This window comes from Pyxicephalus adspersus, chromosome 7 (genome assembly GCF_032062135.1).
Source record: "Pyxicephalus adspersus chromosome 7, UCB_Pads_2.0, whole genome shotgun sequence".
Lineage (NCBI taxonomy): Eukaryota > Metazoa > Chordata > Amphibia > Anura > Pyxicephalidae > Pyxicephalus > Pyxicephalus adspersus.
This window is the reverse complement of record NC_092864.1, coordinates 45,410,337-45,554,515: the sequence shown is the minus strand read 5'-3', so window position 1 is coordinate 45,554,515 and position 144,179 is coordinate 45,410,337. Positions and strand designations below refer to the sequence as shown.

The window sequence follows — 144,179 nt, the reverse complement described above, 5'->3', positions numbered from 1 at the left end:
CGAGCAATGGAAGCGCCTCCCCCACAGGCTGCCTGTCTACTCTGCGCACAGGACACGCCCCTCGTGACATCTAGACACGCCCACCCCAGGCTTGTGCTGTGCCCAAAGACAGACTGGAGCTGGGCAATGTCCCTGATAGCACACAAGCAGCTCCAGATCAATGCTGCACAGACTAATTGTTCCTGATCTGCAGGGACTGATAATGCAACCCCCTGTCTTCCTTAATTTTCCCTTATTTGGGTTGGATATGTACACCTCTAGAACAAAAAAGTATTTAACGATTAAAATAGTGTTATTGTGCTCTAAACCTTCTACCCAGCATCCAAATTAGTGTTTCTGGACCTTTTTTAACCCCTTGAAAAAAAACTTTCAGGTCTTCAGGGAACCCCCTGCTATAATTACTATATCCGCAGCTCACAGTATATTAGTATGGTGGTCAGTGGACAGAATAACTCATTTTGCTGGCCAGTGGGAAGAATGTCTCATATTGCTGGCAAGTGGGAAGAATCTCTCATATTGTTGGCCAGTGGGCAGAATGTCTCATATTGCTGGCCAGTGGGAAGAATGTCAATATAACAGATCATTGGTGTCAGTGGTAACTGATCTGAAAGGCACAAACTGCTCATTGCTCAGGGAACCCCCTATCATCCTCTGGAGCAACCCAAGGGTTCCAGGGACACTGCTTGGGAAGCCCTGTACTAAATCCAGTAGTAGATCAAAAAACCTAAATCAAGTTGCTGTGAAAAGAAGCGCCAATTATTTTTAGCAAATTCTTTTTGCAAAAATAGGCTGTGGCATTCACCTTTGAGTGTCCTCCTTCACATTCTCCAAAAGTTGGGAGCTATGGTTGAACCTTGGTACCAGCTAAACAAGTTAGAGGTAGGGACATTAAAATCAACAATAAATATTTTTAATGATTTTTTCCCTATTGTGCAAAGTCTATTGCACTCCTTGCAGCCTTTGTAGTAGTAAATGCTTTGCTCACATGCCCCATTTATGACCACAACACACTGCAATGCCAACTCCATTTCAGTGCATGCCATGCGCAATTCCACGTGGCTCCCCTCGGCTGGCACCTTGCTATTCGCACTACAACGCTCGTTCTCACAGAACCAGTGCCTACACATGTGACGACTAATGGCAGTGAACTAGTACTGCTCACTGCCGCCCTTAAGGATTTGTTATGGGGCTGCCGCAGGGAGACGCTGCGTATAGCCGTTTCTGACATGAGAAAGCGGTAACTGCACTGCAACCTCACTGCCAGTGTGAATATAACCTTGAAGTAGGCAAAGGCAAACTGGTTCCAGGGAGTTTCCCTATATGCTGGTAATAGGATATGGCATACTCTATTTTCCCTGCTAGGGGAAACATTGTAATCTTTGAAGCCCAGATTTTCATTGGTTGGCCAGACAAAACACGTAAAGATCATAGTTTAGACAGATTTACTCATTGGCTAGTTCTTCCATAAGTGGACCATACATAAGTGCGTGACCAGGTAAACAATCAATATCAATCATGTACTGGATTGCAACCTTGTGGCCATTAGCCAGTACATCTGGGATTCAGCTGGAGGTACTGCCAAACAACCAATGGTAGAGCTCCACATTGTTTACAATAACAACCAGCACAGCCATGTTATCATAGTGAACAACAGGGAGTTCTCCCACTGGCTGGTGGTTGTTGGTAAGCACTTCCAGCTAAATGTTGACTGTGTAAATAAATGGTAACTCCTGAATTAAATGATCACTGAAGAATGCCATGTTTTTTATTGGATTTCCATTATAGTATTTTTTTTTATTGAATATAATGTCCAATCTATTAACACTTTTGTTTAATGTTAAGCAGTCTTTTCTAAAACCCTTTTGGAGGAGCTCATACTGACCTCATACCGAGTCCTTCACAGGGCACAGCAGAACAGTAGTGTGCTTTTAAAAAAAGCTTTGAATATTTAAAATAAAAACAGAATCATTGAATTTATTTTGATGACAGGTCCTCTTTAATCCTATAGTCAGAGTAGGAGGTTCTGCAGCAGTTATACTTTACTGAAGTGTTCACAACACTACTAATACTAGTTTAATTAACCTAGTATTGAGAACATTGTAAAAAGAACAACATTGCAACTACAGGACTGTCATTAAATACAGATCCAGCTGGGATTTGCTCTCTGTTAATTGCAATTTCAATGGAGCAGCAAGCAGAGGGGTTTAGTTTCGGGGCACAGACATATGTGACCTATCACAAACTAATCTCCCTGGTATTCTTAGCCCAAAATAACCTTGATCGGGAGTCTGTTTAGAAATCGAAAAAATCTGAGAGGGAATGTGAGTCACCTGTGCTTCACAATGGGCTCTATAAAAGAGGATCAGTCACCTGTTTTCTAATTAGTGCTTATGTACAGGGGGAATGTGCTCAGGAGAACAAGGTGAATTTAAGAGAATGAGTAGTGAATGTTTGAAAAGGAATAAGGTCATTGGTGATAAAAAATACATAATATATGAATTGATGCATTATGGTGTTGATTGTAAATAGAACCCAACGCTCACAATCTAATATCCCTACCATAGTCATATGTCATTACCACAGTCTAAGGTCAGTTTGGGGGAATCCAATTAACCTAACTGCATATATTTTGGATTTTGGAGGAAACCCAAGCAAACACAAGAACATACAAACCCCTTACAGATAGATCTAAAATTTGAACATGCTACCTAGCGCATTAAAGGCCACCTTGCCAGCCATGAGCCAGTTATGCTGTCCAGCACTATGTGCCACCTGCAGTGATAGTTTGGTCAATGTCACATTGGCTTATATGTGTGATGATTCCAGTTACATTTTTACATTTAAAAAAAATTCTTCATTTTTAAAATGTTGCAGTAGAATGTCAAAATCATGTCAATCAAAGGTTTTATGAATATTCCGCTCTTAGCAGGCTGTTACAGATTGACAGTGATGCAAAAGATGGAATAAGACTGGATGGGACAGACTGTGCGGGGAGAAATGCAGCATAGTGCAAGCCGGAGTGAAGGCTACTGAAAATGCTGTTTAATACTGCGGATTCAATTTAGATTTCAGCCACGGTGCTAAAGTGCTTTTTTTAATGTTTTCGAAATGCTTTCCAGTTGTTCAGAGCAGGTCAGGGCTAAAGAGTTGAAGGACCAGATACGAGATTGGGTAAGCTAAAAAGAATAAAAAATCCATGAAGTGGCACAGATAGGATACATTGCAGCAAGGGAACATTACAAAAATCAGTTTCAATCAAACCATTTTTTCTTTTTTTTCAATTCATTTGAGTGGCTTATGGGTTTATTGAATTTTCGGAGGTTCCTTTGCTACATAAATCAAGTCTAGGGTATGAATTAACTGCCATACCATACGTAGTACAAGTGATCCAATAAGCCTGTCCATTTTGTTTGTTCTTTCTGGGTGTGTATTTTTTTTTTGTTTTACCTTTTTGTTTCAAAATATATCTAGGTCTTTCCAAAGCATGCTTCCATTCATTTACTGTTAACTGACTCATTAAGGACTAGCTCACACACGTGCTGAGGCTGCAATGCAGTTACCCCTTTCTCAAGTCTGTGGTCAAGATACAATGGGCTCTATTTATAAATTAGGGAATCTGTCATTCTCTTAGGCATTCTCTGGTAGGAATCAATTACTGCCAATGAAATACATGAACCTGGAAGAGTCCCACCAGGGAATGTTTGAGAGTATGTCAAATTCACTGCTTTATAAATAGAGCCCTACATGTACCATCTCACCCACAGAGAATGAAAAGGGGTGTTATGGTATGGTACTGCTTGCTGCTGTCTGCTGGCATTGTTTTACTCTTGCTCATTAAGAACTTGCATAGTGCTTGGAGTTTCTAAGTGACTGGTGAGGTGCCAGCTGCTGGTAGCCACCTAATACGTGTTCATGTAAATGATCCCTACAGTCTTTTTTAGGTATGTAGTCTAAAACCACACAATTAGGTTCTCAAGGACACAATGCAAACTGCTGCTATGCACCCAGGAGCAGCAAACGGCACTACATGTCGATGATTTTGCATGTGTTGCCCTTGCAGTGCCTACAGAGAAGCAAAAGTAACTGGTTCATCCAGAAACCATATGTCATGTCCAGGAACTGTGCTGCAACCACATTACAAACACAACCGTGTGGATACACATGCACAAAATGGTTCCCAATGGGAGAGGTTAGGAGCACAGTTGAGCATATGGTAAACCACCGCAGTTTACTGCATGTCTAAAATGGGCCTAACTCTGTTGGAAGTCTGTTCCAAACATTAACTACTCTGTCAGTAAAATACTTTTTAGGTTACATTTAAACTTTTCTTCTTCTAGTTTGAGGTCAAATCTTTGTTTGCCCAGCAAAACTGGTAAGATCCCTAAACATTGCATTATATACTAATATATTTTTCATGTATGGGTATATAATTGTGCTGGTGATTTCTTCTATTTCTGAAATTAAAGCATTGGCACCTCCTTTATAACTCAATATAGCATTTATATAGAAGGCTTTTCAAGGAATGTCCCTGTGTCTTAGTTGTTTTTCTGCTTCCCATGGAGACTACAAGCCATTTCAACACACAACATGTAGGTATATTACTATGACATAAAAACCTGCCCAGTGAAATGCCATGGAGCTATTTACTAATGTGCATGTGGACATGAGGTCAATACAAAGAATTATCAAGGACTGGAATAAAAATGTAACACAGGATGGAAAAATAAAAAACAAGTATTTCATTGAAAAAAAAAAAAAGAACAATTGAAACTGTTCATGAAACTCAATGCTTTAGCAAAGATGGGGTTTACATCAGCTATATTCAAATGTTAAAAAAGAGTTCAGTTTTTCTGCCGAATTTAGCATTGGGGATTCCTTGTAAGCTTCACTAAGCTTTATTGATGATTTCCCATTTTGCTTAGCAGAATTTGCAATGCCAATTTAATACATGGCTACAATTATCTCGGGTTTTAGGTTAAGCACCGTTGCAAAGACAGTGATGAGTCTGGCACAGGAGTCTGTAAAAGTGGCACCATTGGGATTGCTGGCCCAGACCCTGCAAAAAAAGCAAAACTATTGCCGATTAGAGGAAATTAGTATTGTGCTGGATAGGGGTTTGAGTTCTCTGTAAATTGCTTGATAAATCCCCTCATGATGTTTACCCATAGTTCTATGTTTTAAAGTGCACATGTGTCTACACAATGGGTAGTAAGGGACCATTCAGCTAAATAAAATGCATTGCAGTGATTAGCAAACCTCTGTGGCTGCTGTGGAACAATTAATCCTCAAAAATTGAAATAGAGACTCTGAATTTTGTTTCTAATGCCTAATATGTGCCTAACGCATAATACTTTCAATTACTGTGACCTAAAACAATCTTTTATAAGGGTGACAAATTAGGAATATTAGGTGTACTGATGCACCAATAGGTTGGCAAGATATATTTAATTTCAGATTGGATATTACAAGTTCAAATTGTTCCCTCATATCAGCCGACGCAACCTCAAACTTTTTCTGTTTTTTTTTTTTTTTTTTTTTAGAGTATGGGAACTGACCATTTAAGGAATAGCTGAAGCAGGTCTGCTAATCCAGGGGAGTATAAAACTCCCTGCTTGCTTAAGGTTGGTGCTCTACCCTGGAAGCAGTGCTGTGATCTGATGAGTCTGGGGAGCTTGTAATTTACCAGTGTGTGCAAGGGCAAGGACTTTGGAAGACACATTGCTCAGTATAGAGACTTAGGCAGCATAGGACTGTTCCAGGTCTGTTATCCAGGTAAGATCTTTGGTAGTTAGTCACCAGACTAGGGATGATATATTGTGCTGTATGATTTTTCCCTCTGTTGAATACCTCTTTATATAGTCCTGTGATAAATAAACCTGCACACCTGTTTTACCTTCAAAAACTATGTTTTACTTTGCCTTATCAGTGCAGTGTGCTCATCCAGGAAGCCACATGCACCCTGCTGCTGAGCTAAGCCCCTATAGTAAAACATATCTCTATCATCATGCATCGTTCCCAACACACAGAGTTGTGCATGTATGACATCAAGGTCCTAATAAAGTGCTATACTATATATTTTTGGTGCTTGGATGTCTTGGATGCGTTCTCCCTTGTATGTGCTCACTGAGATATAGAGTGTACGACAGCTGTTTGATGGTTGTCCTGTGCTATAGTTGGATTTATGTGAGTGATCTATTCCTTTTCTTAAGCTGCGTACACACGTCCAATAATTATCGTTGGAAACGAACAACAGATCGTCCGAAAATCGTTTACTCGTTTTTTGTTTAATCGTAAAAAAAGGTGACCAACGACTTACCAACGACGCTGATGAACGAGGATTGTCGTTGGAAATGAACAATCATCACGGCGGATCTGATTGGCCGATGATCGTTCTCTATTTATCGTGTGTACGGTTGTTCAGTGATTGTGCATGTTTCTGCAATACACTTTCTCCTTTACATGTCACTCCCTGCATCATTCAAACGATTGTATCTAGCGTGTGTACACTATTGGTGGATTATATTTGAACGATCGTATCATTACAGCATGTACAGAATTGTGCACAATATAGTTGTTCAAATATAATCGTGCATAATCATCGATCGGTCGTAATTGTTAATTCTCTAACAATGATTATTGGAAGTGTGTACCTAGCTTTATTATCCACCTAAATTCCTTATGTTAAACAATGTTGTCTTTATACATATTGAATTGATTAATGTATATACTCATTGGGCTCCTGATGAAGCGGGCCAACAGACCCACGAAACGCATTGAGATACTAAACTGAGATCAGTTGAATCTTAAAAATCTATGATGGTTTTATTCATGTTTTTGTTTTATGTTTTAAGTTTGCTGTTTTTTTTTTAAATGTAAAAAAAATGTATGTAAATATGTAAATTGAGCAGTGCACATTTGGATGACCTAAAAGTCCCTCTTACTTTCCCTTTCTATGGGGAAAAAATTGTTATAATTTCTAGTCTAATCCAGGATGTGGCTTCCTGTTAAGTTAAAATGAAGCTACTTACTGGAAGATGTCATTGTATTTAAAGTACTATACTATATATATACATTTTGGTGCAACATTTAGGGTCGCTGTAGACTGTAAACTCCACAAATACAGTGCATGCAGGAAAAATATTTATTACTGAATATAATATTTGTCCGAGAGTAATTTTTAGCTTTACTTTAGCTTTACTTATTTTCTATTTTCACAGTAAACAGACACGCAACTAAATACAATTTTCTTTAGTTAAATGTGAATTTTTTATTTGTTTGTTCTGAACTGCGTGGAGAATGGCATAGATTAATTGTGAAGATACCAAATATACAAAACAGAATATAGATGAGTAATCTAACATGATAGTACAAAGTGATAGTCAAAACATGTGGGGAGATAGATGAAACTAAAATTATATTTGTGCTGCTCAAAACATGCAGTCTAATAGAATACCAGTTCCTAATACAAAAGTAAAACATTATCTTGTAGTGTACAATGCATCAAATTTTATTTCATATCACTAGATCAAGCAAGATTTATTTTGGATTCTAGAGATCAGTTGATAATTTCCCTATGCAGTTGATTTAGGTAAACAATATAGCAAAACTGAAAAACCTTGTGATATATATCGGGAGTCTGTTGTACATATTTAGCATATTATTACATATATTATCTTTATCCAAGCATTATGGTAGCACACATGTTTACTACAGTCCTTTTGGTGCCCAAGCAGAGCAGTGGTTTTTGAATTATTTACGTCTAGTACTACAACTCTGAAATGTTATAAAAGCCAGCCCAACTGGTATTTTTACAATCATTGGTGAAAATTTACGTTAGCGGTGACAAAAAAAAAGGCCCACTGCCGACTGGAGGAACAATTTTTTTCTGCTCTCAGCTGTTATACTATGCAGAGTCTGTGGGCAAAGTTATTTCTTGCCTGACAGACTGCTAATTCCTAGCAAATTTAAAAAAGTCAGAAAGAGAGAGCAGAGGCACCAGTGTGGGACACAATTAAGTGAATTGGGGGTCTGTAGTGAGGTCTGTTACTGGGGGTCTGTACTAAAGAGTTCAATACTGACATCTGTCACTGGGATCTGTACTAAGCTTTGTCACTAAAGCTTTTTTACTGGATATCTGTCTGGTCACTGGGGGTTTGTACTAAATTCTGTCACTGGGGACTTGTATTAAGGTCTGCCTAGGGTCCGGTACTGACATCTGCCACTGGGGGTCTGTACTGAGGTATGCTTTAGGATCTTTACTTGGGAGGGAGGTGTATGGAGGTGTGCACTGGGTGTTAGTTACTGAGGTCTGCATTTGGGATTTGTCACAGTGGTTACTGTTACTGGAGGTAACTTCCTTCTCAATGTTTGCAGGCAGCAAAAAGTTTAAGACCAGTCCTGGGTGTGGAAATACCATTGGCAAAGTTTATAGCTACATATTCCTCCGGTGCCCAAGCCTGGCTCTGAATATAATATGCATTCTAATTAGATAGGTTACTTATGTATTTGCAATGCAGTGGACAGGATATTTGCACTTGCTATGTGAGGGAGATGATTTCTGTACTTCCATAAAGAGACATGGTGACTAAATTGATTGTCAGGGACATGATGCACTAATGATATGGGCATATAATTTGCACTTAGGATGTAAGGGACAAGATATGTGCTCTTTTTATTTGAGTGATATAAAGCTGCACATAATATCTGAATCATGATTTATTACACATTAGAGATTATTTATTTGATTGCATATATTAGGCATATTTTACCTAGATCCAATCAGCAATCAGACAATAGTCCAGCCTCCCAATAGTATAATTAATGGTAACCCAACTACTCCTCAACCAAAAGGTTTAGAGACCCATTGCTTGACAATCCAGGGGACTATTCCTTATTCTTCCATTCTACTTTATTAGGCACTGCTTTCAGAGTTTAGATTACAAGAATTACAAAGAAGGTGGTATTTGTAAAGTATGAGTAAAGATAATAGCTAAGAATTTTACATATTTACTATTGGCTGCCTCTCTACTGTGTTTGAGTGACACCATAGTCAAAAGTACTAGAACTAACTGCATAATTTCCACAAGAGAATTCTTGCTATCTGTCTTGAAAACATACATTTGTTTTAACCAGTGATATTATTTCAGATAGTATTAGCACTGAACAGGTAAAGCAAAAATTTCACCCACTATGAAATGGTAACTCATATGCGTATTCATATATTTTAGTCATTTTTTTGTTACATCTATCTAGTAAATATGCAAAATATTTGTCATGTTACTACCTTACTGAGAAGTCAAAGTTTTCTTGTGCCCCAAGTACTCTTTCACATTAGTCTTTGTTGATTGACCTTGATTAGCTGAGTTATTTACTACAAATTTGCCCTCATTATTTTGAAAAATGCCATAAATGTCAAGAAATGCTAATGAATGCATCTATGTGAACAGCCTGCAATAAAAATGCATGTAGGTGAGCTGTAGAAGTAGAACATAACCATTTTTATATTTGGAAACTAACAAAAAGCAGAGCACAAGTAAAAATACAATTTTTCATTTAGCAGGGACGTGGGAATTGGTCCACCAAAATCCCTACTCCACATCAGTGCCATTGTTCATGAATATTCAACAGTATCAGACAGCTAAGGATCACATGTTTAAAACTGAGAATTCCCTCTGCTTTTACCTCTTCCGTCTCGCAGAAGAACTTCAGTAAGCTCGCTGTGTCTCAAATGATCCCATAATATAATCCTATTTTAAAAGGAGTGTATGGTGGATTTGTACATATTTTCTTTTATTTTTTGTTTATTATGGTCAGGACTAAAAGTGAAAAATTCATTTTAGATTTTTAGTAACTTAAATATGAAATTCTGCATATTGATATATTGAAGTGTTCCTATAGAAGAAAAATTAAGAATTAAATTGTTTGAGCTGCAAAGAAAACTCCACTCCTGTGCAGTCTTTTTAGGTAACCCATTACGCTCTAGGATTTCTTTGTCATGTGTTGTATTTTAAATGTTTATTTGAAAAGTAAAGTGATTCTGCTACATAAAACAAGCTTTCTGCAAACATTAGGTTAAAGCACCTTAAGATGCATGCACATATCTGCATATGTGCTATATAAAAAAAAAATAGGTGTTGTAAAAACAAAAAAAGCAACTCTGATAATTACCTTTATTCCAGAGTTATACCCACAGTACCTCTTTTTAGTGAAAAGAAGTGTTCAGTCAATGGACCTGATTTATTAAAGGTATCCAAGGCTGTAGAAGATACACTTTCATAAGTGAAGCTGAATTATCCAGCAAAACTGGAATTCATTTCTCTAAAGTATTTTGCTATTTGTTAGCAAATGTCTTCAATCCTGGACCAGATCCATTTTAGGTTTGCTGGAATCAGGTTCACTGATAAATGTGTATGCTCTCCAGCCTTGGAGAGCTTTAATAAATTAGGCCCTATCATGGGAGAATCTGGATGATCCAACAAGCATGGAATGAATCTGGTTCAGGACTGAAAACATTTGCCACATAATAGCAAATGATTTTAGGAAATCCATTGCCGGTTTGCTGGATCACCCAGGTTCCCCATGATAGTCTATCTTCTCCAGTTTGGACAGCTTTAATATATCAGATTCAATGTGAGACCAGAATTTGATTTCTGTAATACAATACCTCTAAATGTGGCACATTGTGCCCAAATGTCCATGTCAGCTGGAGCACATGTGCGATAACTAAAAGCTAGTTTTACTAATTTAAATAGATACTCTATACCATTGAAAAGGAGTTCTGTCATTGGGCTCTACTGCAGAGGTGCTCACCAAACTTTAGATATAATATTTACAGTTTCGTAATAGTCTTCAAGGTCCCATGTTATAATCGTAATAATATTAAAATTATTATACCAGCATTGTAAATAGGTGATACTTCTCTTTGTCTGGAGCACCACCACGCATGTTATTTTTTAAACATAATTTAAGAACTGGGGTCAAGTTATGACTTTTTTTTGTGAAAAAGTTCCTTCATTCTGCATGCTAAATACCCAACGGATCACTATCTTTCCTAAATGTTAATTACTTGTCCCCTACATGTTTATTAACTTTCTGAATTCTAAATAGTTTTGTTATCTTTAATTGGTAATGTAACTACAAATAAATTGTTTCCTTGATGAACCTCATCAATGTACACTATTTAGTCGTTGAACAAATTACCTTAACTTCCCTTACTTGTGATTATAAAAAGACATTTAAGCTAGCCATTAAGAGGACAGGTTTACAGACATAATATAATTACCTGACCTCTTTTTGTAAATGAATGTTTACATGAATATGTTTTATTGGACTGTCCAATAGTACATGTTCATGCCAGCCAAGAACATCTCAAATTTGGGTTATCCTAGCAGAAAACAGTTTTGTCAATCGGCAATTGGGCCAATACCAGCACAGTAGATTATCAAAGTGCTCGATACCATGACCTGGGTCCCAACACTTTAGTCTCTTAATTCAATGCTCAGGTCTAGATGGGACCTCCATTTGTACTACAGATATGTACTACCATTTGTACTACAGATAAACTACAAAATATGTAATTTAAGCAGGTTGGTATAGCGCCAGTTAGTAATAAACACATACTATTAAAAAGAATAAAAAATAAAATTTTACTTAACTTTATAACCAATACAGAAGATAATAGTCACTGACCAGTCCATTCCTCAGCAGGGCCTGACCTGTGGTCACATTGCACTGCAGGTTGCTGAGTTTAATCCTCATAATGGAACTTTATTTTATAAACCCCTAATTAGAAAGAGTGTGAATTGCTTAATAATTCCACTCCTAAAGCTGGCTCAGTAATGTGATGTGACTTCAAGATGATTAATATACCACTGAGCTGCAAAGTTGGGGCAGCTACTGCTAATTTTGTTTCTCTAATGGGGACAACTATCACATTGATGTATATAAATATACTTACATGTCAGTAAAATAAAGAAGACTCGTTCCCAGTTGGTTCATGGATATATGAGTTGATATTAAATCAATCCTTGTTTTGATCATTGAATATTCAGAAAATATATTGCAACCCAATCCGCTTGTGGTAAAGCAAGCTACTTATTTCTATTACAATCATTGGTCCCCAACATTTTACATGTTCTAGGTCAGCCTTTCTCAACATTTTTAAAATAAGGAACCCTTGAAATAGCTTTTAAGGTCTTACAAAACCCCAGCAATACCAATAAAATCCACAGCTCACAGTACATTAGTGTGGTGGTCCGTCAGAAGAGTAGCAGAGAGGCACAAATTGCTCATTGCTTAAGGAACCCCTAAAAACTTTGAAGGAAACCTGGGAAACAATGAAAATATAGGTAGTACGTACCAGCTGCATGAGTGTCTTCTAAGTAGACGTGCACAGTGATTCTACTGGTAATTATGATTTAGCCGTTTTGCTATTCTGCATGGCTCTTTACCCTTGTGGTTACAAATCACAAGGCTCCCTATACTTTAGGTACAATTTCTCTTTACATTGCCTTTAGGGTTTTCTTCTGATATTGTATAGTATTACAATATAAAATATATTAGTATCTCTCTTTATATTGATTACTCTGACAGACCTTTGGAATATGTGGAACATGTGCAGTGAAATATCTGTTCCCTTCTTTACAAAGGAATGGGGTAAGAAAGAAATGGTATTATGCAAAACCGACTTCCAATGCATAAGTCTGTAATTTCATCTTTACATGGCCTGGACGCAAGGATTGCTTGAACTCATCTCATGAATTGCTTTCCGGATTGTGTATGGTTTGGTTTAATGAACCAAATTAACATATGATGCAATTATGATTATGAATCTTTTCCATTTGTTTTAATCATGAGTGAGTCCTATTACAAAAGCAAAACTGTCTTTCTTGCAATTTATGTCTATCTTTAGGAAAAATGTATCCAACCTATGTTTATGGATGGCCACATCCCAGATAAACATAGGAAGAAACACTCAGTGAATAACACCACTTTATTTGGCGGGACTTTTAAGGCCAGGATTAAAAGTATATAAAAAGTTTTCCTTATTTTGACTTATTAAAACACATGCATTTATAAATACAGTAAAAAATATACAATACAGTTAGACTCTCCTATAAGGCTATCCCAAAAGGGGTATAACCAATTTGCTTTCTCTACGCGTTTTGTGGACAAGTCTGCTTCCTCGGGAGAAAGGAGATCTACAATCACAATAAAAAAATACATACTCAATATTTAGTCTTAATGTATCACTTTTACCTTTGTACAAATATATTGTTTTCTTTTACAAAATTATGTATATACCAGGTGCTATTATATGACAACTTTCACTTTACATAGTGGTAGGAGCTGAGGTAGACTTAAGCTGCGTACACACGGCAAATTTTTCTCGCCCGATAATCGGTATCGGCCAATTATCGGGCGAAAATCTGCCGTGTGTACAGTCGGTCGTCGTCCATCGTCCGACGACCGTCCTGGCGGATCCATGGACGATGGACGACGACCGATCGTAATGAAAGGGAAGGGGAGAGCGCGCAGCAGGGTGCCGCTCCGTCGCTCTCCCCCTCCCCTCTCCATAGAGCATGAACGGTGCTGTATGTACAGCATCGTTCATGCATCGTGCAGTCTTTTCTCGTTGGAAAGGATCGTGAAAGATCCTTTCCAACGAGAAAAATTGCAGGTGTGTACGCAGCTTTAGATGGTAGAGCAATATAAACTGAAGAGGACTAAAGTGGTAGGACAGAAGTCTTTTAATGAGCCTAATGATGTGATAACATAAGATTTAGATAAATAATATATCCCAATGTTCTCATAAGTTTTATTTTTTGTTAAAAAAAACATTTCTGTTCCAGTCACCCGGTGTGTAATCATAACCAGATAACCTATATTACATAATCATTGTTAGTGTCATAAATTATAGATATTATCGCTTACCATGTTACTAATATCATTAACTGATATATGTACACCACTCTGTCCAAGTGATACCTTATCTTGTACTCACCTAATGTGTTTTAAGGTGCCTAAATGGTGGCTATTTTACTCTATTTGATGATTTTCCAAGTGCTTAGTTAGTTGTTATCGATAATGCCACCTTGGTTGTGGATTACAGTCTGATAGTTTTAAAGAGTAAGAAATCAAATATCTAATAATTCTTACCCCTTCTATTTCCCCTCAACTATGCTTCACAATCCAGATAGCAATCTATGCACAAATGACCAGAACTTTGATTAGTCCCATAGATGTAATGGATACTGCTTGTATTTTAGCCTAATATTAGTAACAAAACACAAGTATATTTAAAAATATATGAATTCATTTGTTCGTCATCACTATATCATTGATGAACTTACAGTTTTTAAATGGTCTTTGCAAATTAACATATGATGCAATTATGAATATGAATCTTTTCCGTTTGTTTTAATCTCACGTGAGTCCTAATACAAAAGCAAAACTGTCTTTCTTGCAATTTATGTCTTTCTTTAGCCAATTTATGAGCTCGGTAACTCGACAATGAACATTATTAGCTGTTATTTACATATCATGTTAAAGGTATGAGGTGCTTAGGAGCTGTTTTCTCACTCAGTCAATTATTGATAAGTTGAGGTAATTAAAATCTTACATTGACTACTATTATGTGAACCCAGTGAAGACATGAAATCGGGGTCAAAGAAGAAAAATATGCTCAGGCAATGTAATTAACCTCTTCCCAACCTACAAAACATATCTAAATGCTGACTATATGGAGCTTCCTGCCTACAAGTATATTTAATATCCATTTTTTTTCAGGTTGAGTAGCAAAGGATGGCAGACATCACAGGAACAAATGTCCCCATTAGGAAATGTCATATTATGTTGGCAACTCAAAATTTTGGATTTAACCTCACTTTCATTCTTGCTAAAACTGACAATCAGATCAATTAGAATGTGTACCAAACTAAATGTTGCAGTAATATAGGCCTATGTAGGAATTACCAGTTTAAACATGTGTCCCACCTTCTTTCTATAACGTTACGCAGTATGTTTGTCCCTCAGTGGCTGTATACATGCATAATGAATTGCATCCTGGCAATTTGTATGGAAACTCAATGTTGAGCACAGATTGATTAGGGCAATGGTTATGTTGAGGACTAGGTCAGGCAGGTCTTTATTGCAGAAAGAGACAGGTGATGTCCCTTCTGCAATAATCCCTCCAAATTTCCTGATCACTCTGGGTAAACTGTCAAAAAGGATTGCTAGGTTACCCGGCAATTCCGGCTACCCCTGCTTGTGCTGGGAACGAATGAAGTCCTACACACCTTTGTGACAGTTACATCATCCCAGCATGGCCAATCAAGATGGCCAAAGATCGTCTTCGGGATGTAATGAACAAGCAAGATGGTGGTGCCCTGCGAGGGAATAGGGATAGGTGAGTAATGTGAGTTTAATGATTGTGCCACAATGGTGCTGCATGTAACCTAAACATTAATTTGCTTCAATGAATGTATTTTTATGACATTCTAACCCTACCATGTTCAACTTGTTTTATTCTGGTCTATGTTTACATTCTTCATAGTTTAATTCCTACAGCATCGTCCTCATCAGATAAAATTCAAGCTTTTACATAAAATCTAGAATCTATCTCTCCTACTCTCTCTCTCTCTTTCTTTCTCTCTTTTTGTATCCTTCCCTTCTCATCTCTCTCTTTACCCTTTACCCCACCCTTTCTCTTACCCCCAAGCAGAAGGAGAAGAACTGAGTTTTTATAGCAGTTAATTGCTTCCTTTATATAGGATACCTACAGCACTGTCAGAGATTATCCAGTTTCCCAGAAACAGCACCTTTTCATAGCTCAACTGGCATTATGAGTGCTTCTCCCACAGTGCATACACATAAAAAGTCTGTAACTGTCTCAAATGGGTTCTGTTTGTTGCTTGATGCGGCACCTTTAATACATTGACTCCTAGGTATTTTTGCATTATGTATCTTCAATTCAGTGTTAACAATATGTTAGAAAGGAAATCATATCACATTTGCGTCTTTATGGTGGTGGTTTTATTAGAAGCAGGGTTGAATTAGGTCTCCATTGCCTAAACACAGGGTTATGGGTTGAAGGGATTTTGTAAAGTAAATATAGCTGGGCCATCAAGGAATTTTTTCAGTGCCAGTGCTCACCAAACGCCAGCCCCCCCCCCCCCCCCTCAATCTAACTCAAACGCTCTCTTCACCTTTGGCAACCCCTCAGCCTTTGGAGGCTAGATACATCATTGAAGCAAACAATTGCCCCTAGATGGGTAAGGACTGACAGAGCACCAAGAGCCCATAGATAACAATACAGGAGAGTACAAAAGAGGCAAGTCCAGAAACCAGAGTCAGAGGTCATACACAGGTAATCAGTTTGCCAAACAAGGAGGAAAAAACAGTTGGAGAGTACAGGCAAAGGTCAGTCCAGGCAGCATATAATCCCAGGGTCAGGAAACAGGCAGAGTCAGTAACAGGTAATCCAACAAATAAGCACATAAACAGCAGGTCAACCCAGCTTAAAGTAGAGCTAAACTGAAAATTAAAAAATCACACTTACCTTTAATTCTGCAGATCCCTTGATTGCACTGGAGCTTTGGAAGGGGGAAAGAACAATATTTTTACTTTATATAACAGGGATCTCTACCCTTTTGAGTAAAGTAAAAATTTTAGTTTAGGCCTGCCTTGACACTACAACAGGTAACTGGTGATTTTGGGCAGAAAGGCTATAAACTCCTAGCAGCCAATGGCAGGGCAGGATGAAGCTAGAAACTAATCTGCTGTGCACAGGCCTCAGAGTATGTGCTGGGGATGCCAAAATGGTACATCTCATGCTAAATGGCTAAAGGGAAGCAAGAGATGGTGTGAGCTGCAGATCAGAGGGCAGAAAACGAATTACATGATCTCCCAAAAAAAGCATTGCAAATCAGTAATGAGAAATAATTTGCTGTCAGGAGACCATATTGGTAATATTAATGGATAGTCATTTGCCTGCTACTGCCTTTTTTAAGTTTAGTTCCTCCAAATAAACCCTTTTATATTTTCCACAGCTGCATCATTACTAGTACAGTTTTCACAGCAGGGTCTCTTTAAACTTTCATACATAAGGCTGTGTGTTTTACGACTTTAACTTCCATTACAAATCCTGCTACACTGATCATAACTAACATTTATATTGCTGGTTATTATGAAATGTTCAAAGCACTTTTACTGCCAAACTGAGCTTTGATTGGCTCCAAAATTTAAACAGCAATTACAGTCTAGAAGTTCATTAAACACAGTGCATCAGCTCTAGAACATTTTGATGTATGGCACAAAAAGAGTTCTAAATAAATACAGAATTCATTTCAACTGTCTCAGCTCAATGACATGCTGTCATTTTCCATATAAAACGTATCAATTACTGCCAAGCAGCGTTTTGATTTGCTGAAATGTTCTATCTACAATTAAAATTCAAAGAATTCAGTAAACACAGTAAACTTGGCAATAATTTGATGTAGAACACAAAAAAACTTCATCGTAAATTCAGAATTCATCGCAAATGCCAGACTCTTTTTCTATGATCTGCCGTCATCCTTTTCCTATCAGACCTATCAGAATATTATATAAAATCTAATTATCTGTAGAAAACACAGATGTTCCCAGATTGTAAGATGAGTCAATATTTACTCTGACCCGTATTTCATCATCCACACAGATGTACCTGGAAAAACACTATCAGAATCTTGAAACATCTTCTGTAAAATGTCACCTTTCCTAGCAAGTTTCTCTCTGTCACTTTTGAAATGTTGTTTCAAAGATAGAGGCCTTTTTCTTTCAAAGAGAGCCTGTCTTCTTGCAAAAAATGGTATTTGGCAAATAGGAAAAGCAGGTAATGCACATTTTGTTTCAGTTGGGGGTAAATTGCATTTAGCAAGAAAGACGTTCGCTAACCTAAAGATGATCCCTCCAGTTTGATTGTCACATTCCTATTCCTATTCACAGAATATTCTTGGAGCATGTAAGTTCATGACTCCTTTCTTATATTGATGAGCAATATAAATCACAGTTTATTGTAGCCAAGTGACATTGATACCCAAATATTTTTATACAGTAATGGTCACATATCTTGATATTCTCTGAAGAAACCTATTGGCAAAACACGTCAGGATCTGAGATACCTTTTGTCACACTTGGAGAGATGAAGCCTCTAGGAGGCGCTATGATTTGCACAATATGGTGTGAGTCCTAAGAAGGGCCAAGGTGCAGAACCTAAGCAGCAGCCTGGTCTTCTCCAGAATCTTGGGCACACCAAGGTTGGCATGTCTGGTACCAAATCAACAGGCAGGAGAATAGTCAAAGAAGGCCAGGGTGGTGGCAAACAAAAAACAAGCCAGGTCAGGAACAGAGTCAATGGTCAAATACCAGAAATAGGCAATGGTGACACAGGGGTCACTGAAGATACAGGGGAACAATGGAAGAACACAAGAGAATAGACAAGAAAACAGCAGACTGGGCAGCATGGGCTTAGGACCAGAGCTGGACTGGGAAACGCTCAATAAACCAATCGGTGAACAGGGAATGCTCATACAAGCTAATGGGCTTGGCAGTAATAGAGACACGTTCCACAAACTTTGTGTCTGAGCCAGCTAAATAGCTAGGGACTATTAGGATTCTATCTCCTGATTGGCCTGCAGTAGGGGTGATGCAAAATAAACTTGGAAGAGCAGGCTCTCCTGGGTTTACAGCTGCCAGCATGCGCATGATAGAGGCACCGGCACTTTAGCAAGGAGGAGGTTAGTATGACACCTTTTGGCTGTTTATGTTGAACACCATCTGAGTGCGTTTTTCTGTTCTGACTACTGAACTCTGTATAGAACTTATGCAATATTTAATTCTTTTACATCAAAGAAATCCCTACTTTTCTGCACTTCCTAATAGAAGCTCACACATTTTCTTTCAATGCTTGCTATTTTAAGGGGTTGGTGAAAAAACCTATAACATATGTATTTAGGGGGACATCTGATCTTGGACTTAACTTACTAACATGAAAATGAATCTACCTCCTTTAGAACTTCTTGATGTTTAAAATGTATGTGTGCAAATAGGGACATTCGACATACAGACGACTCTTAGATACCAGCGGGGCTTCTCAAACTCTGCAGTTGTTTCTTTTTGCATATCAAAGCACAACTTGCTCCAGAAATGAATAAATGTCTAGGCCCCATAAAGTTTTTTTTTTTTTTTTTTATGATTAACCCACAGTGAGGATTTTATACAGTAACTGACACCATGCTGTCTAATAATATGTTAAGACAAACATCTGTCCTAATTGCATTTATTAAAATAATTTACCTGTTCCGACATACAATTTCTACTTAACAACAAACCTACAGTCCCTATCTCGTAACCTGGGGACTACCTTTATTTATATATATATATATATATATATATATATATATTTATTTATTTATATATATGGTGCTTGATTCTATAGTTGGAGGTGTGAGAATGATTGTTTTGCATCCAAAGAGCAAAAACATGCCTCTCCCACTTCCCTGACATCGTTATCGACCAGTAGATCGGGATCGACGTGTTGGGCACCCCTGACTATACCTGTCATTGAGAAGTATAGTGACCTCCTGGATGATGATAGCTAATGGGCTGAGCCCTACTATATCTATCATTGACAGGTATGATAGGGCTATCTGGCTGTTGGACAATGACTGAAGTCATCCGATCCAGTCACCAGAAGATGAAAACTGTCCTTATCCATCAACCTGTCAATGACTCAATCCTAAATCCAACCACCCTATGAGGGCAGCTGTCATTGTCCACAGCTGAATTGAATGAGCTATAATATACAATGACAGGTATAGAAGAAGTCAATAAAATATTAACAAACAAGTTTGATTTCTGAACTGATCAACTGAATTTGATGTAAATTGGAACTTTACTCCTCTATTTGCAACCTTTTACACATGTAACAAAATTATCTAAAATCATTAGTTTTTATTAAGTGTAACAAAACAATGAAAGCTGACAGTCTGCCAGTTGCTATAGGTTAGTGGGCCCCCACCTGAATGGCTGGCTATCTGATTAAAAAAAGTCTACTTTTTTATTAGGGTGAAAAAAGTGTATAAATGTTAGCTAAATCCCTCTTTGGAAGCAATGTTTTTAGCCACTTGATTTGCCAGCAAAAAGGTAAAATGAAACAGAACAGAATGAAAAATGTTGGTGGAAATGTTTTAATTTTCCACATCAATTACAGGAGCATGTTCTGTAGAATTCCATTAAAGCATCCCAGAGATTCATACAATTTTGTTAATATTCTCTGAGTGTCTAAAACAACAAATGCTTTTTTTTACAGCCAAACTTCACCCCCAAACCAATCAATCTGAACCTCCCTGCTAAATATTGGTGAGATGCCCCCCAACTCATTGATTTGCCATATTGTGGTATATCCAGCTGTAGAAAGGTTACACTTTGTGCAGACTGCTGTGTAGTTTTAAGAAAAATAAAACAAGCTTCTATTAAGAAGTTTTGCATGGGATTGGTCTTTAAGCATATTTAAACCCGAAAAGAGAAATTGTATATATTACAATTTACCTTTCTTTTGATGAAGTGGTTGCATTCCTATTCTTCAGGCCTTTTTTACTTGGTAATTATGTGAATGACATACTTCCTGTATGTAGTTTCTGTTTGCTGAAAATGTTCTTAGCATTAAAAACAAAGCAGATTCAGCTACTAAGAGTAGTAAACTGGAACATAATGTATTCTTGTTGTTGGGTTTTGTCGTCTTTGAAAAGTTTTCTTGTCAATCCAGATAGCTCAAAAGATGTAATTTGTTAAACCGAACAATGGGGTTTAATCCTAATTTAATTAAAGATGCAGACAAATACTTGACTTGATGTGAGCATATCTCACATCAAGTCAAAAAGCAAGGTTCCTACACCAGAAAAAAAAAAATTGACTCGAGTAAAAACCTAGAGAAATAGGGAGCGATGTAAGATGGTTTGGTGATTGGTACTGGACTGACTTGTGAATAGGAATGTTCACTTTTAGGCCATTACACTGGCTAGTACTAAGCATTATTATTTACAAGTTGTGATATTCTTTTGTTCTACTCTACACCGATATCTAATTGTAGATGCGTTGGACCTGATTTATTAATGCTCTCCAAGACTAGAAAAAATACAGGTTCATCAGTGAGCCTGGGTGATCCAGCACACCCAGAATGGAATAAGGCCCATTGAGTAAATGATCTGTAAAGGGATGTTAAGGGAAGTCAGAAAAAACACTATGGTTAAAAAAAAAGGTATTTCATTTTTCTTGTCTGGGATTATTCTGTGCATTTAAATAGCAGCTTGAGTATGACTGAGTTTACACTTTCTTCAATAGAACCTTCTTGCAGCAGTTTTACTAGGATAATCACATGGCACAAAAAGCAGAGTTTGTACAAAAGGCCAAAATAATTTAGTTAATGGTGTGTATGTCCCAGCTCTGTGTTCTTACATACAAATCAAACGCTCCCAGTTGCTATCATTTATATTAGGCAGATTTGGCTTTATAATAAGAAAATGAAAAGATGCAAAAATATCAGAAGGTTTCATACATGGGAAGACAAAGAAAATGTCATGTTACATAAAAAAATGGTAAAGGAAACCTGTCACTAGCAATAGATATGTATTGCCTTCACTGACTTCTAAAAACGCAATTTGTCAGGCAGCTTCTGCCTTAATACATGTTTGTGTGTCCGTAGAGCTCGACTGATGCAAGGGACAGAGCTTTCTGCAGTGGGTCAGTTTGCATTTTATTAGGTGATCAGTTTTATACTCCCTAATGAGGACACATTGGGCCCGATTCATCAAGCAAAATCGGAAGTTCGCTCCCACGCACATATTCACAATCCGAAATCAGACCCCTCAAACCTATTTATCATCAGATTTAAGCCACTGAGAATAGGCTGATTAATTCTCAATTCAATTTTTCAATTGAAATGATCGGGCGCTTCGAGGTGCGCATCTCCGGCAGCTTGACACTAGCGAGCTTGCATTAAAAGTCAATCTTTCCCTAACAAATCATTCTTTCAAATGACACACATCTTCAGCTTAGCCCTAAATAAAAATGCATGATGTGTTCGAATGTTTCAAACATATTAGCCTAAAAATAAGCATATTTCAAAATGACCTAATATTTTCAGGTTCGGAAAGAATTAACTGATTTCAGCTGTTTACATAGACACAAACCTAAACGCTTACGGTTAAATGAGGACAAGTCTCCCTATTCACCTCTAGTGCTGAATGGATGAACGGGAAACCCTGATGAAGACCTAAGTGTCATCAGGGATCCCCTTTGCTAAGCCAATCACGGAGCACTGGAGGTGAACGGGGAGACTTGTCCTCATTTAACCCCTAGTGCCTGGGGATCCCACATAAGTCAGGAGTCCCACAGCTGTGCTCATAAAAAGAATGCAGCCATGGGAATCATTGTTTCATTGGGGGATAACCTGTAAAAAAACAAACAGCCAAATTTCACGGACTGCGCATGCCCCAATTACAGGCAAATTTATAGCAGCTGTGTGCATAAAGATGAGCATATATAAAGGTGTTGTTTACCTTGTTTTTCCTTTGTCTTTTTTAATTTTTCTTGGAGGAAGGGGGGGGGGACTCTTGTTTGGTGTGTTATCCTAATCTATGTTGCTACATTTCATACTTTGCTTACAGTTTAGCACAATAGCAGCTTTTGTTTTTTAAACTTTGAATGTTTCATTACCCATTTTGCAATTAGGAAATCAATGTTAATGCTATGTTATTGTGTTTGTGGTCATATTGTTCATTTGCAATAATATGTCTTTATTACCACCTGTAAATGTTCAATCTGCATAAACATTTTTTAAACCGGTTTTCCACCCTTGCATATTGGTTTGGTAAGTATTTTTGGAATGCAATATTTCTTGGGCCATTTTTTAACTATTTTGGCCTGATATGAAAGTGTGGGTTTACATGTGTTTGTGTATTTATGTTTTTTTTTGTCATGTGTATTTAGTGGTGTCTGTGTGGTCTCTATTTTTTAATGTGACCTTTTTAGAAAATGTGTTTATTTTAAATAAAGTTGTTTTAATAATTTTGTAGTTGTTTTTTTTTCGTTTGTTTTTATGTTATCTCCTTTACAATCTCCCAGGATCTTTTAACCTTAGGTGATCAAACAGACCTACAATTTAACAAGTAAATTGTGATTGTTTTTTAGCATTTTCTTTCCTGTGAATTGTTGAAAGACTAAAAACAGCACAATTGTCTTATTTAAACTCAGGTGTGATGCACATTGTTGTGCGCCAATGTGGGCCCGCTATGTGCGCGTGAACTGTGTTCTATCAGTTGAAAAACACGCCGGCCACCTTTGCAGAGAAGGATTCTCATTTGGGTAAGTTTTTCTTTTTATGTGTATATTGGTTGTTTTGGTTCATGTGCACTCATGTATGTACATACATGCATATATGTATGTATGCATTTATATGTGTGCACATATACATATACAAGAGAAAATATAGTAAAAAATAGGAAAAGAGGGTTTTTTTTGGAATATTGCTTAACATGCTTCATATTGAAAATATATTTCTTGCTATGATTTCTGATGTCATGGGCTTGGCTGCAAGCAACATTCACTGATGATATTGCTTATTGCTTATATGATATTGCTGGTTAAAGAAGGAATCCACCTTATGTGCTTCCACTACCAAGCTGAGGTGAGTAAGTCAATATATATAGTGGGCCAAGGTCTAAAGTGTCATTCAAACTTGCATAAACACCCTGAAAGGCTGGAAAAACAAGAAAATATGTTTGGCATAAAGTATATTTGTCCCTGGAAGTTTGATATACTAGTACTATTTGTTTTATGTAAACACCTAAATAATGCATACACTCCACTATTTAACCACCCTAGCGATAAACCCGACCTTTGTTCGGGTTAAAAAAAATTACAATTATCGATAAACCGAAACTTTTCTCACTGTATGAAAATACAGTGAGAAAAGTTCGGGTTTATCGATCACTTACCTGGTCCCGCTGCGATCATCTAGCGTCGTGTTCCAGTAAGGAGCAAAATTAAGTTGAGCAACAACACAACATCTGTTCCTTTCTAAGAGTGCTTGACCCTGCATGTTAGCTTGTCAATAAATGTGGCCTTATGTTGTGCTTGGAACCTGGACCTCCTTCCATCACCATCAGGTGTGTTAGAATGAGTATGCAACTCAGCTGGACAACTAATTCCCAACCAGTTTGGACAGCAAGTTTAAGTGTGTGTATACAATAGGGCTAAGATCAGGCAGCACAGCACAATGACAACAAACCAATAACACAACTACAAATGAACAGAGGAGTTGTGTAGAATAGTGGCAGCAAATCAACATGAGTGAAGTATGTGAAAGGTATTATTCAGCTTATTTAATTAAAAACCATGACAATTTATTAATAAAAGAAATATGTACATAATACAAATACATAGTACAAATACATAGTACAAATAGTAATAATGAAAATACATATGTATTTATATACATTTCAATCTATTTTGAAATACACACACAAGTGAAATCACTTAATTTTCCTTGATACGTGTATTATAACATCTTTGGCAACAATCTTTTTTCAAATATTTGATTTCTCTAAAGCCATAGTATATATACAGCTTGATATGAATTAGTTTGCAGTGTTGCAACCAGTCCAAAAAAAAAAACGTATTGAAACAACAATTGCAGCCAATCTAACTATAAATAAGCAATTTCTGAATTACTATAATGTAACATAAAAATGTAGCACTTACCAAAAAAAGATCAAGCACTAAAAATTCAGACTGACCTGTAATGGACTGTAGGTGCACACAGAACAGGGACCAGGTGAGCCCTAACTGATTGCTATGACATCACCATTGACAGAGCTTAACAGATCCTCCTGAATAGCGCAGCTGAAAATTAATCACCTTATTGGCAAATTCTCAACCCTACTGCTCCATTTATTAATGCTGTAAGCCAGCAGAACAGTGCACTAGCACTCTGCCCCTGTTCACGGTAATACGCTGCGGCCAGCGGATCGTATATATATGCGCATGGCGAGCTTAGGCGTATTTGCATGATAAATCAGCTTCATTATTGGTAGACTGATATCAACCTGGAATATTTGTTGGCACCATCACAATTTATCCAGTTACAACTGGGTTTGCTATGTGATCACTGAAGATACTTTATGTGCCTACTGGAGTTCTCTGTGTCTGTTGATATTTCTGCAGAGCTGTTTGCAGTAGTTTTTTTATTGTCACATGCCTCCCCTGCTTCCTATATATCTTTTTCTATACAAATATTACATTTCAAATATTTCTGTAAACCTGGAATATTGCATACCGCTCTTTCCTCTGCATAAATAGAAGTTTTATAATGCTACATGACCTTTCCTGCACATCTGTACTGTACATCTGTATTGTATAGAAAAGAATATTTTGTGATCAGATTAACTAGGCAAGTAGACAAGTATTTAGGCACTAAGCTCCATCTGTCCAGGGCAGAATCTACTATTATACCATTCAAAGAAATGTTCATTTATGTTCTCCATACGCAAGCCCTCTCCAGTTGGTGTGAGATGAATACTAAAGCCTGACCTGATGGCTGGATAAAGTAGATTTTTATAGAAACCTTATTTATGTCAATTGGAACATCAAATTCCTATGCAGTGCTATTTATTTTTGATAAGGAATAAAATAAAACGAGAAGCTGAACTCCAGAGAAAATGCTTATATATATATATATATATATATATATATATATATATATATATCTATACATAGTTGAAATGCGTATAAGGAAGTTGTTTTATTTGCCGAAGGATTTGTTTTTCTGTCCATCCACTCCTGACATTCACACAGCATTTCCAGGCTGTATAGGTAGGTTGGTGATGTAAATAAGCCATATAGCTTGGTCACTCTTCTGTCCTCAGCTTGGCATTGGGCAGTAAAAGAGCATTAGTACACCCATAAGGTCATCTTTTTCTACTGTCTTTTTGATAGCATGTTGTTCTTCAGCACTGGTTAATGTAGCAGTTTAAATGCTGTTCTGTCTCAAAGTTTGAGTTCTATGAACATGCAGGCTGATATCGAACTTGAATTCTGGGATTATGACAAAAACCCTTTAATTGAGGTTCCCCCTCACAAGGGTTAAATTCTAATTTTGTCTGGGTTACAATTAAAAATCACTTTTACTTACCCTATATGTGGCTGGCACAGGCTTCCTCTTCTCATGTGTTAGGTTCATGGAAATCTCTTCTCTTTGGTACTCTATTGGTCTTGGCCATTCTGATTTCATCACATTCAACCTTCAGTTGTACATAAATATGCTAAGGGCTTAGTCCTGCTTGAAGCCATCCCTAGACAGCACTTATGGCAGTAAAGGCTCTGGGTCTCTCTCCATCACTATGTCTTCTTTGGCTAGACAGAATGTCTGCAATAAAATATATCTAGTTACATGGTGTTTTTATATTTTGTCCATATGAAACAAAGCTACTAAGTTTATCATAAGTACACCTAAAACCTAATATACCATAAGATATTTCAGATAACTGCTGCATAGCAAAAGCGTGTCAGCACAGCTTAAGTAGAAGCTTGGTACAACACATGGAGCGAATCAATAGTCCACTAATGTACTTCATCAAACATAGTCAATACTCCTGTTCAAAGCTTTTACTAGATAATGGTAAATGGGATGTTACATGATTAGATCCCTTGCAGCTACAACGCAAGACTGTGGTGTGCAACCTTCTTCACTGCCAACTTCCATTTTAAAAAATAAAATACTTGTTTTCATTCTTTGTTTTATTTCAGCACTGGTGCATACAATGGGGTGCTGAGAAGTTCCTGGCTTTGCCCCCTTCCAGATGAAATAGAAAAATGAGTGTGGGGGTATATGACAGCCTAGAATCCTAGTATGTAAATGTGCAAATATCAGGGCTTTGTGATTCTTAACAGTTTTTTTTCTTTTAGTGAAAAGCTGTGATAGCGGAGGCACAAGCAAGTTTCACGTGGTTGGAGTTCCGGGCCGTCATGAAGTTTTTGTTTCTCCAGGGAAAGTCAGCAAAGGACATTTACAATGAGATGTCACAAACACTGGGGGAGAAGTGACCCGGCAACCTGCGATGCTGTACATGAGCTGATTATTGAGACCGGCGAATATCCGCAAAAACTATAGCCCAGATACTTGACATCTCACAGGAGCGTGTTGGGCTTGTTATCACCACCATCCTAGACATGCGCAAGCTTTCAGCGAAGTGGGTGCCAAAATGTTTGAACAGTGATCCGAAGAAGGAACGAGTTGAAGCATCCAAAGCCATTTTGGCCTATATTGAAGCTGCACAGAACTTTTTGGCTAAGTTAGTGACTGAGGATGAAGCATGGCTCCACATCTATGATCCTGAAACCAAGGTACAGTAGAAAGAATGGCGCCACAGCGGGTCCCCGTGGCCAAAGACGTTCCGAACCCAGAAATCGGCCAAAAAAGTCATGGCGTCTGTTTTCCGGGACAAAGACGGTTTTCTTTTGGTGGACTACCTACCTCAGGGCTCTAGTATCACTGGACAGTATTATGCTAACCTCCTATACCAGCTGAAGGAGGCAATTAAGATGAAATGCAGTGGAAAGTTGATCAAAGGGATCCTTTTTTTGCAGGACAATGCACCTGCGCACACGTCCAACGTTGTGGCTGCCAAATTGAACTGGGTTTTCAATTGGTCCACCATCCCCCCTACTCACCTGACCTTGTCCCTTCGGACTATTATCTGTTCCCGAGAGCTGGTTTGCGGCCCAACCAAACTTTTATTTGAATGGTCTAGAAAAGCTGCAACTACGCTGTACCAAGTGCATCGGTCTCAGGGGGGAATATGTTGAATACATGTGTTATTTCATAACTCCAGCTCTCTTCTTTCTGGGCAAAGCCAGGAACTTCTCAGCACCCTCTTGTAAAAAATGAATGTTTATTGTTTACATAACAAAAGAAAAAGCTTTTAAAGAGCTTGCGATGCCTGTGCAATCTGATTCCAGTTGGTTGTGCACCATCCTTCTCTTTTTATCCATTGCGCAGGAACCAATGGCTGACATCCTGGCTATGCCAGGTATGTAGACTTTAGAAACTATGTTTTAAATATCTTGCAGCCTATCCCCAATAATTACTTAATAATGGCTCCTCATGTGGAACCCCAGGCACCAGTGAGGCTGGATGGTGTATAAGGGGGAACTCCATTTGACGAGGAATTGGCCTACGATATAACAATTCCAACATATGGTGCCTGAGCACTATCCCTTAGGAGGTGATTTTGAGAGACTTCAGAGACCTTTATTTTTTATATAAAGTTTTTGGGTATGTTTGGTTTTTGCTTTTGTTCCTGCTCCCACTTTTCTTGTAAAAGCAGTTTGTATTGCCATGAAACGCATTGAATATATCAGGCTTCTGGGGACCTAATGGTCTATATAGCTTGGGTCCTTTTCTATTGAAACCTATATTGCAAAATTTCATGGTAACTGTGAGATGCCCTTTAAAAGTTCATAACAAATAAAATAGATATTTTGATTGTTAGTATAAAGTTAAGCAATAAAATAGTTTCTTAGTCTGCAAAAGGCGCTTGAGTTTCAAGGTCTGCACTCCTGCTGAAGCAGTTACTGTCTGGATTAAATTTATTTGTATTTATTACTTAGCTGTATGATTTTGGCACAGCGGCAATGTTGCACAGCCATCTTACAGGTTTCCAAAATCCTGCTAAAATGTAATTTACACTGCAGTATTATAAAACTACAAACCAATACAAAATTATCAACACCTAACTGTTCTAGGAATGAACACAATTTGCTAGTTGTATATTATTAAAAAATAAATGAATACATTCTAGGTAAAACATGTTCTTTTTAGCTTTAGGTATATGTAGAGAGTGTAGGAATCCCTGTGGGTTCTGGGTTCCCATTATGGCAAAGGAAAATAATTTTTTTTGTTAAAATGGTGAACAATTCGAAACTCTGGTTAAAGGGAACTAAAGACAAAAAATGAAGGTTTGTTATGTTAGAGGAAAGTAGAAATGGTAATTTTGCCTGAGCAGTACCCTGAAGACTGTACCTTGACTTTTAACAGGGATTTTTCTGGTATGTGAGGGGGCCAAGGCACTCCCATACCCACGGCCTTATAGCAGTGTGAGATATCAGACAGTGCTGTCTTTGACTGCTAATCCTTGGAGCCTGAGATTTCCCAATTATTGCTCTGACAAAAACAAAGCCTTATATTACTAAGATAGCCCCCTCCTCACAGAGACTTGGTAAAAACAACCAGAGCCCACTGCTTACCAATTGATTACTAGTCCTTTTTCCTCTGTTTGCTCTTTTTGGGCTGGACTAGAGGTGATTCACTATCTGTGCCCTGATTAGAAAAATGTTCTTTTTGTGTCAATGAGATAGCAACAATTGCATGAAAGTAGTTTAAAATACAGAGGCAGACATATGATGGTACAGCTGCATGAGGGCCCCAGGCTATTCTCACCCAACAAAAGCATGTAAGAGTATCTCCTGCACAGCCGTCTCAGTATCTCACAGAGGGACCAGGGAATGCAGCAGAGCACAGGAACACTTGTTCTGGATAGGTAGGATGAATTGACAGTTCTGATAGTTCTGCATGGGGGCCCACTGTTGGCTACATCTGCCACTGATATAATATCCAATAAAAGCAATACATAAAAGAGGTTTTAAGAAATTTTGGTTGTAGTCCTAGTGCAAAAAGTTTTTAGTTCAAATCATACCCTTTATTAGCTAAATGAATTATTAAAACAAGGTACAACATGGCCAACAATGTACAAGACTCTACTGCCACTGTAGTCCTAGGTAAATATACAATAAATACAAATAAATTCACCCCAGGCAACAACTGACTTAAAAATGTAAGCACAGAGTCAGCTTTAATTTACCCTCTATCGGAAGAATTACCAAACCTAGCACCACTGAAATTTCTGAAGAATTATATATCTCCTCTGAGTTTCGGTAAAAATGGTGGAATGAATTGTAGTTACTGGGAAAAGAAAAAACATTAATATTCCTTTTTTTTTTTTTTTTTTTTTTTTTTTTTTTTTTAGGAATACTAGGCAAACTTCTGTCACTGGCATGGTGATCTGGACATTACCATGCAGAACATGTATCAAAGCAAAAATTGGTTTGCTGGAACACCTGTTTTAGGCATCTTCTTTTGCAATAATAAAACTACAGAAATTCTATAAATAACATGCTTGGGTGATGCCCCAAATCTGGAGTTCTCTTCTTTTTTATTTAGGAAAAAGTAAAATGTTCTCCCTAAAGTGGAACTAAACACTAGAAACAAAAATTGTGTTTAAACAGGTCGTTTATTGCAGAAAGAACAGACAATGTTCCTTCAGAATTAAAATAATCTTACATGCCTGGTGTCAATTTTTTTAATACACTCACCTGTCCCCGTACTATTGTGGGTGCTGCTATCTTCTTCCTTCTCCCATTCCTGGTTTTGATCTGTGGCCATCTTGATTGGGTGGGTCGGAATGACATAACGTCCACTTAGGAGTTCATTCTGTCCTGGCAGCCCTGGGGAATGACGGGGATGTGCCGGGTATCCTGGCATCCTACACTAATAGGATAACTAGTATGTTTTATTGCAGAAGAGACTTTGCTTGCTGTCCTTTTTGCAATAAAGACCTGCCTAATCACACATTTTCAAAGCAGAACTTCAGATCCGCTTTAAATTTCTAACCAGAAGCATACATGACAAATCCCATGGACTGCAGTAATAGCACATTATTACCCAATTTGGATTCCCTGAACCATTACCACCGTGCAGGGGATCCATCATTTAGAAATGAAAGTGTGATGGGTTAACATCATCAGTGGGGGTCATTGTGATTGATTCATGTGTTAGGATGTGCATCACGATGCATGTCTATGCATCAGTGTAAAAAAATCTGTAAATAATGTGCAAAATGGTACAGAAAAACACATTTTAAGCTTTAATTTTATTTGCTGCATGTTTATTTTAGGTTTTTGACAAAGCCAGATAACTAATATTTCGATAAAGAAGGAAATGGCAGCCCTCCTATTTCTCTCGTAATAAATATTCTATAAGGAACAGACGGCAGCATTTTTTAGGGAATATATCAAACCTGCTCCTTATCTTTGCACTGTACTGTGTTCTGAGTTGTTACCGTGTGTGCTGGCTTATTGCAAATATGTCTCCTAAAGAATGCCTTTGTGATGTGCAGATAAAATAAATAAATCACAGTTCTGCCTCACTTTTGTTTCTGTGACTGAATTTGCTGGGAGGTCTGTTACCTATTTTATTTTTTTTAGTATTTTGAAAATATAAATCAAGTCATACATCAAATATATCCTTCATGCCTGGTTTAATGAGATCCTCATAGAATGGTCAAAAGAATAGGTGTGATTTAGACCCCAGCGTTTCTGTCTTTTGCTGTGTATGCAGAACCAGTCTTCATTTCCATAATACTATTTTAATACCTCAGGAATAGACTATTCACAACCAGGTCAGTATAATGTAACATGTAATATATAATAAGGCAGCTTCAGGGCTCTGAGACAAGATTGAGATGTGTAAAGACTATAAATATATGCAGAGTTCATCCATACATGTACATAGTAATTTAGCTTTCTGTCTGTCTTAGCTGTGTTTAATTCATCTACTGTTAAAGGGAGACCATAATATTTATATTCTTTTTTATTTAATTTGCTATCACTATGCTAAATTGATTTTCCACACCATGAAAGGATGATTTCCATGGCTGTGCTTCCACATGGGTGTAGTACACGTGGGAATGCTCAGCTAGGTCTGCCGGAGGATGTGTCCCCATACAACTTCTCCCCTGATTGGCTGAGAAAAGGTAAGGAAAAAGTCATCAGGGTTTACCTTTTCTCAGCCAATCAGCATTGAAGGTGAATAGGGACACTTGAATATATATATATATCTATATATACGGTGTATATATATATATATATATATATATATATATATATACATACAGGATTCTTCCAACTCAAACAAACAGGAGGCTCCCACATCAGAGTAGAAAAAGCAAGAAGGAAAAAGCTCTAAACAAGTGTCAGCTCATATATATAAGGACCTATTGACAGCTGAATGTAATGCACAGAGCGATCAGGTCAGTAGGAGGGATTATTTCAGAAGGTACCTTGCCTGTCCCTTTTTGAAATAATGACCTGCCCGATCGAACATTTTTAAAAGTGCAAGCTTTAAATATTAGGCAATCCACAAACTTACTTTAGAGTTTTTTACAGCACAGATTTCTAGCTGAAAGCTTGCAGTATTCAAAATTGTCGATATCATACATCAGATTATGGATCCAAACAGCTTTTTCCTAAACAGAACTGTAAACATTTTGATTCACCATTTTTTTTAACCACGGATGTCATGATGTTTTCTAACCCCTTGCATAAAAGACAAACTTAATAGGTACAAACACTTGTTTCAGCACTGTAGTGGCCATTATGGTCGATATTTATTCAGCACAGGGAATCTGATAAAAAGAAGAGTACCCATCCCAGAAACATTTGCTAAAAGCAGACTTTTCCTTATACATTTCACATATTACATACCAGAGTAGTTTTGGTGAACTCCTTGTGGAAACAAGATGTAGTTATTGGATTAGGTAAAAGCTGTCCTTGTAAATAAGCATTTTGATTTGTAAGTAGTTCCCTTATTATTTTTCCATGAAGTTAGAGATCTGATGTTATTTTTATATACGTTGTTTAAAAGCAGAAGAAGAATATTTAGCCATTGAGTTATGCAAACTTAGAGTTAAAGAAATAGACTGAATTTGCAATCATAAAGTGGAACTAAACTCACCTCCCCATTGCTGACACATATATACCTGATTTTCATCCAGGTCCAGATGTTTGACCATGTTGATTGGCCAAAAATTGATGTTGGGAGTTCATTCATTTCCAGCCCTGGGTATATTAGGATCACACATGCACAGCTCATTCAACAGAAGATTGCGAACAGGCAAGTAAATTTGTCCTAATGCAGAAGTAAAATAGCATGTCCGTTGTGCAGTAAAGAGCTGCCTCTTAATTTTTTCTTTTTAAAGTTCAGTTCCACTTTATTTAAGGCTCAAGCTTTGGAGAGTTCAAAGGTCCCGCTTTCAGGCTTTAAACAATCGTATAAAGATTTAATTCAAAAGTGCTTGAATTTTTAATAACTTATATTAGCCAAAAAATGCAATCTCTAAACTTTGCTTAAAGAATGTAAAGGAAATTCATAATAGTTCCCAAGTTTTTGCATGTATTTGGACGTTTAGGGATTTTTAACTATAGGTGTTGCCTGGTGGGCTGATCTACCCTGCATAATCATAAGCTTTGGGAACACTGAGATCTTCCTGACATAAATCTTGACCCCGCTCCTGTTTATCTGTTTTAAAACCCTTGGCCACCTTTGTGTGTTGTCAGCTTCTTCGTCTTCATTGCAAACAGGGTATCAAATCTCCACTGAAGGCATGTTTTGAACTAAAAAACTGATCATCACTTGATAAGTATGGTGATTGCCATCTTTTATTACTGAAAAAAAATTGTAATATACATGCCATAAAGTTATGATATTGATAGAAATCCTATTTTGTTGTAACTTACTTTGTACTGAACTGAGATCTCAAATAAGTTTTACCACCTGATCCCTATGTAATTGAGCTAAGATGTAGATACATTTAATCAAGGCAGCATGCTATGGTGAGCATTGTCACCATAAAACTAGGACAGGAGGTGTGGTACTGAAAGGAGTTACAACAAAAAAGAATGGCTGAAAAAAAAGATAGGTGCACCCACTACATCTAACAACCAGCAAGCTGTAATGCAATGTTTCTCAACAGAAGTTTTTCTCAACAAGGATTCCTCCAGGGGTTGCTAAGTGTTCCTTGAGCACTAAGCAATGTGTGTCAGTTACCAATAAGGCCAATGATCTCTTTAAATATCTGTAAGGATGGCATTCTTCCTATTGACCACCACACTAAGGTACTGTTTTTTTTTTTTTTTTATTTCCTAAGACCTGAAACCTGTTTAAAGTTCCCCCATAATAAAAAGGCAGCTTGGTTGGCTCAGTGGCTAGTATTCCTAGCTTTGCAGGCTTGGTCCCAGTTGCAATCTTGGCCAACACACTATCTGCAAGGAGAACATCAGACAAAATTGGGAACTTTTTAGGCAGAACTATACAATCATACTACTAATTTTAAAAAGAAAACATTAAACTATATTTTACATTTTAAAATTTGATAAAACCATAAATGAAAAGAAACAAAATGTCCCAATTTACATTCAGCACACTTTACAAATTTTATCTGCTTCCTCTATCTGCAAGGAGTTTGTATTTTCTCCCTGTTTATTGGACTTTGCAAAACTCTGCGTAATATGTTGACACTATAAAATTACAAGTTAATAAAAAGGTTGAGAAGACTTCTGTAATTTTTTCCATTTTTGTAAGTATTAATTTTTGGGTTTTTATATAGTTTAGGTCAGTCTTTCTTCATCTTTTAATATGGGTGAACCCTTGAAATAACCTATTAGGTCTTAGGGAACCCCAGCTATAACTTCTATATCGACAGTTCAGAGTATATTAATATGGGGGTCAGTAGGAAGAATGCTGACCTGAAAGCCTCAAACTGCTCAAGGGACCCCTGACAACCCCTAACAAATTTAAGGATTGTTTGAAGGCTTAAATGCAATATTCAATTGACTGATACATGCGTACACTTATATATTTTTTATTACAGTATTTGGATCTGTTCACTATTTAAAACTCCTGAGGAAGCAGTGACATATCCGCAAAATGTGTTGAGTGAAATTAGAGTATGGTGTTCATCTTTATAAAAATGTGAACCAATTGTTTGGATAAGAAGTTCAATTGGAACAATCTATAAGGATGTAAATGAATTTTACCCAAATTTCTATGTGTTGCTGTATGACTTGTTTAAATATATGTTTTTATAGATAAATATCATTGTAATAAAAATGTAATAATTTTAATTCATACACCAGTATTTTGTCATAAAAATCGTGCACACAACCCACTCCCCGTCTTTATAAGAATACAGCATGCTTTACCATATAAATCATTTTCTAACTTTTACTTACATTTAATTGGTAATAATAAAAGGGGTGTAATCCTGATAAAGTCTATTATTATTAATGCGTCAGTGGGCTCTATGCTTGAAAAAGCAGCTCTGATCACCTTTGCAGATCCTAAGGGCTTACAAAATTCTACTTGAGCTGAGTGAAATAAAATGAGATACTGATCCTGCCGGCATGATAGATCTCTGGAATATTGGTTAATCATTGAAATGACAAATAGAACAGCAGTTTAGGGGTGTAGCAACATGAAATGATAATAACATCCCTACTGCTCTCGTTTCTGCATGAGTCACAAATTTTAATGTACTCTGTATCGTACTTCAGGCATGCAGTCCAATGAACCGTGGTAACATTATAAAGTCTTCAGTTATCCCTCATTCTAACTAGTTATAATAAATNCCCTCAAGTTAAACTATAGGTAAAGGGAAACTGTAGAGCTTTTTGGTTTTTTTTTTTGGTCTAAAGTTTGGAATTTTTTAAACTTTTCATTATTATTATTTGATTATTATTATTATACCATCTTTACTTTACAAATTAACATTAACATTAATACTGTGTTTCCTTTTTGAGTTTAGGCATTGCATTCTAGAATCTCTAATAAGAGAGTCCAGCACTTTCTGTGTAGACTGCGCCTACAAAATGAAGATCTTTAAGACACCACCTCTCTAACTGAAGGGAATTGGTTTGTTCCTCTTTTGACTTATTCAGGTTTTTGTGCCTATTGCAATCAGACGTCATGCTACAACACAGCAGTAAGTCAGCAATCTGAAATCCTGAAATTCCAGACTCAAAATTAACACCTGCTGTCTGCAAAATTATATTATACATCCTAATATTTTAGGAAATATTAAACATTTCTAACATTTTATTTTTTTACTCTTTAACAAAATAAGTCAGATTTACTGTATCATCATAGATTGATTTAAAAAAAACAAAAGAAACCTTCCACCTTTTTTTAGGTTGTTTTGTGCCAATTTATTTTCATTAAAAAATATTTTATTTAATCTGAAGACCCCTGTTATACCAATAAGGTTATAAGTCATCACATTGTCACACTCTTTTGTCTGCTTTTGTCAGCACATGTGCATACAACGAAGCTTAATTGGCTCCCAGTCTCTTCCCAGTTTTCACTCTGCTGAACAGGGAATACAATACAAACATGATGATATTTGTAATAATTGAAATACATACATTGATTTCAATAAAAATGTAACAGAAAGAATTGGTGTGCCTGGGGTTCAACTGCAAATACAAAAGCGCATGCAAAAAGAAACATTTTGCTGTGTTTGAAATACGTTTCATGTTCATGTTTGAATAAAAAAAAAAAATTATATATATACTGGTGTACCGCAATAAACAGTAAAAACACAGTATTTGTGTGTAGTTTGTTTAATGCCATACCACTGATTTCTAAAGGCCCAAAAATGTGCATCAATACAGTACAATACACATTGGCTGATATGCCTGGTTAATTCCCTGTGGATGCTGACAGTGGTATATTCATTTTGTGCAGTGAAAGGATGAAAATGCCAAGCTGTACGGATTGGTACAAATGTACGTTTTTTTTTTTTTGTCACAATAAAATGGTCCTTGAAGAATAGAAGAACGAGAAAAATACGGGACTTTAACGGCAGTAGATTTATAAAAATATATCATATACCTTTTAGCTCCTTCATTAAGAAACAACAGTTAAAAAATATACATGCCTCTTCCCTTATACCAAGTTTCAGGAAGAGTTAATCAACATTGTTAGCATACATGGGACAGATACATTGTACACATTACATATGATGAGATCATGACGCATTTCGCAGACTGTGTCCGCTTCTTCGGGGATTTAATTGGTACAGCTAGTAGGTGTATCAGCACAAAGGATGTTGCATTTACCGTTATGCTTACTCTCTTGGTATGAAGGTAGGCAAAAGGCAGAATTAAAACCACAACCCACAGACATGGCGGTGTCCCATATATGTTCTCCACAACAATATTTAGTACTTCTCCAGATAATATTGATAATACTCAGTCCATTATGGAGTGACAATAAATAATTATCTCCAATAACTAGATTCAGTCGTATGATTCCATCCATAAACAGACTTGCACTTATCTTGTAAGTCGAACCACCATCCTCTGTGACACCAAATGTGTCACAGAGGATGAAAATAAAAGGTATATGATCATTTTTTATAAATCCACTGCTGTTAAAGTCCTGTATTTTTCTTGTTCTTGTATTCTTCAATGTATATTTGGGATGTTGGCAGGATTACAAATGTTAGAGGACCAGACAATAATAATGATAAAAATAAAATAAAATGGTCCTATCAAGAGTTGACAAACAATGTTTTTGGCAGTTATATGCAAATCCCCCTTTATTGGTGCTAAGTAATGATGTGTGAATGGAACCTTGATGGGTATTATTCCTCAGTTTTCTGTGGTTAGGAGAATATACTAAGACCTGATGAAGGGGGAATTGTACATAATCCCTAAAACACATCAGCTCTTGAAAAAAATGCAAACTGCCTGGCCAAGATAGTAACACACTCTAATACAGTGTTTCTCAACCAGGGTTCCTCCAGAGGTTGCGAGGGGTTCCTTGAGGAATTAGCAATGTGGACTGTGTACTGTGGGTGGTGGAATAAATTAAAGTAGGGGTCCACTAAAGACCTGAAAGTTATTTCAAGGGTTCCCCCATGTTATAAAGGTCAAGAAACACTGCTCTAATATTTTGTTGGTCTTCTTTAGTTTAGCACATTTGTTGTGGTATTGTTTCAATAAGCCTATGCAATGTGACCCCTTTAATTTTCACCTGAAGTTGCATTAACTTTTACCTTAGATTTTGTATTGAGGGGAGATTGTAACCACTGTGTAAAGTCTTCTTGAGCATATCCCTGTCAGGAATAGAACTAGAGGCTTCTGAGGTTAGCGGTGGATCCTTGCACTGAAATGCTGGATAGCCCTGTATCTGATCTTTTAGCCAAGTCCTGTCTGATACTGTTCTTGGATGAACTCTGAACTCCAATGCTCCTCCCAGCACCATCCAATGTTTTAAAATGTGTGGGGTTTCCTTTGTGCCAGATTATTGTGCTCCTGCCAATGTCTCACGTTTGATGCTACCGCTTCTCTGCTGACTACTCATATACCAACCTTTGGCTTCCGAATTACTGGGTCTCTGCCTTACGATTTTGGATTAGTATTGCTAGCTTGTGTACCAAACCAAAAGCCTGCCTTCACTGTGAGCTTACTTGCTGTTTTCAGCTACTGGACTCCGAGTCATTCAGTATATTCAGAGAGTCAGCTGACCTCATTTTTTTGCTGTCCCTGGAACTATCCAACTGAAGCATCCCTATATCATAACACTGCTCCCACAGGTTTGGAGATTTTCTTTACCAGGCAGTGTTTAGGTCAATTCTTACTTGGTGCTCTCATGTTTTCTTTGCATACCAGCTGAATTCCACCGAGCTGCAATGGTCCACTAATCATTTGATTGACTTGAAACTTCCATCAAGCATGCCGTCTAGAGCTCCACCATTCTAATTTCAGATTAATATATTCCTTGTAACTACTTGCATGTGAACTTATCAACTTATCAACTTATCAGTGAAATCTATTCTATAAAAGCCAGAAAATGACTAGTCACCAACATTGCCTGTGGGCTCCCTGCAGCTTATGTTTTCTTCTTCATTACTGACTCCACATATCTGCCTAAGGAGGAACAAGGATTTGCATTCTTAAGTCAGAGCAAGTTGCAAAGTGAAACAGACATGTGAAGATCCTTTGCTGCAGGTTAGCTGCACAATAGTGAAATCCCTTACTGCTATTTCAAATTTTGTGAGTAGTGGTCAGAGGACACAGTACCTTGGATGAATTCAGATGGCAGATACACAGCTATGATGCTACACAAGTACCTTTAGAAAATAATTTTCAAAATTTACATTTCCAAATATTCTGTAGAAAATGCAAATCTTCACTTTTTGAGTTCAGATCTATTTTAGAATTGAGGTCTATTTAAACTAGATAGGTGCTTGGTACATAACGTGCTTAATACATCCTTTACTTTGATCCTTGGATTGTTCATTTAATAACCTCATTAGTTTGGTAGACAGTTTTGCTGGGTAGTGACGTAAAATCTGCATGCTGAAATAATACAGAACTGATGGATTTGATGGATTAACATTGATCAATACAGAAGCTGTTGTGTGAGTAAATATTATTTTGTGTCAATATTTTTTTCAAGAAGCAAGAACCTTGGATGAATTTCTAATTAGGTGTTTGAAAGATGAACAAAGTAAATTGGAAAACAAAACTGTTTTTTATTTATTACATGGATGATAAAAATGATTTCATATTTATATTTTAACAGAGGCAGCAGAGAAGATTTGCAAGGTGAACTAAATCCAAGACAGACCTTGGGGATGGTAAAGCTAGATATACACTCAGTTCTAAAGTCACAGAAAATGGTATCTGCATCTTGGCAGCTACAGTACCTTGGGGAAGCAATTCTCACAGGCTCTATCAAACCGTCTTTGCTAGTAATAGGACCTTATTAATATAACCAAGAAGGGATTGACACCTTGATTACCAATTCACCTATCCAAAGCTCCCTCCTACAGTACTCCTTTCCTGCTTCCAGTTGTCCTCAGTCCCATACCAGGCATCATGGCACCCACTTCTTCAGACACCAAGCTGTCGGGGACCTGCCCCAGCCTAGAACTGGAGAATAAAAGAATAGGTAGAACAGTGATCATCTATTTTATCTGGTACTCTATTGCTCCTCATGCTGCTTCTTCCTCTTATACTCCAGTCCAACAGCACAGGGAGTATAAGGGGCTTATAGGTTGCAAAAACACAGAGTTGTATAAATGTCTGTTTTTATATTTGTTTATAGTTTCAGCTATAAATTATATGTAGATTTAATCACTAAAATCCTATATAGGCTTTAACCTTAAAATGACACTTCTAAAAATTTTTTCAATGTTTTAAAATCAGCAAGTTTCATTTAAATAGTACTTTATGATTCTGCCATGATAGTCATTTCTTGTTGTAGAAAAAAAAAACAGATTTCTATGCTTGTCTCTCAGTTGTACATCTTCATTTGTCAAGTTGTCACACAGGATTCCAATGAAAATCAGTGCCAATTTTAACATACATTTCAATGGCCAGGTCCACTGCTGTACTATCATTAAACCCAAGGTGACTATGTAATAAAGCTATTTTTGCAGTGAATGTGAACAGGGTAATTCCCACCTTCATTTACTTCAGTGGTGGCTGTATGGCAATGGTGATGGGGCTACATGTTGGAGAAAATGGGGAAAGAAGAAAAAGCAAAATGTTGTTTACATTTTCCAAAATGATGTGATGGTCTAACTAAATTTTGCATTTTAATGGTATTCTTTCAGAAATGCATTGATTAGCATACTTTAAATGTTTACTGTACAATTAACATACTGTTATACTACTATGTTATTTGGCTATCCAAAAGGCTACTTTAGGGTCAAATAAAGTAATTCAGAAAGTCTAAAAGCATAAAAAATTACCTGTAGTTGTTTGGGGTCAAATGTGCAAAATATTGAGCACTCCTTGTGGAGAACTAATATTATGAAAATGTGATTTATGTTTGGCAATTAAACTTTGGGTGGTCTTTCACTGAACAAATGTTCCCCCATCTGAAATATGAAATAAATATTTGTCTGCCTCATTTCAAATAGCTTTACATAAGAAGTGTGATCCCTGCTGTTTGTCTGGTATGGTGGCATGCAAGATATATTTTCTGAATTATTTAGTAACTCAGAAAATTAGTTACATTAATGTCATGTTTTCAAACACGCTTTTCACCTTATGGTAATCTTTTTCACACATACGTGTTATGGAAATGGGAAAGTATTTGATTTTCTCCAACATGAAACATGCAAGGTAATCTACAATTAGGCCTTTGACACATTAACAATCATGCTACTAGCAATTCACCAAAGACAGAATCGCCTGAGCCGGCAAAGAACACAATAGATTCTGTAGCGTTGCTCCTTTATGTGCTGTTCCCTTTTGAGTTAAAAAAAGTCAGCTGGTGAGAAGAGTTGTGCCACTCAACTGGGGGGAGTATTTTTTTCTTCTCACAGTGGCATGGCAAATTGGGGGTTGTTTGGAGGTCTTTGAGGAACTTCCCCCTTTTACAAAACAGGACCCATCAGGTGGTTCCATTTTGGTGGATTGTAGTTGGTTCTAACTTGGTCCCTTGGTGGAGGTCAGTGTATATACACCCAATGTCTGAGTTGTCCTCCAGCGGGTTACAGTTAGGGATATGTTTGGTGCCTAAATATCTTGATCTTGATTTGTGGACACCCAAAGACCTTCTGACCCCAAAGACTCAAGCTATTTAAACCAGGGTTCAGAAGATCATTTTTACACCCAAGCAATGCACATTCTACAAAATGAGTTCAGGTACCGTTCACATCATTTTTAAGTATAGGTCTGTTTTAAGCCCTGAGTAAGAGGAAACCCTATTACGCTGAGAACAACTCACCATATTATCTTTGTTATCTTTTATAAAAAGTGATTATTATACAATATTAAACATATCTGATTTTCTATTCTTTTGATGCAACGTTCCTATTCTCTTTCTACCTTCTATCAGAAAAGACATAATAGGGGTTTTAACACTTCTGTACTTTAACTAAAATTAAATAAAAAGTCTTGATCTATATTTTATCTCGTTTGTAGGTTTTTAGAAACTAAACAAAAAGAAAAAAAAGAACATTGCCTTACTTTATAGCTTCTGTGCATTTTAGTTACATATTTATACATATAATACTGTATAACACTGTATAATAATAATAATATTTCAATAATCAGAAAATGTTTTGTCTCTTGGGATTCAACACGGAACACGGAAGTCTTCCAGATAGAGCTGATTTCATTTCAGAAAGGTAAACAGAATTGTGTGAGGACATACTTTTTCATGATACTGGTACATATTCATTCTTGTAGGAAAAAAACAGACACATATGCAAAATTATTTTTTATTGTGCATAACTAACAGTCAAATACATCTTACTGTTCCATGCAAAATCAAATAGCACTATTATAGGAGCATCACACACACCTATGAGTTTAGTCAGTGGAAACCTACAGGACTATATGTGGACTTCATTGCACAATATAAGGAACACAGCGAAATGTGTAGTGACCCATGGTGACCAATCAAATTTTACCTTACTGAAGACAGAACAATATAAGATGGATTGGACTGACCCTTGTGGATATTGCCTTTGTTTATTGCACTATTTTATTGAATAAGCCTGGTTTGTTCTGTTGCTGTTTTGAATCTAATACCCAAGCCACGTTAAAACTATAGATACAAACTTGCTGAAAATTCCTCTAGCTGAACTTGCTGGAATTACACTTTTTTTTGCCATTATACAAAAGAATTATTGACGTGTGTTACGATAGTGGATATTTTCTAAACAAATCAAATGTAATCCAATATATCATGATAAAATGATTCAGTTACACAATTTTCATAAATGGCTTTGGAAAGCCAGACCACCTGCTTTATAATTATCTTGGAATTGGCACGTCTTAGTAATAAATTATTTTAATTTCATTTATTGTTCCAGAGAAAATAAAAAAACTAAAACATTTGGAAAAGCTTGTGCTACAAACACAGGGGACAATATTATGACCATATGCTAGCTTTTTCTGCCCAAAATGGAACAGCTATGTGAAGAAGCATTTATTTATGGTACTAGTTATCATAACAGGTGATAAAGTGATAATATTTTGTTCTTAATTGGAGAGAAAATATATACAGGAAAACACTTTTTTCCTTGTAAAATGATTAGGTTATTAAGAACAGATATTAAGTAGCAAACTTTTGCTGCCTGGCTTTTAGTGATAAATAGTCTCTTCTCTTTTCCATCTCCTATGTAATGCCATGAAATGGATTAGCTTTTGATAATCACTTTTAATTTAGAAAGACTGATAGTGGTTCACAGTAAAGGCCATCCCTGGCATCACCAGTTTGTTGGATAAGAGGTCTAAACCTGATGAATCTAAAGGGCAGGTATCATTAAGGACTGTCTATAAAAAGGCAAGAATATAATGCTTTTTTATGATCTTTCCAAGGCAATGTGATCCTCAGAGGGGGATACCCTCTTTTTGTAGATCCATTGGTGTTGCCTAGACTTTTTATGATACAATCTGCCCAGATTCATACTGGAAAAATTTAGGATTCTATAGACCAAACATTTTTTTCAGTAGTCACATAAAATAAATTATTTAAAATAATTAAATTGGGTCACTAACAGTGCAAACTTACGCCAGCAATTATGTGTTTTGCTTTAACTTGTTTTGTATGTTTGCTGTGTAACAATCAAATCAGCCTTTCAATTTTTATATTAGGTGAGTAGACCAGACCAAAAAGGAGACCAATGCAAAATAGGAGCAGAACAATATCCCTAAATGTTCTTCCTCTTTCCTCTTAGATTATTTGAGGGTAAAGGGTCTTGAATGGACAAAACGGTCTTCATTACAGCATTTGTATAAAACAGAGGGAATAAAGCAATTTGCCAAAATCTTTTATTACCAATATGAACCAAAATTTCATCAAGACAATTTTGCAAATTAAAAATGTATTTTCTTCACTTTTCAATAAGTGGATCTAATTTGTGGTGTGCCACATTCCATGGATTAAATACATGTTTCCACTGACTAAAGCCATTTTCTGGATAAAAGTACTGCACACCTGACATTTAGCATAAGTACCTAGTTTACCAGCAAAAATAAATGTAATTTAGCAATCTCTACAGTCATCATCTTCCAAGCGTTTTTTGTGTAGGTTCCTGACCCACTGTTATTTAAAGTGTAATTATTTTTATTCACTTTTCATTTTCTATCATTTGCAGTTTTCCTTATGTGAAGAAGTACTTTCAAAACGTTTATACATAACATTTTACAAGAGCAAGTGAGATCAATTACAAGTTACTGTAAGGTCTTACAGTAAAAACAGTATAGTAGCCAAATACATTTTCTCTCTGTCTCTGAAATTCTGATTTTCTTACATAGAACTGATTATGTATAAAAACAAAAATGAGAAAAAAAACATCCTCACAATACCAATGTACATATTATGTCTTTTATGAAATACACATTCTGTTACCATTTAGTTTTATGCACACCAGGTGCTTATAGGCTTATATTAAAAACAAAAAAATATAACAACTTTATTATATATATTATTAAGAAAGGTGAAGTCTCACTAACTTGCCTACAACTGTTTGTTAGGTAAATGTATACATAATACAGCATATTATGTATGTAAGCAGCCCTTTGAGAAAGTGACCCCTAGGTATGTTGTCTTCTTCTACATTGCTATAGGCTTTATGAAGTTAGTTAGACAGTCCTTTTAATTCATGGTATAAAATATGTAATTATTGTTCTCTCCTTGGAAACTAACTGCAGAGTGCCAACTTTTTGCTGTTTAAATGTTGTGTATATGATTTTTATTTAGGAATTAAATACTGTATGCCTAATAGGTGATATCAAATATTGGGTATATCACTTTATAGGCACCTGTTGTTAGAATGGCTGTAGTGTAAATAGGTGCTGTAACTTGTATGCTTAACTCCAGGCATATATAAAATATTTACTATCCATTTAGAACATAACCAAATTTTATTAAACAATATGTACATAGAGTACAACATGAAGGCCAAAGTGCCTCCACATGGAGCTTGTCATTTGAGTTCAACTTTTACTTAAAGACTATAGACAAGACCTGATGTAACTATCAATTCCTAAAGAAGTGTAAAGCATCATCAAATTGTTGAGCTCTCAGCACCCAATAGCTATAACTGTTCAAAATGTCAATAAGGTTTTCAGACTCTTAGTGCCCAACCCATTCTGCCTCTGTTTCTTCAGAAAAGTGGGATTTTATAAGAAAAATATCTATCTACAAGGAAAAGGGTTGGGGGGGAGCATATGCACAATATTCCAAACACACCATAGGGAGATTACAGATCCCAAATAAACTCTAATATGAATGTGATGTCCAGGTCAATTTAGCAAACATTTTTTTGGCAGTGGATATAGTCTAAGACTGTGAAACCAAGATATAGCTGATCAAGTGACATGGGAAGGCTCCCCAGTTGCATAGCTCAATCATCACAATCAGATAAACTTTTTAATCAGTCTTGGACTGCATCCACTACTAAAAATTGTTTGCCATATTAAGTTGGACATACTGCACACAGATGGTGTGTTTGGAAAATTGACCACATGGTCCCCACTTGTTTCTTGTTCATAGATATGTTACTCTTGTAGATCTCATTCGCCTGAAGAAGCAGAGGCAAAAAGCTTCAGGACTGAGGGTTTAACAACTTGATGATGCTTTAACCTTCCTTAGGAATTGAGTGTTACATGACAGAGCATGTCTTTTACTATGGTTCTTCAAGTCAAAGTTGATAAGTTCAATAAACCTTCAAACTCTGTGGAGAGGAGCTGTGTTTTTTATGTTTTATTCAGTGTGCATATTGCTAAATAAAATTTGGTTATGATTTATAAGATTTTTTTTGATTGAATACTTCAGTACCTTTAAAATCCCAGAAAAATGTATTTTATTGGGGAAAAAATAGTTGAATTCAACTAGATAAGTATTCCAACTTTGTCTATATATTATCTTCTTGCATCCTGGGATGAAGACTGGGAGAAAAAAGAGTCTTCTAAGAAGAAGAAAGATCTTAGGTAAAGCTTTATCATGTGCTGCTGGCTCCCTAAATAATCAGTTAACTAGGAAAAGGTGGCCCTAACAAAGCTGTGTTGTCTGACTGCAGTGGAAAGAAATGTCTTTGGTTGAACTGAATAAGGAATTTTAGGGCAGTTGAAACTTTTCCAATATTTGAACTTTATCTGCGTATTTGGTTGTCTACCTGGAGTTAAACTTTAGGTAAGCTCCTATTTTACACCAACAGGCCCATATTGACATCTGCTATGCTCTTCAAAAGGTTTTGCTACCTTTGTAGCTACCTGCATTTCTGGATTATTATCAAAAGTGCAAAATACACTGAATATTATTTGTGTTCAGGAACTTTTAGAATAACTGTGTCATTAATTCTCTGTGCATCAGTATATAAAGAACCTCTGTGGAGTTTCAAGCAACAACAGGAGAAAACATTTCCCAGTGTGCTGTGCATGAAGGGAAAAAACAAGGTTTCTCTTTGCCAATATTTCTCTATAACATGCTTCAAAAATGTTATTTGCAATGTTTGAAAGCGAGTATTTTGCTTTTCTTTATATGATGCAGCATATTGACCTAGCAGGTATTTTCCTAGTCTCTCCTAGTGCATGGGCCCAGATTTTAATATTGACCAGGAACACTGGCTGAATAAATTCTGTATTGGGTCTCTTTGTTTGCTTGAGTAGGTGTGATCTGGTTTTCTCCCACAATCCAAAGACACACTTTTAGTTTTAGTGTGTCTATGAGTGTTCCATTAACAACAATTTGTGATGCAATGTGTGCTTTGACAACTTTTTCTGTCTTTACTTTTCTCAATTTTTAGCTCTTCTGTGGTATAGGTCCATAACCCTGTTGCTAGTTCCAGTGCACACCAGCAAGATCTGCCCCCAGTCACCCAGCTATCACAATTTGGCCCTTGCCAAGGTACCTATTTATCCCTATTTTTTCAGCTGCAAACACTGGCTGATCATTTGCTGCCTAAAATTTCCATCCACATGAGAGATATTATTATAATAGGATGATGATAGTTATTCACCTCACCTGTCAGTGGTTTTAATATTTTGGCAGATTGTGTATAGTAAAATATATAAGTAAAATTAATTTCAGAGAAATAATTGCGTCTTCCCTTTAAGTAGGCATAAATGCACAACATCTGAGGAACTGTGTACTCTGGTTGTACAAAAAAACAGGTTCTCTTTAAATACACAAACTTTGCAGATTTTTTTTCTCAGTAACATTCTTAAATTTTTTTTTTTTTTTTGTAGAATAATGGTGACAGGGTTTTTAAGTCCTCTATCATTCCTTGGAACATTCACCGTAAGGATGTAATAGTGTGTCTTGCAGCTCTGCATCATCGTCTTTCATTCTCGAACATCTTCAAACCTGGGCTAAAACTACTTTGCAGAGATGGCTCTCTACCAGTTACCCATGGCTCATTTATAGTGAGGCCTGGCAAAACACATGCATTAGCAAAGGAGCGTGTTGACAAGCCATGCAGAACAATTGCTTCTGTCATTTCTTTCTTCTGAAACATATTACAGTGATGTGATATTTCAGCTTCACTTTCCTCCGAATCCAGAATCTTATTTGTAAGAGGATCCAAGACAAATGGTTGTTCAGACATGAGAGGATTATTACCTGGTGAACTTAAGTCACCTATCCCATACTGCTGGATCTTCATCGAAAAATGATCTGAAAGATGGCCATTGTCACGACAGACAGCATGAAGCTTTGAGATTTCAAACTGGTTGCTTGATTTAAAAAAAAATTGTTCATGGCTTTTGTAATTTGTGTTAAAGTTTTCATAATGTTTTCTGTACATATCAACATTTATATTGTTGTTGTTGTTATTATTATTATTATTATTATTATTGCTGTTGCGATTTGTATAGTTTTCATCTTCGTTTCCATCAATTTTAGTAATTTTCAACTCACCGTCCAAGTCTTTGTTGTCAAAACTTTCTGCATTCATTCTAGAACTCACTCTTTTGGTTAACTCATTTTTAAGTTGTTGAACCCCATCTGAGCCAAATTGCGTGATCTTGCTTTCTTTTGCCTGTCTAGAACCTTCCTTACTTTCTAATGTTTCATTACAAATAACAGCTGGTTTCTCACTTTCCGACTTGCCTTGTTCCCCTCCTTCAGGAGGCGGCCTTACCACACCCACATGCTTCATATCATCTTCTGGTGGCCATTTTGGTTTGTTACCAATAACTTTCTCAACAGTGGAATTCTGCTTGGAACTGTCTGTTGATGGAGGCCATGTTATGCTTAGCTTGCCAACTGCACCAGATGCCTTAAGTGCTGCATCCTCCAAATTGTCGTGTGCTTCATCAACATGCAAGTTTTTGGGATTACTTGTTGTATTGGACTCTTTAACTAATGCTTTACTTTTGTCTTGCCCTTCGACTTTAGGTTGTGAAGTTGTAGCTTGAGTTTTTGGATTCCATAGCTCTTTGTGTGGTTTGTAACCAAAACCTTCATCGTAGTTTCCTTTTGACTTGAAGAGTTGTTTAAAGTGGGGTTTACAGTATATGTTTCCATGGAGAGAAGCATAATTTCCTAAACTGAAAAAAAAAGAACAAGTTAATTGAAATTTCAAAAACATCATAGAGAGACCCTAAGATATAGAATTGCTACAATTTTAATACAAAAGGCACATATTCCTATTTTACTTTATTCTAACACTTCCGCCCACCTCTTTCGTTATGGAGAAGATTTTTTTTTTTTACAAAGGGTTGCAGTTTTCAACAGCCAAAAGCTGTGCACCAGGAGAAAGGTTAAAAAGTTTGCTACTAATGAGATTTTTTGCTTTTCGTATTGTTTCTTTGATCAGCTTAAAAAAATTCTGCAATAGGCTGCTAATGGTACAAACAAAACCAATCTCTCAGAATAATAATGCTATTGCAGATTGTAATGCTTTATCACTCAAGTTAAAATAACTTATTTGTCTAGGCCCTAAACATTTTGATTTGAAGCTGAAGGTTTTAGAATGTGTACTTCAATACAAAAGGTTCAGCAACAAGAATTTAGGGATACTTTGCATACTTAGCAATATTGTGTATGTAGCACTGTATAAGAGTTTATATTTTATCCTTCTAGTGTACTGTATACCCAAAACTTTCTCATTACTTCCTGTCCTAAAAACACAACAGGGAGTAAAAGAAGATATCTCTAATGAATGGGAAATCCATCTTGGTTGTGGCAGAAACAACTGTCAAATTAGAAAAGTTACTATAACTCAGTGTTTCTTAACCAGGGTTTCTTTAGTGGTTGTCAGGGGCCTCTTGAGCAAATAGCTATTTGGACCTCTTAGGTAAATTACCATTGATACCAATAATCTTTTTGGCTTTCTGTAAGAAGGGAATTTTTCTCACTAAGCAGAATATAATAGGCATTCTTGCCAATGACCCCCACCCCAATGTTCTTGGAGCTGCTGATATAGTAATTATAGCAGGGGTTCCCTGGGATGTAAAACTTATTTCAAGGTTTCACTTATGTTAAAAAAATTGGGAAAGGCTGCTCCAATCTTTTGTCCTGGTTAAATGTAGAAAAAAAAACATTCTCCATCCCTTTATTTATTGGTTGCATCAGTCAATGAGATCAACATAGAAAGTGAGTCTCTTCTGCAGGGACAGAGGCAACAATTAAAATCTGACAATGGCTGTTAATCCTTCCACAATTTTTGAGTGGAACTCCAGATAGATATATCACAAAATAATGCACTGTTGTATAAATTAACAGATATTTAAATATTGTTTTTAAATGCAACAGCACCCAAATTTGAACTTGAACAGCCTTTTTGCACTCTTTGTACAGTAGAAACAGCATATGCCACCAATTGGGAGCAGAGCAGAAGACAGGGTAATTTATCAGTTTTCTGCTTCTCATTTTACTATCCAGTCATGGGCTGAGTGAGGAAATAAACCCACAGTAGGTATACAGAACTGATGCAGAAACATATTGGGCGTCTTTAATTGTGGTTTGGCAAAGCAGTGTAATCCTCAGAGTAGATGGACAGAATTACAAAACCTTTGGCAGGTAAAACAGCTCCCCTAAATCCATTCAATCTGTTTATTAAGCAGTTTACCTGGAGTTTAACTTTAATGGTTTGAGGTTGGGACCACTTACCTTAATGTACTACTACAATGGTTACAACGGAAGCAGTTCTTATGAAAGATCTGCTTGTCTGCCACCAGGCATTCCATTGGGTAAACCTTCTTTTGACAGACGATGCACATTTCCTTTTCCTGTGGAAGCGTTTTCTTAGAAAAAAAAACACAGGAACATATGAATCCCACCTTTTTTTATTTTAAAAAAGCTTCCAAGCAAATATCTTAGAGTAAATCCAATTCTATGGATAGAGATTACATTTCCATATAAGAGTTTTGATCTGGAAATTGTTCTCCAGATTGGTGTTTAAGCAGAAAAGTTGCAGTACCTATATAACCCCAAAATCACCTTCCATACCTTTTGTTGACCTCCTGTTTTCATACCATATCCTGACCTTGAACTCCATACAAGGATCACATTCTTCATTATTCTTTTGTGCTATTCCTGAACAGTTTGTGAATCTACACTATTTTGGAACCTATTTGTTTGTTATGAAGGGTGGAGATTTCTACTTCCCTGCCTGCCAGAATTTTAGAGACAAGAGATTGCTCCTGCTGGATTTAGGTGCATTTTCTTACATTTTAAATTCTGAGATTAAAAAAAAGAGACGCCATTTAGCTCAAAGTATACAAAAGTCCACAGCACTGCCATGCCTATAGTTTGTAAAGAATTGATACACAAAAAACAGGTAAACCCCAAAAATATAAAATAAATTGTAACCAAACTTTTTTTATGCATTGTAAAAAATTCACAATGGGTTTAGGTCCACACTACAGTAGCTAAAAATGGCTGGAGTTTTACTTTAAAGGTTGGGTGAAAAGTTTACTGTTTTAGATTTTACTTAAGCTTCAGAAACAAAAGTCTTGCAGTTTACACTCACTTGACAGCAGTTCTCATTTGTCAAAATTGACAGTGGGATTTGATGTATAAATAAAGCAGCTGCAGAAGCTGCTCCTGCCAAAAAATGATGTCTGATGGAGACATAGGGCCTGATTTATCAAAGCTCTCCATGGCTGGGGAAGATACACTTTCATCAGTGAACCTGGGTGATCCAGCAAATCTGGAATGGGTTTTCTAAAAGTCCTTTGCAATTTGTTATAAAATGATTTCAATTCTGCATCAGATCCACTGCAGGCTCACCCAGGTTGATGAAAGTGTATCTTTAACATTGTTACTTTTCTATCTACATATTTTAGCTCATCTACATCAGGTCTATCGGATCTATAGGTAAATGAAACAGAGTTGTGTCAGTTAACCTAACAAGTAAATAATGCACTAATTATTTTGTTCCTGTTTTTTTATTTATTTATTTATAAATCTAACCAATATTATATAACCTTTTTTCATTATTTTTAGATGTGGTCATTTTTGCATTAAAAAAAAACATTTTGGAATTTGCAAATAGCTTTGGACTAGAAACATAATTTTTGTGTCATTTTAAACAGAACAAATTAAATGTGCAAAAATGCACTATTTATCCACTGTAGCATTTTTTTAACTAAAGCTTTTCAAATTAGGATTGCATTTTTAGTTTTGTAATGCTTTTTTTCCTTGAATTACATAATCACCAGAGGAAAACCTTGTTTATTCTAAGGAGAACAATATAAAATACGTTGTAATTTGCAGAATAAACAAACCACAACTAAATTGCAAATGTTCTTCAGTCCATAAAGGATAGACAGGTGTGAGAGAGGAAGTGGTTAATTTAGTTTGAACCAGAGCACATTATAAATTCATTTACTTGAAAAAGCTGGTTTGACTGTCTAATATACTTAGACCCTAAGTATAACGGCACCTTCAAAGTTATCATATCCTATCATTATAAATCCGAAGTTTCATAGGTAATTTATTCCTTTTTTATGATTTAACCAACATCTGCTCCTCTATTGTCTATTACAGGAAAGTATGCACAATGGAATCTAGACTATGTTAATGCACATTTTATACAGCAAGACATCTTTCAAAAAATTCACTAAGAATTTTGGTTCAATAAAAGGTCAGGCAATGTTGTTTAAGAATATATATTTGGTAGTTACAAAAACATCATAAAATAATGTAGCCTCATTTTGCAGATGCTGATCAGGCAGGGTAATGAAGCTACAGTATGTGCTGCATTTGACTGAATAATTATATTGCATTGATTTTTTATTCAGTGCGGCTATGGAGTTCCCTAGGATATGCTAAATCATAGCAGCCCTTATCAGTGACAGAGGGGTTGAGAGGGACATTCATTATGAGTAACCTAGACAAGGTTTTATATTCTCCAAACTACCTACAGCGTTCACATACAACTACTTACTTACAACCGTGAATTATATATAAGAGGGTGCTTGTATATTTGCTGTAAACATGATTTTGTGGTTGTATTGTGTAAATTATTTCAGAGTAGTCTTATTCATCTTGGAATAAAACTTGGGGACACTTTTCAGCAAACTTGCCACTGTTGACTTGTATACTATTCAAATAAAATGGTTTCTTGGGTCAACCATTAAGGTATAATGGATCTTTTTGTCCAAAGTTTTATATAAACGCAGATTTGGGATCATTAGCTTTCCCAAGGTGAGTGACATCACTAGTGCCTAGAGAATGGAATTGGAAGCCATGGCTGGTGGTAATTTAGGTATTCTACTTTTTTCCCCTACTTTTTTTAGGTACACCATGGAGTTTTTACATTCTTATACAAGACCCTCTTTAAACCATAGTTCAGGATCACACAGTACTTGACTTGGGGTCATACGGAATTGAACAAACTGTCCTACATTCCTTGTCACATGTTTTTATGTGGATACTCTACTCTTTACAACTCCTTGGGAATTTGGTATACGGGATTATATGGAGGAATTATATGGAGCTAAAAACATTGCCCTACATTCCCCTTGCCCTTGTTCTAATGTGGATACAACTCTTTGAACATTAGCTGAGAATCACACAGTACTTAACTTGGGGTCACACAGAGCTGAAATCATTGCTTTGATTCCCCTTTGTTTCAATACAGATACTTTACTCTTTACAACTCTTAGTCATTGCAAGACCCCCTTAACCCTTAGCTAAGGATCCAATAGTACTTGATTTAGGATTATATAGAGCTGAAAACATTACTCTACATTTCCATTGTTCTAATGTGTATACACTATTCCTTACAACTCCTTGTTCATCAGCATTGTTCATAGTTGTCTGGCATTTTGCACTATTTCATGCAGTTAATAAATTATTTTCACGTCATGTGACTTTTTGGTGCAATTAGTATCCAAACATATTCAAATAACAGTTGTATTACCTCAAAAACTCCATTCTATACTTAGCACAGCAGTCAGTGTTAGTCACAAACACACACAGCAAGTCAGTAAAGGAGAGGCCTTTAGGAGGAAACAGAGAAAGAAGCAGTAGTAACTATACTAGCAAAAAATAAAATGTTAGCTTTGAACAGCAAATTGTTTTTTAACCAAATTCCAAAATGGCTCCACTCACATTCTGTGAAGTTTAGTTTGTTAATGGTGCCTTAAACTGGTCATGCCAAATTACCAGTAATATATTCCTCCTGATGGTAGCTGCTTGTCATTTCTGAAGTATCTGACACAGCGTAGCCAAGACTCTTAAATACCCTTTCACTTTCTTCCCAGGTTTTATGAAAATTCTTCAATATTTCCTCTGGAGATTCATTAGTGGAAATGTCGAGCATATGACCTGATATGACATCTTCATATGTTGGAGGGGCATGTTTGAATTCGAAGCCTGGCTTAACACTTTCAGAATTCCATGGAGCCCTTGGCCTAGTCAACTTGCTTTCCATCTTTTCAGCACTAGAAACTTGAGATATTTTCTCTGAATGAATGGCTGGTTTAAATAAATGTTGACTGCTCTCTCCTTGACTACTCGCAAACATATGCATGGAAGTGTTATCTCTGTAGTCTTTAATTTGTTTGATTGGAACTGTCCTAGATTTCACTGTTGATGGAACATCGGCAGCGGGATTCTGGCTTTCCTTTTGGAGGGTCTTTTTTTGCCCAGTTTGTGTTTTGAAGTGAGAACTTACACTTTCTGTTTGTCCTGCCGTTTGCACTTCCCTAAACCGGTCTGTATTTGACCTTTTAGTTAATTCATCTCTCATATAAACATTTTCAGCTTTTGTTTGAAATGTGTGTTCTGTGGGGATCTTGGTTTTCTGTGAGATCGATAAAACATCCAAACTTTCCAAATCTGGGCCCAGCCACTTTGGAATGTGTTTTGGATCATTGTGAGGGAGTGCTTAATGCATTTCAGATATTCTTGCTTCCTCGTAAATTTCTGTATGATCCTCCACTGTGCTGACTGTTACTTCTGAAGGAATAGGTGTGGTACTTACAGACCCAGCAGTATGACTTTCTATTTTAAGCTGCCTTCTTAAAGTAGAGGGAGAATGTACAATCTCACATCTTTTTTCCACCACTACTGGAATAGGGGTGACAGCTCGATTTTGTGTTGTTCCTTGAGATAATTTTGCTGTGGTGTCTTTGAGTTTTGCAAGCTGCTCAGTTCGATTTTTTTGGGGAGATGGAGAAGGTGATAGAGTTGTTTTGGGTGTTGTAGAACGTTTTGGTGGTATTGGTGCAATGATTTGTTCCTTTTGGGGAGCAGAAGGACATGAAGCCCTATCTTTTTGTGGGGATTCTGTACGTCTCACAGTAGATTCTATAGTTATGTAGGTAGGCGATGGCGACCTTAACCTCAGTAAAGGAGAGCAAGCTCTGACATCAGATTGCTTCATATCAGTTGGTAATCTACTAAAATCACTGCTGATCTTTCTCTGCCTGCTTGTCACGTCAACTTTTTTGAAAACTGTGCTAACTTCTTTCTGTGATACTGCCCTTGGAGGAATGGTTTCATTTTTACTTTTTGCAAATGTGGAAGATCTTACAGCTGCTTGGATATTGCCTTCAAAAGTTGAATGCATGTCAGTAGCATGTTTCTTAATGTAGGAAACCTGCTCTGTAATTCCCTCCATATTGGTGGAAGCAGCTTGGTGTGCCAGGTCTTCCTTTTTTTCAGTACTGATTAGCCAAGAAGGAACAATGCTTAAAAAAGATTTAAATGTATTTATATTCAATGTTTGTGGTTCTGATTCAAATTTATTGGCACTGGACATTGTCTGTTGCAATTCTTCACACTTTCTAAGATATTCTACTATGTTTGAAGATTTCACTTGCTCCTTGCTCTGGGATTCTGAAGATATAAGTGTTTTACTGGTTTCAGTTACTTCTTTTGCATCTTTAACTTGTTTTCCTGTAGCAACATTTTGGACAGTAAAAAGATGTTCTTTCATTACTTTTTCTTGGAGTTGTGGAGGAAGTGATGTTTGTTGATGAAAATGTTTGGATTCCTGGGAACTTTTTGATTTTTCCAAATGGACATTAGCATTGGCAACATTTTGCTTCATCACAGAATCAATATTCATTTGATCTTTTTTAATCTGTAACTTTCTTTGGAATTTTGGTGATTCTATGTGTTTGGTTACTTTGCCGCTGATGCCAAAATCATTACTTTGCTGTTTTTTTGTTACAGTTACATTAGACACAGCTTGGACATTACTAGAGCTCTGCAGTTGCTTTTTCTCTGATGTTTGAGATGTTGTTTGGGTATTTATCATTTGGTTTAGATTTTTGTCTGTAGTAGTTATATTTTGATGCCGCTCACTTAAGTTTTGGTTCATAACAGGTGTACTGTCAATGTGTCTTACATTTCCTTTTGCACTAAATGATTTGGCAGTCATTTCGGACTTTGCGGTTTCTACACTTTTAGTAACTTGCTCATTGTCAGGCTGATGATAAAATGGTTTTGCTGTTTGCATCTGACTTATCTGTTTTGATTTTTCAAAGGTGTCCCTAGATTTTTGTTCAGTTATATGTTCTGCTATTGTGGATTCCTTAACAACCTCCAAATGCTGCAGCTGCTTCAATTGTGTTTCAGTGGAGAAGGCTTGTACTTTGGAAACATTCATGTTGGCTGATGATGATGATGATGACGATGAAGCAGACATTACCTGAGCAGAGTTTTGATAATTAATGTTGTATGGTTTGTCTTTCAAATTTACTTGGCTTTTCATTTGAATTACATCTTCAACTGGTGGCCTTATAGTTTTAGGTTGTTCTTCTGCTATGAATTCAACCATTTGTGACTCTGCTGGAACCTGCATCGTAGGTGTTTCAGTATCAGCTGCTGTGATAATATGAGATGCAGTCCTGCTCTTGTTTTTTTCCATTTCTTCCCTTTGTTGGCGGTATTTTTCTTCGGCAATCATTAATGGAGTCTTAAATTTTCTAACAATTGTTTTGGGTTTTGGGGTGGGAGTTTCAGACTGAATAGCTGGAGACATTCTAGGAGGTAAAAACACTTTTCTTTTGGGTTTTATTGCTTGTTCGTGAATTCGTTCCATCTCACGGTCACATTCCAGTTGATCTAAGTCATGCTCACTCATCTGAGCTATAGTAACATTTTGCAACTGCACTGAAGTTTCTTCCGGTACAGACAACTTTGTTTCATTAGCTTGAATAACAGTGGTTGGTTTTGAAGACTGTGCTATAATGCCTGGTGCTGGAGATATTCTTGGTGAAAGCAAAATGTGTTTCTGTGATCTTAAAGATTGTTTGTGAATTCTTTCTAATTCTTCATCACACAATATTTGATCAAATTCTTGTACTCTTGACTGAGAGGTGTTATGACTTTGTTTATGAGCTAAAGTTTCCTGGGTGAACTTGTTAGCCTCTACTTTAGAATGACTAGTTGGGGTGCCAGTTTTCAGTAGTGGAGATATACTTGGTGAGAATAATACATTTTTCTTGGCACTCAGAGCTCCTTTGTTTATGGTTTCAAACTTGTGATGACTTGCTGATTGTTCAGAGCATTCAGAATGAGATTTTTTCATGCTAGTTGTTTGTTCTTGTGCCACAATTGTAGACTGTTTGCTAAAACTTTGACTTTCATTAACCTTTGAAGATGCTATGACCCCTGTTTTAGGCTGGAAAATTGGCAATTTTGACTTTGGGTACACTTCAGGTGCTTTTTTCTCTATGTAGTTTTTTGCCTGTTCTTTTTCAGTATAGTTTTGTGCTTCCTCTGACTGCTTTGAAGAATATTTATCAGAGTAAATCTTTGACTCTTTCTTGCATCTAAATGACTGCTCATGAGTAGGCATGTAACTTACTTTTGTGCTGACTGATTCTTTATATTGTTCTTTTTGTTTCATTATGGGTGTGAGTGCTTCAGGTGGAGGGGGTGGTAACAAGTCATTCTCCATTTTATCCACTACAGGAGGTGGTGGAGAAGGAAAATATTCAGGCTCATTGGTACCTCTAAATAACAAATGGGCTGGCAATGGCGGTGGGGGTGGTGGAGGTGGTGTAGGTGCCAAAGGAGGCTGTGATATTGGAGTGTATGGCAAAGGTGGCGGAGGAGGGAAGAAAATCTCTGCTTTTTTCTTTTCTTTAACAACTTTTGTATTAAGATTATAGTTGTTCATAAGACTTTTAGTTGTAACAGATTTACTTGTTTCACTGTTCTCCTGGGCGGAATTACTGGTTGCACGCGTATTAAGATTCTTTTCGGTTTGTTTTGGCATTGCAATACCACCTTCAAACATTAATGTATTGCCTACAATTTCTACATTGTTATTGATGGAATCTAAATCCTGTGCTTGTAGAGAATCTGTAACATTGTCCAAAGCCATTCTTCTTGAGTGCTGCTGTAACTGTTGATTTGTTACTTGTTTGTTAACATGTTCCGATGTCTGGTGGCTGCTTCTATTAATCATATTGATAGCACTGGATTTGGAAGTATTGATATTGGATGACAGTTTTGCTTTTTGCTTTACTTTGTTTTGATTGATTAGATCTGTTGGCATTTTTTCTAGCTGTCCCCTGCTATATCCTTGAGCCAAACATTTTTTTTCTTCAGATATTAGTTCTGAAGCCTGAGCTTGGGAGAATGTGTTATTTTTTTTCCAGGATTTGCTGGCTACAGACTTTTGCTCTTCCTCAACCCTAGACACTGTAACTTTGCTATCCAATTTTCGTTCAGAATGTTGGAGAGTATTAATATTTTTTTGACTCCTGTGATCAGTTTTTGTTGATGTTTCAATAACCTCTTTTCTTAAGGTATTAATATTTTCCTGATTCTCATGATCAGTTTCTGTTGATGTCTGCCGATCATCAAGTTCAATATCAATGAGTTTTCCAACTGAAACTTCCCGTTTGCTAGAGGCCTGAGCTTTTTCAGCAGACTCCAAAAAAATCTTTATTGTATCTTTAACATTTCCTTCAATACTTGCTCTTCGTTGAGTTGTCTGGGATGAAGGCTGCATCAATGACTTCATAGTACTTTTTACATCTCCTTGAACACTGATTTGATGCTGGATGTGTCTCTTTTCAGCAGAGAAGTCCATTAGGTTTTGCATGGTTGCACCAATGTCTCCTTTCATTACATTTTCCTTTTCTATTTGTTTTACTGACTGCTGTGCTTCATTTAAAGATTTTAATGTTGCCTCAAGGTTGCCATGAATCACATCTTCTTTAACACACTCAGCTTTAAGGTTTACTGCTTTTTCTAGAGAATCAATGGTTCCCTGAATATCACCAGGAATGATATCTGGCCTTTCTGTATCTCGCACTTGATGAAGTGATTCCGTAAGGGACTTAAGTGTTCCAGGAAGATCTGCTTTAATAATCTCTTCTTTCTCTACAAGCACTGTCTGATTGATGGCTTGGTTAAGTGAATTTAGGGTTGCCTTCAAATCTCCCCGTATTACTTCATCTTTATTTGCATCAAAATATTTTTTTACTGGCTCAGTCATGAAAACCTTAACTGTATTATAAACATCCCCAGGGATGATATCCGTTTCATCAACAGTTCGCTCAACTTGGTTCTGTTGCTTTCTTAGCAACAATTTGGTAGCTTCAACATCACCTCCGATAATTTCATCCGTTTGCTCAGAAGCAATTTCTTCAGAAACACCCTGTAGTCGTTTTAGATATTCTAAAGCTCCAGATTCAATGCAAGTGGTGAAAAACTGGACATTCCCTCTTTCTGAGTCATCAATTTTAACTTTTTCGAGTCTCTCGCTTGTCGTGGCAGAGGACTTTAAATTATAAATTGCACGTTTTATATCTCCGCCTATTACTTCATCACGTTCATATTCACCTTTGTCATTTTTGTTAAGAAGAGTGTACACAGTCATTTTTATATCACCTTTCTCATTTTCTTCAATAAGTATTCCTTGTCTTCCAAGGTCCTTATGCAAAAAAAGATTTTTGATAGCTTCTTGTACATCTCCTCCTATAATTTCTTCTTTGCTGGTCTGAGTATCTGTGGATCTGTTCAATAACTGTGATTTTGTCAAAGAAATATTTCCCCTTTCTTCATCATTTAAAAGAACCATTTTTTCTGTTGAAGATTTTTGAGACAATAAATTCATCATTATATTCTGAAGATTACCATGTATAACATCCTCCTTTTCAATGTGTGGATTGTGTTGATTCATGAGCTGGTATTTGGCCATACGGACGTCACCAATTTCATCGGCTGCTAAAATAATCCCTCCAGACTTCACAAGTTTGTGGCTATATAATTCTTTTAATGTTTCTTGGATGCTTTTCCCAATAATACCCTCTTTTTCTTTTTTGTACTCATTAAACTCATGCAAAGGTGTTGTTTCAAAGAGCCAAGTTGTGGTCCTAACATCAGCTTGTGGAATTTCTTCCTTTATTGTTTCTTGAAAATTTTCATCACTTACTCGGATTGAGTCTAAGCTCTGGTTTTCAAAGAGCCAGACAGCTTCTTGAACATCTCCTTTTTGTATGTCTTCCACTGTCACTGTTTTGATATCATTATACCCTTCTTCATGAAGTTCATCAAGAGTATGTGTCTCAAATAACCAAGTAGAAGTTTTAACATTACCTTGTTTGATTTCACTGATGCTTACTGTTCTCACAGCTTGAGTGTTATTTTCTTTTTCAAAGAGTTCTCTGTTGCTTTTCACATCTCCACCTTCAATAGTTGTAATGGTACGTATATCTGACCGGGATTCATCAGAAATTTTGTCTAGTGATTGGGTTTCAAATCTCCACCGGACAGCATTGACATCTCCTTTTTGAATATCCTCTTGAGTAACAGCCTTTATAACAAATACATTATTGATATCATTAAAAGAATCTAATGGCTTTGTCTCAAACAGCCACCTTGTTCCTCGGACGTTACTATGGGACACTTCCTCTTTCTTCACTGTTGTTACTTCATGGTAATATCCTTCTTTATCTTGAATAGCATACAAAGGTTGGGTTTCAAACATTAATGTATAATTTTTTACATCACCTTTTAATATTTCCTCCACACCAACTGTTTTTGTCATTGTATCTTCAGAACTTTCATCTTTTATCTGATCCACAGAAAATGTCTCAAAAATAAAACATCCTTTTTTTACATTTCCAGCTTGAACATCTGTGATAGCATAAGTGGCTGTGTTTTTCTCTTCGTGTTCCCCGATCTCATCTATAGAACGGTTTTCAAAAAGCCACCTGCAATTTAACACATTTCCTTTCTGAAGGTCCTCAGATTTCATGCTTTTTATCCTTTGCAACACCTCTTGTGAACTGGAACTAATTTTGTCCAGAGGTTGGTTTTCAAAAATGTATTTCATACTTGAGACATCACCAGACTGGACATCAATTTCAACTACTCGCTTGTAGTCTTTTTTCTCTTCTCCTTGAATATGCTCTAAATTTTGTGTCTCAAAAAGGAAGCAAACTGTTTGCACATCCCTGCCGTCAATTTTCTCCCTTTGTAGCTTTGTTGACTTATCTGTTCCATCTTGTATTGTATCAAGTGCCTGAGTTTCAAAAAGCCATGTACAAGTTTTAACATCACCTTTTAGATCTTCTTCACTGTTTGTCATTTGTGTCTGCTTGTCATAAAGTACTTCCATTGGTTGAGTTTCAAAAAGCCATTTACACATCTTGACATCTCCTTTAACAATGTCGGTTTTGTCTTTTTGTAGAGTTTCTTCTTCTTCTGCATTGCTAAGGAATTTTATTGAATCCAGTGGTTGGGTTTCAAAGAGCCATTTTCCTGTTTTGACATCTCCAGACTGTATTTCTTGAGAGGAAATCCCCTTGATAACTTGGTAGTTTTCAATACTTTCTCCAAACTGATCAATCGGTATTGTTTCAAACATCCATTGGTAAGTTCGTACATCACCCCTTACTATTTCCTCCTGGCGAATTGTCTTGACCTCATGATAATGCCCAAAACGATCTTTGATAGCGTATAGAGGTGTGGTTTCAAAAAGATTTTTGTTGAGTTTTACAGCTCCCTCATTAACATCTTCAATCTGAATCTTAAAGGAAGAATTATCAGTTTCCCAATTTTGACTCTCAAATGCACTTCTGCAGGCAGTTACATCCCCTTTGTAGATTTCATCAAGCCTGACTGTTCGAATATATTCTTTCTTATCCTCCCCTATTTGTTCAAGGGGTCTTGTTTCAAAAACCCATCTTTGATGGCGAACATCTCCCCTTTCCTCCTCATTGGTAACCATTTTTTTAAGCTTGCCCACCTCAACATCCTCTTTAAGTTCATCCATTGGCACAGTTTCAAATAAATGTTTTGTGTTGCTTACATTTCCACCTATTATTTCTTGCCCCTCATGAGGCCTTTCATTGGCATTGTCTTTTAACAAATCCATTGGAAGAGTTTCAAAAATCCAGCATTTTTGGTACACATCTGCACCAATAATGGCTTCTTTCTGGGTAACAGTATCTTCTTCTTCTTTAATGGAATCCAGTGGCTGTGTTTCAAATAGCCATTTTGCTTTTCCCACTCCACCTTTTACATTTTCTTCTATAGATATGCCCCTTACTACTTTGACTTCATCTTGATTAATCATATCCAAAGGCTGAGTTTCAAACATCCACCGGGCTGTTTTCACATCTCCCCTTTCAATGTCTTCTCTACAGACTGTTTTTATCTCAAGAACATTCCCAGAGCGATCTTTTAGGACATACTTAGGTTCAGTCTCAAACTTTTTCACTGTTCTTTTAACATCTCCTTTGATCTCTTGAAGTTCCGATCTAAGAGTCAGCATGTTTATTTCATCAACCGAAGAAAACCTTCCATCCTGATACTGAGTTTCAAACAGATACCTACCCATTTTTACATCTCCTCCTTGAATGTCTTCAGATGCCTTTAAGATATCTGAATCGTTTTCTTTGTAAAGTTTATTCAGTGCATCTAATGGCTGAGTTTCAAATAACCATGTAGCTGTTCGGACATCTCCTCTTGCCAAATCCGGAACTTTATCACCATTTTCTGATTAACTAGAGGTACCCATACCAAGAGCATGAATTGGCTGTGTTTCAAACATCCAAGTTGTATACTTGACATCTCCACCAGCAATAATTTCTTGTTCTCCGATAGTTTTAATATGGCTTTGTTCAGGTGAATCATCCTTAATGGAATCTAAAGGTTGATTTTCAAAGACCCAGCGCATTGACTGCACTTCGCCTTTCAAAATCTCATCCCATTCTAGGTACTCTCTTTCGGGGCTAAGGGATTTTTGTGGGCTTCCTGATTGGTTTTCAAACACATATCTTGCTTGTTGCACATCACCTTTTTGTTCAGCCTGACTGCTTACAATCTCAGAAACATCATTGATATATTCTTTTTGTAAGCTCTTTCTCACTTCTGGATGAATGTGCTTATATAAACGTTTCAACTCATATAAGTTCCTTTGTTTTGAGTACACATCTTTGGATGTGGTAGGTGACAGATATCTTTCAGGAGGGCTGGGAGGTTCTGGGGACTGGGAAAAATCTGCTATATCAGAAGTTTCTAAAATATCTGGAGGAGGAGGTGGGAACTCTTCTAAACTTCCGAAATGGACAGATTTAGTGGTAGAAGACTTTGAAGAACGTCCTGTTTTCAGTGCTGAACTCACTGAGTCATAGACATTGCTTGTTGAGCTACAGCTGTTGGCATTTACCACTGGCCACTCAAATTCCGGATGGTCATTATAGATCTTCAGGGGACAAAATACATAACTTTAATGTACTGCTTTATACCCAAATTATGTTTTGCTGTAAAACATTGTATCAGTTATATATATTTGAGACATTGCTAGAAAAAATATATTTAAAATAGTTGCTAATTTTATGTAAAATAGCAGCAAACAATGTGCAATAATATACATGAAAATTCCAAAGGTCCTTCAGGATTGAGCAATCTTTAATTTTTCATTTGACAGATTTCTACTGTTTTAAATTTTTACAGACAGGCTGAATTCTGCTTAGAAGAACTGTCAGATAACTATTCAGTTATAATATTTAAATATTATAAATAGCTTTGTTATTGATTGTAATAAACATGTATGTGCTACTTAATATGTTTTGCAAACAACTGGCTATGTATACATTAGGTTTTTTTTATTATACAATTAGTTTTCTATGCAATTTGTACACAATTTGTACATTTGTTTTTTTTCTTCTTTTGACAAGTTATGTACTCATCCCTGTGAAAGTCATGATCATGTACAGAGAAACTGCATCAATGGAAATTGGGATAATATGTTAAATGAGAAAAGATAAGCTTAAAGCGCAGAAAATAATGAAAATAACAATTTTAACCTTCGGAGATTTGAGCCTAAACACTGGAGATTTTAACACTTCACAAACACATATTTTACTGGTAATTGTACATTAACAACAATTTGTTTTGCTTACTTGTTGACTTATTTTCATTAATTTTTTAAAAATTTTACCTTTGTATATTTCCCTTGTGAAGTCACATTTCCACCCAAGCTGGTGCTTTTTTCCTTGAGGGATTTCTCAAACTGTTCCTTAAGAACTTGAGCAGAAACTTTTGGAACTTCTTGGTAACCTAACAGAGTAAAAATTTCATTTTGATGAACATTTAATAAAAAATTTACCTTAGTATAACCACAATAAATAAAGCATGATGTAACAGAAGTTTAGCTTTTCACATGCCACACTAGGTGAGATAAAACTTTGCACACATAATTACATATATGTAGTTGGCTGGTCTCCAGCAAATCAATCAGGTATATTACACCGGGGAACACATTTTTTGTTGAGTTAGATCTTACACTTGTTTTTTTACTAATTTTTGGGTGGTGAATCCAGAAATGACCCCAGTTTTTTGCCATCACATCCAGTTTTTACGATACAGGGTACCCTCCATTTTTGTCAAAAAACATACAAGCCGGATGCTCCAACAATAGTCAGCCATTATATGTACATCCCATCTACCCTGATACCATCCTTCCATAACCTTCAAATCTTGATGGAATCGTTCACCTTTCTCATCACTGACTGCACCAAGGTTTTCTGGAAAGTTAGAGGGATGGCTATGCTCATATTGCAGGAGGGATTGCTCATATTGCACCCAATCATTTTGTAGCTCTCCAATAGTTTCTGGACAATTTTCTGAGTAATTATTTGCTCGTGTGTTTCCAAGAAAGTCCTTGACAATGGCTTTGAATGATAACCAAGCATTCTTTTTGACTTCTGACTTTGTCCTGATGAAATGTTCATCTTTGATGAGGTGCTGAATCTGTGGACCATCAAACACACCGGCTTTTATTTTTTCAAATGACAGGCTAGGAAATGCCAAAATGTGGTACTTGAAACTGTCTCCTTCAGTTGGCAAAGCTTTCACGAACTGCTTCATCAGACCCTGTTTCATGTGCAGAGGCAGGAATATAATATTCTTTCTATCAACAAGTGGCTCATGGATTTGGATCACCTGGTTTCAGGGCAGATCTTGGAGGCCAATTCCTTTCCACCCATTGCCTCTCATGAGCCCTGCTGTCCCACATGCACAGATAACAGGAATACTTGGTGTATCCGCGTTGCTGACCAAAAAAGGAAGCATACCATTTTAAGGTCAACACAGGTGACCCAATTGTGTTGGTGATATTGCAACAACTCAATGACTCTCTTTATGTCTGCATATTCTTCATAACGAGGAACTGAATGGCCAATTGAGACTGCCATTGTGAAGGAGGACACACTTTAAGCTCCGCTTTGAGCTATCGATAAATAGTCGCCATTCAGTTGAGTTACAAATTGGAATTCCCAATTCCTCCAATAATCCAGGTATGTTATAGCAATACACAAAGCCACTGTCAGTTTTAAAGTACTGCAGAAATGCAATTTCTCTGGTTCGAAAGAAGGTTTTTCCCATGCAGTCTTGATGCTAGGAGTTCTGAAGCATTCTTCTTCCAAATCATGTGCCCAATCACTCAACTCATGCTGATCAAATCCCTTATGAACAGAGACCTCTTTAGTTTTAAACTCTTTATTATTGTTAACACCTAGTTCATCACCATAATCATGTTCTTTAAGAAAGGGTGGTGTAACAAAAACCAGCACTGGGATTTCATCGGAATGAGGCACTGGGTGTATAGCTGATGGTAGACCAGGATACTCTATGTTACATTAATTTTTCCTGTTATATCCTGAAGTTTTCACTATACAAAAGTAACAGTCACTGAAATAATCTCCTGGCTCTCGCCAAACCATAGGTATACCAAATGGCATCTTGTTCCCTTTGTCCACATCTGTAAACCCTCAGCACACTGTTTGCACACCTTATGAGGGGCCCAAGACATATCTTGATCACCAAGTTTAACTTTGAAGTATGCCAAATAGGCTTGCTCTACAAATGTGCTGATGATCGCCCTTTGACTGGGAATGGTGAAACTGCCACAGATATACCAAAATGAATCAGGGTTGTTACGACGAGAAACAGCAGAGCCAGACATGATCTGAAGGGAAATACGTGTGTATGTAGAAAAATACATTTTGCTTATTCACTACCTAGAGCAGTGCACAACCTCTGACCACACTGTGTAAATGAATAGCCTATTTGAATCTATGCTATATTAATCGCATTAAAATAAGCGGTAGAGAAAAAACCTGGCGTGATAGAAGAAAACTAACTGCACTTTCAGAATCAGCATAGCTATTTTAGTGTAAATAAGCTTAAATATAGCAACAAAAAATGTGTTCATAAATTTCCAAAAGAGGAAAATACTTTTGATTGGCTGTCTGCAAAATAGTAACACCGAATCAATTAGGGAGAGTGAATCTCCCTAACAAAGATTTTGGCAAAAAATGAAAACCCAGTTGTGTACCACTATAAAAAAAAATAACTGAACTTCAGGCAATACAATTTTCCCTTTTTGGTTGCGAGCTCATTCTGCCTAGAGTAGTGTTCCTCAACCAGGGTTCCTCTAGAAGTGTTTAGGGGTTCCTTGAGGAATGAGCAGTTTGGACCTGACAGGTCAGTTACCACTGACACCAATGATCTTTTTGGCTATCTGTTAAGAGTGGCATTTTTTTTCCAATGACCATGAATATAATCCTTCCTATTGACTACCACTCTAGAATGATGTGAGCTGTAGATATAGTAAAGCAGGAGTTCTTCAGTACCAGAAAGCTATTTTAAGGGTTCTCCCATGTTAAAAAGGTTGAGAAGCTAATGCTTTTGAAGAAAGACTTCCTTTTTCTTCACTTTCACAGTCACCAGGACTCTCTTTCTCTGTGACACTCTGGATAATGATTGGGGTCTCAGTGTCAGCCCTAGAGAGCAAAGATCATACACTTGCACAGCAGAAGATGACGTCAGTGGTTAGACCAGGGAGTAATAAAGGTTTTGACATAGTTGCATAGGACCTGTCCACTGAAGTAGAACAAGAGACCTGGCAGGAACATATAGTAAGCTAAGTTTTACTCTAAAAGCATCATCCCCCGATCAAAATGACCTCTGTGACAGGTATGGGGACCCACTGTAAATAGGAAAAATAAACTGGCCAGAGTTCAGCTCAAAAAAAAAAATCCGTAGATAAGTACTCCTATCCTTTTGACCACTGTCTTGCAAAAAATTATAAAGCATATCCTAACCTTTCTCCTTTTCAGCATGGTATATGCTCCAAAATAGTCAGGTACACTTAAAGTTTGATATACCATTATGTGAATTTCTGTTTTTTATTCCTCTGGGTCTCATATTAGAGCAGTTCTTACCATCATTATTGATTTAAATGTTTTCTCATCAGTAAACGTACACGTGAAATTTACAAGACTTCAATTTGCTACCCCAGTGCATTTAGCTTTGCCATACAGCATATATTTAAAGCAGGATTCTTACCACCTCCATCAGCTACTTGATTATAATTAGATGCTGAGCTCGTCTCGTGGGTGCTTTGCTCATGAAGAGACACCTAGGTAAAGTAAATGATGCAGTTAAAAATACAGCATTATCCTCAACATCAATAAATAAAAAGACACACTGCAGTGGCTTCAGAAAAGTATGCTAAGTTATAAAACTATTTTCTATACAAGCATTGGTAATAGTTGTATTTATGCGCAGGCTTGCATATAATAGACATCTATAACATGCTAATGAATATTTGTATAATACCTGTTCTGTATTGCTAGCTGAAAATTGGCTTTCGTGTTGCTCAGTTGCTTGACTGCTGCTAACAAACTTGACTTCATTGCTTCTTCTTGTTTCCTAAACGACAAAAGCAAATTCACCCGATGAGATTCTATTTTAGACAATGATATTGTCAGCTTTGTGGGTCTGATATTTTCAGTCGGAATTGTTTAGCATGAATTTTACTTACACAGGCAAAAATGCACAATTAGGGCAGAATAGTGACATATAATTAGGAAGCCAGGCAATGATTCCTAATAGAAAACTGTACTTTTAAAGACTCATTTTACAAAATCATGCACTTTCCAAACTGTAAAAATTATGATTATTTGCAATTCATTGATAAGTGGATAGATATTGGTTTGGTCCTAATTATTCTTTTTGCTATCAATACTGTCCTATGATGTTATGCAGGCCAGGTTATACATGAGAAGGAGAAGCCCAAAGCAAGAGACAGAGGACTAGGAGGAAGGCTGGCATGACTAGGGGACAGGGTAACAGAGAAAAAAGGGTTACGTTGGAGGGGGCTGGACGTTGAGGGAGTAAGAGAATGGTCGGTTTGGAGAGTGGGGGGGGGGGGGGGTGTGATATGTGCAAAAAAGAGCATTACTCGCCCCCCTGCCCATTAGCAACCCATTAGCAGGGGTGTTGGGGGTGGTTAATTTTGGGAGGGGACAACATATATGTTACATATTGTATGATTATTGTTTATGCAAACTCTAGGTGGTTTCCTTTTGGATATTTGAGTGTGGGATGGAAGATGGTGGTCAAGGGGCTGGTGAGTTGGGTAAAAGGCTGGAGCATCTGAGCTCCCCAGTCAGAACATTTTATTTCTTGGCACACAATGCTTCTTCCTTGAATTTTTTGTAGAACTCTGTGTAAGTCACATTAATAAATAATAAATACAGTCATTTATTAACTGTAACAACCAGATTAGGGTTATTTCAATCAATCACCATGTCCATTCCAACATCAATAGGCTGTCTAGATTAATGCGAAGAGGTTACAGAAGTGGATTACCATCTTTACAGAAGCTTTCCATGAAGATGGCAACTCTCTAGGAAGCATCGATGACAGGTCCTGGTCAGGTACTACTGCAGGAGACTGCACTTAGTTAAGTATGTGCTTTAATTGGCACCTATGCTGTGCATACATTGTGATTATGGTGGAAGCTCACCACCTACCAAGTTTAGTTCTGCTTCAGGAATACATTTCCAAAAAATGCCCACAAACAAGTGACAGATGCAACCTTTACATTTTTGTCTGTAAAATTTCAGCTTTTTTGGATTAGCACTTCTAGTAGTGAATTGAAAGCATTCTGTGCAGCTTGTTTTAATTGAACGCCAGCAATTCTTTTACAGTAGATGTAGACTCTATGAAATTTGTTTGCTATAGCACTGTGTATCAGAAACAACTTGCATGTTTTTTCACAAATTACTGTTTTAGTCCTTTATTTCAGAGATTTTTTTTGTATTTTATTGAAAATAGTCTCCTGCACCTTTTTTAGCCACTTTCCTGTTTAAATTATTCACTCCAGCATCTGAGGCACATCATTGTCCTAGATAGCAGTTTCCTAATTGTGACAATGGTGGACCATGGCTCAGTTTGTGCTGGTATGACTGTAGTCTCTATCAGGGGAGCACGTGACAGGGTGACAATGCAGAAGTACTTTTCCTCCAATACAGAAAGAGAGGCCCGTAGCAGGAAAATATGCGGAGGGGCTGCATGACAGGCGTGCTCGGACTGCCCAAGAGAAAGGGGGAAAGGGTTAAGGTTTGAATTACAGAAAGAGGAGGGGGAAAGAGAGAGAGGATGGTGTCGGAAGTAAAAGGGGGTGGAGACAAGAAAGGGTAAAAGGAGGGAGAAACGGACGTTAAGGACAGTATTTTGAAAGAAGAAATTTTCCACCCACCCGCCCTGTTATAAGGTGTGGGGTAGGCGGTTGAGGTTTGGTGGAAGGTAAGAGTTCTGGGTTAATTATGGTGGGGGGCACCCCAAGTTGGTGGGGACCCCCCCTTTAAGTGGTGAACGGTGGAGGCCCCTGAGGTGGTGCTGTGCTGCTAGGGGCCAGAATGGCATGGCGGGATTGGTCATTATTGGAGATGTGATGGTGTTGCGGACTTTACCGTCCAGACCTGCAACCTAGTTGTTTTGGGTACAAATGGGTTGGTTCTGTTAGGAATTGGTTTATGGTAAATAAAGGGTTAAGTTATATTTTATATGGATGTTATTTAATTGTTAATTTATTTTGTTATTTACTTGTTATTAATTTGTTGCTTATTTTATGTTTATGTTACAGATATATATATATATATATATATATATATATATATATATATATGCAGAGTTAATTTTATGGAAATGGAAATTGTTAAGTTGTTAATTTATTGTTAAATAAACGGCTGCTTGCCAGCTATTTTAAATGCAACAGGTTGCGGTGTGTTATTGGGAAGAGTGTAAGAATAGGAGGGGGGCTGGCAAGTGAGAGAAGGGGTGGGGTTTAGGTGTGGGGGGAATTTTTGGGGGCAAAGGTACGAGCTACCCTAGTCAAGTACCTGTACAAGGACCTTCATGGCAGGAGCACCAGATTTTTTGCGTAGGACCCCATTAGTTATTTTTTTTTTTTGAGTTTTTAATTTTTATAAATGTTATATTATTATTAACATCTTTTATCCAAAAGTTCAGTTCAGTTGCAGTTCCTGGCAATTCAAGCTTCTGTTTTTTCATACACACTAAGGCTAGTTCTTGGGTGCCAATTAATCCATACAATACAAAGTGTATGTTTTTGGACTTGGGGAAAACGAGAATGCCCAGAAAAAAAATAATACTAACACGAGAAGAACTTGCAAACTATTTGCAGATAATGTCCCTGCTAGTATTCAATTTTATTGTTGGCTGTATCCCTGTTGCTGAGATTCACATTTTCTATTTGTGGTTTCTATTTGTACTATTATTTTTATAGAGGCTTTGTGTATTGTATGGATCCAGCACAATCTACCTAATTCTATGAGCACAAAAAAAAAAAATAAAAACAGAGATTTAAAATTTTTTCATACACTTTGATAAATTCAAAAATATTCGAATAAATGATGCACTTGTACACTGCGACACGCATAAGTTCACCTTAGGTTTTTCAGCTAGATGTATTTATATTTTACGAAGACGTGAGAAGCTCACAGGATCAGCTCAGTAAATCCCATCCATCAAAAGCTTTGAAACCACACAACCAACCACAACGCAGTCAAAACACTTTAAAGTGTTTACTAGCTCAGAGTAATTAATTCCCACAGGTCATTTCAGACTTGTGAAATGGCATTGCACATTCTAGGTGAGTGGCCCCTATACTACCAGCGGCTTGGTTCAGTCATATTAAGCTGTTATGAAATGGGAGAGTAATTGGGACTGCTGTGTCTGAGCTGGTGGTAAATACATCATTCTCCCTGCCTCTGGGATGCATTAGTTTAAATGTAGTCATTTGTGAAAAGCATTTCAACCTTTGTTTTAAATGACTTAATATGCATGCTGAAAGCCCAGCTTAATCAGGCAGGAACCCTATTTGGTACAGCTACTGCTTAATTTCGGCATATTATGAAGTTGTTTAGAGAAAGATAAGAGAGAATTTTATATTAACGAGCATTAAAAAAAAAAACAACAACAACAAAATAGACAGTTTTAGGAGGATGGGGTTAGAGTCATAAAAATATTAGGTCTTTTGATGGTACCTTCGACCTTTTTATGACCAGAGGTAATTAAAGCACAGATACCCAGCTCTAATTTTTTATCATTAGCTGGTGTTAGTTAACCATTATGGAGAATAAGTGTGCTCAAACAAACTAGCACACCCAGCAGTTCCTTCTCCCCCCAGCACTCTGGCTGTGTTTTTAAAAACAAATTTTAAAAAACAAATTACAAATTGGACAAACTTTTGTGAAAATTGGAATGGAAATCTGGGATCAGTACCGATGTCCCATGACGTTGTTTAGTGATCTATCATGCCTGAAAATGGCTGGCAGCTAATGGGGGCCATAGTACTCCCTGCAATGGAGTGTTTCTTGCTTGTTCTCCCCCATCCAATCTCCTCAGCCTATAACAGCCTGTTTGAACAGCAGTCATTCCTACAACTGTCACATGAAATTATCACTAATGATTGTTTTCAATACCAATAATTGTTACAATTTTTTTTGGTAAAAAAGGTTTTACAGTTATTGTAAAATTATTTGTTGTAAAGTTGAAATTATTGTGAAATTATTTGTTGAAAACCTTGTTATGTAAATCTTGTTTCTATAACATAGTTCTATACCATAACTAACATAGTCTATTTAATTATTTAAAAACATTTTGTCAAATTAATGTAATAAAGTAAACATAGAAGTTTGTGGTATAGGGGTGCTATGGAGAAGGGTAAAAACTTTAAAGGACAGTGAAAGGCTCATTCTAGGTTGAGCAGAGTTGCTCTTTTTAGATCATTTGCTGATGATGGCCCCTAAAGCGGCAACATAACTGTGCCCTGCACTCATAGCACATCAGCACATGATCTGAAGAGAAGGATTTCGCCTTTTTGGAAATCTCAAAGGCCAGTATGGATTCCCAGAATCTAAGTCAACGATCTTCCCAGAAAATCTAAGTCTTCTTGTATATAAAATTGTGGGTGTCATTATACAGAAGACTTAGGACATTTAGTAGTGAAAAGGAATTACTGTAGTGGACAGCAGCGAAGACATTTTACATTTTGCAGCAATAACTTGTTCTAATCCAAACCTCCACCATTAAAAAAATGGAGTTGAGTTTTAAGATAACAGTAAAATTAATCTAGATCCTGCAAAGTTTGCTGGCTAATGTTAGAAGTTTCAGATTAAAGTCACACATTGTCCAGTTTTGCTCTTTAAGGAAAATTATGCATCATTTCTGTTTTTACTATAATATTCAATAAGTACTTAAACCTTTACAGTCTAAGAATCCATAAATATACCAAAAATATCTGATTTGTGTAAAATGGAAAATTTCTACTGCCAATCTGCATTATCAGCTTGATGCAGCTAATGTTCTTGGGTGAACGGGCTTCCAGATTTACAGTCAGCAGCCATGTCGTGGAATCAATAATGAAATAAAAGGATTGGATTTTTTTCTATATGACATGCTTTATATGACTGCAATCGACATGGTTCTCTCACATAATTGTTTTCTAACTGTCTACCAAACCCTTGCCTCTCAATCAGCCCATTAAAAACTGACACAGAAGACTATTCATATTAAAATATGATCTCCATTATCTGCTGCTAGTTGACACTCTTGTATTCATAAGGCAGTTAATGAATGACAACTGCAATCACATTTTGATTAGATGACCCATGAGCTATACTGTCTAGTTGACATCCAATCTAGACTCATGTGGAGACATTTATTTATTAATGTAGTGCAAGAGCAATAGCGTGAAGTGACCCATGACATCTAATACAGATAGAGCTAGCTAGTTTAGTGTAGTTAGATCAATGTAAGGGTCTGACTATCCAAAACATATTTCAGTTTCTTAACGGCAATATCCTAAAGTGTATTGATAAAATTAAAAACACTCATCAACATGTCGTCAATGAGTATGCTGGTCCATGTCTACAGTTATGGTTATGGATATAATCTATTATACTGTAAAAAAGATACTTTCCAGCCTAGTTTTGGACAAAAGGAGAAAAATGCTAAAAGATGCAGTCATTGAAAAGTGAAGTTAAAGTTTGGAGAATACATACACTTTATACATGGCTTGTATATTGTTATGGTGTATATATATTTTAGGGTGTATGTCCATCCCATCGACATATTCCACTAAAACCAAAGATATGACTTCTTTACATACCTACTGACATCAACAATGGGAATAAAAATACTCTGATGTGGAAATGTTTTGAATTTGAAGTCCAGGATCTTGCATATGACAGTATAGACCTATGACCAATATTTTGTCAATGAACAAATGTAATTATGATTAGCTGTTGTCCACATTCTGTTTCATGAAGTATCAAGGTAAATAATTTATCATGTATGGGCATTTAGGAAGAAATCCGGGTTAAAAAAAGCAATCCATAGGTCAACATATCTTTAAAAAAAAAAAAAGCTTTGGCTGCAATACTCAATTTTAATGAATTCTCTACTTCTTTAGCAAATGGCTGTCGTTATCAACCCATTTCCTCTGAGCCCAGGCTGGCATGAACCTCAATATTATTGCAATGAATAAAACTCATACATCACTACATGAGTTCTATTTGGTGCAGGCTGGCTACCACCACTAAAAGAGACAAGAAAGGCACCACCATAATTACCAAAATATGGAGTTTTGCCCTAACTGTACAAGAAGAACACATTTTAATAAGCTTCTCTCGTGCTAAAACAGGAGTTCATATAGCAGAGTGATGATAAAAATAGAGCAAGTGGTCCACCAATTCTGCCCCCTTGCTTTTTTTTCTTATTTTTCTTAACCCCTGGTAAACATATCAGGTATTCAGTTGAAATCCCTATAATTTCTTTTCAAATACAAGCATAACATAAATCTGAATCATCCATCTAAAGAAATCTGGAGAATAGAGCAGAAACTTTTACAGCAGCTGGGTTCTGTCTGGTGTAACACTGATATATCAAAATGAACTCAGCCTGACCATTCCTCCATTTCCTGACCATCAACAGCTATGAATCTTTACCATAGAAACCTGAAAATAGAATCTCAGACAATGTGAAGAGGAGACACTCCATTCTAATGAATGGTGCATTATAGGAATCCTTACATAAATTTTATTCTGCAGATCCACAGATATACTAACCAGAAGGTAAATTTAGATTTTTTTAGCTTATTGCTGTAATATTATACATCTTCCTAAAGTGTAGAGACAGAGAGATAATGATACTGGAATGTGTGAATAGTCTTGTAATAAGGCTCATCAGGGTCCCTATGTACCGCACAGAATGAAAAATGTTAATTGTGGGGTATGAGATTTTGAGGTTGGAGGTGTAACAGGATACAGCATAAAGTACTTGAGGAAGTCTGTTGCACTTTATGAGGATTTAGATTATAAAAAAAAGAATAAATGTTTTTTTAAATTGAGGTCAATTATTCTGCAATTATTAAAGTGGATCTGTGTTAGTTCCCTTCAAATACAATTGTATGTATTTACCAATGAAATGCCAAGTATCAGGGTAAAAGGATATTGACTAACGTTTTATGGCCCTGTGGTTTTTTTTTTCTTTTAATCTTTTCACTACTACAGGTTTGGAAACTGGGAGGTCTCTGATGTTGAGCAGTCAACAAAAAGAGTCCAGATCAACCAGGCAGAGATGTGGGCACTCCACAGATTTAGGTAAGTATTAATATATTTTGTTTTTATTATAATTGTTAATCTTTAAGGGTGATTATTAGAGGGGTGTATTATGAAGTTTCAATGATAATTTCTCACATTGCAAAATGCAAAATGATCTTTAGTCCTTAAAAGAGAAATGTCTGTTCTTGCAGTTTTCCAGAGGTTGTAAGATTTCCACTATTGCATTACCTTTACAGATCTATGCTGATGCTGATACTGATACTGAGAGACAGCACTGTGAGACAAGGCACTGTCTGCTTCAAAGTGTTTCTTCATTGTGGCCAGTCCGCCAGGTACCACGCAAGCTTCTGCCTCCTCCATCACCTGGAATGAAGAGAAATCGAGAAAGGTAAGAGGATGCCATTGAACTTACATATACAAAAATTATTGGCACCTTTTTTTTCATTGTAATTTCTGCAAACGTTATGGGTGAATCTGCCCAGGAATCATTTGCCAAGGTTTTGGGAGTCTTCTAAATTCCATCCTACTGTAGTTTATGGGGGACTGATACTGTCAGTAAATTCTGGCCATTTTTTGGATCAGAGCTAAGAAACTGAAGGTCACACGGCAGTTTAAACTTGGCTACTAGCAGTATATTTTAAATAGAAAAACTAGGCCTAAATATATTAGAAAGTAAAAGCACTGACTGGGGTTTTACTAATAATACTCCGGATGTTGCAGCAGTGTAAAATTAGTCAGTACCAGGACAGTTTTAATCAGGCAGAACAGGTCAAAATTTACCTGAGACAAACAAGTTGTGATAAAAATATTCTTTGCAAAGAACACCCAATCAAGAGCAAGGGTATCCAATAAATGATGATTTTCTGATTGATTTTACACCAGTTTTACACTAGCTAATCCAGTCCCAGCCAATCAAGATGGCCAAAGATTAAAACAAGGAAGAGAAAAAATGGCGGCACCCACAACCTAATGGGAACTGTTGGGTATAAAAAGAGTTTAGTTCTGCTTTATGTGCAAAGTAAACATCTCTAGGGCCCCAACCTGCACTTTAATAAAAGGAAGGTATACAGATCCTTATTCCAAGTGTCTTCATGAAAGTGGTGTGATGTAATGGACACCTCCTTTTACCCATTGGTGGTGGTTCTTACTACATTAGAGAATGTCAATCATATAATATGTGACAGTCAGAAATGGGAGGAAGCAAGGTAAATAAAGCTGACTGACATTTAACCCAATAGAATAGTGATATCTTTTGGTGGGAAGATATACATTTAGGAGAAAGATGCAGATCTAATATGAGTATTGCTGAGAAAGCTGCTTTTTATTTTTACGTGTCTTATTTTGGACGTTTTTTTTTTGGACTGCAGCTTTACATGTATGTTTCTGCATTTTGTGTTGATTTGATCTGTTTAAAATTCTTTCCGTTTATCTTCAAAAGCATCATCTTCTTTTACAATACACTTCATTGTGAAATAAATGAGAAATTTATTTAAAATGCCTATAAGATGCATGAGATTGTACGCTTTTTAAAATTAGACTGCAGTTGCCTGAGCTCCTTTATTAAAAAAATAAAAAAATCAATATAAAATAAAATTCAAAGGCTGAATCCACTAATCAACATAAAACATTTTTTTTTGAGCTAACTAATGGCCTGACCATGTGACTAAAGAATAGACAACCTGTCGGAAAAGAAAGAAGTCAGCGGTGGTAGTGGCATGTTAAACACATTGCTTGTGACAGCTCCTATGCATCACCTATTACCATGCCATGCTGACAAGCCATCTACATTTTTTCATTACATTTTGATCCAATTTGCCTCTCAGAGAAAGGAGAGTGTTCATAAAAACAGAGTGGGAGGTAATGAATATAAAGCCAACAGCCTTACAATTTCTTCACACCACAAAATAGATTGACGGGAGGCTACGGAATGTCTTTTTCCTGAACAATCAGGCTTTTGTTTCCCAAAGAGACTGTGGTGGTAAACAGAGCAAGAAAGAAATGATATTGTATGTGATGAATGACAGTGATATAGCAAAATCGAAGTCCAAGATGTAAATAGGACTGAAAATTCGAGCATTCAATAGAGATTGGGCGTAAAGGGGCAAGCATCACCGACACCACCTGCTACTAAAGTACTATTTAAAAAGTGCCATTGCTTTCTTACTGTGAGCATTTATTATAGATGTTAATGTCATTTTATTTAGTTGGTGGTTTAGTTGGTAATCTCAAGCCATTAGCACCTCTGTGATTCAGAAATGGAAGGTAAATATGAAGCTGCTCCACAAAAATATGTAATATAGTATAGAGAAGGTGCACTGTCTAAAGGGTTGGTGAGAACTAGACCAGGAGAAAGTAATTTGTGTAGAAGAGAGGATTCTAGGACAGTGGTGTTTTTTAGAAAACCAACATTTTTGAGTCTATAAGCACCAATATTGAATATATGGATGATACTTGTGAGTGTATGTATGCTGAAAGGCATAAGTATACTATCTGTGGCAGTATTTCAAATACTGGGTTGGGGTTCAGTTAAGCAGCAAAATCATATGTTCTGGGTACGATACCAAATTATTGCTGATTGGAAATGGTGACAAATTCACCACCCCAGCTGTCTGACTGATTAGTACTAATAATACATAACAAAACCAACACTAGAAATGTGCTGGAGCACCTATTTGAGGATTAAGTTGTTTGTATTAATAATAAAAAAAAAATAGTGCATCTCTTCAATACATGCACACACACACATATATATTTTGCTTACTTCATTTAATAAAAGCAAAAGGCAGAAGCCTCTGTGCCGCTATTGCAAATCTGCCCTGTTCCTCATATTTCCCTTAGTCAGAAGACTTTGTGCCAACAATAAAAGTAGATTAAACTTTTGGTGCCATATAAGAATTCAGGATCAACTACGAACCTCTGCTTGTGCTGCAAATACTAATACAGTTAAATTCATCGTAAAATATTTTTATTAGCACATCCCATCAGTTTGTACCTGTCTCTGTTATAAAAAAAATAAGTCATATTTCTTTACATCTTCACTGTTCATTAAGAAACCAAAATTACTTTTTTTCATAAGATTTTATTATCACCTGTCCATAAAGCTGCCAATCGTTCAGCATCCTGCTTCTAGCGCTAATCATAATTGGTTTAACGGAGTGAGTCACTGCCACTCTGCTTCATTTCTATGTTGATTAGGCTACTCCTAATGGATTTAGAGTGTGCGGAGAGAGAGAGAGAAAGAAAGAGAGACAGAAAAAAGTCACAACTGAGATTTAAAAATGATGCCGGCATCCAGTAACAAAAGCAGAGGCTTGGTTTTATCTATAAATCTATAAAGCATTATTATTAGACTTCAGGTTTACTCCTGGGTATAGGAAAGTTTTAAAGTTGTAAATATCTTTGATGGGTTTTCTCATTAGCACATTTTATCACTGCTTTGAATGACAATTAATTTTATTTGAATACACATTTTCACCAGCTAAAATAAATGTTAAGTTCTTTATATATTTCCAAGTTCTTATTTTTCATTAAAAACATTGCCATAGGGAAATAATATATTATCTTGAAGAGGAAAAAAAAACTAAGATAAGAATAATTAGTACAGTTGACAATCGAAAATCTGGCCTTTGATAATCCATTTCCTTTAGTTTTCAGGCATGAATTTCAGATGGCATTTTCAATACAGGGACTGCAGTACACTGTTTGGCCACTGATGTTTTGATGGCGCTGTTCTGCAGAAACAGCCGTTCGGTCTTGCTTGCTAAACTGAATACACGTTAAGACGTCCCTGCTGCCTGCTCCCTGGAACTGTGCCAGATGTCCATGGGTGCTGCGAGTGGAAGGCTGGCCTGTGTGTGGGTCCCGAGGTTGCCGGATATTTGAATGTTTTTGAATGTTGAATGCTCTGGCTGGTGCACCCCCACCAAGAGTGGTCCTTTTCCTGACTCTGCTGGGGGGGTGCACGGGCCAGAGCCGCAGCCCACTTTCAATATAGCCTCTAAGGGATATTAAACCACATATCCACAATATAGCTAAAATGTGATGATAGCCCCTCCTGACCTTTTCTGGCACCTAAGTGATATGGGCTCTGCTGTGCTTCCCCAACTCCAGATTTTCTACAAATAAAGTTTCAATTAATTACAGGAGTTTGAATTACCAATCTCAAGCTAGGGGAATGTGTCATCCAATAGGTATCCTACAAATCACACCCATTAGCCAACCCAAAATATCCAACTAGATATAAAGGGATTAACGGTATATTAGTCTACAGTATGCTATTGTATTCTGTAGACTGAGAGCAATAAAGCAAGATGGAGCAAGAAGAAGCCCTCAGAGCCAGAAGATAGACAGAGAAAGTAAAGAAAGTAGGAATGGAGAAGCAGAGGTACTCTATAAAGCAGGTAGCCATAAATCAGTGTGTCATGTATATGTTAATGTTGTGTTCTTATACTGTATTTTTTCACTTAGAAAATTGGCCTTCCCAATACCCGAGTCCCTTGATTCTTCAATAAGATAGGGAAAGGGTAGAGTTAGAATACCATGACTGACTAGTGCATGGGATTGTTATATGTAAATTTAGCTGTGGGAAGCAGAGGGGCTGATGTATCTTAGAAGGCAGAAATAAAACAATAAATGTACTTTTTTAGCATTAGATTTATTCTCTAAGTCTGCCTGCAACACTAAAGATGATAGCCAAATGTTAGAAATGAATGTACATTCAGCTTCTTGCACAGTTTCTGACAGAATTTAGAATTTGTAGATTAGACCCATTGCTCTGATTTGATATCTGTCTAGTCTAACCATTTCTTTAGTAAAGTCTCTGCTGAGGGAGTCATAGTAATTAAATGGGCCATTTTGGGCAAATGGAAAGCCACTGCATACATGACAGAAAATCCTTTGAAGAGCAGCCATTTGATAACGACATTCAAGTCATCATATCACAATAACTACAAGGACCTAAAAGTTTTGTTATCAGATCCCACAATTTCACAGGAGTAAGCACAAATGGAACAAAATAGAACAAAACTCCTGTAATTGTTGGCTACCTCTGGTCACCAAAAGGTGACCTGCTAACCAATGGTCATGACAAAAATTCTAGGACCCGAGTCCTCAGGTTTTAGGTACAAATATATTATTTCCTTGCAGAAGGAATCCATCTTGACTTTGTGGTCCAAGGACATGAATTACAGACAGCAAAAGCTTATTTTTTACAAGACAGAAATCAGGATGCAACAGGAAAACATTCTTCAAGGACAGATAGTATTAGGTAAAAAAGGCAAAAGTTACTGAGGGAACATTTAAAAAGTGTTTGGAGTTTGCTGTTCTTGGAATCAAGAGATGAAAAGAGTCCGACTGACAGCACATTGTGCTATGCATGACATAATGGTTGTGTCCCAATGGAAAACAAAATATAGAATGCTGCCCAGAAATCTAATTTTCTGCTTTTTGCTATAAACTTTCACATTTTGGTGAGATGCATTCTAAGTTTCACCTTTATAAAAGGAATACTGATGATTCAGTCTGTTTACCACACTACAAAAGACACAATGGCACTTATTCTGAGAGCAGCAATAATGAGTCTTTATAGTGGGAGTTGCAAAAATGAGGAATAATCTGCATAAGAAGCTTGCTTTGTTATAAAAACAAAAAAACAAAAAAAAACTGGTATAACCCCATCGATATAAAAAGAGTTAGATATAGACCTTGTCTAAATTTGATCTAATGGGTAAATACTGTACTGAAGGATTATGTTTCTTATAATTCCTGTTTTTCACAGAAGCTTGTTTTTGCTAACTCAATATTGCTTAAAAAGCTTTAAAAATTTTTTTGCAAAGTGATCTAGGTAAATGAACCTGCACCAAATTCACTAAACTTAGCTAACAGCCTCTACACGTTTACTAAATCATACCCAGTGACTACAATTACTTATAGACTTTACAAAGAGGATGATTGGCTGAGTCAAGGACAAGAGGTACTATGAATATTAAATCATGCCCCGAAATCCTGTTGTTTTTTATGGAGCGACTAGTCAAATAGCATGCAACAAATTGCAGAGGTTTATCAATTTTATGTCTAGTGACTCAAATATAAAGGAGCTGCATGCCTTGCCAATACGTTCGAAAAACTAAATGGAGCTAATCTATCACTTCAGGGTAAAAAACACAATGCTATTCACTGCTGATAAAATCTCTGCAATCAAAGAAAAAATTATTCATTGTAAAAGGAGAGACTCTAAAGCAGGGCAGTTTGCCACCTATTGTACGACAGCCACACGCCTCGCGGAAAATAAAATGGCCTTATACCTAGATATATTGACAGCATTACCAAAGCGCCTCAAACTACTGTCCACTTCTTCAGGAAAATATTTTCCTCCTTCTATGGAAATGAAAGTCAACATGTGGTACATAGCCTAATTTTCTTCTTTCTGAGTTTGTGTGTAAGGTTGACCTTACATGTGGCAATTTGAAAGAGTGATCAAGCTATCAATTCAGTTTTTGCTGAAATTGCAAAACAGACGTATAATAGTTGTTTGAACTGATTGCAAAGAGATAGGATCAGAATTTCCTCAATTCATTGTGTCAGAAAAAATGCAGTCACTTCACAATACATTGCCTTTTATCCAGTTTTTGATTCAGTATTTTAAAAAACTGTATTGAACTTGTTAATTTATTGCAGACTCTCAGTGGTGTTTGATAAAAATCAGGGGTGGTAGATTTCTTTGTCTCTTGTGATTACTTTACCAGTAAAAATTGTTAACTAGGATTAAATTTGACAACATTTTTGTGCAGCATTAGTCTCAATACCATAAACAGCACATAAAATACAAGCAGCACAGTTGGATCAGTGTTTAGCACTCTTGCCTTGGCAGCACTAGGTCCCAGGTTTGAATTTTGGCCAGGACTCTATCTGCATGGAGTTTGTATGTTCTCCCTCTGTCTGTGTGAGTTTCCTTTGGGTACTCCGGTTTCATCCTATAAACAGTTAGGTTTTTCGTCTTTCTCTGAAAAATTGTCCTTAGACTAAGTTATTGAAATATGCCTGTAACATTGGATTGAGGACCCCGTTGAGGGACACATAGTGATATAACTATGGACTTTGTAAAACGCTCCATAATATGTTGGCTCTATATAAATTCTGGTCAATAATAAAGTAGTTTTAAAAGTTTTGACTGCAAAAAAGAGAGGGAAGATGGGGGACAGATACAAAGCTTAGCAGAAATTCTCATTTATCACGCAATTACAGTTTCGTATCCTGTAATTACAAGACATTATGAATGTGTACTGTTGGTATTTTTATCCACTGTAACCTGCTGAAACTTTTGTATGTAAAGTAAAAAAATCTTTTATAGATTTTTTACTAATAAAGTTTTGAAAAGTAATATATCTTTTGACTGTTACCACCTAAACTCCCTGCTTTGTCTGATTCCAAGGTTGGGGTCTTTGAATGTTTTTTCCACCTATAGATGAAACATTGTTTGGTTTTTGAAAGAGTGGAGAAGAGTTGGAGTTCTTTTGGTTTTTATTACTATTTGCTGTGTTTTTAATGGGTGTCAGGTAGAATAAGAAGTATGGGAAAATCTCCCAACTGCCAGCCCATAATAAGTAACAGTGAGAAAGAAATATAAGAAATTCACTCAACAGGGACACAGATAGGAATAAATACACGTTTGCACCTTTTAGGCTGTGGCATGTCTACTTATTATAATTATTAATATTATTAAATTATTATTATTAATAAACAATATTTATATAGCGTCAACATATTAAGCAGCACAGGGGTTGCAAATGACAGACAAACACAGACAGTGACACAGGAGAAGGAGTGGACATTGTCTAAAAGAGTTTATAATCTAAGAGGTGGGAAAGCAGCATACAAAAAGAAGTAAAGAAAGTAGTTTCTACTAGTAAAGAAAGTGACATCTAAACTGCAATGACAGACAAAATGCATACATGCTTTGAAAGCTGGGGGCAGGTATTGATTCCATAATAGATATGTTTTTAAAAAATAAACTACATTTCTCTTTAAGTGCTTTAACCAAGCTACTCGAATTGTGGTAAATGATTTGGAATGCATTTCTAAACCTTATGCTCGCCAAGCTAACATTTACAGCCCTTCATCAATTTTTCTTTTTAAGGGCATGTTTTATCTTCAACAATAGATAGCAAAGTAATTTTCACCGAGCGAACTTCAAGGGAATTTAAATTATAAAAGCAAATGCATACTTAAACAATAGAATCTCTTAAAGATGAAGTGAAGTCTGTGATAAGCAAGGAGGGTATCATTATATCCTATACACTTTTGTATATGTAAAATGCAAACTTAAAATGTAAAAAATGCTGCCTAGTATGGGCATGGGGGAGGTGTGACATTGGAGACATGAGGAAGTGAGTCGCTTCTAACCTACCATAGGTCTACATACATGCATTGGCATAGAATCCTATATTTCTAACTAGAAGATTAAGGGACACAATTGTCCTCCTATCATGGATCTGCTTCTGTTACTATTGTGGTCAGAAACCTGTTGGCCAAGACTCTTTAAAAGTAGTGAATCATGAAACTCCAATGTTTTTTCATACAGTAAATATTCTTTATAAGGGTTATATACTGTATACTGTATATCCCAATATCTGGTTTGGTCTTTCATTGATAAAGTAGCTTAGTCTCTGGGGTCTACTACTCCAGCTTTATTCAGTAAGCAGCACATAGAAAAGGATTTAGTGTTGGATCAAAATATATGTGTATAAACATTACATTTTCCAAAGTACATAGAAACAACATTTTCTTCCCAATGCAAGCTCTGAATTTTAATTGATCTTGACATTTAGATACAAACTATGCCATGAAAAAAATTCTTAGCATGTTGACAAAGGAGGAACGACAAGGAGAAGGCAAAAAATAAGTAGGATTATTTCAGATTAAAATAAACCCAACCAAGAGCAGTCACCATGACCCATATATTTATATATATATATACATATATATATATATATATATATATATATATATATATGATTATGGATAGCTTCCTGTAACAAAACACCCAAATATAGCTTTTATTACTTTTCTATTTTTATTCTCTTTTTTTACTATTGCTTGTTTTAAGTCATTATAGGTACTTGAACACATTTTTTGATTACTTACATTAACGTTTGAAGTGTGGCCCTTGCTGGTGGTAGCCGCTTGATACATAGCCATCCTTTCTTTTAATGGCAAAGATTCCAGCAGATCTAATGGAGCACTTGCAATATTGGTCTTCTCTTCAAAACGTTCCTTCTTGTCACCTAAAAAAGTTTTTTAAAAGTCTGTAAGTGGGCCTGCTTTTATGATTAAATAAGACTGCATGTAATACTACTCAGCTTTACATAGTCAGGCACTGGAACTTGAGATGCATTAAAAATAATGCAACATCAGTAGGTCTCAAAAGTAGCTCCTGACTGTTGACAGGCTATGTATGACCACACAAAATTTACATCACATGCACATTATACAACCACTGCTAACTACTTTGCTTGGTGTACACTCAAATGATACAAGAACAAGTTATATGTGAAAACACAACAGTCACAACAGTCACAACTTAAGTAAATACAATAATCAGAAGTGACCCCAGTGGGCTATTCTGTCACCTTTTGAAAAGGGTTAAGACCTAAGTTTTTTTTAAACAGTATAGCAGAATACTGAGTCATTACAATATTAAGTCTATAAAAATGTGTTTTCGACCAAGGGCTACCTGGCAAAAAGCAAATAGGTTTGAATCTCCGCACATTTATACATAAACAAAGCCTTGGTGCAGCCCAAAACAAAAAAAATAGCAGGGGCAGAGGGGTGTCCAGGCACTCAAAGGTCTTGAAATGTTACAACAGTATGCATTATAACTTCCAACAACTGCCCCAAGATATCAGCTGACTAATGGCTGTGATTTACCAAAAAGGATCTTTTCAGAATATTATTATTATTATTATTTTTTAGTTACTTTTCACATAAAGGTCTCATAGACACTGAAATATAAAGTCAGTTATCATTCTTTTTTAGTATTTTCTTTCCTTAAAGTTTAGTCAGTATAAAAAAGGCATGGACAAGAGTACCGCAGTACAGTACAAGCAAGTACATTTACACAGCCCTTGGGGTACTGGAGTTTTCTTGAACCCTGGGCTTTAGGATATGAAGTTCTACATCTTATGTTAAAAGATTACCTGCTTTCCCCTGCTTCCCACACATCCCTAGTTGCCAGTAAGCCATGTACATTAATTAATGGGCCAATAGTTTTATGTGGAAGACACAGCTCAGCTTTCTGATAAGTTTTATAAAATGTAGAAACTAGCTCATAATTCACTGCTAAATTAAAATGTTAAAAGTATGTATTGGCATTGTTTAGGACCTCCATTAAATCTGTAGCAGTTTATTATATTGATAGTACTAACAGTAATACCAAATTTCAACTGCAGGTGGTACTAACAGAAAAATTTGAAATTTTAGCTTCTGTTCCTGTTACAATAAAAGAGATGATGGAGCAAGGATGGCCCTTTAAATCTGCACTAAGCAGACAACATTAGCCAGGAAGTTCTACGTCATTTAATTAAGTTATTTTGTTTATGTATATTTATTAATAAAAGTAAGCACCTATTGATTAATACACAGTAAAGAAATTTGAGTTGACTTCTTTCATATACCTGTATCTATGCGTGTATACTGATACTGCAATTTTTTAAAAGTTTAAAAGGAGTGCATGAAATTAAAGAAAAAAGTAGAACCATGCTGTTAAACCACTTAGTTTAGATGAAAGCTAAATCGTACGCCTAGAACCATACAGACTCCCAGTGATGATCTAAAACTAACATTAAATAGAATTGTTATCGACTCGCCCTACAATAGAAGCAGTGGATTTATTTTGTTTGCTAAAAAATAGACAATGTTTTTAAGACCCAGTATTTGAAGTCTATGATTTATGCTAGTTTTAGTTTTCCTTCTCTTTTTTTTCTGTATAAAGTGCATGAAAACAATAAAGTATGTGCTGGATTGCTGCTTTCCGAAGAACTCTGTTAAGACCGCAATAAATCTGATACATCTAGCAATGAAATTCTGATAATTTGTTTCAAACTAAGAAGCAGTAGGAGTTCTACCCCAGAGTAATATCACAATGTATAAAGATAATTAGTAATACTAGATGTTTGCCTTAGTGGGTCTGCATTTAATTTATTTTCTCATGAATAATATATCAATAATCTACACGTGTCTCTTTTCTGGTAAGTCAGATTTTCTAACTCAGTGACCCAAATGATCTGCTTTTTATAGATTACACCCAAGGAAATAAAAACAGGGCAACAGATAGAGGAGGCTCGGGCCAGAGCAACCAATCAGATTCTGGCTGTCTTTTTCCCAGTGCAGGTTATTATGAAAGATAACATTTTCTGATGATTGCTACAGTCAGTAGTTCTATTACTTTGGCTTTGTCCTAGAATTTAATGAGATCCAATGAACTGAGAAGAGAAAAATCACTTGAGGCCTCCAACTCTTTCTACACATCTACAATAAAAAGGAAAGAAATTTTAATATGAATATGCCGTAAAGGAAAGTGATATACAAAGTTTAGTAACCCTATCTAGAATTCATCTGTTGGATTTATTTTAGATTGGTGGTGTCGTACAGCCTTAGGTTGGGCCCAAACCCACCAGTGGTAGACACAGCATACAGAGCCCAAGCATCTCAGTAGTAGACAAATAGTGTTGAGGGCCCCAGTCTGTCAGCAGTAGATACAGACTGAAAAGGGCCCCAGACTCTTATTGGTGGACATAGGCCCCCAATGAAGGTCCCGAGTACCCCCTGATAGAGATGGGCTAAGTCCTGTAAAAGACACAGAATGTCAAGAGCCACTGTCTAGCAGAGGTAGATACAAACTGTAGAGAGGCCCGACCTGCCAGTGGTAGACACCAAATATATAAAGCCATGGCCTGTTAGTGGGATGCAACAAATGTAGAGAGCTCTTGACTGTCCGTGGTAGACACAGAACGTATGGGTCCCAGTATGTCACCAAGTATGGTGAGCAGTAGATATGAACAGTAGCCAGCCAGTAAAAGACACAGAATGTATAGATTCCTTACACGCCAGTGGTAGACCGAAAATGTAGAGATCCCTGGTCTGCCAGTGGTAGACACCGACAATAGAAGGCCCCAGTCTGTCACTGACCAGCCATGGATGACCCCAGGTTCTCAGTAGTAGTAAGAAAATAGAGAGAGCGTCAGACTGTGAGTGGTAGACACAGACCATAGAAGGTTCCAGCCTATCAGTGGTGAATAAAGATTGTGTAGGGCCCCAGCGTGTCAGTAGTGAACAAAGGCTGTGGCTACCAATGACTCCCTAAGATATCTTTTCTATTAGTAATAACAAATACCCTATAGAAAGTTCCAGAAACTCATACTACATATGACCAAAATCATATCTCTTGTAAGGCTTTAACATATCATGTGAACTTCTTTCATTTAGCTCTAAATTGATGTCCTTGGACAAAGTGGTCAATACAAAGGACTAAAAGACTGTATAGAGAAGTATAACTCACAGATATTATTAATATAATTGTAATAGAGAAATATAAATCACTGTTATTTTTATAACATGTAGTTTGTCTAGTAATTAGGGAAAGCATTTAACTTAAATTTAAAGGAAGGAAACTTCCAATAGCAGTCATCAGAGATGAAGCTGCCTGACCTAGATAGCAATTTTATGCACATAGATAGAATGGTGAACATAGGAGAACTAATATTGGTGATTCACACTTATTCGCAGATAAAGGTGCTCCAAGTTCAAGCATGTTGAAGTCTGGCTTATATTTTGGGCATAAACCTAGAGATGGCTCTTAGCTTTGGTAATAAGCACTCACAAAACAACGTGAAAAGAAAATGCTAATCGAAATGTAAGAAGGAAGACGTCTGCCTAGGAGTATGTGGTTTGTGTTTCTGAGTATGGCAAAAAATGTCAAGTAGCATAATCATAAGCTAAGTTCTTGGTTTATAACAAGTAAGCGCCTGAAATAATAATACAACACATGCTTAATGTACAGTGAGCAATCTCATCTTCAGTGAAATAGCAAAATCCTTTTACAGAAAAGTTAAAGCAATTTCACTAAGTATGAAAGGGTAAATCCAGATTTCCATGCAATACACCAGGGCTGGTATAATCATTTATTTTATCAATTAAGCTGTAAAGCAAATTCTTAGCAAAAGCTAAAGCACATTTAGCTGTAAGAAGACATAAAGAAACCTATACACTATGAACTAGTGTTTCTCAACCAGATTCTACAGAGGTTGCTAGGGGTTCCTTGAGCAATAAAAAAATTGTGACCCTCAGTTCAACTGACACCCATATTTTTGGCTATCTGTAAGGGTGTCGTTCTTACCAATGGCCAACAATGTGGGAAGCATTAGTTATACTGATGATCATACTAATGTACTGTAAGTTGTAAACATGGTAATTATAGGAGGGATTTTCCTGACCTAAAAGTTATTTCAAGGGTTCCCCCATGTTAAAAAGTTTGCAAAACACTGCTATAGACTGTACCTTATATGTATTTGTCTGAAGCGTTTAATCCATTCCTGAGCATGAACATTTCTAAAGCTACAAAAGTCAAACATAGAGTAGCAGTGCTCCCACCCATGTGCAGGAGAGACACTTGTATTAGGTTTATAATATAGTGTGATAGCCTGTAACCTATACCTTTTCATTATGGGGAGGTCAGAATGGATAACTTGATTTAATAATGTCAATGATCATATTTGATTAGTGATCTCTATTATTCCCAATTGAGCTTACTACTATCAAGTAATAACCCAGACAATGGCGATCATTCATAAGAGTGTTGATGATGTCATTTGATCACCACATTAATGAATAGGGAGATCTCAACAGTGTCAATATATTAGTAAATATACAGCACCTTTCTGGTGGTCAACAATATTTTTGGTAAATATTATGCTAATACAATGTCAACCACATTAGTAGATATGCCTGCAACTTTCACACTTTACTCTATATCTATTGTTATATAAATGTTATATCAATGTTATATATATTTATATCGCTATTTTTATATCATATTTATATATATATATATATATATATATATATATATATATATATACTTTTTGTATAACCAGTCTGAACATTAGAGATGCCACTTTGTAATACAGAGGAATATACTGTAAAATTATTGTTGTATACCATAATATATTTTTTTACCCAAAGGATATTGCTAAATGACAAATTATTTCTGGATGGTAATTGGAATCTTACTTGAAATGATTATCAGGTCAAGGAGCGTTCTCCTCTATACTCGGCTTTGATAATGAAGCTTATTTGTTACCTGCACCATTGGGAGTAAATACATTTAAAATGATTTCTCAGTACAGAAAACAACAAAGCAACAGGCCAAAGCCACATTCCTAATGAATAGGAATTGCTGCACATAGAAGCAGTGTATATCTGTAGGAACGTCACAACTTAAATGTGTTATGTGGTTATCATGGGTAAAGCTATTATTTTTTCATGTCGCCTAACAATTCCCTAAAAGATCAGAACTTTTAGGGCCCTTACAAATGATTGTGTTGACCACCAATGTACATTAAACTGAGTGTTGTGCATTGCATTAAGGCAGCCTATTTATGTGATCATTTTCTCAAAGGAGTAAGCCGCAGATATGTAAATTAATTCCTAATTGATTTTAAAATGACACTGTGAGGTCCATTTTACCAGAGAGAATACACTTGTAGCCATCTAGTGTTTTATTGGATCATACTTTTATGGATAACGCAAATGGAGAGCCTTCTGTGCTTACTGCAAGTCAGAAGTATTAAATACCAACAAGACATACTTAAAAAAAGTGCTGGATAAAAGGGGACAAAGATCACTGGTGAATTGTTTTCTCTAATAAACTACCATTTACTTTATAGACCAAGCACAAATATTTAAAAGTTGTCACTGCTGAACTCTTCCTAAACTGCTAGTTTCTTTGTTGTCCGCTAATCAAAAAGCTTTAGTATTTTGATTCTTTGACCTAAAAAACAAGTAAATGCCAAATAAAACCGTTTGAAGGTTCTAGATCACAACTCCTGATCAGCTTACGTGATCATGGTCAGCATGACAGTAAAGCCAATATCTTTTCAAAGATGAGGTTAGCAATTCAGTACTATTCAGTACAAGTTTCAACTACTTTACTTATGAGGATAGAAAATTGTCTATAAAGTTTTTTAACCTCCCTGGTGGTCTAATTATGTCAGTATTTTTACGCCAAAAGCAGTTTTGCATGGAAGTTTATATTACATTGTAGGCCTATAATTCTTAGGCATAGGATTTTTTACAGTAACTAACACCACCCTGCCTAATAATATGTTGAGACAAACATCTGTCATAATTGCGTTTATTTAAATAATGTACCTGTTCTGACGTACATACAAATTCAACGTAAGAACAAACCTACAGTCCCTATCTAGTATGTAACCCAGGGACTACCTGTAAAGGATATATAACATGAAAACAAAATTGGTATATATTGCAGTTCTTCACTCCTTAGACGTGGTGTTTGTGTTGGTTATCTTTAAAAATACCTTATGATCTGGCACCATTACTAGTAACTTCCTGTGCATTAATCTAAAATCTCAGTTAGCAGCTTTGCTCATTCTTTCTCCGGACTCCAGGTATGGAAAGAAACTTCCAGGTATGGAAAGAAGAAGATCAGGATGTGTTTGTGGTCCAAATCAGAGGGAAGCATCCTAGGATGACAAAACTACTCCTCCACAGATATAGTACAGTGCGTGCAAAATGTCTAGTAAAATGCAATATAAAGATTTATAGCAATTTATAGAAATCACTGCAATATATAGAATTTTGTTATTGGTTTTGACAACCTTTAAAGAACAAAGGAACTCCAGGTTATACTGAAGGACATAACCTAACAAATATACCTATTGGAGAATCTAGTTCCTACAAGAGTTATAACTTAACATATGGAAGGTCAGAGATTGCTCACACTTGCAAGAAACTGCCTCTGTACCCAGCAATGTATGACGGGAATTCCACAAAGTATTTTCCTCTCCAGTTAAGTCACAGGTGGATCTGTCATAATGACTTATTCTCTTGTGCTTCATACCCTGAAGAACATAGCAAAGTGCACCTAGAAAACAATTCTTGTTGGTACGTAGAGCCAGGTTAAAAAATGACTTTTACCAAAATAATAATGTTAAAAGCGCTGAAGGCTTCAAAGGAATTTACAATGTTTCTCAGTAACTCGGAATAATCTTTGCAAAGTTGCCAGGAAGCAATGATCATAATGAAGCAGCTAAAAGTGTTTTTTTTATCTTTGAAAAAAAAAATCCACTCCAGGGAATGTAGAGGGAGAAAATCAGCAGAAATCCATACTTTCCAGCATTATTTAACAGCCTGGAAAAGATTGTCAGCATACAGTGAATGTAAACGAGTAAAAAGCACAATAGCATAGAGCATGAAACCGGCTTCATTCAAAAATGTATCTGCTCTGTGTATGTTCTGCAGCTCCCAGAAACATTTTAATAATGCTGGGTTAAAATAATATGCTACAGTTTTATTTTTATTAAAAGTTAATTCTATGTTTTGGTTTGTTGAAAGCCATCTAAGGCTGAAACCATTTTCTGGTTGGATAGAGAAAGTTAGAGTTTGTTTTGCTCTTCAATCCTCATTGGATCTAATCAGAAAAAAAAAATCAGCTGGTAGAGCTAGAGGTAAAGGTAGAGCTAATTGACAAGCAACATGCAAAGTTGGTTTTGGCAAAAAAAAGCCCTGGTCCCTTAAAGCTTTTTGTTTTAGGTCCTTGCTGCCAGGCGCCAGCAAACAAATCAAGTCTGTGCCATAATCGGCAAGTATTCTGTACATATTTGGTGACAGAAGCTCACCACCCACCAAGACCAGTTCTGCTTTAAATTTTTACTTCACTTTTTATTTGACAAAGCCAAAATGGAAAAGAATGTGAAGCTAAATATCCTGAAGTGTATGAAAAAGCCTCTTTTTTCGGGTTTGGGAGGAATGGGTCAGTATTATAATACTGGACAGGTTTTAGTTGATGTCTAAAACTTGGAGTGCTGCAGGGATATTTGAGATGTTTATTTAGCACTTTTTTAAGGACATTGAGGCTGATGGCTTTTTTAATGCATAAAAGTAGTAATTTAATGTTAGATGTTATTATTTCTAACCAGACAAAGGTAGGGGAACCAATAGCATGCCATATGATATAGAAGGATGCTTTTAAATGGCCAATTTTTTAGATGATATTTTAAAGCCTCAATAATCAGTTTTGGGTATCCATGAGCAAACCTTTTTTTCTTTGTTATCTCTCAAGTTTCTGCAGGGAAGAAGCAATATTTCTCCAACAAATGTTTTTTTTTTTTTACAAATAATACAGAGATTGGATAGCTGAGTTTCTATGTCAGCCGAACCTGTTAGGGGAGTTCTCCATGGTAGATTCTGGGACAGCATCAGGCTCTGTTAATGGACAGTGAAATGTACAGGGTCATTGCTGGCCTGGGCACAGAGCATTTAGACCGCTTCAAAGATTATGAATTTAAATAACTCTGGAAAGGTTCTTTGGTGAATACTGAATATTTCATTTGCATGGTAAATATGCAGTTATTATGCAGGAATCGACAATAGATAAAGCTGTTTAATGCGGGAGAGTCCTAAAGGAAAAGTCCAACCAAAAAGAGTCTGCCAGGCTGAGTCAGTCTATGGATTCTTTTGGGAACTCCAGTGGAGAGGTCTCTTCATGCAAAGGGCTCAGCTGTGTTTTCTCCCACCAATAAATCCTATTCCTACTATAATTGAGCTGTTGTACTGATATCTAATCATAAAGTCCTAGCCCTGAAAGCTGAATGATAGAATTCTAAAAGTAATATTTTTTATGGCAAAGATTCCCTGCTTAAAAACATACCTATAACATACTATATTATGATAAATAGAAAATTGGATCTTGTATTATTTACTATAGGAATATACCCAAATACTAGTAGTAACATTTCTTCTCCGAAAAGATTAATATTTGCATCACATGGAGGGATAACATCACGATTGGGGATAAAGTGAGGAATATGGTTAAGGATCTATTTATAAATGTTCTCTTCCAACATTGAATTCTATTAATAAATGTGTAAATCATGAGTAAAGGTTGGTTCACACATTATCTAATGCAATGAAATGTAAAAAAAAATCTGCAAATTTTAGGTAAAAGTTATGTAAATTTTGGGTAAAACATTAATAAATAGACCCTTAATATATACCCAAGCCAGTGATTCTCAACTTTTTTTACCATGAGGAAACCCCTTAAAATAACTTTCAGATTGTCAGGGAAAACCTGCTATAGTTAATGTATCCACAGCTCACAGTAGATTAGTGTGGTGGCCAGTAGGAAGATCTACATCGTTAATCAGCGGGAAGGCTGCCACCTTTAGAGATATCCAAGAACCTCATTGGTATTTGTCAAACTGAGAGTCACAAACTTATTGCTCAAAGAACCCTGGCAACCTCTGGAGAAACACTACGGTTCCACAAAGCACTTGTTGAAAAATATTACTGTAAATCCTATGTGGAGGATTAGTGTTGGGGTTTGCTTTCTGCATTGAAAGCTAATATATTGCCATAGGGCACCTGTCCTGTTACTTAATGCATCACTCAACAATCCAAAGTCCAATATTTTATAAATTATAGTCCTCACACTTGCTGATGATCTAAATATTTGAATTGACAAGCTATTATTCTGGATTTGATTTGAAAGTGGCAAATAACAAGCTCAAATGCTCATGAATTAGGAAACCACAAGTAGACGTCAAAACCAGCTGAAATATTTTTATTTGAACATGAAAATCTCCTTTACGACAATGAAAATATTCACCTAACTAGATGTTTGAAGTAATCACTGGTTTCCTTTCCCATCACAAAATGTGCACGTGTCAGTATGAAATGTTTATCCCAAATCTGTTCCTTTTTAGATCATCTCACTATTATAAAAATAGGTTATATAACATGTTTTTGGCCTTAGAACAGAAAGAGTTAAAGACCAAATAAAATATAAATGAACCTAGCTAGTATTAATTACAATATTTTGTGGTTAGAAAGTGAAAAAAGCGTAATGGTAAACTAGGGCGTCTGTTTATGTGAGTGTGTTATTTTTATTTATTAAAGCTTCACAGAGGCAAATGGAATTATTTATGCACTTTGGTTCTGAAGCCACCAATTGGGATTTTCTTTGGCACACAACACATCATTCAGGACAAAGCAGCTAAGTTCAGCAATCTTTTTCTAAAGACTATATGGGAATAAAAAAAAACAAAAAAAAAACAGGAGTAATAGTATAAAATATCTTTGAAGATAATCTCATATATATGAAGTCTGGAAAACCAATATAAAATAAGTCTTATATACAATATTGCTAGGATTATTATAACCATGAAAAATATGGTTCCTTTACTAAAGTCAATTAAGATGGCATCATGTCATATATTATATTGAATTACCTTGGGGCCCATTCACACTACAAAACCATGTGCAGCTTGTTCATTTTGGAGGCATAATGGGGTGCAATTCTATAAAACAGCAAAACTCACCACAATTCTCCGTAAACAAAGCTTTTAACTTTACACTTCAATAATTTAGGTTACGTGTTAATAATGACCCACTGATTTTTCCACTTTCTGTTGTATGTATTACGATACCTAATACACAATTTTTGCACACATATGTGTTAATTTCCTACAAATGAGCCCTATGGGTTTATCATTTTACTATTACAAGGGGAGTTTTCAATAAAATGCAGTATTATTAGATTTTTTCCCCTAATAATAATAATACAACGTATGAATTTAAGCTGAGCTATTTTTTAGAATTTTTGTGGATATATATATATATATATATATATATATATATATAAAAATAAGTTATACTGATTTGTATGTTTTATTATTGAAATATTTCTTTTTTTATTTGATTTATTCATATTTTACCATACAGTCTTAATTTATCTACTGGCCATCTATCAATATCTTTATGGCAGGCACTTCTATTTATTAGAACTCAGAAAGCAATATTAAAAACTCTGCTTGTATTTGACTAGACATAGTTTTGTGTATGTCTAGTAAAAGACAGATGTCAAAAAGTACAATCCCTGCATGGTGACAGGTTCTGTTGAATGATTCCACATTGCCGATCATTTACAGAAGACAACAAGTGTAAGCATTACTGAGCTCCAGACATACACACCCACACTGAGCCAGCAGCTGTGCCTTCACAGCAATAAGTGCTATTTATATGACTGCTTGCATGGCTCTGGTAAATGGCTTCCTAATTGCTATCTACAGAGACTTTGCAATGCTGAGTACAGCACATCATGGTGTCCGGATATATAGCACCTAGAGAAAACAGAATTGGTACAATATCAATCCGCAATATTGGACATTAAAGAGGAGCGTTGGGGATTATTGCAAGACTGATAGGAATCAGTGTAGGAAAAGGTGAATGGTTTTGGCATTCAGATGGCTGTTAAGTTTTAGGAGTTTTCAATGTTAGGAATTCAGGCAAAGTTATGTTTAAGCAAAAGAAAGGAAAATTCCAGCTCTAGGCTGAGAACCATCCAGTCCTGCACAACTCGTTCGCTCTATCCTAACACAATTTTTTAAAAATGGTTTACATTGTTTTGGTCACATAACATACAAGAGTCTTCCTAAATTATCTCATTTTTACTATTTAATTTAATCAAATACAACAGGGTAGGTGATTGTTTTTGTGGTGGTGGCGACTATACATTTGTGTATTTATTTTAAGTTGTTAGGGGTAATTTTAAAGTGAACCTGTACCCAGTCCAGGATCAAGAAAGCATTTTGATATTCTGAACAAATACTAAAATCATTTGAAATAAGCCCTACTGTAGCTATAGGCATTGTGGAGAAATAAATCTTAAAAGGTCAAAACAGAAGTAACGAAAGGTTAAGGCCATGTTCAGATGGTGGAAGCAGGAAGTTCTGTGTGGCCCTGGCAAGGTCCACATCACTGCAGCAATGGTTCATAGGGAACCAGAGTTTGTACATTATATAGAGGGCTGCAGAGGACATTTTCCCTACTACTCTCTGATGAATTTGTATCTTGGCAGCCAACTGTTTCTTGTTGCTTGAAACTGACTTGAACCTAACTTTAAGACCTTTTTCCAAAAATGTGTTATATTAACAAATGTGTTTACACCTAGAAAAAAATGCAGTGGCACCACGCATCACATGTGTTTGCTACATTGCCATTCATTCCTATTGGCACCCTTAATTCACCTTACTAGAATCTGTCCCACATTAATTTTTTTAATTTAGTTGGAATTACAATTTAAAGTGCACATATTAACCATATCGTGTAGAAGTAACCTCTGCATTGTCATAATTAATCAATTTCCTGTTAGTTTACCACTCTAGTCTTTGCAGCGCTGGGTCCCAGGTACGAATCTCAACCAATACACTATCTGCATGGAGTTTTCAGGTTCTCCCCGTGTTTGTGTGGGTTTCCTCCCACATTCCAAAAACATGAAGTTAGGTGAATTGGCTCCCCCTCAAATTAACCTAAGGCAGTATTAAAGACATATGACTATGGTAGGGACATCAGATTGTGAGCCCCTTTGAGGGGCAGTTAGTCATATGACTATGGACTTTATAAAGCACTGCAAAATATGTCCATGCTATATAAATATTAAAAAAAGATATCCTGTTAATGCTGCTGATAAAACTGATCTTGTTGTACCTGTATCTGTACCTCTACCACTTCGCCTAGAACTGAGATCAATTTTTCATGGAAAATGAATTTCCCCTTTTAGGTACAGTGCAGCAGGTAACAGTACCTTACTTCCAGAAGATTCCCCACACCCCAAAAACCCATAATCAATAACTTCAGTCTTTAATATTGATGACATCTGTTGAGTATAGTGACAGATACCCTTGATATCACTGTAAAAAATAAATGTGTTTGCGTATAAATGCCTGTACTGGGAGATCAGACTGTGAAGGAAACAGAAATATGAATGACAACATCTAACACTGACATAATTACAGAGAATCTTGACATCTGTCACCCATAGACAAAATAACAGTCTGCAATTTATTAAATGACATTTACTCTGGTACACCACAAAGAACACAGAGAGGTCATTCACAGTGCTGTCATGAAATCAGAACAAAAGTACATCTTCTGTTGTCTCCAGTGGCTGCAGTTTGAGAAATCTGCAATCATTTTACCAAAGGGAAAACACACGTCATTCTTTTCTATCATTTTCTAACAGTGTTTTCTAAAAAGACAAAATCATTAAACACATTAAGCCTGTTTGTAATGAAATAGTTATAAAGCCACATTGGCAGCTTGGTTATAATAGTAGACTGTCTTTGGTAAAGTGGATGGTATCTGGAAATTAGGATTAGGATTCTATTCTAACATTCTCATTGGTAGTGCAAAAAAAGATAAAATTGAACCACTTAAAATATATTAAGTAATAATATTCCTATATATCCAGGGATTTCCCCTGCCACAAGATGTCCTCAGTCTAATGGCCACTATTATTCTACTCCCTTCCAATGAGCCTAGGTCAAGTTGGACCTGCCCAACCCAAGAATAGACTGTAAACGAAGAAGCAGTACAGTGATTAGCTCATCTTTGTCACTGCTTTTTCTTCCCAAAACCATGCATCTTATAAGAAAGACAATCAGTCAATGTTTGCAAAATAGTAATGCCTTGAAAATATATGCTAATTGTAGGCTATTTTTCATGCAGAGCCCATTTTCTAAGCATTACATAAATGGCAACTTGATCAATGTCAGCAAATCTATTGCTAGGCAAACAATATGCAATGTTTTTTTCTACAGTACTCTCAATCAAAAATATGATCAGATTTACTATCAATAATTGGATTTGATGATTTACCATCCACTTGATGAGTTCAAAGTTTGAATCTTTGAAAAAAATATTTGAAATCTTTGAAAATATAGCATTATATGGTAGCTTAATACTAAGCGAGGGGGTGGCTAATGTTATGTTGTTTGGTCAACACAGAACTTCTTATAGAGATGTAATAAATCTTGCGATGGACACAGCAGTGAGATGAAGTTAATGATCAGAGACATTTGCTGCTAGATATTCTTCTATCTGTATACTGTGCATACCCCTGCAGAGTTACATATCAACAACAGAGACCACCAAGCGTGAAAAAGGAGGGATAGTTTTCGAGTCCTGAGATTCATCTCTCCACATCCTCTGCACCCCTAAACAATATTCTGAATTTAAGTAGAAAGAATATGGAAGCAAAATAAGGAAACAGCTATGACATAGTAAATGTGGTGCCATCTACCTGGCTTTGCATTGTTGTTGAAGAGCTGTTTAAATCTTAGCTAAGGCAGGTAACACAGCTCATATATGTGTATTTTTTATGTATTAAAAGCCATTTTTATCCGGAGTACATAAATTAATCCTTTCTTTCCAGTAGAAGATTACAAACATTTTTTTATTGATATGTAATAAATCAATGATGGCATGCTGGCATTTTTAGGATCATAAGATAGGCATCATAGAAGTGGCCCATTGAAGAACAGGGCTGCAATCTTTTCCCTGTTTTGACATTAATAAAAAGTTGAGTTGACACAATTCAGTGATCACTACACTAAATTCATTTTCATTTTTCTTCCTGCTAGAGACACAATAAAAATACAAATCACATTAAAAAATGTTAAACAAATTGACGTTTTTGCATTTTCGTCTGCTTGATGGGGCTGGTATGTTGTAACATGTCACATGTTGGTAAAAGCCTCTGGCAGGTTCTATCCCTGTTTATCACATTAGTGCTCTCCAGTTACTAGTTTTAAATTTGATCAGTAGACAAGGAATTCCCAGCATGAAGTGCAGACATTCTTGGTATGAAACATGGGATTCTAAATCTGACCTGAAGAAAGTTGCACCATGATCTTACAATTGTCTCTCTGTAATAATAATCAACAATTTGGTAGAGATAGATACATGGCGGACAGCTAACCAGCAAGTATCATGAATGTGTATTTTGTCTTCAAAAATGTATAATTATATCACAATAGGTTGTTAAATATTTGGTGACAAGGATTTTTTTGTGGTGTGCTGTGTTTATTTGAATGGTCTATGTTTATGCAACACACGCCAATGTAAATGCCAACTTGCTATATTTTGAAAAAGTAAAGGGAAGTTTAAAATGGTATGTTGGTACCCCAGCAGGAATGGAGGACAATCTTCCCATAGGGACATATGTTGGATAGGATTTATCTTACTTTTGAGAGATTTTGGCTTATTTACTACATTTCACTGAACAAAGGGTATAAATATTCACTTTAGTTATCTAAGTGCTCACTTAGAAAAACCTTGTGTAGATGCTTTTAACATGATTGGGTAAAAAAAGAGAACATTTACAAAATGTAATCTGATACTCCACTGCGAGTATATCTGATTTCCTTTTGTATCTACAGGAAAACAAGTGAAAGGTTTTATCTCAATTATATACATGTTAAAAGCAAATGTGATTTTTGCAATGCTGCATTCGGTTCTAGGTCATCAAGACCTTACTTTGTTACTCAATTTGTAATTTAAAGTCTGGCAGATAATATTGGGGGAACACTGGAACCTTGAATCTGCCCAGAATAGGTTTTTTTTTTTTTTCTTTTTTGTGCAATTAAACCATGAAAAGGATAATACAGGTCACTTGAAAGTTCTATGGTCTGCCTTGAATTGGAACCCTCCCAAATTTTTTCTTACCCTCTCCACCCTCCAGCAGGGTTCCTGATCTCTTACTAGATCTAGCTCCAGTAGTCCTTTTTGGGTAGAATGTATTCACTAGACAGGCAGAACTCATGCAGGATTGAATGGCACTCCCACAATATTGCTTAGGAATCGCTAAGTCTGCGAAGAATGCAAACCTCCCATACCACTGCTGGAGGAATAATAGGAAGAGCTGATCGCATTAAGAAAACTCCTAGAAAAAAGTTATGTATTTGTTGCAATATCATGAGTTTCACTTAAAAAACCAATGATGTCATGCCACCAGCTTAAATAGGTTGCTGGACTCATCTGCCACCCCTAACATTCTCATAATATTCATCAAGGTGGACATTTTCCCATTATACTGTTGTTGCAAATCATTCCGGCAGGGTTAAGGTAACATTTAACACACTAATTGAATCAATTCATTACAAAACACACTGACAGCTCAGAAAATCCATAGTTATCCTAATATGCATATTGATTTAGAGTGCCGCCATTTAGAATTTTATATGATCTTTTTATTTGATTATCTGCATTTCATTTAGGAAACTGATGGCTCTTGCAGATTTCCTTCAGCCAGTGTGATCAATTAATATAGCACCTTCCATCACCTTAAATTTCCAGGCTGGAAGGAAGACGATACAGTAAAACCTTGCTCCAGGGTGAAATAAATCTACTGTGTTCATTCTGACAGCAATGTCACAGCAAATATGCATTTTATATGAATTCTAACCTGGCAGCATATGCTGCATCAGCGGTGAGGAATATACTGATGGAGCGAGTTTTGATTAGACAAACGGTGTGACTGAGTGACTGGCACTCGGCATGTCATTTGTTCTGTTTTCCTGTAAATGCACCATGCTGACGTTTATAAAAAAGCAATTTCATTTTAATGTTATGCTGGAAATATTGTAACTGTGCTAAAGTCTGCCCAGATTTTCCTAAAGGTGAACCACAAACAAATATCTAAATATGCAAGTGAAATAAATACCCCCGTTGGGAAGGTTTTAGGTGCTAAAGAATTTGTAATTTGTGATCCATACAACATATCTCCCTAGCGTCTCTTTCTTTCTCTGCTCAATTCTTTACACTCTAAAGTATAGACTTCAAAATAAATGTACTATTTATTGAGGCCCTGCTACTGTTTTGAAGGTTTCAGCCCCATTCCAGGATGCTGTTAAATTTGCAATGTCCCATCATACTTCCTGGGTTAAATCCTCATTTGGCTATTGCAGAATGGAACAAATTGACAAAAAGAGGCCTCACCCATATCCCAGGGTGTCAAGCAACATACTGGTAGTGCTAACTGCTGGGGCAGCACCTAATGGTAAATATTTGTACTTATTCTTTTCCCATAGGATATTTACCATCTAACCCATGCAATATCAGGGTGACCCCTCGGCAGGGATACCGGAACTGGGAGCTTTTAAAAGGAGAGTTTTTATATCACCTGTCCCATTCTCAAATCTTTTCTCTGTTCAAGAGCTTGGGTCTGCACAAGACATCTGACATTTTCTGAATTCCCAGCTCTCAAGCATGTCATATGTTGTGTATATAAAAGCTTTTTGGATTTGAGCACAGACATTCTTTCAGTTCCATTGCATTGGGTTTTCTTCTAACTGTGCTGGTTTACCAGACTGTGGCACCGTATGTCTAGATACAGTAATCATGATTTAAGTGTTTGGTATTATACACAGAGGAAGCACCTTGGCACAGCTGACCAACTTGCAAAATGTGCAAACTAAGAACACTATTTTTTTGGCAAATGTTTTTTATTTTGCCCATCAGCACATTTGTATACAGGTATTTGTATACCCCACATCCCAGTCAGAGTGTAGCTGTACAGGGCCTACAATAGGATTACTTCAAATAAAATCCGGATATTTATATTAGTTGCATTTAAAATATATATTGTTTTTAAATGTATTCATTTTAATAGTTGATGCTAAAGCTGATTTACATATGTTCCTTAAAAGCCATGAAGATATAAATCCACATTGTGTTCACCAAATGCCTTTGCAAACCCAACTTTTTATTTGTTTAAGCAATAGTAATACCAACACTACACTCCACATAGCTTGTAATGAGAGAAAAGCTGTGAAAGAGACCCAGCAGGACCACCCACCACAGCCTGCCTGCAGAAAACTACAAGAGGGTAGAGATGGTGATTGGGATGCCACAAATTTGACCTTGCAAGTTGCAGAGTTTGCCTAAGTTTCAAATCAGTACATTTTGCATGAAACTTTCCAGCGATTAGGATAAAAGCAAATTTGTCTGCATTTCATTGAGCATCTCTTATGGCTGCTATTTATCACAAGAAGCTCCTGCACAAAGTTACAAACATGATTACCTCACGGATCTAAAAAACTATACAAAACACACCCAGATTCATTTTTTCACTTCCAAGATATGTTGTATCTAGTATATGTAAGTTGTATAGTATACTGACTGATATTATTATATTGTGTGACTTAGTCTTTATCGCATGTTGCTACTACTCCTGAGGAAGCCTGCTTATGCGCAATGTGTTGGGAATCACCAAAAAAGACTTAGCCAATGTACTCTGAATATCCCATTAATTTATGTCTTTTGTAATTTGTAAATTGCATGTATTTTACAAATTACAAATGTATGTATTTTGTAATTTGTAAATTGCATGTATTTTACAAATTACAAATGTATGTATTTTGTAATTTGTAAATTGCATGTATTTTACAAATTACAAATGTATGTATTTTGTAATTTGTAAATTGCTGAAATATTGTAGCAAATGGTTTCAAAACATCCATGAAACTTTCTAGAATTCTAACCCAACAAAAGGGGTACCGCACAATTTTAAAGTCAGTTTTGCTGCATCATTCAGGTTTGCTGCATCATCCAGCTTCACTGATGAAAGTTTATCCTCTCCAGCCTTGGAGAGCTTTAATAAGTCAGGCCCAGTATCCCAGACACAGCATCTATATTAGGATTTCACAAAAGTAGCACCTGATCAGCACATCACCCTCTAAAAATACTAATATGAAATACAATTACGCAGTCTTTACTTTCTCAGCTATATTTCCGGAAGCATGACATAAATATGTCTTCTGAGTAATCTTACATGAGCTCACAAAAAATAAAGTAGATGCAGATGTTTCAGATGCTTTGACACAAATGTTATCACCAGTGTAGAATGAGACAGCGACACTGTAGAAGAATTTAGGGGGTAATATAAAACGTGCTAAAAATATGTCCTGATAATCCATTGTGACAAAAGGCTTACACTGAATGAAAAATGGACAGACAGCTGTGTCGGGTAGTATCAAAATGAAAAAGTAATTGTTTGAATATTATCTGCAGATCATTTATTTTTGGGATTTAAAGTCAATCAGAATTATACCAATAGGGTTAAAACCGAACAGGGGAATTTAGACTTGATTTGGGTTGTAAAACAATGACAAGTAACCATTAAACTAGAGCTTCAGGCAAGTATATAAAAGAGTTTTAATTTCAGATTTTTATTCTTATATTCTGGTGTAAACAAAAAATGTAACAGCTAGAGTTATTTCGGTCATTAAATTTAACATGTCTAAAATATTGCCCTTCTTTTGGGAGTTGGCAGGGATTCCTAAATGAAAATCAGATGATCTGCTACTGTAAATAGCTAGAATATTTTTTTTGTCATTGTCTGCCCCTCTTTAAAGCTCATCTTTGGGCTATGATTTCCCTCCAACCCTTCCACCCATTCACCAACTTAACAAGAAACCTTGTGAAGCTCTTTTTACTCACCATAAGTTGGCGTTCATGTTCTTTTCATGCTGACTAATAAACCAGTACTAAAATCCCTGACAATATCAGGTTGAGATTTCATAATATGAATGTGCAGTGTTCTGGAGTTTAAGAAGACTCCAAACTATTCAGCTAATAAGAAATGTTTATGTCATTCAGGCAAAGCACCATTTTTCTCTTCGGTGCAGAAGGTAGAAGAGCCAGGACTCAGAATATCCAATGACTGTGGTTTTGATAAGTAAAAGTTTTTTAGTGCAGTTTTTGGTGTGTTGTTAAGTGTGGTTGAGGTTGGAATTCTTCTTCCAGAAAATGAAAAGCAATCATATGATCAGAAGTAACGTCATTTTTAGGAACAGCACTACCATCTATTGCAACTTCAGTGTTGTGCAAATGTGTCCACAAAATGGTTCCTAACTGCTACAATTTAGGAAAAAGGAAGTGGTTGAACCTGTAGTGGATAACTGTGGCCAAAAGCAAATCTGAAATGGTCCTAAGAAGTGCCAATAGAGGTTGCTGAGATGCTGAGTGATTTGGTGCTGATTGGTGGAAGCCATGGTATGTCTATGCTCCAATGTTGAGTAAAGACATATGTAAAGTAAGCACCATATGGAATTTTCTTTTTTTTAATTTTATTTTTACATAATTCTCATTCATTTGTTCATAAAGGTCCTATAAACACTAAGTATTTTTAAAACTAAGATATGCTGTGGGTTCCCTTTACCCTGTATGGTGGACTTGTGCCCGTATTAGGTGGTTTTGGATTGGTGTTTGCCAAATTGTTTATACCCTTCTAGAGAGAAGCCTTTGTAAAGATCCCTATGAGGCAGTGCTTTTCCTGAAACCACAGGGCTGTATGAAACACCAGACTAAACTCCCTAACTTTGTATTCAACACTGCCTAACACACCTTTGTGACGTCTTAGTTTTCTAGCATCTCTATTGTAACATAAGTTAAGCGCAAATTCACATGGTATTTCACTAATGAGCTCCTGGTGGCCAAAATGAATGATTCATTGGGGCCGTCCCAGAATGTCTGATCTCCCTGGATTACCCACTACCTAGCAAATTACTTTAATTTGGACCAGCTTTCCCTTTGATGCTGCTCTCCCCTGTTACTTTTAAGTGCAACATACCTCACATTCAATAATGGTCCCAGGTCCCATCCCTGTAGTCCTCCCCTTCCTTTCCCGCTGTCCCCCCTCTGTTCAATTCCCTTTCCCCCTGTCCTGTCCTAATTCTCTTTTGCTGTTCTCTGTCTCTCCTTTAATGTATATGGGTGAGCTGAACCTCCTAAGGGTTTTTCAACTGCTTATTTATTGTATTTATATATATGTATGTCTACATGTGACTAATGTTTCGTATTGTATGTAGTTACCTGTTATATTGTGTTTGCGATGTGTATTTTCGTACCCCATTTTCTGTTTATTTTGTTATTTGTTTACCCTTTCTGATTTTTCTGTAAAAATGTTAAATCTGCAAAAAAAAATTCATTGAAACAAAAAGAAAAATAAGAATTGCTGGTTTCTCTGAAATGGTATTGGGATTTTCTCTTTTTTCCCAGTTTAAATGGTAATTAGTCCACAGGGGTTCATTTAATGTGTTTTTATATCCTATAACACACTTCTACACATATGTCGTTCTTTTGTTTTTCATTTTTACATTCCAGTAATAGAACAGCTGTATGGATGCACTAGCTTGGAGTTTTGCATTCAGGGCTTTGCATCAGCATTTTTTCAAACCAATTGCACAAATACCCACGCTTATATATAGAAAGTAAAGATAATTATGCCAGTGCTGGTGCTTTCTGAATTAAGCCTAGAGAATGTAGAATTTGCACATACAAAGCTTGAGAAAAATAAGAAAAACAATCGGATTAGCCATTTTTTTGCATAGCCTTTTCCTTAGTCATCTGAGTCACTGAAGTAAAAATTTAACGGATTAAATAACCAAGCTACCTTAAAGAGAGTAAGCTCACAGCAGCCATATTATTATTTATTATTATAATATTATTATTATATTATATTAACAGTATTTAAATAGCGCCAACATATTATGCAGTGCTGTACATTAAATAGAGGTTGCAAATGACAGACAGATATAGACAGTGACACAGGAGGAGGAGAGGACCCTGCCTTTGTTTGACAATAGCTTGCTAGGTAGGACTAGAAATGGACAGAAAAAGATTCGCCCGACTTCAGTGGGGTTCACTGCAATGTCTGAACCTAAGCAGATTCAATCATCCTCATTTATCACAAATAGAAAGCCTTAATATGTTGTGCCACAAAATCAATGGCGAAACTATAAAACACATAAAACATTTCAACTTCTAATAAGATTTTCACACGTCTTTAATGCTAGCATGATATCAACTAGGAAATTTCCTCTTATGATGGGAGCACAGAATGTAGAATATAATGCTCCCCAAGAGATACAACAGAGGCTTATCTATGCTTTGCTGCAGTCAGCAATTTCATAAGGCATTGCCAAATGCAATGTAAACGTGCAAACTTGCGAAACCCATGTCAACCAAGCAGACCTTTCAACAAAGCAAAATGTCAGCACTCATGGTTGTTCGTATATCCCTTTACTGTGGTTCCATACCAACCAACACAGTTTTTTGGTGATGCAATGGTTCCCTTTGTCAAAGCAAAAACAGTACTTTATACTTTAAAGCAATGCAAAGTGCAAACTTTAGAAACCCATCCCAACCAATATGATCAGACCATGTGGTACTGCATTTGAGCTTTCCTGTGTCATTAGATCAGCTTGCAGTGAAGTTTTCTACCTTTTTAGAAAATATTATCACCTTATGATTTTTCTTCTGAAAAGAAATATTCCTATGTATTTCTGTGTATTTATTTTGGCACAGAGGAAGCAGGATCTTTCTGCTGAAGCTTGTGAGGAAGGGTCACAGACAAAGTAGGTTTGGTTTTCCCTAAAGATTTCTTCATGCCAGCAACATGATCACAAGTGTAACATTAGCCTAAAATTGGACCTTTCACTGGGCTTTTTAATAAAGCTTTCCAAGTCTGGAGAAAATACAGTATCATGGGAGAACCTGGGTGATCCAGCTTCAGCATAAGTTGAGTGAATGTTTTAATAATCATTTATTAATTGGAAAATGTTTTAGATCCTGGATCAGATCAGGTTTGCTGAATCACCTAGGTTCTCTCATGATAGTCTATGTTCTCCACTTATAACCCTACAAGGAAAACTTCACTTTGCTATCAGAAGACCATAGTCCTTTATAAAAATATTAAATCAGCTCCATTATACAAGCTATCATTGCTGACCTGGTTCAGGTATAACAGCTTGCATGGTTGGTGTTCTGTTCATCTGCCTTTATTACCTTCTTAATCACTGACCCAGAATGGGCACACACCTTAGGTGTTCAGCTAATTGCTTTATCTACATGCTCATTTCATGCAAATTATTGTGATAAACTACCGCTACTAAAACCAAAACATCATCTTTACATCCAGGCAATTAGCACTTTTTAGGATATGTTCACTAATAGCTTATCATATGGTTTACATCAGTGTTTCACAATTGTTTTAGCATGGGGGTACCTCTTTAACTTTCAGGTCTTCAGGGAACCCCTTCTATATTTACTATATCCATAGCTCACAGTACATTATCATGGTGGTCAGTAGGAAAATGCTTGCTACATTACTGACCATTGAGAAGAATATCACTGCTACAAAAATCAATTGGTGTCAGTGGTAACTGACCTGAAAGGCACAAACGGGTCATTGCTCAAGGAACCCCTAGAAACTTCTGGAGGAACCCAGGTTGAAAAACACTGCTCTATAGCTTTAAAACTGCCCTGTAAAATATTGTTACAATCTCAAATCAATAAAAGGATACATTTTAAACAAAATATGTTTATGAAGTCTCAGATTAGTCTCCCTAAGACAAGAAAAAAGCATGTGAAATGGCCTCTGCGCCACATGTGTATGCGTCAGAAATAGACATAACTAATGGACACTGAGTTAGTGAATACGTAGCAATGAAAGTATTTCTAGACAGATACAAAGAATGATTTCAGGAAGGGGCTGAACAGATAGTATTTCACTAGCAGCTAACTTGGGAAGTCCAAACATACGACATGACCTTTGACAGTCAGCAGCACCCAATTCAGAGCATGATTTCACACCAAATTCCAGGGACCAGTTTAAAGTCTCCTTCCATTTCCAGAAATACCTAAGCTGGGACAACCAGCATGGCTTCTGCATGATACTCTGTCTACAGAATCTTCTAGCACATCAACAATATATTTATAATAGAACATATAATACACCAAGCAACCTATCCATTGGATGTAAGCAGAAACTGGCATTAGTTCTACTTTTAATATCGATTAGGCTTATCTAATCAGACACGACTAAGATTTAATGCTAACTCTACCCCACTGGAATTTTAAAGTATGGCAGCTTTCCCTGATGTTGTTCCTAACTGTATTTTATTGGGAAAATAAACATCCCCAGTGATGACAGATTAATCTGTCAGTTGGCAGCTAACAAATACACCTGCTTGTACTTAGTAGGTTTGCTAAGTAACTTCAGGATCCAGTAATAAATTCATGTGTCAATAATAAATCCCAATGTTTGCAAAACCAAATATTTTAAATCAGGTTTGCACACATGGGTGAGTGAAGTCATGATACTAAAAGTCTCTAAAGTAAGACTTCGAAAAAGTAATGAAGTTTAGGTTCTGTAAAACCCAATGCAGCAAAAAATCCAAAGAGAAACACAAGCCTGTCTCTTTTTTTTCCCACTTACTTTATTCAAACTTTCCAGACAAGCTCGATTTTTAGAAATATGTGAAGGACAACAAGGACCTGTAGTTGGGCACATTTTGGAGAAGTTCTACTGCATCTTAAGCAAGGGTTCTTAGGCTACAGACATAAGAGTACCAATGTACTACAGCAATGTCTGGATGAAAAAATTAAACATTAGGCCTTACTTTCTGTGTGCATTTTATCTGTCACATTAAAACTCTGCGTGTAACTGGTGTTTCTCAACTTGAAACCCTTGCTGGCCAGTGGGAGGAATGACCTAAGAGGCTCAAATTGCTTATTTCTTAAGAAACTCCCAGCAACCTTTGGAGGAACCTTACGTTTTCACAGAACCCTTGGTGAGAAACACTGTTAGAATCTTGACCAGAACAATATTTGTATGTAGTTTGTATGTTCTATCTTTGTAGGTCCTTCACACATCCCAAAAACATACTGGTGGGCTAATTGGCTTCCAACCAAAAATGACCCCATGCCTTTGGACCAATGTTTCTCAACCAGGGATCAGCATTATAGAAGGCATTCTTCTTGGTGACCAGATAATAGCAAGGGTTCCCTGAAGGACCTGAAAATTTTGTTCAAGGGTTCCTCCATATTCAAAAGATCAGGAAACACAACTTTAGACTGTGATTTGGTAGAGACATTAGATTATGATTGCTTCTGAGGAACACTTAATGACATGTAAAGAGCTACATGATATGCCAGTGCTAAATAAATACATGATAATATTATAATGACATACATATCCAGAGCTATTTTAGCTTGTCCATGCACAGAGCGGCCCAAATGGAAACAAATAAAATTCCACGACAATGCTGAAATGGTAAAATTGTAACATGTAAATAGTATGGTATTGCAGCCATATTTTATGAGAATGTCTTTTTGGAACAGAGATTGGTCGGTAAAATGGATCTTAGCTTCATAAGTATGAAAGGCTTTTGCCTCAAACGGAAGAAGAATGATGACTTTTGTTGACATTACTATAAATTAGGGATTTTTGTGTATTCATGAAAGATGATAAAAATTATTATTATACAGTATTTATATAGCACCAATAGATTACACAGCGCTGTACAAAGTCCATAGTTCTGTTACTAGCTGTCTCTCAAAGGGGCTCACAATCTAATGTTCTTACCATAGTCATATGTCATTAAACATTTTAAGGTCAATTTTGGTGGGTAGCCAATTAACCTAACTGATTGTTTTTGGAATGTGGGAGGAAACCAAGTACTCGGAGGATACCCACCCAAACACGGGGAGAACCTGCAAACTCCATGCTGATAGTGCCCTGGTCGAGATTCAAACCTGGGACCTAGGGCTGAAAAGGCCAGAGCACTTACCTCTGAGCCACCATGCTCCCCGTTATTCCACCTAAAGCACTACCACTGTCTGCTGTTACCAAAATAGTGAATGATGCCTATTCAAATATACAAAATACATTTGGTCTGCACATGCCATTAACAAATTAATCAAAAAATGGTCTTCTCAGTTAAACTAATTTGAAATGCATGCTGCAAATATTGTTTAGGTGCTCAATATATTACTAGGTGGTAGGCAGGGATGTTTGCATTATAGAATTCCTTAAATGGCACAATAAAAACCTGCAAACCTGAAATGGATTTCTTCAAAATTAATTAGCAAATGTTTTGAATCCTGGACCAGATCTATTCTAGCTTTGCTGGATCACCCACGATCACTGATGAAAGTGTATCCTCTCCAGCTTTGCAGAGCTTTAATAATCAGGCCCAATGTATTTTATATACTTTTCTAATTGTTCATTTCAATCACAGCATGACATAACTGTCTTCTAGAGCTGCAGTTCCCAACAAAAGATTAAAGACAGAACCAAGGCACAGGGTGGCCAACGGACCATGCCAATAGGGGCCATAGAATAGGAAAGTGTATTATACTAAAAAAAGGTGTTGTGGAACCGCCAGCAGTGAACACTGCTGGTGTTGATGTTGCCTTGCAAAAAACCCTCACCAGAACAATAATAATAAAATCAAAACAGGTAGCTTTGTGCTAATTAAAACAAATGAGATATAAGCAGCACACAACAATTGTGTAAATCCTGTAAACCCAATTATAACAATTGTGTCACTAACTGGGATTAAATCAATCCTAATAAAAAATTCCCAATCATAAAACTCAAAATAACATCCAAAGAACTTTAGATGGCTGAAAAACTCCAACAGAAAATATGCAAGTCAATATTGCAAAGAGGGGAGAGAGATGACAGGCAACTCATTGGACCAACTGAACCACATTGTATATTATGACCAGTCTCACTTGTCAATGTGGAAACAGCTCCCCTGTAAATCCTTGTGTGAGCTCAGAGACCACATGCAGGAACCTTTGCCGTATACTTCTCCTTATCTCTGTATGGTTGTAATCCTATAACCAATGTGCCGTATGCCTCTCCAGGTCTGTAGGTCTATGTAAACTCCTTCCCATTCCAATTTACATAGGAGGAGGGTCACTATTTAATCATTGACCTTGCATTGTCTTGCTAACATAAATTCATGTCAAATGTGTAGTGATATATTTCCCCAGTAATGGGACCCAAGCATGGGAGCTGTGGGAGGTAAACAAGTTTATAAGGGTCACAAACAAAAAAAAGAAACACTGCTCCGGAGTCTATAGATACAACACACTAAACTACCCATATCTGCCACTTTTTATTGGTGTCTACGATCAAAGTACTACCAAATATTGGCTGAGCACACTGCTTAGAAGTCCCAGCAATTTCCATAGAACATTATGACTATTTGCAAATCTCAGTATTAACGCAAGAACATTGTCATTGTATACAGCCCCGGGCTCCTTGTGTGTCCTCCTGCCTCATTAATGAACAAATGTTCAGCCTAGCAGGAAGGCGCAGACAAAATTAATTAACATATAACCATTTGAATTTATTTGATAAATACGAGCATTAAGCAAGATGTTATCTGTAATATGTAACATCATTATTACCATTCAGTCTAATTTTTTTGCTCTTGTTGCTATGAGAATGATAATGCATGTACTAATAATTGAGATTCAGCAATGATACTTGGCTTAAACATACCCACTGATAAAATCCTTTGATGATCTGATTCGGCATGTCACAGCTGGTTGGGAGGCAGGATCATTACAGGGTATAATAGGTTTATAAATTGAAGTGTATCTGTGATTCAAATTATGTTTATTTATGATGTTCTCCTGCCTCTCCACTGGATCTTTTCCACGTTTGTTTTATAGTGTCATTCAAACAATGTTCTATTTAAGACTGCCAAACCAAGTGAACTGGCAAATTGGAACATTGTTTGAGCTGAACAGATTCCAGGTTTCTAAATTTACTGGAGTCATGCAGAAAGGGCTTCCAATGTTATAAAACTCAGCACCAGGACTCCCCTATGACAAATGTTTTGTTTAGCCCCCATGAAAAGCTTAGTTTACTTCTGCATTGATCCCAAGTGTGGTAATGGGTTCCAGCAGCTGCAAAACCTTTTAATCTGGCTGCCCTGGTAAAAAACTTTTAGACTATAAAACATTTGAATGAACAAGGCACCCAAAAGAAAACTATGAGTTTGAGCAGTGCCTTACAATGATTTAGGACTTTTCAACTCTACTTATAGATACATCCAGTAGATAGTGACTTTTGAAAAAAAGTTGAAACTTGCAATTCTGTAACAGCACTGTTATGCTTGTGACCTGTCAAAAACACGTCTTGTTCTCCATCCATGGAGCCATTTTTGGCTCATTCAGCAAAGAGCACTATCTGTTCTCTATTTTAAATACAAAGTGAACCTTGTGACTAGCATTCATTACTGAACATATCAGTAGCTTTCCAATTGGTTTTACAGTTTACCTAGAATCTATTTCCATCTTTATTGCAAAAAGCTTCATGGAGTCAGAGCTTACAACACTGCATTGTGCCTGAACAGTACAGTACAGATAATTATTCCAATGACTCAGTACTTTTCTGTCAGTTCCATAGTAACAGACAGAGTAAAAGAAGACATATCTACTAAATAGCGATGTCAACTGTGACCCTTATTCATTAATGCTTGCCTTTTCTTTCTTAGCTAACTCAACCAATAGATTCATCATTATTATGTGTTAATTAGCTAGAAAGTGCTTTCACGCTTTGCACTGTGTTTTATTGTGTGAGGTTTCTTTGTGACGGTTATTAACAAAAATGAAAGGGTATGTTGGGTCTTTGGTTCACATCTTGTACAGGGGATTAGCTATACCTCTATTCTTTTCTTTCTTTTTTTAAAGCCCATCTCTAGCCCAAACATTTTTATGATAGAATGGGGAAGGGTTAAATGATTAGAACCCGTCTCTGTTTTGTCTTCCTATCTGTTTCCCAATGGTCACATTTCCCATTGAGGACACAGGTAACAACAATTAAAACATTTCAAGCCTTGTTCATAGCACTTTGCCAAATGACTTGAAATAGATTGCAGAAGGCAGTGTTAAACTGCTCACTGTTGTCCCCATTCACTCCCTACTATATATTTTTCTCTGTTAGTGAGATTTCTGCTAACTTGAAGTCTCTGTGACATCTCACAATAAATCTCTTTATCGATGAAACATAAAGTGTGAGGCAGGTAAACTTCATTAAATTAGTTACATATACTCAACAACCAGACAGTACCTTGTGGGAATCTTTCAGGTCCATGTGTTTCAATGGCAGTATTTGATTATCACAAGGGGATCTTGGAAGGAATGTCAGATTTCCTGTTTTATAAATAAAGCCCATGTACCTTCAGTGCAACCTCCCCTAGGGTTACACGTCCAAACTGTTCCCAACATGGGGGACATGTTTCTTTTTCTAAACCAAGTCCCTATTTACTTATCAGTTTTTTTTTTTTTTTTTTTAGGTTTATACACCTTATTCAATAAAATGTGTTCTTTAACTATTGCACTAAGCCCTTCATCTACATCTAGCCGTTATTTTGAAAGAGCAGTATAAAGTTAAAGTAGTTTTAAAAAGACACACCTGTTAGATTAACAAATACCTTTTTTACTACAAAGTGTTGCTCTCCTATTACTGTAAGATTGGAATCACTCTGCAGTGCAGTAGAACTTGGTTGGATTACACTGTTGGTTCTTTTTATCCACTTTGGTTACTTCAACAGATTTGGATTTTTTCCTAGCTTCATGTACATATATATATATATATATATATATATTTATTTATTTATTTATATACTGTGTGTATATATATATATATATATATAAATATACAAACACACATATTCCATATATAAGTTTATACAAGTCCACAAGCAATGTTCCGCCAACCACCATCATTTTTTGCTGCTATTATAGTAAGCGTTTAGAAATATTTATTTTCTGCCAAAACAATAAAATACATATAATGTAAAAAAAACACTGCCTCCTTACCGACAATGAAAAATTGTAGAATTCCAGCTTTGTATCATTAAAAGAGTCATCAAAAGAATAACCCTAAAAACTTTGATCTGCGAAAACTATGAACGCTTTTCAAAATACCCCTTTTTATCGAAGACTTGAATGCAACATTACATAAAGGCAACAGAGGTATTTTTTAAAGGTAAAAGGCAGAAACAAAAATCAAACTAAATGCTTCTTTTCAGCTCTTTGTATTTATTGTATGTTTGTTCAGTTTGTTTTGTGTTTGAAGCTTGTATTGAATGCTTTAAGTGTTTAGAGATGGGTGCTTAGTGTGGGATAGGTTTTTGTTTATCTGTTCCCTGTTGACTGTTTTGTATTGATGCTGTCATGAAGTATTCAGGCACATTGTGACCTCAGAAGCAGCCCATGTCCAGCGTTTGCATCAAGTGGCTGATGTCTCAGAAACAAAATATAACCATTTATTTTGCTTATATTTCTTTCTAAATTGTCATGCAGTGAAGCAGAATGCGAGTTGGTTTATGATGTTTATGACCTATCCCTTGAAATTTATGGCATGTTTTTTGACTTTTTCAAAGTATAAGGTTCTTGGTCTAAAACGTATGTGTAAATATGTGTTCAACATTAAAAATCTTTGGAAGGTTTCTTTTAGGAAAACAAGGAATAATTAGTATGACAAGTTTTTTTATAAGTCTATTCTTTGATTGATTCCTTAAATTTACTAATTGCATTCAATATCATTTGTCACATTATAATTTTTTGGGATGCGGCATCTTGTAAGACAGAATTAAGTATACCCCTGGAAACCTCCTTTTGATAAAAAAAATAAAAATAAAGACATGCCACACAATAAAACTGCATTATTACAAAACAAGAAATTATATATAATGTGTGCAGATGTCTGTGGTTCATTCTTACCAATAATATTGTAAAATGGCACAGCACACTGCTAACACATACTAGGTAAAGAAATTGCAATCAGGCAGGTCCTTTATTGCAGAAGGGACAGGCAATGTCCCTTCTGACATAAATTAACCATATCTGCCTGATCACATTTTTTTAATACACTCATCTTTCCCTCCCCATTCCATCATGGATGCCGCCATTGTTCTTCTTCTCCCTTTTTTGTTTTGATCTTCAGCCTTGTTGAATGGCAGGGCCGGGTTGACAGAATGGCCTTGGCAGTGATTAGGCAGGTAAGTATGTTTATTGCAGAATGAACATTGCCTGTCCCCTTTCTGCAATTAAGACCTGCCTGATTGCAATTTGTCAAAGTAGAACTATAGTTCAGTTTTATTAAAATACACACACAAACACACACACACACACACACACATATATATATATATATATATATATACACAGTATATAGATCTTTGCTGGCTAGAAATACATAGGTCTATCATACTTTGTGTAATAAGAGAAAATAATCCAGTGGAATGATGACAGAAGACTCTGATCTGACACCAAGCTACACTATCCACTTAGAAGCTGTCACTTGAGCACCTGTTGCATCTAAATGATTATAATCGTGTACAGTTCTGACATCTGAAACATTTACCGGAGGCAGGATTTTATAGTTAAAAATATGTATACCATTTCTACCATTCTTTACATATTATGTTAACCATAAGCTTTAATAAAAAGCATCAGAACTATAAATAATAAAGACACGCATGTTAGAGATCTCAGGGCACTGGAATCATGTCACACCAATCTCTTAATATAAAGCATGTAGCAGACAGCTGTCTCTGTATATCTCAGTGTTCTGGTCCGAGGACATGCTACTCAAACTTGGAGTTCACCTGGGGATAGTGTTCTATAGCTATAGGGCTTGATTTACTAAAGCCCAGTGTGAGGTGAACGCAAGTTCACATCCAACTTCCAATCGTGTATAAAAAATAGGCTGGAAGGGTTTGATGTGAATACATGATAACTACAATTACACTTTAGTAAATAAGCCCATGGTGTATGGCAGGGGTTACCAACTTTTATATGAGAGGCTAATGACATATAATATTCAGTGTTTGTAATGTTACAGAAAGCTGTCAGAGACTGCACACCAGAAATGGACATCCAATTAGAGATTATCAGGTACTCCAAACATACTTTAGGCATTGTTGGGAGTGGGGCCATGCTTCAGGAGGCAGCCACTGACTCATTGTCATGCTTCCAGATTTGTTCTTCTATTACTCTCTCAAAATTAGTTCTGCCACAGTTGTTATTTCTCAACAAGATATAATGAATAGGATGCTGTAAAGAAATAATATTCAAAATGCAAATACTTCTTCTGGCCATCCTTGCTACAGTAATTGGCCACTTCTTGCTTAGAAGGCAATGGTATAGCTTATAATATTAGCAGGGTAGAAGAGACATAGGAGATTCCAGTAACAAGCACCTGGGTTTTCTCCAAAGTCTGTTCTCTGTTTGGGTCTGTAATATATAAAAAAATCTAGATGAAGATCAGAGAACCTAATGAAAGGGCTTAATAAAAATATGGACAGGTAAAGACTCTACCTGCTAGTAGAGATAATAACACCAGCTTCAAACACACAGTAGTATTTTATTACATCTTATATTTATCTCAAATAATACCAGGTAGGGTTGATACAAAAATATAAGACTGAAAATGACTCCCTGGCACCTTTACAGGACACAGAAAAATAACGTTTTGACTTGTGGTGAGAATATGCATGTAATGTGGCAGAATGGTATTGAGTAATTTGTGACCTACCAACAATTCTGATACTGCAGTGAAAATGCTGCTCTGATAATATATATGTATTGAAATTGTAATAACTGTTATCAGTCTTATATTTAGATCTAGACATAGTGGGACAAGGTTGGAATAACTCTCCCATTTTGAAAGTGTTTTTAGTTGTGGATAGAGGACAACTTGAAAACGATCCCATTTAACTCTACTATAGCAATTGATTTGCTCAGTTTAGTGCAACACACATTTTTATGTGTTTTGCACAGAAGTGGAATCTTCAGAATTAATTATCTCTTGTGGAGGTTTCTCCCCATATCATTTTTCATAGAAAGTCAGTAGAAGTCCCATTTCTGACAATTCCCAAAGCAACAAGAGATGAGAAATCCCCCAATGGGAACTGAGAACTGTCAAAAGATTGGATTATGGCATGTTTATAAATTAGAACTTTACATTTCTCTTACCTAAGAGGTAAGAATTGACTGCTGAATGACCCTTTTTACCTTGACATTCATATTGAGAATCTGTTTCACTCTTTGAAGTGGTTTACAAATATTTATTCAGATTTTCAGAATTCCAATAAAGTATGATCTTGTACAGATGCTGAGCAATGTGTCCCAGCTTGGGATCAGCATCCCTGGCAGCATTCAGGAGGCTACACAGCAAATAAATATATATAACTGAAGGCTGGTCAAAGGCATTAGAAAGTATTGGAAAACTACTACTTTTAGACCCTACTAAAAACGGGTCTAAACCCATTCAATACAAACCTGTCCTTCTCGCCGCCATATTTTCTCTTTTTTCCTCCCATATCCCAATCTTTACCCACCTTGATTTGCCAATGCAGGTACATATGAGTTCACTCAGACCCAGAACAGGGAAAGGAAGCCAGGATTTGACAGCTGGCCAGTGATCAGACAGGTAAGAATAGTTATTGCACCAGGGACATCACCTGTCAATTTCTGCAAAAAGCACCTGCCCGGTTTACAATTTTCAAAATGGGACTTTAACTACACTTTTTTATGGCTTCAGCTGATTGTCAATTCAGTATAGCAATAATCAAATTCCTAATCTGATTTTAGCATAGTCCTTGTGATTAGCTCAGTGAATTTATTAGACCCCTAAGATCCAAGTACATTTTATGATAAAGACACTATAATATTCCTTATTAGAATACTTTCAAATCCTGAGAAAACTTTCTCAGGTGATTACATTAAATCAGACCCTCCTATTTTGAAATACATTTGGAAAGGATAAAGTTGAAAACAAACTGCAGTTAGGAGTATATATATTACATTTCCTTAAATCCTTGCAATGTACAAAATCACAAAGAGAGGATTGTTTTTTAAGTTTTTAAATACAGTTACACTTTACCTTAATGTATAACATTCGTTTGATAATTCAACATTTGTTAAATCATTCTGTTACATACAAACCTGGTCATGGTTAACTAGTCATTTAAAGTATGTAAAAATATGTAAAATAAGACCTTGTTGCAGTTAATATATTTCAGTGACATTCTTTCTGTTTCTGGAAACATGATTTTGACTGACTTTTGCCTTTAAAAACAACAATAGTCCTGAAATTGGATTTTTTATTTCTGATTATTAAACACTTACAAATCCCATGTAAGGAGGACTATCTGCCTGCACTTGAAAAATTGCAATGCAAACCAAAAATAAATTTACCTAACGGCGTGGCTCTCGCCTGTGTAATAATAGTATTCTGGCTTTTCTTAGCCCGTTGCATTTCAGGCTAAAAGCAGACAGGCAGAACATATTTTATTATTAAACAAAGCGCAAGTCATTGAATCTTTACTTTGGGTGATTTAAAAACTAAGTTTATACTTCTTGGATTCATTACTTGTTAAAGTACCTAAGCACAAGGGATAAATCATTTAAACTGCCATCCCTCCAAAACTGGTTTGGAATAACCTGGGTTACAATGCAGACGAAAACATATTTTTCCTAGCTGGTGACAGTAATCTATGTATATTTGTTCCACAAGCGGCATTCATTTTAACCTCACTGCAGTGTAATGATTGGCTCGTATTTTTTACTCCTAAAATATTAAAAAAAAAATCTTTGTTAGTAATGTTTGGTTAAATATGCAACAGCCAAGGTAAGCCATGGACTACACGCTGTGTTGATCACAAGAGACAATTTATAGAGTGCATGGTCTACAGATCTACTTAAGGAATATGGAAAACCAAACCTGAGATCAGATTAAAACTCCTGACCAAAATTTCATTCCTGGCTTTGGACTTCACTGGAGCCATTGTGACTTGAATAGAAGGACAAGCCTAAATTTACAAGAACAAGAGTAGAGGGGAAATGTCCCAAAGAGAACACTTGTTATGGTGACAATGGATTGGCATTTCCCCCAATGTGGATAATTTACTCTCATTTCTTTGTGTCTACCATACATGAAATGTTGATAAGTCTCCTTTATAGGACACAAATGCCAAAATTGACAGGGTGAAAAACATTCCTTCTTTATAAAAAATGAAGAAAAGACCTACAGGGTCCATATTTATAGCTAAGATTAGATATGGTCCCCCTGTGCTGTGGATACATTAACCAAAGCCATCACAGAACCATAACCAAGGGGTTCTTACACTCTTGAACCAAAGGGTTCTTACACTCTTGAGCTGCAAAGCCAAATGGGGGTCAAGCCTCAATCCCTCATTAGACTCTTTATTAATAAGTAGGCTGTGAAATATTTTAAGATATGAAATGGTGCTTCTAAACAAGGTACAAACTATTCAAGTAGAAAGATGTGTCTCTTGGCTGCATATTACATTACGCAGTATGACAGCATTTTTTCTAATATGGATGGGTACACACTGTAGTTCTCAACCTCATGATGAACGAATGAGACAGCTCATAATGTTACCCTAACAGGAGTGTACTAATGAGCTTTGTTTGATTTTTAGATGGATGTTTGTGTCAAGTCTCATGACTTCATTACCACCTAAACCAAGGAGTAGTTCAATTCACTAAGTGAATGGAAGTTTCTTGGCAAGTGAAAATCCTAAAGCTCTCTATGTACTCCTAACATGCAAATTGCCCCCAAATGCTAATACCTATTCTAACATTGTATTATCCCCTACTGAATGATAAACCTAACATTGTAAACTTAACTGTTAACCTCTTAACTAATATTTGACCCCCTATCTTACCCTAAAGACCTAGGAAACCCTCATTCTAGTAAAGCTTAACTTCTAATTTAACATTCTACCTTACTCTATCATTTACCAGCTACCTCAATTTCTGACCATAACACTTCACTTTTTTCGGCTGCCTATATCCAAGATATGCCATAAACAAAGCAAAATAATGTGTAAAGGATATATAACAATGTGACAATGCTTGAAACTTGTATATTCCTTTTACTTTGCGTTTAGAGTTTGCAAAGAAGCAGGGTTTTGTGTTTCTTTTTGATCTAGACAAATGCTTCTAACTTAGAAAGAGAAGAGAAGAGGATGGATCCTGGTAGGCCATATAGACAGACCGGATCTGTATTGTATACCTTATTGTGTGAAGTCCTTTAGTCTCCTAATGCCCGACGCATTTCGCATATTGGTTTCCTCAGGGGAGCCTGACACATACATAGACTATTGAGGACTGAAGAGATATAGTGTTGAAAATGTAGTTCAAAGCAGGGGCTTTTTTTTAAGCATATAGTATCCTGGTAATGGTAATGTAAGATCAAAAAATCAAGTGAGTCCAAGCAAAGTCATCTCTCTTTTAGTTCAGCTAGAGAGGTACTGTCCTGACGCGGTTCTTTATGGAGAAACATACTGTTACTGCCTCCGGTCAGGACAAAACCTTTCTAGCTGAACAAACTCTCGAGCTGACTCTGCTTGGACTCACTTGCAACATTGCAGAGCCACCTGCATGACACCAATGTTATTTTTAGCTGTCTGTAATAGTGGTGCTCTTATTATCACTGTAAGGGGAATTTTCTTCACTCATCCCAATTTCAATTAGTTTTAGCAGGGGGTTCCGAAGCCTTAAAACTATTGAAAGGACTCCTCTGGGGTAAAAAGGCTCCAAGGCTGGTGAAGAGACACAGATATCAGTGAACCTAGGTGAGCCAGCTAACTTAAAATGGATTTCCTAAAAGTATTTTGCTAATTGTTAGCAAATGTTTTCAATCTTGGACCAGATTCATTCCTTGGAGAGCTTTACAAAATCAGGTCCAATCTTCCTAGCACTTCTAAACTGTAATAGAAATCCCCCACCCCAGCTGATGAATTACTTTAGAACAGAAGAGGTTTACCTAAAACTTCATCTTTGTGTTCATCCTCTTGATTTCCTCTTTAATACTGGCCATGATGACACACTAAGTCCTTAAAGATTTGTTTATAGACCTGTATGTCTCCGTATTCTACTGTATATGGAGGTCATTGCCGTGCAGATACAGCCTGTACTGAAGAGGTTTTGGCTTGGAGTAAGTGAAAGCAAATCTGTGTCTTGGAGCAGACCTTAACAGTTTTCCTCGGGTAAACAGCTGGGGTGAAGGGTTTCTAGTATAGCTTAGCTCAGGGTTGGGAATGGTGGGCTACATTTACAGAAAATATATTCACATTGAAGCCTAACAGATAAAATAAAGCCCCTAACTACTCACTTTAACACAAACATGACCCTTAAATGCCTATTTATCCTGTGCCAGGAGCAGCACGTAAGATGAACAGACCCATACATGAAACTAGCAGGGCCAATCGCCCAACATTGGAAATTAATGATCCAAGATTTTACTATGCCTATGTCCACTTACTACCCTATAAAAATCGTTACTTGTTAATGTGCTATTAAACATAACCAATACTGAATTACATTTTATGAAAGCAGCAACAATTGTACACACAAAATAACATATTTTGGGAACTTCTTTATTTTACCTAAAATGTTCATATAAACAATGAAGCTGCTTTTGTTGGACAATCAGCAAAATATTATAGAGATTTGAGCTTAGTCTAAAGCTTATTTATCACTAAGATAAAACATGGTCTGCCTTCATTTAGTCTGTGCTACAATTAGTATTCCATAAAGAGCAACACTGTAACACACTTCCTATAATGGTTATCATAGGAACTGCATAATTACTGCTGATACATGTAAATTGACCAAGATGGTGCAAACTCCAGTAAAATTTGTTACAGTTATAACTGTTTTCACAATTCATATTCTATATTAAACCTCTGTATGAATAGTGGCTATGGGTTGATGCACCATACTTAGTTAATAGACTTAAAGTTGGTTATTCAACAAGGTTTGAGTGTCTTAAGTATCATTGACAGGGAAGAATGGATGCAATATAAAGCTAGTAAAAATGATTGAAAAATTTAAAAAAACTAAATCTGCATAGCGAAAAAGCAGGATGTTCCAAGAAAAATCTCTTTATCACATAAAAGCCATTAAACACATGAATAATAAATTGTAGAAAACTATAAAATAATACATATGCTGCAGTCGGTGGGTAGGGTGGTGTAAGGTGGACATGTGGTTTTACATGCACTTTAAATAAAGCCTAAATCTAACTGATACTTTTTAAGCAGGTATAGGAAAAGTCTTTTATTTTTCCTTTTAGATAAAAAGAATGTTTATGCCATATAAATAAAGGGTGACATTTGTAAGCATGCTGGTTTATCACAGCCTTTGTAACTGTCACTTATACTGCACTACATGCAAATAGGAAACAATACAGTTCAGATGCAGAAAATGGCCTGTAAAGTATATTATTATACTATATTTTAATAATAAACTACATTATATTAACGCTTACAGTTACTTAAATATGAGATTGACTACTATATAATAAAATGGGACTTGGATCTGGTGGATTCACTTGATACAGTTCTTACCAGGATCCCAGAGCAATGTCCCACTTAAATGTGGCATGCAGGAAACTGTATATAGATGCATAGGGACCACTACATAAAAATAATTCTGCACAGCATTCTGTTTTTTAACAGCACAATAACACTGTCAGCTACTGCAGAGACACATGAGATTGTCATACAAATCAGTGGATCCATTTATATGAGCGTATAGCAAAAATCTCAGCTTACATTTTATTACATCAGTGGAGTTTTGGAGGCCACTGAAATTCATAGTCAAACAGTGAAATACACATGTAAATGATGTAATATAATATAATCAGCACAATATTTTTCAATGTAAGAACAGATTACCTTCATGCAAAATATGCGTCAGCACACAAAAACACATTATTAAGCACAATATAGATTTTTCCTTTTTTTTCATGTGGCAAAGTGTGAATTCTAAATGACCAATGCACACACAAGGGCTTACCTTTTATATCACAATGTTCAGTAACACTTGAAGTACCAACAATGTTTATCACTCCTGACGTATTATTGTTTTTTGTATATTGAAAATTTTCGGGCAATGCTCTAATGATCCTGCTGTGAATAGTTCCCAGTCCCCGATAAGTTACAGTCAGCTAGTGGAGACCAGCTCCACACTCAGTACTTCTTCTTTCTCAGACATGCGTTCATGGTGACAGCTGATTTTATTTTTGCTTGCCTGTAAAAAGGTGGACCCCTCCGCTCTATTTATAGGGCCTGAGTCCTTTCTGCCCAGTGCCAGACTTAATTCCTGTCTCTAGAAACCTGTTGCTAAAGACACCAATAACTTCACTAAGTGTGAAAGACACAAATATTCACTTCTTGTACTTATTGCTTATTTACTCTGATCATAACCCTGACCATGAAATGATTCAAGAATCACATTAGACTGGCTTATGTAGTTAGAGCGGGGACACTGAGTGACACTCATGTATTTGTGGCTGGTGGACTGAGGATTAGAGGATAAATGAATCCCTCAAACTCAGGTATCAGAACTTGTATTTTATATAGCAGCATTACCAGCTAGTGCGAAGAGCCGATAAATGAAACGAGAATTCTTGGTAAGCAGAACTGTCAGTCAGCGCTGGGCTGGGGTTTGTCACACAAAGATGCTGGAAAGGCTGGGTAATGGGTTCTTTGATTTGTACAAATAGAAGTCAAGTGATAGTGATTACCATACACACCAATCAATGGCATCAAAATTGCAGCACACACAGGGCCCAGAAAAGCCATTCACTCTGGGCGCATTATGGTTTACTTTATTTTATAATTAGGGTTCACATAGTTCAGGCTCTGATTTATAAACATGTATGTTTGTACATTCTCCCTGGGGCCAATTTATAAAGCCAGGATAATGCAGGGATATGTAGTTATAGCTGCATTATCCCAGTTTTACTCTATCCCTTTTCTGAAACTCATAATGAACTTTATTGCTTAGCTTTGTTTTCAACTGACTTTGATTTTGTATTAATAAAGTATTGATAAGTGTTATTGATAAGTGTTGATAAGCATTAGGTGATGCTTCTTTCCCATGAACTGAATTAGTATTGCCATCACTGCGCCATTATCGACATGTTATCATTGGGTTACCCCCGACGTATTGCGTCTGGAAGCCATTAGATATTATTATTACTTGGCTTCCTTTAAAACTGCAATTTGCTGTTGCACTTTAATTGATTTTAGTAGTATAAATATTACATATGAATTGCAGTGATAACACTATGCATAGCAATAAATTAACACTATATTTGTCACTGATTTATGAATCCAGATCTGTGTTCACTGTATATCCAGTTTCCTCCCACCACCCTGCTGGTAGGTTAATTAGCTTTTTACCAAATGTGTCCCAGTGTGGTAAGTACATTAGATCTTTTTTTGAGATAGACTGATGTGAGAGGTTTGCTGTACCCTGTGTGGTGCATCATATGTCAGTTCTATATTAAAATGATAAATATGGACAAATCCAAAACGTATAGTAAATTCTCAGTGTGTGTAAAAAGGGGAATCTGACATTCCGTCAAACATTTCCTGGTGGGAATCAAATTACTGCCATTGAAATGCATAGATCTGAAAGATTCTCACCGAAAATGTTTTATAAATAGAGCCCTTTGTGCTATTTAGGGAGTATTTCTCTTGGTTGCAATTTTGAAATGGCATTTGTACAAACTTACATTTTCTTACATGTTCATTGTAACATAAACACCTACCCCAACCTATTGTATATCTGTATTTCACAATCAATTAAGGATATAGTAATTGTAGAGTCATAGGGCCTGATTTATTAAATTTCTTCAAGACTGGAGGATACACTTTTATCAGTGAACCTGGCTAAACCAAAAATCTGGAATGGATCTGGTCCAGTATTGAAAACATTCACTATCAAAAAGAAAATTATTTTTAAATATTTTTCCTAATTATTATGTCACTCTATTTGATTGTCTCTCACATTTGATTTATATGACATTTGATTGATCGATATCACTCACCCACTGAGTATATTGCTTTCCATAGGTCAGGTGTCTAATAGGGTCCTATATATAAAAAAGTAGCCATCAGATACCATGGTACTATGTCTCTGTTTATCTTTATTCTATGATTGACACTTTCATAATGCTAGAATTATAAAAGGACAATTTTTTTATAGCGATCAGTGATTCATTGTGGTACTAGAATTAACCTAATCTGGTGATCAGATGATCTAATTACTTGAAGGGAGTAATTGCCATTTTTTTGCTGTGATTGCCACTTTTAGTGACAATGGCCATAGACTTTAATTGCGACAAAGGTGGTTTTTAGGATGTTTTAAAGAATCACAACTGATCCTCAGTGTGGTCATGTGTTCTGATGAACTATAAAGTGGCTTATCAAGCTTATTACTTCATAAATATGGCAGCCCTCATCGTTAGACTTTATCAACCTATAAAGTCTCTGTTGCCTAATTACCTTTTGCCTGCCAATCAGCATTTATTTTTTTAAATTCCATAGACTCAGCATTTTATGGTGAGTTATGTTATCACAACCTGGCCAATAAAGATGGCTGAAGATGCCAAACCCAGTTGAAGATTGGTGGATGGTGACAGCGTCAATTGCAGAATGACAACACAGTCACCACAGATCTGGACTTGGGCACTTTTGTCAGGCATGATGGACTTGATTTAATAAAGCTCTCCAAGACTGGTGAAGATAGACTATCATGGGAGAAACCTGGGTCATTCAGCAAACCTAGACCAACCAGGATTAAAAACATTTGCAAACTAATAACACATAAATTTAAGAAACCCATTGTAGGTTTGCTGGATCACCCATTTTTACCTATTATAGGCAATTTTCTCCAGCCTTGGAAAGCTTTAATAAATCAGAACCAGCATGTACCTATATTGTGCATACTTGCACATTATGGCAAAACCCTCAGGACCAGCAGAATGACATTCTGCAAACATAAAATATATCTAATGCTAGGTCTGTTGTTCCTATTATTCTATAATATTGTTCTAATAAATACATATTGACAATGGCAAGTCTGTGTATTGTGGGAAGCAGACAAAGTGAAATTCTAAATGAAATAATACAAGAATTGAGTTTAGGCATGCATTAACTGCATTTGACAAGTGAGACATATACTTGCTGACTTGTATATGATTTTGCTGGAAGCGGTGTTCTCCTTCTCTGATCACACACAGTGAATCCCTCCTAGTAAGCTGTAATTCCCATTATGCTTTTTTGTAAAACATATTTATTGTTACAGTACCTGAAACTTGCTGGCAATGTAATTTATCTGACAGATTTATGCGATTGGGGTTTTCATACAGCAATACCTCTCTCTATCGTACTAATGCGGGTCAAGGTGACATATAATATGCTGGCTTATTAAAAACTGATCTTGTTTTCCTTTCTTCTAATTATAAGCAAGGTCTCTCACATCTGCTCCTGGTTCTTTTACAATATATTGCTTTTCAATCATATCTGGAGACATACTCAGACTTCAGAAATAATAATAATAATAACAGACATCAACAGCAGATGAAAAACACCAATTAGATAGAACATGTATTTGGAAAATGGCCAGACTGTGATTGTTTTTTCTGAGTAGTGTAAATCTCAAGACTGGGTGATGAATAAAAATGATTGGGCAGGTAAACGAGAGACACCATACCATATGAAATCTTTAATTTGAGGGTGCTTAAATCATGTCCATACATCCCACCACTTTATAATGTCAATGGCACCTAAACATCCCTTCTCTGACTCTTCTTTTCTATATCCCACTTTCAAATGTTATGTCCATCTACAAACCGTGTCCTCAAATTAAATTACTTAAAATGCAACTTTAACAAAAGCTTATGAAAGTTACATTTTATTCTAGTAAGCACCTACTTGCATATGATCATAGGTAAAGTTTTCAACCCGCAAAGCTGTGCTGCTGCATTCACAATAAGGCATGTGTCCTTTTCGGTTTGTTTTCCATGAAATTTGTCCTTTAGAGGTATAATATATGCATCATTTTAGTGTCTGTTGGGTGCCAAAACCAAAGCATAACTGATATAATATTGTTTAGAACTATGTACTGAAAAACAAGGCTGCTCTGTCTGCTAACTGCACACAGGAGGCCAGACTAACAATTGTTAGGCATTGATTTTTATGTCTGACAAGCAAGAAGTGGACTTCAACCCCAAATACCCTGAGAATAGCAAATGATAAAATGCCAACTTTCTCTCTTTGTGCCAAAAAAAAAAAAAGTATGATCACTTGCCCTGTTTCCTGAAGTATATCTGATATTTAGAAATTCAGGGTCAGATTTATGAAGGTGTTTTTTTTCACTTTGATCAAAAGAGAGTGATTAATATGCATGTTTGCAAGAATATCTTCACTAGGGCTATGTACACATGATTAAATAGAGTGGAAGGAAGAGATCATTAGTAGCTATTTTAAGTGGTGCTCATCTATAGAGAGGGGTGCATGAGCAGGATGCCAGCAATTCCCACTAGTCATTTTGTGGTGGGGCAGCTATACAGTCACTAAATTTTAGCATGAGTCAGTCATGCACACCTCACATGACAAAAATCAAGTGTTTGATAGAAAATTGTTGTCAACAGCGCAGCCATTGGGGTTACTTCTGTACTGGCCCTGATCAAAAGAAGTTTTAGACATGTGGGAAGTGGGCCCAGAAAATTTACCTTGTATGGGGCCCAGAAATTTCTGATTGTGGTCCTGCCTGTCAGCATCTGACATCTATAGATTAGTGAAATCAGTGACTTTGAATTTTTGAGTTCACTTATCCTTTCATCGTATCCACATATTGGCCATAGTAGGAGTCACATCATGTGTTCAGTCCATGGATGTGGCGCAGTTCACATTACTTTATTCCTTGTCAATACTGGAGAAGATAGACCATCATGGGAGAGCCTGGTTGATCCAGCACATCCAGCCAACTACTAGCAAATAATTTAAAGAAATCCAATCCAAGTTTCCTGGATCACCCAGATTCTTCCATGATAATCTATCTTCTCCAGTCTTGTAGAGCTTTAATAAATCAGACCCACTGCATTATAGCTGAAGCAGAAAACTATATTAAAAAAATAAAAATAATACTACTTCTACTTTACACAAGTAGAAAAAGTACATGGATGTTCAACCAACAGGAAAAACAGCAGTTCATTTTTATGTGTGCTTTCTGAGATAGACAAGCTCAGCACAATGAAGGGGGTTTATGTTTCTATTCCAAAACAACCAACTATAAAGGCTTAAGAAATAAAAACATTGTAAGAAAGAAAGCTGTCTTCTGCAAAAAAAAAAAAAAATGATACCCGCTTAATTTTTTAACCAAACGTTTGTTTTATTCCAAAAGAGACATCGCCTTTTACTTCTGCAATAAAGAACCTGCCTGCTCAGACATTTTCATTTTTTAAAGTGAAAAAGTTTCTTTTAAAATTGATTTTGACACTTTTCATTTTTTTAAATAAAATGATGTAAAATTTATTACAGATCTACACTAATTTGTGACTTTAATATTTGACTAGAGTTCAGTTATAAATGAATAGATAAAATTAATTGGACATACTGTGAGACTAGTAAAAATATTATTATACTTTCTGATTTTCTGACCTAAATATATTGCCAAGAATCTATTTTATCTTCTGCCAGGTCACCAGATCTAACATGCCAAATAAAGTCATACTACACTGCAAGCTGATGATATGCCAAAACAAATTGCCCAGCAGAAATACAGAGTAACTCACCTATTAGTTTGCAATATTTTTGTTAACTAAATTACTAAACCCTTATCCTGTTACATAGCAGAGAACTGTATTAAAGCCCAAGAATTCCCTTTGCTGCAACATGACATTCATCCATATCCCCATTCTGTTTAAAACTATTGTCCATTTAGGATAAAAGATTAATTAATAAAGGTAATTCATTAATTAGGGTAAATTTGGAAAAACCCTCACCTATTTAATAATTCCTACTTATATTCCTATATAATCACCAAGCCCCTGTATATAGCCCCTGTATATAGTCAATGATAAATAGATACCCATGCCTTATGCATCTCTATGTCTATGCTGTGTGCTTAGTTTATAAACAGGTAGAAGAAGGAAGAAGGGAAGAAGGGTAGGATTGCTCTTTAGGTGGATAACCTGCTTTAATACAAACTTCTTAGTTTAAATTCAAAGAGGTATTACATTTTTTTCTGATGCTATTCACAGATTTGCTCAGTCATCCCTGGAACTGTATTTACCCCTTAGGGATTGTTATAAGAAAATTTCAGCTAAAATACATTTGTGCCCATATTTCTCCCACATTAACTGGATATAAAAAGAACTCCAGCAGAGTATCAGTCTGACATGTTGCATTATCTCACCTGGAGTCTGAGAAAATGTGTTATCTGTGCAATCTGGCTATGTTAGAGCTACAGAAAGTGTTACCGAGGCCACTACAGCTCAACATTATAAAGAAACTGAACTCTGTGCCTGAAAAACACAGGAGGAGGAACTGGTCATCAGTTTTGCCTGTGATCTTTCAGCGGAACCTTCTCCTTTACTGACTTACCAAGCCTGATTTATTAAAGCTTTCTGAGACCAGAGATGAATCCAGAAAACATGATATTTGTACCTGCATTTATCAGCTAATAGCAAATGATTTTTAAGAAATCCATTCCAGCTTTGTTGGATCACACATGTTCTCCATGATAGTCTTTCTTTCTCAATCTTGAAGAGTTTTAATTAATCAGACTCACCATGTCGTGTAAGAATGAACAAAGTAGCCCCCAAACCATTTGATAGGAGAATTCACAGTTTATTATCCAACAACAAAAAACAAGCCAACTTGTTTTGGGGGTCCACAAGGGTTTGGTGGGACTACTAAAAAGACTCTGTACTTAGTGCCTACAAGAGTTATCTTCAAAGGTTTTTATTAAAAAGTACCCAAAGTAGGGGATATATCAGTGAAGTAGAGGTCTGCTGAGTGGCCTGGCTTTGTCATCAGTGATGACTCCATTGAAAAAATTCCCCTCAATAGTTTTTATTTCTATGGACATAGACAGAAATAATTAAATAAATACTTTGTATTCAGTTACTTAATACTTACTTGAGGGCACATTTGGGCCATGTGTTACCTCAATGTGTTGAAATGTGTTAAGGCAGGGATTTCAAATTCTGGCAACGTCCTTTTTTTTTTGGCCCCCAAAGGAATCCTAAATATGAACTGCAGCTGGCCCGCCGCTGCATTGAAATAGGGCCGCTACTACAATTCCCGGCATCACTCACATCTATAGACCAGCGGCCTCTCTGTCTATGCGTGGCCCCAGATTGAACTGTTTTATAGACGTAGGAAATTGTAGTAGCGGTGCTATTTCAATGAAGAGGGAGTTCCAGCGGAGGGCCACTCATAAGATTTAGCCCCGCATTGGCCGCGTCTGGCATTTCCAGCACTCCCTCGCAGCTACACATGGAAGGTGCCAGGAGGCTTTTGAAGTTACAGGGGCTTCTTGGCGACCCATGGCCTTGTGCCATATAGCGGTGTCTCAGGCTGTGCGTAGCCTGCTGTTATTCAAGTGATGCTGGTCTTGATCGCATCAAAATTATATATCTAATGAGAAGAAAAAACTTCCTCAATTATTTAAAAAAAAAAATTAAGGTTGGCCTGCGACTTTATCAAAGTTTTTAAATTTGAGTTTGACACCCCTGCGTTAAGGGGTCATTCTGTGTGGGCAGCCATTGCACCTAAACTGTATGTAAAATCAAACAATACACTACTTTTGCTGCCTTTTTATGATAAGAAATACTTTAAAAATCTATTTGTGATATCTGTTCAGTAAATGCAAAAAAATCCCTATTAATCCTGCCATAAATTGTTCTCCGTCTGTGCTGCACTCTGAACATCAATTACGTTGTTCCAGGATTTCTCTGTGCTCTACATGTCATCTCCCCCCTTTTTTCTGAGAAGACAGGCATGTGTATGTCTAAGGACTGGTAACAAACAATATAGAAATGTTTTTAGGTAATACATATAAAAAACAGGTATGTACATTTAGGTACATTTATTTTCAATGTAGGTGTGGTGTACTCCAGTGCAGTTCCATTACTGCTACTGGAAAAGTGCATTGGAGTGCTTTAATGAATGACACTGCAATGCAATGCACCACTGTGTGTTACTGCTACCCATAAGAGTGAATAGCCCTACAAATCCAAAGTGTTGTAGTGAACACTTCTTCTCTCCACCACCCACCTTCCTTCATTTCATTTCCAATGACTCATTTCTGGGCATATATTTTCTATTATTATTAAAACAAATATGAAATTATGGAAGATTGAGCTTTGTGCCTTTGATATAATAAATCATATACATCTATAATATTTGTAGAATCACATTCTTTTCAAACAATTCAGATTTGCTTAGCAGTAATATTGCTTTTATCTGCAAAGAATAGTATTGTATGAGTGGTGCCCTGAACAATTATTAATATACCATATTTATCTTTTATATTCAGCATAACAATAACAAGACAATTCCTTTGTGTGTAATATGTTTTGTTCTAAAGTTTTCAGGACTGACGTAGATAAGAGGTTACAGATATACCAGTTCTTTGTTTTAATCCAATCTGTCACCCCATTGCCCTATTTTCTCAGAACTTTCAGCTGTCATTTCACTCTTTTATAAAGAACTGACAATGAAAGAATGCTAAAGTGCAGTAAAAATATAGAAGAAAACAAATAAAAACTTACTATCAGACCAAATAGTCAATCTAGACTAACCACCTAAGCGTTACACTGAGGTCTAGATTTCTGTACCAAAAGTGATCCACTGTTTTTCATGAAATTTTTTTTTTAAATTGTAGACCTGTAACGAGGACGACGCTGGATGAGCACAGGGGGACCAGGTAAGTAAGGATGTGAAAAATCTCGGGCTTAACCATCCTTGCAATTTTTTTTTGCCCGAGCGAAGGTCGGGCTTAACTGCAAGGAGGCTAAAGTGTAAGGAATATGAAAACAATATGCAAAACTCATGACAACTTTTTTCCAGTTTATCTCTAATGAAGTAGTGTATGTCTGTGATATCCGTCACATGTCTGCAATGCAAGCACATCTTCCCTTCTTCTGCTCTTCAGAAAAAGACTGCCTAATTTTCCTAATTTTCTCCTTGAGACTTCAACAGTGGGTCTGTTATAATAAAATCCCAACAAGTACTGGGTGCCTAGAAAGTAATTTAGTAGCTAACACTCTTGTTTTGTAACACAAGACACTATCTGCATGGGGTTCCTTCTACTTTGTGTTCACTCCTATATTCACTCCTATATCCCAAAAACATGCTGGTATGCTAACTGATTTCCCTCCAATACTGTCTTTGGACCAGTGGTCGCCAACCTTTTGGACCTTACAAACCACTAAATTCATAATTTTAAATCCAGTGGTGTGTAGTAGAAGCGAGTGTGCAGTGCATGGGCCAGGCCCGGAATCCAGGCTGTGCATGCGTGGGGAGCTGTATGTCACATAGTGATGTCATGATGTCAGAACCTGCCCACTCCACCATCACATGCTCAGACCTGCTTGTTAACAAACAACTTGGGGGGGGGGAGGGGGGACAGTAGCGCAACTTTTGTTGTGTCCATACTGGCGAAATGATCAGCGGGGTCAGAAAATGGAGCCGTGGACCACCAAAATTTTCTCACAGACCACCTGTTGGCGACCACTGCTTTAGACCAAATGACTATAATAGGGACATTCAATTGTGAACTCCTCCAAAGGGGCAGTTAGTGACATGGATATGGAGCACAGTGTAATATGCATGTACTGCTAAAAATAAATAATGATAATAGTCATCATCATCATCTGCTGGACTGTAAAACAATGCCTTGTTATGGGTAAAACACTTTCTTTACAGTTACAAAAGATAACAACACTTAATTATAAAAGTTGCATGACAGTGAATTTTGATGATTTACATATGTTTCCATGCTGATGCCGGTACATATTTTAGTTATATTGAATATACCAACATAGCCTGCTGAAGGACTGCTGGTGAGAACCTGTTGTTTTTTACAATTCAGATGAGTGATAGAAATAAACTGAGAGATGGATTTCCTTTATGTACATTTACTTTTACAGACTAACCAAAGAAAGCAAGTTTTAAAACATTAACACATACTAATATGTATAGGCATGGTTTGTGCAGGATATCCCCAAAAATCCACAGATATCAACATTAAAAGAATAAGAAATTCCCAAAATTCAACATTACAAGAATAAGTCCTTTCCCTTTCCTTCACTGAAATTCTGTTCCCTTTTTAAATCTACCTACCTGACAATCATGTACCAAGTGATGCTCCCGGGAGCTTGTTCCCCCGATGGTTGTCCTGTGGGTGCAGTGGTGCAGTGTTCACACATCACACAGCAGTGACATGTATGGGCCACCAGCATTGGCAGACAGGCTCATAGTAACACATTAGACCTGATTTAAAATACTGTACATAAAAACTAAAATGGGGCTTTAAAGCATCATAATCTCCAACACAATTTTTTCTGGTTCTGAACATTATTATGAATAAATAAATTATGACAAATATAAAATAAGTCAATTATGATGAAAGATTATCTACAGGTTATACTACAACCTGAACCCTTCTGAAATTGTATATTTGGGCTTACTGATACCAATACTGTGTTTTGTTACCACAGTGGGGTTCTCCTTTACTTTGCTGGAGGCAGCCTTCAGTATATATCAGCAAATGCAAAGCACCTTTTTTTGTTTCAAGCATCGCAAGGAATAACATGATGGAATGTTAGAATCCTGACGTTGTGCTTTCAATATCCAGCCCGTGTTGTTATGAACTCAGCACCTTACTCACATGCTTGATATGATATCTACAGATTACTTAAGGGTTTATTTTTACAGGACTACCTTTCAGGGGTGAACCGCAGTGATGCAGTCAGGGGATACAAATAGAAATATGACTTGTTAAAATCATTAACTCTATTTTTAGCTATAAATTAAAGCCGACAGAGTTGTATAAATAAGGGCTTCCTTTCCTCATTGCATTTTTAATCAGACCTTGCATGAATTTCCTGCTGGAAGAAAAACAGAAATGTGTACATGGCATATGGGAGTTGTACAGGAATGTAAATATAGGCTACACATAAGTGTAGTAAAGCAAAACTGTATATAAGGTGGTCCAACTTTTCTATGACTTCTTCTTCCTCAATAATTAGAATGCAGTGCTAGGCACACAAGAAAAGCTTACTGAAAGAACACAGCTATGCTCTGTCTAAGCCTAGATTCAGAATGGCGGTAGGGTTGTGGTGTGGATACTGCTTCCTCATACCAGAAAACCACTGCCTCAGGGAAATTGTTACACCTACCATCTACCCGTGGCAGCATCATGGAGAATAATTAGGAATGGTATTGGGCAGTACAGTGCCGCTTATTGCCACTTATTGCCAAATCTGCATATCCTGTTGCAGTGCAAGTGACCAAGTGTTTGGTAAGATACTAGGTGCTGGGAGACACATAGGATCGCTTGATCCCGAGGCAGGTATGAACCTAGCCTAAAGGATAAACTAAGGATACCCCATCCCATTTACCCATTGCTTTTTACAAAATAAGAACAGGAAACAAATGCCTAGGCAGAAGGTAAAATATGTATAGCCAATACCTTTTCTTGGATAAGGAAATTGTTTGAACTCTTGGCCAAATTACTTTTTACTTTCTATGTCCCATTGGGAAGATGTACCTAAACTTCCTGTCTTGAACACTTAACAAAAAGTGATGATAAATCCCTTTGAGGTCAGGGGAATCCCCTTCTTAGACAGTTGTCTGCAGAACAGGTGTCCCTATTGGGAGATTTCCCCTCATTTCCTTGCATATTGTACTATTCACATTGAAAATGCTCATCAGTACAAATAGAAAGGGATGGATCTGCCTAGTGGCAACACAGACATTAAAAAAAGGCTAAAAACGGTTCTAATCCTTCTGAACTCTTTTAAAAACAAAAATATTTTTATCATACTTATTCTTTAACTTGGGAAAATGAATTGTCAAAATAATCAGCATATCAACAGTTGGATAACTTTGAGTTAAAGAAGATTTGCGTGTCAAAAAAGTATAAAGCTACCAATTGCATTCGGTAATACAAGTCCCCCTTATGTTTTGTCTTGTATTACGATCCTGAAATATGTTCATTGTGACCACTTCCTTCCATAAGTGCTCACCCTGGATTAAAGTTTCTACAAACCAAATAGGGGCATAATAGTATTTTACTCCTTGCTCTGTCTGGGTGTATGAGCTATGCTTTGTAGAAAACTATATTATTTTAGTAGGTAGGACCCCTGAAAAAAAGAGAGAACCACCCAAGAGCCAATAGAGAGGGGTTGAAGACAAGAGGTGCCCCAAATCTTGCAGCCTTGGTGCCTTCTGGGTTTCTAAAATACTCTGCAAGAGAATCACAATAGATGGACCTGAAGGTATCCTGTATGACATACTTGGTTCCCCAACTGTTTGAAAGTGTGATAAACTTTTCTAAAATGTATTCTGCTAATGCTGAGCTTTGTTGCATTTGGTAATATTTAAATTTTTAGAAGCCATTGAATAAATAACAAAAATTAAGTTTCACCTTGGAGTTCTTGACCTCTATAAATCGACTCAGCACCAGTGTAGTCCTCCAGGAATTCAGATAATTCATGATTTATAAAAGAGGGTAAAAAAGTCAAACATAAACTTTTAGCATTCTTTTTTTAAAGAATTATTAGTGTTGCTGGGAGCAAGGGATATTTTCTTGCTCCTAGATAATTTTCTTACAAACATTTATTACAAGTGACCAGAAATGTGTTCTCCTGCATTTGCAGAGTGGGCCACTTGAGCCTTCTGTCCAGCAGTTTTTCAACAGTTTCTACTCTCAATGATTGCCAAATCCATGTTTTATTTTTCTTCTCTCTATTAGGTAGAGTAGCTCAGATAAATGTTAAAAAGAAAATGAGTGCAGTATGCAGGGGGTAAAGATAATCATATACATAATATAGAGTGCTGCAGACTGGAGGTCTGCTTTAATAAATTAAATACAGATAAGGCTTTAAACCTGATTGTTAAAACATATTCAGTGGCTCCTATCATGCTGGCTCGTTAGTGTGATGGGCAGCCTTAGATACTGTATATGTGGGAGCTAGCACACTTTTTATGCATAAATTCTGCATTGGCATGTTAAATCACCCAGACCACCTAGGTTTTGGGTTAAAAGGGTATATAAACCTATATATAGTTACCTCCAGTTGCTTGCTTACTATTACTGTTGTTCTTTGCACTTAATATTTATTGAAGAACATAAGCCAAAAATAACAGCTTTTGTTGCACTCCTCAATAGAAATTTGGACTTCCTGCAAAACTTTATTTTTACTCTATGGGCCTGATTATTAAAGCTCTCCAAGACTAGAGAAGATAGACTATCATAGGAGAACCTGGGCTATCCAGCAAACTTGGAATGGATTTCTTAAGTCATTTGCTATTTGTTAGACCAGATCCATTTTAGGTTTGCTGGATCACCCAGGTTCACCAATGAAAGTGTATGTTCAACAGTTTTAGAGAGCTTTATTAAATCAAGCCCTATGTTTCTTGAGGGTTGTAACTCTGGAGCTTGTCATTTGCTGTAATTTACTGTTTTTGGGAAGTTGATACATTTTTCTTAGTTCTCCAGCTCAACCACAACTGAGGTTGAAGGCGATTGCATTGAAGTCAATAGAAGCAGGTGGGCCCTGAAGAGCATCCAGAAGAAATATGTTGCATTCAGCCCCGCGGCTGGAATTCACCATCCTCCAAATGTCTGCACAAAAATGTTCCCAATTGCTCCCATGTAAACCACTGTGATTAACTGAAGGTCTGAAATTAGCCTTAGGATGCTGAAGACTTTTAGCATTGGACAGCCATTGGTGCACATTTATGGTTTATTAGCTTTCCTCATTTGCCAACCTCAAATCTTTTTGGCCTTACAACAGCCATTAAAGCAGTATAACATAATCAATAGCAAACAAGGACTGAAGAAACAATACAAAGCAGACCTGTCTAAGGATGATATTAAATGCAGCTTGTTAATTCTCAGTTTATTCCTCAGTAAACTAAAGCCTACGCAAGAGTTGAAAAACAAAGTAAACGTATTTTTTACAGCTGCTTTATAGACCATAATCACTAGAATCATACTGATGCTTTCCATAGGATAAATCCAAGAATAAAATTGTATTTTCAAGCACACACAACATAGAATGGATATTTAAAAATAATTTGCTATTTGCTAGCAAAAGTTTTAAATCATGGACCAGATCTATTCCAGGTTTGCTGGATCACCCAGCTTCACTTTTGAAAGTGTATTCTCTCCAGCCTTGGAGAGCGTTCATAAATCAGGGCCATTGTACTTAAATGTCAGAAATGAGTCCACTTCATTCTACAAATCTCTTAAGCTTTAGAGTTTTTATTTCGGCAGCGGGGTGGCCATGCAGAATATCCTGCGTTTGTATTTGGCTTTCCTGCGGATCCAAGTAAAGGAAAGACGCTGTATTTGGTTCATTTATTTATCCGAAATTGCAGTTGAGGTCTTTATCTTGACCTTGAGCACAGAAGAGTAAATCACATGACTAAACCGTGACATGGGAACATTTTAAAGACTGACGGCAGCGCGTACAAAGTACACAGTGATTTGGAAGTCATTTTAAGAAGCAGTGCCAAGTGTCATGTCGTACGAAAAAAATCATCTCTCACCCACTTTCAGTAATTGCTACTGTGGCTTTGTAGTATGGAAACAAAAGTGGACCCGTAAAGTATATACAGGGGGTATACTGCATGTGTAGTACGCATGATGAGTACAGGGTGTACTTTTGCTTTTATAGTGTTTTTTTTTTTGGTAGGAGATTTTAACAATTTATTATACTTTCCTTGCATTGAAATATTGCAATTGTAAAGATATAGGCGAGTGTTGCAAGGATAGACCTTAATGCAGCTCTGTAATTCTTTTCCTAAATTTTTTTTTGTTTTTAATGCACCAGTGCAGTGTTCAACCCAGAAGTGTTTTCAAGCTGGGTGGGAAGGAGCTGTAGGTGGGTGGTAGTCCCTGTATTGTGACCCAACCTTTCAGTTCCCACCCAAAAACCGAATGGTTACTGAAAAGTGCCAGCAAAATGGGGCAGGGAAAAACACTGCAGTACTTATATTTGGTTTGGTATTAGATATTTTTAATCCCTGTACAGCAAATCTCAGTTTGGGTAAAGGAAAAAAAGCAAAAGAAGCCAATCTGTGTAATCTGTGCATTTAGCTGTTTGCCTGAAGTTTACTTTTTAACTAAAACTCTATTTAAAAAGGAACTTTCAGCAAAAAAAAAAAAAATAAATAAATGCCAATCTCACTCAGCTTATTTGATGTATACATAATATTGAGAATGCTCAGATGGAGCAGCCTGCAGCCTCCTGGGATGTGATGTATGCATTCCAAATTTTCCATTCAAATTTCCCATACGGCAGAAGGGGGACCTCTCCAAAAAAAAAAATTTAAATACAATCATATACATTTCGTTTATTATATAAAGGGGTGAGTTACTCTAATCTACTTTATTTAAAGTTAAAAATGCGGTGATAACTCCCCTTTAAAGAATTGTTTCATGAGTTCTGGGTTAGGTTTCCTTTTAGCTGGGAGTGCGCTGTTTTCAGAAATCCCACTGGGGAGATTCTTTACACCCTCTCCATGACTCCGACAGCAGTAGCAGTTCGATTTTTCAGCCATGCTTTCATAAATTGTTTGTTAGGTCTCTGCACATTGTACTCCCATAGGAATCCCACTAGAGGGAGCCCTCAAGTATATATGTCATACCTATAAAAATTTACTTCCGCAGGTAATACTTCAAGCTTAGCTGAAAGGGACAAACATGGACTCTCACAGGATGGGAGTCCCCAGATGGGGTGTTGGAAAAAGTGCAAAACAAAATATATTTTAGTTAAGTTGGTATTTTTTTTACCTTCTTTTGCATAAACATGAAGCTCTTATAATAAAAACCTTGGTATAATCTTTGAAAAAAGTCTACAGGTACTCATCACCTAGAAATAGAAGTATCAGACATTGTCTGCACATAGTAAAATGTTTGCTTTTAGAATCAGGGTCAAAGAGATAAAGAAAGAATACATAAGTAGGATGTATGATTTTTGTAAAGTGATGCAAAATTTATTAAGAAATAAAAAATAAATTTAAGTTGGTTGATTGGATAAAAGAACAGTTTAGAACTTTAAAATAAATGAATAAATGAATAAATTCCAATTACAAACAGATAAATGACAAAGGACAAGCTTAGTCCCCCCAGGTGTTTACATGTCCCACCTGGCAGCGGCAACTTTCAACATTCATATCCTGGTTTGTAGCTGTTAGGAGACTCATATCTGGCCGGTGATCGGGCAATGTAAGCCACTGCAAATGGTCACTTGCAGCAGCACAGGAGATCAAGCAATTATCTGTCTGCTCTGCAGATCGACATCCCCAGTTTCCTTTTAGCTGTGCATGTGTCTGTCTCAGCATCCCCTGCACATAAAATGAGACTGTGTGCAGCTGAAGGGGATTTGAGAGTATGTACTGCAGGTAATGAGTGCATTAGTTCCTGGCTATGATCTTGCCCTGCCATTAGCTACTGGTCCTTTAAAGCTTCTCAGCTTCCAGGCACTAGTCGCCTGTTATAGCATTTAACCTGTCTAACCTACCAGTGGTGCTATTATCTGTTGAATTTCCTGTTGTTGACTCTGCCTGTCTTCTGGGCCTTTAGTTGTTTCCTGCTTGGACTGACCTCTGCTTGTCTTAACTCTTGGATACCTTGTTTAGTGGGCTGACAACCTTTTAATGTCCCTTGGCCCTGTTTCTGGACTTGTCTCTGCTGGACTCCTCTGTATTGCGTATCTGTGGATGACCTGGTAACTGACCCTGGACTGTATGACTTCCACCGTCCTGCTTTCAATCCTCCTGGTCCTCTGTCAATCCTTCCCTGATGCCATCCTTTGCACATTGAAACCCTTGGAACCAATGTGGGTTGGTGCAGTGGCTTACTCCAGGTAAAGAGCGCAGAAGTAGATTAGTGGATGGGCACCTGGTGAGCACTGGACCAGGTCCTTACAGTAACAATATAGTACTGAGCTGACCATACCTGAGCCCTTATACCTAAATGTGACATTGCTTCTGATTTTGAGGTTATACATCTCATTCCAGTTTTTTAAGACTTGGGTGCACAGGCAGAACTAGATTTTAAAGACTTGGACGTTGATGGATTTCAAGGCTAGGACTGTTGGGAGAGGTGAGCAAGCACTTTATGGAGAAGACAATTTACCTTCATATATGTATGTGGCTAGGAATAAAGGATGATTATTCTTTTCTACATAATTACTGAATTTCTACTTCAAATAAAATCCTGGTACACCCTACAGAATAGGGAAGCAGTAGGGACCAAAAAAAAACTGCTTTATTATATATTTGTGTTGTAGAAATCTAGTGGACCATAATCTATATATCTTTTTGTAGAAAAAAATGAATGACTATTGGGCAATTGGGAATTCCAGAAAGAAGATAAGGAATGGCTATATGAACATTTCTCTTTGTCACTCTATTGTATCAGTAAAGGAAATATAAAAGGAAAATAGAGCGTTTGCAGTTTGTATAATAATATGCACATCGTCAAAAAAGCAGGGACATTCCCAGGATTAAACATTTCCAAGGACATCCTTTGGAAACTAGAAATGGTCTGGCCTTTTGCCCTAGTTTATGTGATGGCATTGTGTACGTGTAATGCACCAACCCAATGTTCACAATCACAGACAGTCATTCCACTCCCCTTTACGAGAGCAATATGGGACAGAATGTTCACAGACTGAGAGCAGGACACATTTTAAAAGATTAGCTCATGTCTACAAACTATATTATGCATTGGGATGTTTTCATACATTTACTACTCTCATAAAAGCAGCTTTCAGCTTCTTTGGAAGCAGGGGTGCGTAGTCTGCTCCTTCACCTGTTGTCTGGCTCCATCTGTTGACTTATTACAGTTACTATGTCAGCTGTAAAGTATAATTTTGCAAAGTGATCTCTCGATGACAAGGGTTTATTTTTACCAGCTGAGTTCGACCGTTTGTTTGGTACAATGTATCAGAGCTCCTTTGCAAAAACACCTACATTGTGCAGACCTGGAGGGGACCAGGTGAAGGAACAGCTCAAATGAAATCTTTACCTAATCTGTACACATTATCTTTATGTATGGGACTAAAAATATATTAGGTAGAAATGAAATGTTGCATATTAATATTTCATGTCTACCACCTATTTACTGTGGGCAGTACTCTAGCGTCTACTGACTGTAAAATCTGCTCTTTGCATTATTTTATCGCTAAACTGTAAAGATCCAGAATACGCTGCTATAGGTTGGTCTCCCATTAATCTACTCTACTTAGAACATACAGACATCTCAAGAGTCCAAAAGTGGGATGTGACCCTTCCCCCAACTTTCTTTTGCTCATTTAGTCATTTGGTTTTCCAGGAGCAGTCAGCAGGTGCAAAGCTAGTGCTGGGCATTTTATTAGAAAGTCAAGTATGTTCTGCGTGGCAGTAATAAAATATTCTACATATAATGCTTATTTTAAAGATATATGAATGATTGTCATCTAAAGGACTGGATTTGTATAGATATACCCCTAAATGAGCATTTGATGTGTATGTGGACCTTGCAAATGCCCATTGCCGAACAAAACATATGTCTAAAGAACATTCAGAACATTCAAAAATTGGAAAAACTCGGTTCAATAGTCTGTATTAAACTTTTAGCTCTGATTCACATTTATGCATTCACAATAGCAGAGGAGCATAGATGTGTGTACTATGCATTGCCATGTGGTGGGGACAGACAGCTCATTCATTTGAATGCACTTATTTATATTTACATTATCAGCACACCTAATGGAACATGCAATAATGTGCATTACATTAGAGGTAAGCTGACAGGGTACAATAGGGTGTGATTCAGAATAAATAGCACCACGGCACACCGACACTTGATATTGGGTTACCGTGCAATGTTCACCGCATGAGCGTGATCTGGAACTTAAGATCCATTCACACTGCATGCAGATGCACAAGCAGCACCACATACCTGTTAACACACACATTTTGTTGCCATAAGACAATATCTATTATTTAAATGTCCAAAAAAACACATCTGTACTGCTTTTCACAACACAACACACTGCACAAAGTATTTACATCTGTAGGTTGCAGTGTGCTCTCCTGCTGGTGCATCTCTTTTTATGGTATGTGTGCACTGTTGTGCCATTCAGATCACATATTATCACAATGCACAAATGCAATTAGGTCCTTAGGCTTGGCTGAAATCTAAGCATTACCAAGTGGAACATCAAAGTCAGTTACTGTTAGAAAACCCCAGCAAAAACAAGTGTCATACATATCAGCCTATGGCTCTAAACCATTACAATAATAAATGTAACCAGCGTTTAGAAAACCCCAGAAGACCCCATTTAGAAAACCCCAGCAAAAACAAGTGTCATACATATCAGCCTATGACTCTAAACCATTACAATAATAAATGTAACCAGCACAAATTCTAGAGGATTATTAGAAAGGTAATTCAGTTACACGTACAGGTGCCACTATCTATCTATCTATCTATCTATCTATCTATCTATCTATCTATCTATCTATCTATCTATCATCTATCATGGCCATTACCCTTGTTTCTACTGTAAAGTTACTAACAGGTAAGGCTTACTGGCTTTGAAATTCCTGATTTCTTAGTAGTGCAGAGTATTTTTTATCACATTCCACCTGTTGCATCCTTTGTGCGTTGGGTCAGCATCCCTACCACCATAACACCCTTAACTTGCACCATCCAGCTTCAATATTTCAGAAAAAAAGTGAATGCAAGGAATTGCAGGAAATTAGTTGCAACTAAGCTGGTCAAACCTTTGCCAAGGCATGCTGGAAAGTGTAGTTCCACAAGGGTAGACTGTCTTTAGCTGCAAGGCATTAATATATATCATGGAAAAGCGTATCCAGTGGCATTCTATGCGGCACCACACTACACACTTCACCCAATTAGAAAACAACAAATCTATTCACAGTTCAGTATGTAGAAACACTGTTTTACTGATACATGTCTTTACTCTAAATCAGAAAGAAGGTGAAAGATTAAAGGTAACCTGTCATGTTGATGTCTTGGTCGTTCTCTGACATCTTGTTAAATAAAGTTTTGCCACCTTTCCTGATGGAATCCTTTGCTGAAATGCTGGAATAATTCCCAGGCTGTTTCTTCAACACCGGCGAGTGTAAACTTCTCTCAAGTTCGGCTTCCTGTGAGCAGATATAAAAGGGATGTTTGCTGAAAGTTATCAGAAGGAAACAGATACAATATTTCCTAGGGGTGTCTACGATAAATGACAGTTCTAAGTGTAAATCTCCAGTATTTTGGAAACCGCGTGGTAAACAGGCCCAATTATACCGTACAAGAGGGATTATAAAACTAAGTACAGCAGCCCACACTAACCAATCCAATGTCATTTCTCTAAGATCAGACTGGAAAGTGGCTTTACATCAGCTTTACCTGAACATGTCCTAATATTGTTTAAAGAAAGCACATCATTAGGGAAGATTGATATAGAAAGGGCACAACACTTATAATAAACACCATAACATATTCTCTGCATTTAATTCTTAGTAGACCTGACAACCACCAGTCTTGTGGCTTGTGCTGTATGAAGTAATGGTTTGCACATACACATAAATATTTACTTCAGAATCTTCTAGGTCTGTGTGTTTTAGTAGCAGTAATTGATTCTCACTAAGAAATGTTTATGGAAATGTCAGATTCTCTGTTTCATAAATTGAACCCTTAGTGTGCATAGTCTGGATACAAGTTTAACTTCCAGATTTCAAATTTCAATGCCATTGTTAACTGGGAGCTGAAGAATCTTGAGTATGTGCAGTATAGAACCCCAAGATAATTACCTGGTATGGAGTATTCACATATTATGATCTAGTAGTAGAAGCACTTTACAACACACCCTAATTTATCTTTGTAGCAAAAGAGATTGTGGATGAATTCATCTTTAACAACAGAATGTTGGCAGCCTTCTTTTTTTATTTTTATTCACAACCAAAATGCCAGTACATAACAAAGCATGTCTTAGAAGCATTCAATGAGCAATTGAACAACAGACAAATGAGAAAGTTGCACAACAGCTATGAAATATACAAATTGTGAGTGAGAATTTTTAGAGAACAAGAGGAAAGATTAGAAAAAAGGGGGTTGGGGTGTTGGATATCAAATATGAAATGACTACTCCTCACTAGGCCGTTAAAGTATTCCCATATGAGGAATGGGTAGGGCATCACAATTTGGGTTGCCATCAGTGGTGTTACCTCACATCAATGTCAGATAGTCTGCTGATGAGCATAACTGGATCCAAGAGAACCAGGTACACCTAAATTGTCGGTCTTCTATTGTAAACACCCAGCCTGCTTCTAAGCTCCTGAAAACTCACTGATATTGGACTTTAGAGTCTGTTTTTTTTAATTTTT

At 36.5% G+C, this 144,179-nt stretch overlaps 1 protein-coding gene and 1 long non-coding RNA gene across 2 annotated transcripts in view; both read right to left on the bottom strand.

Annotated features, from left to right (window-relative positions):
- LOC140335571 (uncharacterized) overlaps positions 1-89 on the bottom strand; it is a 337,062-nt gene extending 336,973 nt beyond the window's left edge. Inside the window, exon 1 of the long non-coding RNA XR_011921728.1 lies at positions 1-89. This exon is cut by the window's left edge and continues 116 nt beyond it. This is a non-coding gene — a long non-coding RNA (uncharacterized lncRNA).
- Positions 90-50,053: 49,964 nt separating this feature from the next.
- XIRP2 (xin actin binding repeat containing 2) lies at positions 50,054-142,911 on the bottom strand. The gene is given in 8 exon segments (XM_072418284.1): positions 50,054-50,148; positions 53,519-63,035; positions 63,774-63,892; positions 67,184-67,256; positions 67,457-67,549; positions 75,001-75,135; positions 83,914-84,053; positions 142,802-142,911. Coding segments are annotated over 8 exon segments (10,206 nt in total). The 5' UTR covers positions 142,836-142,911.
- Positions 142,912-144,179: the final 1,268 nt, after the last annotated feature.